Here is a 144,179-nt window from a genome sequence, read left to right on the forward strand (position 1 = left end):
GACTATCTGGTCCACCTGAGTTCCTGCCTCGACTCCTACGGCCTTGGGCTTCTTAGCCTGCTGCCTGTATTTCGTTATTCATTTCTGCATTTTGTATACATGTCTCCTCAATTTCCTGACTTCCATTTTGAGCTGCATTGTTTCATTAAACTGTAGCTGGTATCTCTGTTTGACTGGGAGTTTTCACTGTGCACACAATTCTACCCATTCCTGTTTCACCTGTACTTCCTCTATTTCAGTGGTTGGAGGTAAATCCCCCCGGGCAGCTTTTGCTGTGCTGACCATCGAGTTTGCCTCCATCGCCTACTCTTCCATTATTTCTTGCTTCACTTCCTTTTCGCCCGACCGTTTTGTTGGCTCAGTCGTCGGGATCGCTTTGCTTGGTCCCTCCTCTTCACCAACAGCTATTTCTTCTCCCTGCTTGCTTTCTGCGCCCGACGATGCCCTGGCGAGATGTTCGCCTGTGGATATGCTTGTTGGAGTCCCTTCTGGTTCTCCATCCTCAAACGTTTCTGTCCCTTCTCCTCTTTCTGGCTCTGAGGTGCTTGTCACCTGAGTAACATCCACCCCACATAGTTGTGGCCTCTGTGACAGATTCGAAGCCGTTGGAAAGGTGAAATCTTCTTCTTCTTGCTACCGAGGGGAATGACTTACCCTTGCTCCTCTTGGGATGGAGGAGAAGAAGGAAAGCTCGAACAAATCCTCAATATGTTGATCTTCTTTTTTCTCTACGCACTCGAGGTCGGTTTCCATACCAGACAATCACTGAGTGCCTTGTCTTCTATCATGTGCACATGAACATAGTGTTAATTACACACACACAACTATACATGTCATATATTTTCATGCAATAAGTGCATCCATACCCATACCATATGTATTGTTTGTACATAGTACCAACTGTACACGTGTACCTAATATCAATGTCCATAGCATCACCTGCGTGACATATCCTTCATCCACGTGTTTTCAACCACATTAGTATTATGCCAAAAATTCTTTCAATTATTCATATTACCTTTAGGCAAGTTCGACCAAAACGTCCTCGATTTTTCAATTTGAAATTAAGGAATTTCATGGTCCTGTTTAATTTCTGCAATCTGACCATAAGTAAATAATTTTTTATGTCAAAGTATTCAGGTGCTTTTATTTAGCTAATCCTTTTCATGTGCTTTGTGGTTGCAGAATAATTTCAGCAAACTCATTCATACTACAAATTTATCACACCAATAACTTTGAGTTTTGGAATTTACTCACTCACTAAATTCAGTCTTAATTACCTCCACCCAATCATAAAGAAATATTTTAATATAGTATTACTTTCAATATTATACTTGAGGTTTAATAGCAACTTTTAGCCTCGTCTTTAGGAAAATTATTATTTGGTACTCAAAAGTACTCTACACATAAACTAGTTATGTCATACGCTTTATTGTTGCTCATTTTACACTTCTTCCAACATGTTGTTGGACATGAATAATTCTATGTATGTCTAAAAAACAATTGAACAATCAGTATGAAAATACATATATTTCCCATATACAAGTTATAAATGAAGGTTACAATATTCTCAACTCCACACCCTCCAAGTTTTTAGGCACTATGTGTACCAAGGTGTGAACCTAGGTTATTTACATGTTTACACTTCACCTTAAACATTAAATCACCCTCGAAAACAAAAGAATATAACTTATTTATCAATTACCAAATTTATTAACATGAATCCCCACGTCATTTATGTGATACTTGTTATGTTGTCCTATTCAGAACCAAACAACACTATTAATGCAATCTGAGTAGCATACTTCTTCAAGATTGTTTGATAGTGGTACAAAATATGCATTTCATATTATACGGTTTTCCATTTACTTGAATAAATTTCTAGATACCCAATATCTTTGTGCACAACAATCATGATTACCAGTGCCACTTAGCCATCATCTTCTTAGTTGTTGTATGATTTTTTATCCTCTTTCTTCCTCGTCTAGAAAATTTTATATGTACCATTTTACTTGATGCATGCATTATTTTACTATCAGCCTAAGATCCCTTGATTATCATAGATTGTATTAATGTGAAAAATTATGCTTCACTAAAGATTGGTTTATTAATTCAGATCAGCCATATTCTAAATCTAGTGTACTTCTTACTAGTCATTAGGCTGCATTTGAATTGCTCTATTTTTAATTCAAGTGCATAAGAACCACCATATAATTTTGTTTGTCATATAAATTTTATATATACACACAGATAATTTTAATCTTGTCTCTTCCCATATGAAGTACCTTTTCTAGATCTACAATCCTTCTACTGAAAGCATATTTTTCTTGCTTTAGATTGGAAAGATTCCTATTGTAAGATATCAGTCGAACTCCATCCATGTCTGGATGGGTATGCACATCAAGATTGTGAATTTTGTGGTTGCATTCTTTGAGTTGACACATTGGAGTTTGAGTAGACTCAAGAATGTGGCATTGAACTTGTATTTAATTTTGTCTTACCAATATTATTTGCGAGCCTTAGGAGTTGCTTTTACACTTCAATTATGTATTGGTACTTTTGGGTGATAGTCCCATTGACCTACTTATGAAGGTCATACCATTATTAATGTATGATGTCTTCATGCATACAATAAGTTGTATTTCATGTGTGCATACTCTTCACAAATCTGACCCTAGTTCAGTCTAGATTTGAACATATAATTTGTGCTTCTAATTTATATTAGTTACAATTATTTAGATATTGTTTTACTCAAAGACACATATAGGTCAAAACTATGCATGTCCAATGAAATATGCATATGTTACTCAATATAATAACTTGGTAAGGTTAAGTTACCTTCAATAGAATTTTCCCCAACAAGAAAAAATACATTCCAAAATGGATTGCATCATCAGATGTAGATGCACCAAATATTAAGTTGAAAGACAATTTTTACAAATACATAGTCTCATACAATGACCTATCCTTCATGATATTAATGATTTTGGAACCTTTATGAATAGATATCCTTAAACAAGACCTTTAGAAAATATTCTAGGATGGAACCCACTTAAGTAACCATCAACTTATGTTAATGTTGATAGTATGTCAAGGACTTCTTACCTGATGATTTATATAGTTTCCATTTATATACTTTTATTTTACCTAAGCTGGTTATATTCTTTACTCCTCTTATTTTGAGGCATTTAGTATTTGAACATTATCACTCCTCAATGATATATATATTCTTCTTACAAATGTACTACCTGTTATCAAATTGAATATCTCATTAATAAGTTAGAAATAATTAATTCCTACTTGTCTATGGTTGTAATTCTCCATTTGAGGAGTTTGTTCCTACATAATAGGAATTTAGTTTCTCCTAGTTTAGTGTGTGGTTGAGAGAATCTCTCAACCACACTACTGTACGTCTAAGATAGAATTCCTATCTTAAGACTACTGCTTGTATAAATATGTGTGTAATTTCCTCATTCAAAAAAATATAGAATATATTGCTGTGTGCTATTTTATCTTGGTATCAGAGCCTGTGAGGGCTTGGCCCCTCCTGGGCTAAGGAAATAAAGAGATTAACAACTTGGAGCTAAGTGTGGCTGCGTGGTGGCTCTGTGTCCGCCTGAGGGAGAATTGTGGATCGTTGCTTTCAGACTCATTGCTGGGGCCGTTGGCGCCCACCGTGGGGCGTTGTATCTCGTATGCCTGGAGGAGGTCGCATCAAGGTTGATCTGCCGGGTTCTGGTGGATTCAAGGTCTGAGGACTTTCTGTAACCTTAAACAGTGAAAGCTGGGAAGAACTATGCGCCTGGGAAGCAGATTTTGGAAGCGCATTTTTCAAGAGAAATTGAGCGTGGATCTAGTGCCATAGTCGCACCGATACAGTTCTTGCCTTATGTGTTCTTTATTTTTCGCCGGCGTGCCAAGTCTAGAGTCACGTAGCGCTGAGTCCACCGTGTGAGGAGGCTGTAGGAGGCCATTTTTTTTTGAAGAGCGACCATCGGTGCTTCTTGAATCACTGTCGTGTGAGAAGAGGACGGGTCTTGGATCGCTGCAACTTGAATTGTTGTGCTACTTTTGCAGAAGGCCTTTCTTTTTCTGACTGCCGCTGAGCTGCCACTTGTGGCAAGGAAAGGCATTGTCTTCGGCAAAGCATGGTGTGACAAGGGCTGAGAGCCGAATTTTTTGTTTGGCCTCGGAAGTTTTTTCTGCCCAACCGCATGGAGATCTGTTGGTAGATTGGGATCGATGTTAGGATCCTATGGTGGTAATCCGCAAGCGATATGTGTGTCCGGAGACTACAGAAAGAATGTAAGGAATCAAGCATTCAGGATTTGTAGGGTTGCAGATACTACCCGTTTTTGTTGAATTGTTTGTAGATTTCACCAGCATTCGATTGCCGGATCAAGTTTGGCAGAGGAAGGCAAGCTGGTCTTGAGATCTTCTACCTGTGTGGATCTGCCATGGCCGACGAGGAAGAGCACTATGAGGCCAATCTCTCTGCTGAATTATGGGGGGAAGCTACCTGGGAGCTTCAAGCCGGAGATTGCAGAGAGTTTGTGTGGCCATTGTCATTGACCAGATCTTTCCTAGAGAGAAATGTGCAGTCATGGACTTTTATGGTGCGGCCCAACATCATTAACAGGGATTTCATCATTATTCAACCATGGTTAAGCGTTGAATTCATGGAGCTCCAGAGCTGGAGTGAGAGAGTAAAGAGCCGTGAGCCGCTACCTGAGATTCTAAGGAGGGTTCGCAGCGTTTCTGGTGAGTCTGTGGAGTATCAGGCTATTCCTGTCGAAGGGGAGTCTTCCCATTAACGTTTCGTGCCTACAGATATGAATTTGTGGAGCAACAATGATTGTGTCTGCGTACAACATTGGTGTCGTTGTGTTTATAGCGTTGTGGAGTCGTTGTCTGCCTTGGATCTCTACAGTGGGAGCATTGGTTTAACTTCCCAGGGTCAAGCCAAAGAGTGTTTACGCCTCAATCGTCTGTGTATAAATACTATAGTGGATCGATCGTGGATCTGTCGGGTGTGTAGTGGATCTGTGTGGTGGCTGGTGGCATCAAGGCCTAAGTGGTGCGGTGAGCATGGAGCAGCAACTCGTTTGAGTTGTGGCTTGTTCCTGCGAATGGATCCGTTAAATTGGAATAGCAATAGCCCATTGAATTGGGTAGTCTTTGTGGGTGATTGTTTTTCTTGTCCTCCCTCAGCACGACAAAACAAATCTCGGTATATCGCCAACGTGTTTTTTTTGGGTAGACATTGATTGCCCGAGGAGAGTGGCAGATCAGGGATCGGTGATGAGGTATATTGCGCCTCTTCTAATTGCTTGAATCTGCGATTACCCGTGGTGTGGAAAATCTAGCGTGGATATTTTCAGCAATGGATCAGCTTCAGCAATGGATAGGCGATTCGAATATTTCGCTGGATCGCCTTCGAACCGTGGCCCTAAGGAATTTTGTTCTTGTTTCTTTTGAGATTATTTTAAGATTTTACCTTAAGGTCGTGTTGAAGGTTTGCTAAAACAAAACTTATCTGTTACGGTTAGGCTCTTCTTTGTTACGGCTGGGCTAGAAGCGCCTCTTATATAAGAGCTGGTGCATTACCTGTATATTCCGAGTAATGCCTGGTATATCAAAACTAGGGCCTGATGGACCTAGTATATTGGAAGGTAGAGGCGAGTCCTACATTAAGAGCAAAAGTAACCTTACAAAACCTTTGACATAGTCAAGGGAGGCTGTCATTCATCCTGGCAGCCTCCAATCCCTACGGCATCTTGCTGCAGATTATTCTCTGAGTTCTGGCGATAAGGGAAGCTATGAGAGCGAGCATGATTTAGCTGCTATGGCGCAAGATTTCGTGGAGAATGGAAGCTCTGGGCAGGATGGCGGTTGTTACAGCAGCGACAGTGACTTCAGCACAACCAACATTTTAAAGCTTGTAGAAAGTATTAAGGGTCTGAAGACTTCGGTGATGCCATTCGAGAAGGATTTTCTCTCTGTGATACAAGCTCTCATTTTGTCTAATAAAATTGATTTTGAGCTGTTGGAAAGTGTATTCCAAGAACTGGAGCAATGGCGTGGACTAGTGCCGCGTGCAACAATGGTTGATCAGTTTGACTTCAACCCATGAGGTGTGGCAACTTTGGATCTCCCATGACTCCAAAAGGCTTTCCTGATGGTAATCATAAATATCTTTGGTCATGATAAATGAAATATGTTTCTCAATTGTGTGTAAAGAATATCATGTTGTTTATAGATAATAGAATTGTCTTGGAATTGATTAACATATTGAGTCTAGCCAACTCAATATGATGTGTAGTGATTTGGATAGAATTGGCTACTCTAACGAATCACTTGTGTGGAATATGGAAATCCAAGATAACTATTAGACAGATGCCAAAGATAATGTTGAAGATGATATGAACAATTGAAAAGAGGAGGTAAAGGAGCAGCGACGACGTTTATGGTGGACAGCAAAATAGATGTTTGTTTGAGTCAGTGTGGTTTGTGGAATAGACTTCCTAGCATGTTATAAGCAAGACCAGTTGTTGTAATGGTCATTGTATGTACCCAGAAACTCCAAAATGTGGAATGACCACTTTGTAATGGTTTATGGTCAGCCTGAAAGCATCTTTTGTCATTGTAAAGTGAGGGTTGGTGGTGAGCCAGAAACCATCTATAGAGTTTTTTGTGGTTGAGGTGCCTTTGTGGTAGAATCGCCTCTGTGGCTTGAGATGCCTTTGTGGCCGAGTGTACATGAGAGCTTTGTGCTCAATTGAGCAGGTGGACTGCAGAACACCTAGCTCGGACTTAGATGATCTTTTAATTTTCTGAGTAGAAGGGGATCCGCGGGAATCCTCATCTTTGTTTGACGATTTGTGAGAGGAGGCAGATCAGAGAAGTTGTGGATCTATCCGATGGAGGCAGAATGTGTTTTGGAGGTTCTGTACATGCAATTCGCCTGATGGTGGTGGATTTCACTATCATGACAAGTAGTCATTAAGGGGGGGAGTTAGAAATAATTAATTCCTACTTGTCTATGGTTGTAATTCTCCATTTGAGGAGTTTGTTCCTACATAATAGGAATTTAGTTTCTCCTAGTTTAGTGTGTGGTTGAGAGAATCTCTGAACCACACTACTGTACGTCTAAGATAGAATTACTATCTTAAGACTACTGCGTGTATAAATATGTGTGTAATTTCCTCATTCAAAAAAATATAGAATATATTGATGTGTGCTATTTTATCTTAATATTGTGGGTATAACATCCCACTTTTGATGCAACAACCATACTTTACAATTATTACAAAGTTGTTTGTTTCTCCTACTCTACTATGAACATTTAAAACCCTGCAAGTATCATGGTATAGAGTTTATGTTCCCTCACAAGAGCATTCAACAATACCTTAAGTTTTTAAAAACTTTCACACATATAAGATGTAGAAGTTTAATATTCACATCATTCGATAAGTACGCACAATAACAAGTAACCAATTGAGGTTTGACCTTTTCTACTTATTAAATAATCAACATGTTAGTGGTTTGATATTTCCTTGCATTACTCTTTAATCCACCATAATTCATCATTGCAAAAATATTTGTTTCAGTGTATCCTTTCAGGGTTTCTCCTCCCCACATTGCTACTATAGCTATCCAAAGACTTTGAGAAATTCATTATAAGTGAAACTTAATTTAATTAATGAATTATAAGATAGATATAGTTTAATACTTGAAATTTATTGTATCTTTCAAGAATCCAATACCCCACATATTTTGAGTCTCTAATATATTCTGATTCTCCAACTTTGTTCATTTGTTAAGCTTGATTATGAATATCTAACATCTTAATCAGATTACTTTTTTTTTACTAAGTTTAATTGTGAGAATTTTGATCCATCCATGCATGTAAACATATCAATGAATCTCATTATAACCATGCAATGAGCCCTACATGAAAGTCATACATATATGTACACATAGATATCAATCACAACATGAGTTTAGAAATATCCACTCAGTGTATGCAATGAGAAGGCTAAACATACATCCTTCAAGCATAATGCAAATTAATTTTGAAGAACAAGTATTTATATTCTTATGAGATGTATAAAAAAAATTTATCTCATAGAAAATTGTACACCCACCTCTTTGTAGCTCGTTTATACTGCAATTGCACACACGTCATTTGCTCTTGTTTTTACGTGATGACCGCTCTATACCGAATAAGCTGAAACAACATTCTTGCCGTCAAGGAAATTATAATGAAGTATTTTAGTAAATTAACATTTAATAAAATTGAAACTGGTAATACTCTTACCTTAACAAGCATACAGATTTTGAACTTCCACTCTCTCGGAATTAAGGAACCACACCATGCATCTATTCTATTTAACCAATTTAACCATAATCACATTAGCTCATAGAAACCAATCTACTTATATAAATAACACATCAACACACAATCATAGAAAATGACCCCAACAGTATCTCAACAATAAATCAATATTGTACACTCAAAAAAATACATCAAACTTCAAGTTTAGAGATATACGACATGCATTAAACTCAACCCATGAAAAAATCTATAGAAATTATAATCTCTATAGTTGAATTTTAAATGCATTTGCAGTGAGCCTTTCTGCTTTTGAGATTAAGAATATAACTAGTCAAAAAACATTGAGGAATACAAGGTTGGGCCTTATTCCCTCAAAATGAAAAGGAATAGGCGACACCGCCTCATCTAATTTCACATGTAGCCAAAAAAATTTTAAGAGTGAATTTCTATAACAGATGTGCTGGTATTGGAGACTCATCGAATGAGTTTGTGTCTCCAGGGGACTCGAATAGCCACGGGACACACACTGCCTCCACCATTGTTGGAATTGTTCTGAGAAACACAAATCTTTATGGATTAGGTTAAGCTAGTGCCTGAGGTGGGGTAACAGGTTCAAGGCCGGCAGCGCACAACGTTGTTGGGGAGGTAACTGTAGGAACACAAATATTCTTCCGGCATTCGATGACGCCGACGTGATTTTTTTTTTTTTTTTTTTCTCCTCTCTTCTTCTATATTGACTATATTTCCCAGAATGTTCATATTGATACCATATGTTTCACCATTCTAATAAAGATCACTTCATGGAATTTACATCATTTTTCTTATCGTTAGCATGGTCTTTATATGTCAATCACAGTCACACGAAGATTACTTCATGTACACAATTTCATTTTATATGCGATTAATATCATTCAGGTGATTAGTAAAGTGTTCCCTTTATATTCTAATGTTTATGTTAAATGTTAATACTACAATTATATTAGCATATATTCACCTATTTCCCTTACATATATATCTATAGCTTATTTAGTTGTTCACCTTTTAAAGGACTGTAACTATAATATTCATACCCCATGAGATAATCATATTCGGAACTATATAACATATGGTCTTTGTGGAATACTCCAATCACCGTGCTTGTTTAAACATCTAAATTATTTTCTCAACCCACACTATTCTTTAGTGCTTCACGCATATAGTAATTTGTTCTAAAACTCACTGTAATGGTCATTAAAATATGTATTCTCTCCCTCTCTCTCCCTCTCTCTCTCTCTCTCTCCCTCTCTCTCTCTCTCTCGATCGATATATATATATATATATATCTACTAGATCAACAATGTGAACCTTTAGGTTCCAATTACTAGATTTCTTTACTATGTTCGACATCAACACTTCACATTACTATGCACATACTATATCCGGAGGAAGGAATTAGCATAGGAATTCAATATATTAATATTAGGAATTTTGATTTCTTTTTAAAGTAATACGAACCATAAAGACAAGGGAGTTGCCTAAGGAGGAGAATCCCATGCCTTGAGATTCTATATGAGTTGAAGCTCAACTACCCCAAGAGAGGAGTTTACACCCTAGAGCCATAAATCGTTGCATTTGACATGGATCGAAAGGACTTGGAATTTGTCTATTGAAAATTATTGATTTCAAATACTCGATGAGAGGACTTTTGGTTGCATATTGTTGAGGAACAACGCTTGGTCGAATATGTAGGAGACAAACACATCCGTAAGAATATTTGTTACAACATGCAGGATTGAAACCTTAATCACGATATATAATTGTCATATATACATCGAACTACTTTTCAAAATACATAACTTTTACAACCTCAGTTCAAAATTACTTTCGGATTCAAAAACCCCCCAATAAATCATTTGCAGATCCAGCTTCAAACCTTATGAATTCTAATATCTCAAGTCACTACTCTAGAGCTCATTGGAACATAAAATAACAACTCATTTATATCTTATAGAGGTGGATTGGCCCATAGGCCAAAATTCTTGAACTTAGAGCTCTGATACCATTTTTCACATACCTCCTTGACACCATATTAAAAACCACATACTATTGGCAGATACCTCCTTTACACAATATTAAACACAACATATTATGCTCCTTCGCTAAATTTAGCTTGGATTATATGCAATAGTTGTCCCATGCGTCTATATAGTCATCTCATAAACCAAGTTAACACATGCAATTCTATATATCACATCGCAAAGGGAAGAATCGATAATGATCATTCAAGATCCTGCACTCGATTTTCCTTCCTTTCAGGATTCAACACAAACATTAATGGAGACAATGTCATAAATACACTATAGCTATCATGTTCATAGTCCTATTGTCATAGTCAAAACTATCACTGACATATATCTTATGCAATGCCAATCATAGTGAATAAATAGTTAATATGACCTTTAGTGGATTCAATTCATGGTGCAAAAGGCCTAGCATGAATAACCTAAACCACTGACTGTAAGATGCAACCTTAAAAACATATTTATTCATCATCACTAGTTGTCTCATGCATCATTATTCAATCATCGTCCTACACAAGGATCATGCATGCAACTATACATATATGCTAAGAGAATTCGACAATATGCATGGTAAGGAACAACATACAGTACATCCCATGCAATGGAATCCAACAAGAGAAATGGAAATAATGTCACCTGGAAAACTGAGCACCACCACCCAACCTAGAACCGGCTTCCTCCAGTTCACCCCCGAGCCGACAGTTCTTGCCATGGACCAACTGCCTCTTGCTGATCTCTTCAACGAGTATTTAATACCCTCTTTCATGATATGGTTTCCATTAGCGAAATATTTCTTTTATGGATATTTTTATCCATTTCCCTAGGCTTTTCCTAGAAAATCTCGTCTTTATCTCCGGTGAGGCTTTTCTTGATAAAAGTTTGTCTTTCTCTCCCACACGACTTTTATGTTTTTCTTAACTTAGCATATTTCTCCAGCTAAGTAGCTTAATGGATATTTATCTCCAATCAATTAAGCTTATCTAGAATTGGATCTAGAAGTCTTATCATGAAGGAATTATCCCTTCCCATTCACCAATGGGATTTGGCAAGAATCTCATCTCTTGGTGTCTCGTTTTTCCAAGTGATTAAATTATTTTATTTAATAATAAAGTATTTACTTTCCTTGTTACACATCAGACCTAGCTTTTCTTAGCTTAGGTTAGCAGAGTTTTACATACAATGGAGGGGTGTTACAGAGGGAGACTCCTCTCCTCTGCCCGCAGTAAACTTCTTTGGCAAAGAAGCTAGGGGATGGTTTGTGCAGACAAGTGGAGAAAAACCATATCCATCACATCAATTTTGAGCATGTAGTTGAACTATTCTATTAGGTAGAAATAGGCTATTGATTTTTTTTAAGTAATATTTTTCTAATTAGAGTGAGTGACATTAAGGTGCTTATCTATATCGTTTAGTGAATATTAGAGGACAATGAAAATGTTGAGTTTATTTTGCAATAAGAAACACAAATCTACTAGATTTTGAAATTTACCCCATTTAAACAAATCCAAACACTATTATTCATTATCTTTTATATCAATTATCAATTAATATTGGTATGACAACCAACATTGTATATTGAGTTGTCTAAGTATAGTTGAATTCATATTTTAATGATGATGGGTTTTATCGCCAAAAAAAACTAAGCAAAATTTGGAAGAGTAAAATGTTATTCATGTTAGTTGAAGCATATTCAATGCATAATTTGGAAGAGTAAAATGTTATTTATGTTAGTTGAAACATTTATAGAGCAACGTCATTCAATGATTATAGTATGGAATTTTTAATTAGGCAAACCACAAACTTATGGATTAAGTCATAAAAACTTCAAAATGTCAACAAGGTAGCTTGTCGAAGACGAAATATAATTTTAATAGAAGGAAAGGTGAAACACAAACTCCACGAAAAGACTAACGACAAATCTAATGCTCTTTGTTAATTATAAAAAGACATCTTAGTTTTCATTGATTTACTTTAGAGACTTTTGTTTTGATAAAAGTATTTTTTTATTATGCTCTTTGTTAATTATAAAATCTAATGCTCTTTGTTAATTATAAAAAGACATCTTAGTTTTCATTGATTTACTTTAGAGACTTTTGTTTTGATAAAAGTATTTTTTTATTATGCTCTTTGTTAATTATAAAAAGGCATCTTCGTTTTCATTGATGTATTTTAGAGACTTTTGTTTTGATAAATTTTTATCTTTATTTTTTTTTAGTTATTGAAGCATAACATCCTTTTTTTTATTTGAGCAAAGGGCATTTTTGAATTTTGATAAAAGCTAAAAGTTGACTTTCAATAAAATTGGAATTTAAATTTTACATACCATTAGAATTTAAGCTTTCACTCTAATAGAAACGTTTGGAAATGATGGTCTTGAATCTCAAATGAAATTTTGCTGAAGTTAGAATTTTAATTTTGGAGGAATTTGAATTTTTCTTTCCACTTTTAAATTTGTGAAAAAAATTGAGAGTATTATTTTCACTTTGAAATATATCATGTTTGCACTCTTCCGAGGCTTAAAAATTAGTAGGGAAGACCCGTAACTTTAACAGAATGGAAAGTAGAGTTATCACTTCAATAAAGTGAAAATTTTATTTCGATGAATGATATTGAAGATTATTCTTGATACCTTTGGCTTAGAAATTTCTTGAAATTTTTGAGAGATTCAAAAACTCGAAAGAAAAAAACTTATTAAGGTAAAATTTTCATTATTTCAAAAAGAGAAACTTTAGGAAAGAAAAATTGAAGATCAAAAAAATAAAATAATGTGCTCCTATAAGTTAATAAAAGTTCAATGTGTGTTGAGGTCTCAACAAATGGACACATAATGGGAGAATCCATGAATTTTCACAACACACGTCAATTTTTTGAGTAACCAAAATGGAGACATCGCCATATATTGATAGAAAATTTATCTAGAATAGTTGGCCACACAAAGAATTTATTTAGTGGTGAAATCCTAGTTTTCCTAAATTCCCAAACTACAATAACTCATTAGCTAAAGAAAAGGAAGAACTTATAGAGTTATTATTTTAAAGCATGCTCCAATTTTTAAGTTGAATCCATGATCACAAAGCTAATTTTACCATGGACTTCAATATTCTTACGATGTTGCTCCACTATCCTTGAGTGTCCATAGCCCTCATGAATCCATCCTAGCATCACTAAACTTATTCCACTGGTAGGAGCATCCATATCCTTGATGAATTTATTTACATTTCCTTAAAAATTATAAACATCCTTTACTAACGCTTTGTTTTAAAATAATTCTTTAGAAATTATGGGATGAGGAAGTAGTGGCTCCTCTAGGATGTTAGGCATGATCCTTACTTATAAGAATTGATCAATCATTAGTAGGGTATAGAGATATCACCTCAACTATTACTTGTAAGCTCCAAACATTTGGCTTGTCTTATTCCATAAGTTTAGATGATATTAGTGTCAGTAAATGGAATAGTTTTAAACAACTAGTGCATTAACCAACAAGATGTGTATTAGTGTACTAAGGGGACTCAGTCTCCTTGATAGTTTTAAGTTCCACCATATATATGGACATTTTAAAATGATATTTGCAGGTTTCATTCATACTTTTTTCCTCTCTACTTATAATGAAGCAATGCATAACAAGTTTTCATGACTTAATGAGTGTGTCATAAGTTGACACTCTAGAAAAAATTAAATTTATTATTTATGATCAAAGGACATTTAGACACCTCTTTCAAAATTCAAAGCATCTCAAAAGCTTAAACTTAAACAAAATTATAAAAATTGTTTGTAGTGCATAGTATTATTTAAAGGCACTAACAATTTTAGGAAAAAAAATATTGAATTGAAAACTATTCATGCAATTTGTTGGAAAAACACTATTCCAAAAACAAAATAAACTCCTTTACGTAACTTTTTGGAAGTAATGCACCAAAGGAAATCAAATAATGATGTAAATCTGGGAAAAATTCATTTCTAGGAAAAATTCCAAAAGAATGGTTTTCTAACTAAGCTTAAGGAGTTGGCTAAAACATTATAGGTTTGAATACCTCTTGTTGATATCAAATATCCCTTAACACTACACTTCTATGTTTCATATTTGACATATCAACCCTTAAGCTCAAATCCAATCTCAAACTTATGTTATCCCGAGTCTCACTATACTACATTTTGAGGACAAACATTGATCAAGTTATGAATAGAGTCGAGCAAAGGAACTTACCATATTTTTTACACTTTCCCTTAAACTTATTTTAAGTTAATTTTTATGTTTATATGTGGGATTGGGTGCAACATTTTTCAATACATATATTTTAGTATTTGATGTCAATTTATGATAAAATATTTGAAAATAACATGTTTTAAAATGGGCAAGTTTGTTGGTGATTACAATAAAAGACAAATATTGTATTAATACATATTTTTACCATTTTTTCCAAATTTGAATTTCCACTTCAACTATTGAAGAATTTATATGGATTTGAGATCATTAATCAATCACCCAATATATGGAAAAAATCTTGGAGATTTTGAAGAGATTAGTTGTGAGTTGTTACCAAATATCTTGAATATATTATTTATTCAATACTTAGCAAATTGTTATAATCAGATGATAAACTTGTGGATATTCATTTAATATTTGTTATTTCAATTTCAAGTAAATTTTATGAATAAATAAGCATTTCTTCCCATTTCAAAGAGAACTCTTGGAGCATATGTCCATGTTATGATGTAATAGAATAAAAATTCTTAATATTTCCTTTTACATAGATCATGATTCTCTATCTTTAGGTGTAGTACGTTTTGATTTAATTTATGGTGTTATAGTTAATTTTTCATTTTCCTCTTTGGAGATTGAGCTCATTCCAATATATCATGGTGGGTATTTATTTCATTTAATATTGTTAGGAATTATAAGTTTAATTTGATTCATGAATTGTGGTGTGTTTAATTTCCATAGTTAAAATATTGAAGATTGAATACATAAATACAATTTGACTTATGACATTGAGAATAGAGTGAAATAAAGTTAAGTAACATATTTCTGTTTACAGTATGTTTTGACACCATCACAAAAAAATTCTTAAAGGAAATGAATTTTCTCTTATTTTGTAAAAGGTTGAGTAGTAATAAGCCTATTAAAAGGTATACAACCAGACTAATTTTTTAGGTCTACTACCAACTTTATTTTTTTCTCCCTTTGAAATTCTATTTATTCTAATGCCAATTCTAGACTAAAAAGTTGATTCAATACTATTGGAATTGTTTTGAAACAAATATATTCACTAAATTCTTACATTATTATTGGATGACAATATAATTTAATCTAAGCACATAGTGACTATAGCATGTAGGAGTCCCAAGAATTTCAAAAACTTGATATAACTCATAATAACACCTAAGAATTCCTCAAATGACAATATAATTTAACATAAGCACATAGTGACTATAGCATGTAGGATTCCCAAGTATTTCAGAAACTTGATATAACTCACAATAACACCTAATAATTCCTCAAAAATACCTTGCTTGAACAACTTAATTTTCCGTGCAATTTTATTAAGATATATTGGCACATATTGCTATTTGTAAGAAGGTTATCTCATTAAATAATTATCTAAGGATAGGGGTAGTAATAAATCATACAGGAAAACTTTTGAAATCAAAAGAAATGGATTTCGAATCCTCTCTAATCTGATAACAAAGGATGTGGGAAAAATTCATCAATAACTTTATTTTTTAATTCATTGTTTTTCTTAGAACAAGCATATCTTTATTCTTTTATTAAACTAAAATATTAACTTGGTTAATGATACATACCTAGTTTATTGTGGTTGTATTTAATTTAAGCTTCTAGATTCTAGTTACTTTCAATCAATATATATGTTGATCTTGTCACAAGTTATGCTTGTAATCATTAGTACATGTTTGTTAACACCCAATCCTCAAGATTGGGTGAATATAATGTAAATAGATAAATAATTAATATGAACAATCATCGGGAGATGAAGTGAAAAATCTCTCCCTCATGTATATAATGAAGACCTACCTGATGGAATAAGACACAAAAATCAATTTTGGTTGAGGAGTTACTGCCTGGTCTGACATGGTAGCAGAGCCAGCTCCCAAAATAGTTGTAATCCCCACTTCCTACTGCTCTCTGTCCACTGCCTACTACTCTTTGTCCCCTCCACAATCATTGTTGTGTGATGTACGCTGGCCTGACATGCGTTGAACTATCCTAATGAACTCCTGCTCTCACTCATAGTTATTCCTACTCTGCCTTCTATCCGCTGAATGCATACAGTTCTTTGCTATATGTTGTATGCTACTGTCAAATTTTTTTTGAACCATACGTTGGTTCGTTGAACTGTTTTGTAATGGTGAACCTGATGTGAACGTTGGTCCATTGGTAAACCTTTTTAAAGGTGAACCTCTGTTGCGTTGTTAATGGTGAACCTCTGCTGCGTTGATAAAGCTTTGTAATGGTGGAGATGCAGGGTACGAGTCTTCTTACGGTGAAGTGCTACGCATTAAGTTTTTTCAGTGCTTTGAAAATTTTAATGAAGCTAAGACTTTTTAGATTTCAATAACTGTTTCAGTTATCTGAATATTGCATGTGAGAAATTTGGTGGTGGGGCTTATGTCTATATAGTAATTTGCATGGAAGTGTAAGGCCCTTATTGTTTTTTGGAATTCGTGAGCATGTGGATTGCTACAGCAAGAGGAGGATTACCATGGAATGTCAATATATATACGTTTGCGTGAATCTGCAATGTAGTATGATTTATAAACAATGCTTGTAGCATGGACATACCTCACGTAGTAGTTATAGTTGCTCTAAGATACATAAGAATATATTTCTTGAAGAGATCTTGAACCTTGATGCAATGAGTTAAGGATTAGTCACACATATTGACAGTTGAATCTTCTGTCAAGTCATATCAAAAATATATTTCTTTGAATTGTAATTTTTAATTACCACCAGAAGTACAATTTTACTGTATATTGGCAGAAGTATTTTTCTATCAGCAGAAGTATTTTTTTTTATAGTATGAATTCAATCATATCTATTATGGGAATAGTTCTCATTGGCAAGGAGAACTATCCTGAGTGGTCCCGGATGATAAAACACGCCCTCATTTTCAATGAGTTGTGGAAAGGAGTGTGTGTCGAAGACAGAGACAATGAACCAAAACATCCTACCTCACACAAAGAGCTCGTCATTTGGGAGAACAAGAACAACAAAGCTTATGCATTAATCGCGGCATCTGTAAATGAAGAGGTGAGTCACCATATTTCGTCATTTTCAACTGCCTTTGAAGCCTTACAAAAGCTGAAATAACTCTATGACTAACATTCATCACTTGAAGTTGTTCAACTCATGATTAAACTCTTCACTCTTGAACTGCAAAATAATGATCCTCTTGCTCTTGCATCTGAAGTAAAGTCTATAATTCATGATATCAAATCCACTAAGGTTGAATTGGATATTCCTCTTATCGCTTTTCTCAAGGCACTTTATCCTACTTACTCCAATTATCTTGAGTCATTGCAAGCAAATGGAAATCTCAAAGATATCACCTTTGACTCTCTTGTGAAAAAGTTTATTGAAAGAGAGAAAGCTTTTGGAGAGAAGACAGCCCCTGAATCTTCTGAAGAGGCTGTGTGCCTTGCTCATAAAGAAAAACATCCAGCTCAAGATTCTTCAAGAGGAAGAGGTGGTCGAAGAGGAAGAGGAAGATATTTCAGAGGTGGGGGGCAGACATTCTCAAGGAGAAAAGGCAGATTTGCATTGCATTCGCTGTAAAAGAAATGGATCACATGATGATTCTACATGCAGGCTACCATGGGATAAAATTGAGCAGCAAAGAAACCAACAGAAAGGTAAAACTAATGATACAGACAAAGGTAAAGCACCTGAATCCACTCACTATGTTGTGGCACAATGTGACATTGGAGTAAATGAAGATTTATTTAATGCTTCACTTGCTTCTTGGAAAAATGATTGGTTACTTGATTTAGGAGCAACCTGCCACATGACTCATAGAAAATATTTTTTTGAAGAATTTACTGACAATGTTGATGGAGCAGTATACTTTGCAGACCAATCAAAAATCAAGCCATCAGGGCTTGGCACAATCAGGCTTAAATTTCTTGGTCTTCCAGACTTTCTTCTGCACCATGTTCTATATCTCCCACAGCTAAAGAGAAACTTGCTGTCCTTGGTTCACATCCGCCAGCAAGGTCACTCCATTCATATGTTTGATGGCAAGCTTGAGGTGAGAAAAGCATCTGACCACTCACTTGTCAGGATGGGAATAGAAGAAGAAAGGCTTCTCAAGCTGCAAGGAACCTCTGCTCGTGCAAAACATTTTTAATACAATTCTCATCATGAAGAAGGTACTATTCCATCAAGTTTATTATGGCATGCTAGATTTGGACATTTGAATTATGACAACCTCCACTTGTTGGAGAAAAATGGTGTTGCTGGTTTGCCTACAATTCCTAGGAAACTTAAGCAATGCGATGCTTGCATTCTAGGAAAGCATAGCAAACAGTATTTTCATGATTCACATTCAAGAGAACATAGAAAAATTGAACTCATTCATTCAGAATTATGTGGTCCAATTCCTGCTCCTTCTACAAATCGAAATAAATATATGATGACATTTATTGATGACTACACCAGAATGTGTTGGGTTTATTTTTTGAAGAACAAATCTGATGCTTTTCAAACATTCAGGAATTTTCATAAATGGATTGAAAATGATGCACAATCTCATATTGGGTCTATTCGCACTGATAATGGAAAAGAACACACATCAAATGAATTTGAAAACTATCTTTGCCAACATGGGATCAAACATCAAACAACTATACCTTATAATCCCCAACAGAATGGTGTAGCTGAAAGAATGAATAGGACAATCTTAAATATGGTACGATCCATGCTCTTCTTCAAAAATGTAAAGATAATGTTTTGGGCTGATTCTGTTCTATGTGATGCATATATAAAGAATAGATGTCCATCTAATGCTATTAGAAACAAGACTCCATATGAAATGTGGTATGGATATGTTCCTTCGGTAAAGCATCTCAGGGTCCTTGGTTCCACCTTTTATGCTTTGATACCAAAGGTACATATAAACAAACTTGGTGCTAGAAGTCATAAGTTTATCTTCTTGGGGTATTCAAACACCTCCAAGGCATACCATCTCTATGATGAAGTAAATAAAAAGTTTGTTGTATCTAGAGACGTAATTTTTCTTGAATCATCCAAAAATGACAGTGTTGTTGAGTGACAACTTGATCACTTGGATAGATTCGCAAAAGAAAAATCATTTCAATAATTTGATAATTAGATTCCACATCTTGAAGGGGGGATTCCTATACTAGATCAACATGTGGAATCTTCTTCTGAGGAACACTCTCCCCCGCATGAAACTCCAACAACAGATGATGCTTTAAGTGATGTGATTGATAGAATTGGGAAACTCAATCTTGATTCAGTCCCAACTCAATCAGCGGAGCAGCCTGGACCATTTGAAAAAGGTCCCCCAAAGTGGCTGACAAAGACACTTGAAAGTGTTCATCCTGATGAGGTTGGAAAGACAAGAACTAGAAATTCAAACCGGCAAAATGGAGGTGATGTGGATGACTCTAATTCACCTGTTGATATGGATGTTTCTTATGATTGTGAATTGAAATTGTCTACAGTTTCTGAACCAACTTCATTCAAAGAAGCTGCTTCTCATGATGAATGGAAAGAAGCGATGCAAAAGGAGTATGATACCCTCATAAAGAACGTCACTTGGAAGCTGGTTGATCCTCCATTAGGAACTAAACCAATTGGCTGCAAGTGGGTCTACATGAACAGGTATAAAGCTGATGGCTCACTTGACAAGCACAAATCTAGGCTTGTGGCAAAAGGTTTTGCACAAAAGGAAGGGGTCCATTATGAGGAGACTTTTGCCCCCACACAAAATGGGCTACCATCCAGACACTTTTTTCCCTAGCAGCTTATAATGGTTGGAAAGTCCATCAATGGATGTAAAAACTGCTTTCTTAAATGGAGTTCTAAAAGAGAATGTTTTTATGTCTCGGCCTACAAGATTTGCTATGAAAGGACATGAACATAAAGTATGCAAACTTGTGAAGTCCTTGTATGGCCTCAAACAAGCACCGTGAGCCTGGTATGAAAAACTAACTCAGCATCTTCTGAAACTCAATTTCAAACATTATGATCTTGATGATGCAACTTTATTTGTCAAGAAAGTTGGCAAAACAGTTGTATATCTTGTGGTATATGTAGATGATCTTTTGATGACAAGGAACAATGAAAGCTACATTGCATCCATAAAGAAGGAATTGGGGAAAAGTTTTGAAATGACTGATTTTGGCTATGTTCATTACTATCTTGGCATTGAAGTAACCCAACATCTGAAGTCCATATTCTTTCTCAAACGAAATACATTGGATATCTATTGAAAATGTTTGGCATGACAGAATGAAATCCTCTTACTACTCCAATGGAATAAAACTTAAAGCTCACATCTATTGAAGGAAAAGAATTTGAGGATGCAACAAAGTATAGACAACTTGTAAGAAGTCTCAACTACCTAACTACTACCAGACCAGACATTTCGTTTGCTATTGGAATCCTCTCCAGGTTTATGCAAAAGCCTTGTGAGGGACATTGGTCTACTTCAAAAAGAGTTCTAATGTACTTGAAGGGAACTCAAGACTTTGGAATCAATTTTACACAGGTGGACGACTTCAGCTTGATTGGATACTCTCATTCAGACTTCGATGGAGACAAATAAATTGGGCTATCTACTTCAGGATATGCTATGAGTCTTGGATCAGGAGCTGTCTCCTGGAGATCAAGCAAACAATCAGTTCCAACAGATTCCACAACAGAAGCAGAATACGTGGCAGCAGCTGAAGAAACAAAAGAAATTGTGTGGCTTAGGAATATTCTTGAAGATTTGCAGGTAAAACAAGTACAATCAACTCCACTCATGATTGACAATACCTCTGCAATAAAGTTGGCCAAGAACCCAAAGTTCCATGATCAAATGAAGCACATCAATACTAAATATCATCTGATTCGACATCATGTTGAGGCCAAAACAATCCATCTCTGTCATTGTTCCACTAATTAGCAAATTGCAGACATCTTCCCCAAAGCGCTTGGAAGAGAAAAGCTTGAACGATTCAGAATGATGCTTGGACTCACCAACATCCCTTCATATTAAGGGGGGGAATGTTGACACCTAATCCTCAGGATTGGGTGAATATAATGTAAATAGATAAATAAGTAATATGAACAGTAATCGGGAGATGAAGTGAACAATCTCTCCCTCATGTACATAATGAATACCTACCTGATGGAATAAGACACACAAATCAATTTTGGTTGAGGAGTTACTACGTGGTTTGACAATGTTTACATGGGTTTGTCATAATTAAGCTTATCATTTTTTGTTGTTTTCAACTAGCATGAGGGTCCATCTTTTTTTATTGTTCTTGATGTCATTAATACCTAGATAGGGATATCAATGGCTATTAAATCACTAGGAAAATCCTAGTCATTCAAACCCAAATAAAAAGCTTACAAGAAACATCGATAAAATTGCATAAAATGATGGATAAACCCAAAATTAAACAATTACTCCCTTTGAATGCCAATTTTTTAATATATTTCAATTACTCAAGAATTTAAATGAATCATATTCTAGGTTTAATACTTTTTCTATAGAAAATACTTTTATAATGGTTAGATAACCATCAACTATATTAGAGGAGCTATTGCATAGAGTTCTTAATTTCTCCTCAGGTTTAAGTAGATTTGACTTTCTACAAACCGTGCATATAGCAAGGGGGTCCATCGCTAGGCTATCACTAGAAGGGAGAATCATAAAATAATTCTTCTTAGGCCAGAGAGCATAGGTGCATTTCCTCTCCTGAAAACAATGGAAGAGGATCAGGAAGGGGAGTGCGATAGGGTAGGGAAGAGGGATTCATGGATAGAGGGCTCCACAAGAGTCGAGGAGAGTCCATCTAGGAGTGGGGAGGGAGGAAGAGGTACCAATAGTAGAGTAGATATGGGTCTTAAGAGAAATAACATGAGAAAATAATCGGAGGGCGAGAGGGGATTATTGACTTATTGGTTGGAAGGTTGTCAAATAAAACCTATGATGGAGAGTTGCACGTACTTGAACCTATAGAGATCCCCTTTGAGTGAGGAGTTCTTGAAACCTTATTGATAGGAGAGAATTGCTCTAGAGAAATGTTCTGATCCACTTTGTAGGGCCCCATTTGGGTCAATCTTTCTAAATGTGTCCAACTTCGTGACAACAATGACACCTAAATAGAATCTTTGAGTAATCCAATTTTTGTACCTAGACTAACCATCTAAGGAAATATCCACATTAGTAATGAGACTGTCATGGATGCATACATCCACTTTGATTTAGATGATTTTTTGCTCCTCTACCTTCGACCACATCAACAAAAGCATTGCATGGTAAAACAAAACTAACACTCACTAGATTTGTTTCCAACATAGACATAAGCATTGTAAGGTAAAATGAATATAGTGTAAGAAAAAACACAATAAAAAGAATTGTAGGGTAAAAAATGCAGTGCGTTTTAGATTTTTTTCTAACACACAAAAGAAATGCAGAGTAAAACAAATTTAGTGCATGTTAGATTTGATTCTAGCACAAACACAAGTATTGTAGGAAAAACAAATCTAGGACATGCTATATTTGTTTCCAGCACAAACACAAGCATTGTAGGGTAAAACAAATCCATCACCCACTAGATCTATTTTTAGCACCAACACTAGCATTGTAAGGTAAAACAAATTTAGCACCAACTAGATTTGTAACACAAACAAAAACAAAGGTGTTGCATGGTAAAACATATCTAGCATGTGTTAGATTTGTTTCTACCAAAAATAAAAGAATTTTAGATTAAATAAAATCTAACATATGTTATATTTGTTTCTAGCACGAAAGAAAGCATTGTAGGGTAAAGCAAATCTAGGGGTTGAATAAACAAAAACATTTTAACGTAAAACAAATCTAGTGCAGGTATAAACGCACACAAAAGCATTGCGGGCTAAAACAAATCTAGTGCTAGGATTTTTTCTAGCACAAACACCAACATTGCAAAGTAAAACAAATCTAACATGTGCTAAATTTCCTTTTAGCATAAACACAAACATTATAACATAAAAAAATATAGTAAGTGCTAGATTTGTTTGTTGCCCAAATAAAAGCATTGCAAGGTAAAACAAATCTAGCGTGTGCTATATTTGTTTATAGCACAAACGTGAGCATTACGTGGTAAAAAAAATCTAGAGTGTGTTAGACTTATTCTAGCACAAACACAAGCATTTCAGGGTAAAACAAATCTAGCACTAGCTAGATTTGTTTCTAGTGCAAAAACAACCAGTGTGAGGTAAAACAAATTTAGTGTAAGACAAAATAAAGAAGCATTGTAGGGTAAAACAAAAGCATAGAAGCAAGCATTGCAAGTTAAGACAAATATCATGCATGTTAGATTTGTTCCTAGTACAAACAAAAGCATTACAGGGTAAAACAAATTTAGTGCATGCTAGATTTGTTACTAGCAAAATCCAAAATTAGAAAAATTTTGAGGTCTAAAATGGCCCTCCAAAGAAAAATGTACAACCAAAATAAAATTTATAAGAACCAATAGGATTAAAGAAGATGATGTCAACTATAGGGGATGATTCACCATTTTTGGAGTAAAAAAATAAAAAGATTAAAAAATAATAAAATAATAAAACTACTTTCTAAACTTGTATTTTCAACTTATATGCTTAAGGTTTTACTCAAATTTCAGGCGGGAGTACTTGTTGGATGAAAAAATTAATTCCTCATCTAAGGAATACCCATGTTGGAAACTTTTGATGGACCTTGCTACACGAAAAATAAGAAATACATAAGCTATGATTGCAATCACATTTTTCATGTATTTCTCATTTTTCATTTAGAGGGTTCATCGAAAGTATGCAACATTGGTAATCATTAGATGGCAAATCCAATTTTGCATCCAACGAGTGTTCCTGCTCGAAATTTGAGTAAACGCATAGGGAGATAAGTTGAAAATACGAGTTGAAAAATAATACATACATATATATATATATATATATATATATATATATATATATATATATATATATATATATATTTTCTATTCTTCCTCTAAAATTTGATGATATAGTGTAATGTTATTTTATTATTTCCACTATTACTTTATAATTTTCTTAAGAGGCCCATTTTAGACTTCAAAATTCCTCTAATGAGCATTACAAGGTTAAAACAAATCTAGCGTGCGTTAGATTTATTTCTAAGAAAAATAAGACATTGCATAGTAAAAAAATGTAATGTGCACTAGATTTCTCTCTACCACAAACACATACATTGTAGGGTAGAATGAATCTAGTGGGTGCTAGATTAATTTCTATCATAATCACAAGCATTTCAGGGTAAAGCAATTTTTGTACATGTTAGCTTTTTTTTTTTCTAGAACAATCTCAAACATTCACTACAACACAAAGGGGGGTTTTGAGACAATATTTAAGACAATTTTTGAGTAAATTGTCTTAACTTGAGACAAAAGAAAACTTGTGTATTGTCTCAAATATTGTCTTTAAGTGGGTGTCTCAAATTAAATTGTTTTAAAATATTGTCTCTATAAAGACAATATATAACACAAACCTTTTTGTCTCCATAGAGACAATTTCATCTTCATTTTTGACTCTCAAGAGAAAATTTCATTTTTATCTCTCCAGAGACAATAGTTGGGATTAAAGACATATTGTCTTTAAGGAAACAATGTCTTTGATCCTAACTACTGTCTCTCAACAGACAATAAAAAATTACATTCAAAGACAATACAACATCAATTTTGTCTCTTTAGAGACAATATAAAATAATGAATCTAGAAAAATATCTCACCATTGAAATAAACCAACATTAAAATTCAAAATAAACTACAATATCATTGATTATTTCATATTAGGACACAGTGGTATCGAACCACCAACCTTCTCCTTATAAAGCAAGTACTCTCCCATTGAGCTAGCATACTTTAAAGATTCACAATAAAAATAACAATAAAAATAATAGCTATTAAAAACAATTTGGTTAAACAAAATAATAATACAATTAAAATTCACTTTTAGGAAAATTCAACTCAAAAATAACCACCTAAGAAAAAATCAATAAAATAATAAAATAATCTAATGTAGACAATTTTTTAATATTTCATTTTTATTATTTTACTTTTACTAAAATTACCCAAATAAATATCACTTTTATCAAAATAACTCTATATAACACATATTTCATTAAATATGGAAGTATTCAGTGGATCTAGAATTTAGAACTTTAACTAAATTAAGTTTTTTCAAAATGAGGAATTAGAAAGTCACTTAATCCACTAATTTTAATGTAGATATTCACCATTTTTGTGTAAAAATTATCATGATAAACTTTATAAAACAAATTTATATAAACTTGCTAAAAAAAATATTTCACATTTTAATCTTGGATTCCTTACATTATCTATTTTAATATTTTTTATGGTTTATAGTAAAAAATAAGTTTGTTAAGGTTATTTTATGAAAATAATGATGCATATGTTACTATTATTAATCCATTTAATTATAATCTGATATAGTAAATATCATGTATGTGAAAAGTCATGATTATTACTAAGGCAGTGTTGGCACAATTTAAAAGTCTATCACCTTTGCAACACTAGTTATATTATGGTTGAAGATTAAAAAACCCTCAAAGCATCGAGTTTATACTCATATTAGAATTAAATTTCAATATATTTGTGACGGTACCAACCTTTTTGATTGTTTAACTAAACAAAATTATGATGATATTGAAACACTTCTTTTAATGCTTTTTCAGCATAACAATAAAATTCAAAATAACTTTTAATAATATCTTTTTATCTCCTTATTTACCATAGTTGGTCTTAGTGGATGATAATCATCATTATCACCATCATAATTACATACTATTGTAGAAAGTTTGCACCATTTTAGAGTTGAGGAGAAAAATAAATTTATGATCAAATTAAATGTTGAATGTGAGTAGTAGCATAATTTATTTTTATTTATTAGTTGTATGCTTATGTTAATAAAGAAGTTGATTGAGGCTCGCTTTATGAATAATAGATTAATATGCAAGATATATATTAAGTATAAAGTTATTTAATGACAAATGTAATTTTTGGTAATGTGTCCAATATATACCATTATTTAGAACTTTAACTAGATTATATTTTTTCGAAATGAGGAATTAGAAAGCCACTTAGTTCACTAATTTTTATATAGATATTCACCATTTTTTGTGTAAAAATTATCATGATAAACTTTATAAAACAAATTTATATAAACTTGAAAAAGAAAATATTTCACATATTAATCTTGGATTCCTTACATTATCTATTTTAATATTTTTATGGTTTATATTAAAAAGATATGTTTGTTAAGGTTATTTTATGAAAATAATGATGTGTGTGTAACTATTATTAACCGATAATCCGATATAGTAAATATCATGTATATGTTGATTTACGATTATTACTAAAACAATGTTGGCACAATTTAAAATTCAAAATAACTTTTAGTAATATCCTTTTACCTTCTTATATACCATATTTGGTCTTAGTGGATGATAATCATTATTATCACCATCATCATTACATACTATTGTAAGAAGTTTGCACCATTTTAGAGTTAAGGAGAAAATATTTTTTTAGGATCAAATTAAATGTTGAATATAATTTATTTTTATTTATTATTTGTACTTTTATGTAAGAAACGAAGTTGGTTGAGGCTTACTTAATGAATAATATATTAATATGCAAGCTATATATTAAGTATAAAGTTATTCAATGACAAATGATCATAGTAATGTGTCCAATATATACCATCATAGATCCATTTTAAGTGGTGAGCAATCCAGCAATCCTTAGGTTGACTTAAAGCGACATGCTCGTAAGTAATGCGCGTCACATCTTCTTCTGTTCTGTCTGTCTTCAAATAGTGATTTGAAGGTAATCAATAGAGCACATAGCTCAGGTCAAATCAGGACAAATCATACTTATTGTGCAGATGTAGGGATCAAATTTCAAGTGCAAACACATTTAGAGTGAAAGATACAATGTGTTATTTTTAATTGTTGAAACTATATTTTTGAATGCTAAATAGAGTATATATATGAACAAATAATAATTTTAACAATAAGAAACTTTTTTTTATATATATAGATATATATGAAGTTGATATTGACATAAATTAGTTAACATAAATCTTCAATAGTTACGTTTGAAAATTATAATATTTAAACCTCTGATTCACACATTTTTTTTTACTTCTAATTACTCTACAAAATATTCTTTTTTTATATTTTTCTATTTAGAACATAATTTTTATTTTAAACAGGCACAGACGGATAGACAAACTTACACATCCCCCCATATTGGGCTATAAAATGATCCTCTCGTCTCAATTACTAATCATTTTAATGATCAAAATCAATCATGAATTAGAATAGTAACAAAGTAGTACAATTTGATTATTTTCAAATACAACAAGAAAGAGAGAAAAATGATTAAGATATTTATTACACATGTTTAGTTTTTATCCCTGTAATGTTTAAGGATACTATATTGAAAAGAACATATTAACATTCATCTAAAACTTAAATTCCTTACATTATTTCTATTACCATTAACATTTATATTTATGTATTAAATATGACCATGAATACTAGATTGTGTAAAAAAAATGTTACCTATAAAGTTATTTAACAATATATTAATATTGTTTTTCTTACTATTATTGACCATTTTAAATTGACACTAACTACTTTTCCTAAGTTGAGTACAAATTAATTATACTAGTATAATGTTGGCACCACTTCAAAATCTATAAGTAGAAATATTTTATAATTCTAGTTATGTTGTTCAATGATCAAAATATTTTTTTTATAAATTAACATGCAACAAAATAGGGAATTTGATTATATCAATTATAATAAGGAAAATTAAGGAAAACTCACCTCAAACATTATATCAAGCATCTAGCATTTATACATTAAGTGTGTAAATGGTTTATATTAAATATAATACTAATTAGGTACCCCACTGTTGTTTTAATATAACAAGTTTAGAAGATGTTTTTAGGTGCATTATTGAATTTTATTACGCATATTTGATATGGTGAGAAGTCATGTTGGTCAAATAAAGCTTTGAAAACTTAAATATTTTATGGCATTGTCATGTAATTTGTATAACACATGATTACATTGAACTATTAAATAATATAAAACTCCTTCAAAAAAAATATGAAGAGAATATTTATACAACAAATATGGGAAAATGTGTCTGAATGTATATTAATAGATCCTCCAAAAAAAATTACATTTATGTATCATATAAACGTACTCTTAAGATAATCGCTCAAGTAGATCAAGAATGGCTTCTACACCATATTTATTTATCTTGGTCTTCTTGCAATGTTCTTTCTTTGGCATCCAAGCCCACACTATGGTATTAATTGGAATAGAGCCAAGTTCTTTGTCATTAGGATTTGGTACCCAATATTGCTCTAAAAATTTTCCATTGTATTTCCCTGACATAGGCTTCCACCAGTCAACCTTTACATGAAGATTCTCACTTTCATTATCCCTAAAGATATTTGAGATGGATTTTGCCATCCAAATCATCTCACCTGCATCCTCATTTCCTGATCTAACTAGCAACATCTTTCCTTTCTCAACATCAATCATCGGATTGAATGTTGGCTTTGGTTTGTTGCATTTGGGTCCAACATATATTGGCTCATCTATCGAATTATCAAAATCTCCATCCATAATACTTGGAGTGCATTACGATCAACATCAACAATGTGCCTTCTCTTGGGCCAGAAATCCTCAGAAGATGAATCATTTCCATCTATTATTCTATGATCATTATAGATTCCATCTAATGTATCAAGAACTTTTTCCCAATACACCACTTTATTTTTCCATTCCTCTGTAACAATTGGTGAATCCTCATTCCCAATAGTGTCTTTCCACATTTTTATGTATGATGTTATCCCTTCCTTTAGTTCTTTTAAATAGACATCATTCTGTTTGGAAGCTAAGAAAGATGGCTTCCCTATGGGAATTATAGGTCGACCTTCATCATCTATATTCCATAACTCAACTGGTTCTGACCACTCAGAGCCTCTAATTGATTCTTTATACATTAGTACTGGAACATCATTGAGTATAAGAAATTGGAAGTATTGAACATTAAGATGTCCAACTAGTGCATTTTTTCCCTCCTTAATGTATCCACTAAGGAAACTTTTGAAGTCATAGACCTTGTCAATAAGTGTAGGTGGAAACACTCTATTTTCTTCAATTATGCGATATGTATCCATCATTTCAGGTAAAGAATAAATATCTTTACTTTTTAGGTTGGAAGACATTCTTTCATAGGTTCCATCTATGTCTTCATGGGTGTGCCCCACAGGCAAGAACCCAACCTCAATAGTGATGAAGACACCAAGTGCAGTTAAAAGTGATAGAAACATGAAAAGATAGTGATTCTTATTATCACTTGCTGCATTGTCCAACTGTAACAACAAATGTGGAGGAAGAGGTTTAAAATTAACATTTTGACTTTTTGAACTTCCATGAGATATAAAATCATCCTTGTACCCTTGACATTTTGGGTAAATAGAGGTGTCAAGTAATGCATTTGTAAGTGGGTTTCTACTTTCATAAAGTAGATCACCATACATATCCATTTGTGGGTCTTCAAGGTCCCTTAAGCACTTTGCAAGGGATGTAATAGTAAATTGTGATCCCATATGGACAAATGGTAAGGAGAAATGACCAAAACCTCCCGCCTTATGCCCATGTGTAAGCATACCTGTCAATGACAAACCCAAATTTGTTCCTCCAACAGATTTTGATTTGACACGTAGCCTTGGGATTGATGTCTTTGTTTTGTCCATTTTATCATGCATAATGCTCAAATACTCCTTTGGAAACCGCTCTGACATAATTCTATCGGCATAGTAGCAATATCTTCCACACATAACAATCTTGTTATGTTTCGTCAACCTACCTCGTGCCTTTTCTTCCAACTCTTTTGTAGTTGCTGACTTCATTTGTGCTTTCAACACAATACATTCACTGCATTTACTGAAGTTGGTGTTCTTTGAAAATGCCACATCTCGAAAATTAGTATTCCAAATCTTGCTCATTGTTGGTTGTGATATTGATGGGTAATTGAGCTTTTGAAGAGCCTCATTGATCTCTTTTAACAAAGAATTTTGTGTGTAAGTCGAAGGAAGCAGTATTAAAGGAGAAGATGTTCCATCTTCTTCAACTTCACGTGTTTGATTTGGTGAAAAATCTGAATTATCCATTACAATTTTGTGCAATATTTCTATAGCTGCCACTGTGTGAGCCCGTGCTTTGCATGTGTTTGTGTTACCATGAATAGCTTTGATCTGTCCATGTTGGAAATAATGCTGGTAGTTATAGAATGTGCTTTGAGGAATTTTATGTATCTTATACCATGCTTTCTTACAAATAATATTCCCATTAAATCTCATGTCCTTTACATTTCTAGCAATAGGTGGTAGGCCATGGCCATGGCCATGGCCGCTTGACATCACTGTGTTTGACATGAGTGAATTCAAGACAAATTCTCTAATACCATTTGTATTTATTTGTCTCGTACCCCTTCTAGCACCTGCAATGGCCTTCCTATCGACATGTTGAAGACAATCTTTTCTACAACATACATCTGCTGCCAAAAGTCGAATTTCTTTCTCTTCACCTATTTTTGTTTGACAATTTGCAGTTTTTTTTGTAGCCATAACTCATTTAATCCTTTTATATGGCCTTGTTACATTCATATCAATTGAGTTTCTATATTTTTCATTACAAAGGTACCCATCCCATTTGTTTAAGGGATTTGTGTCCTCTATAACATCCCATATCAGCATTTCTTTGGTTGGTTCCTTGAACTTTTCCTTGACCCTTAATATCACACCTTTGTTGTCCACCAACTTATTTATTGGCCATCTAACCAAAAAATGTATAGACTTATCTCCAATTTTGCATATCTCACAATTTCCATCTATCTCTTCTAGAAAAACACCAAAATCCATTTCACCTAGTGTTTCACCCTCAACAATGTCATCCTCGCGGACATGAACTAGCATTCCTTTGGCAATGCACATGCTTGTTCCCATGCATTTATGTGTAAGAGAAACCTTTGCACATATGAATTTAACCCTATCTTGGGGAATATTTATGGCATGATCATGACAGTGAGGTTCCAAATCTGATTCTGGCCAAATTTCATAAGATTCTAATGCACCCCCAAGTGTATGTTCAAACCCTGTTGGATGTGGTAGAGGAACATTATGTTTTAACACCTTTTCAATTTTAACCACTATGCATCCTTTCTTTACCATCTTTCCATGCACTTTATGCCCAAGCTCTGTATTGAATATGGAGCCCTCGCCCACCTTCACTCCATGTTGTAGAAGATTTACCTTGTCTCCAATAGAAAATGTAGAAGAAACATTTGTACCTATAAACAAATGTAAATAATGTTAGTATTTACTCAAAAAAGAACATTTATTATAGTATCAAAAATATATAACACATGCTTCAATATTTTGATTTACCTATGTGGTGTCTCAAATCCACAATCTTCCATGGATGTATGTCCCCTTCATTAACATCATCATCAATCAAATGAGGTTGAATGAGATCAATTATCAAAATTGAAGCATAGCCAACATTAACCTTTTTTCCAACATAATAAGTTCCAGACTCTGCAAATTCAACCCTTGCTAGCCCAATGACTTGATCATTAATAAGGAGATCAACATAGTCCCCTTTTGCCAAAATTATATTTTCCATTGTAGCTTGCATCAATTCTGTAACAACAATTACATCGTAACTTGTAATTAAAAGAATGAACCATTTAAAGTGTGACTTTATATTTCCCCAAAAACACACAACTTCCGAAAAAGTAATATAAATGCAAAAATAAAAATATTATGGTTGGACTCATGTGGTATGTAATGAAACATTGTTTCCTCAAATGAAGGATAACAATCAATATCATTCCTTCTACTGCAAACATAAGCATATTGCTAGAAGCAACATTACATGGTCAAATAAATCTAGCACATGCTAGATTTCCTTCTAGCACAAACACAAACACATTGCCAATAACAATATTCTAAGGCGAAGGAAATCCACCACATGCTAAATTTTCTTCTAACGTAAATAGAAGCATATTACTCACAAAAACATTTCAAAGTAAAAGAAATCTTACACATTCTAGAGTTTATTGTAGCACAAACACAATCACATTGCCAAAAATAACATTGCAGTGTAGAAGATATCTAGCATACAATTGATTTACTTCTAGTACAAACAAAAGCACATTGGAAACAATAACATTGTAGGGCAAACAAAATCCAACAACTTCTATCACAAACACAATCACATTTCCAACAACAATGTCGCAAGGTAAAATAAATTTAACGCATGCTAGCTTTACATGTAGCATAAATACAAGCATACTACCAATAACAACATTTTATGTCAGAAGAAATCTAGTGCATGCTATATTTCCTTCTAACACAAACAAAAGCACATTACCAAGGTGAAAGAGATCTAACACGTGTTATATTTCCTTCTATAATAAACAACCAAATTGAAAACAACAACATTGCATAGCAAAAGAAATCTAACACAACTTCTAGCCCAAACACAAGCACAACATTTCCAATAACATTACCAAAGTGATGGAAATCTAACACTTGATAGATTTCCTTTTATCATAAACAACCAAATTGACAACAACACTATTGCAAAGCAAAAGAAATCTAGCATAGTTTCTAGCCCAAACACAAACACATTTCCAATAAAAATATTGCAAGGTGAAAGAAATTTAATGCATATTAGCTTTACATGTGGCACAAATACAATCATACTACCAACAACAACATTGCATCCCAAAAGAAATCTATTGCGTGTTATGTTTATTTTTAAAACAAATCAACAAAGTGTAATGGTGATTATTTGTTGTGAAGACCCATATGAAAAGTCGCGTAAGGCTAATAAGACCAATGCAGCTACTGCAGGATACCCATTCACCTTTCCCTTTATCCTACAAAAAAACTCCGAGGTGTGAAATCCTTTTTTTGTCGAGTGTTTGCTTGTAAGAGGGGAAAGTAATGAATAATTCTTCCTGCTAGAATATATTTATTTGGGGAAAACAGGGTGAAAAACATGAAGCCTCATCGCTTCAAAATTTGTGTTTCCTTGGGGGGGTGGTTGTTCCTCTAATGGTTGATTTCCTGTACTAATTAATGTTTCCTTTAGCTGACACATTTTTCCTTCCACTAGGTTGTCAACAGGAAGCTTGTTATAAGAGAATATTCATCTATTGTGCTCCTTCCAAATTTCCCAAAGGATGAAACCTCGAATGAAATTTCAGGTAAGGTTCACCACCTCGTTTTTTGTATAATGCACCCGCCATTTCTTTATTGTTTCTTGTATTCTCTCTTGACTTTGGTTTCTTTATCTAAATCTTGAGGCTAATTAGTCCCATAGTGCCTCCATATAGTTACAAGTGTTGAGTAAATGATTAAGCCTCTCTTTTGTGTTTTTGGAGAGGAAACAGGAAGAGGAACCTATAAATCCTCTCTTTATAACTTTGTCCTGAGTTAGGACCTTCTGGTGTAAAATCAATGACATGAAAATTTAAATTTATGGCCAATGTGGCACCATCCAGTTTTCTCCACGATGGATCATTTGTACCAGTATATCCCTCACTAAGATAAGCTTTGACTTCCTTGAGATTGAACTCCACATCTTCTTTTTTCCCCCATTTGAGTTGGTCTTGTTCATTATTGAACATAATTCTTAATTTTCTTAGTTCCTCTGTTAGATACTGAATAGCTAAGTCATTCTAGGTTGGTCGTCAAAAGATATTAAAATTCCATCGCCTCCATTTGTTATTTTCTAGTCCTTGATCCTAGAATTGGTAGAATTCTCTATACTCTTATATTTATGTGCTTAGTTTGAAGGGATGTCATTCCTCCCTGCATAACTTAGCTTGTTTCTACCATTCATCATCCCAAAATAGGGCCTCCTTTCCATTTCTGATTTCCCAGAATAGTGTTTTTGCATTATACCTCTTTTATTCCATGCTAAATTCCAAATTGCCAATCCCTGAGTGGAACTTGATAACCAAAATAACTTTTTTGTATGGAAATTAGGTGCATATTTTGATTTCCAAAGCCTTTCTGTCACACGGAATCAGTCAAAAGTGCGGACACAAACGACCTTCCTAGAAGTCTAAGACATTCTAATGACAAACAAAACAAACTGGAGCTATCCTTCTCTAAACATGCATTATAATATGAGAAATCAAGTGTTTTGTTCTTACCTTTGTCCAAACGCTGTTGTAGAAGTCCAAGCTTTGTTGATCTGGATGAGTTCCTCCTTTTCTCCAAAACCTGCGATCACCAACAGTCAAACAATTAAATAGCACCTGATTATAACATAAAACAAAGCATATTCAACATATAGACCAAGGAGTACATGAAATAACCCATAAACAACAAGTTATTGAGAAGAATGGACCAATTTGCATTAAAGGTAATCAAAAGGAACCATTACAACCTGAGCCTTGGTGTTGTGCAAGCTCCTTCCAGGGTCCACAAGAGTCTTCCTCTACTTTGACAAAGCTCACCCACTTCCAAATAGAACAAGCAAAGATGGTAATCTCTCCTCACAAGCTTCTAAATGGGAGTCCTAATTCCTGCAGCATTTACCCTTAGAAATGTATAGCTTTCAACCTCCCCTCCTTCTGGCCCAATGCCTGTATTTATAGTACTCAAGAGGAGGTTAATCAGGTCCACCATCAATGGGATAATCCCCTCTTTGGGTGGGATAGCTCCCTTATTGATGGGATAAGTTCCTCTTTGATAGGAGTGCATGAACCATCTGGAGGCGCCCAATACACGTCGAACAACCTTCTAGAATGCTCTAGAAATGACCACAAGTAACTTTTTAAAGATGAAACTTGCGCATTCTAACCTTTACAGGGGGACGCACCTGTCCCTTTACATACAGAGCGTCTTTGGACGTAGCTTTTGTGAACATTGGGAGCGTCCCCGCAGGTAAGGTTGAGAGAACCTGCGTCCCCAGAGATAAATACATTTATACAAGACTTTCTCTCTTTTTTGGAGTTTGACATGGAGATCAGAGGCATAAGACTTGCCTAAGAGGGTAGCATGACTGTTGATTGAGCCATACTAACTGTAAATAGTCATGGTGACATTTTTTAGTGTAACAGATTGCCCCCTAAAGTGCGAAGCCTGAAATAGATTAGGGTTTTGTATTATCTAGGAAGGGTGAAGCGCTTTATCATTTCAAGGATTGTCCCATGGAGAGCCTGGTCAGAACCTGCAATTTTCAACACAAAATACATGTATAAGATTATATCATCACTGAGGTAGGCATTCCCATACTCAGATCAAAATTTTAACTAATAGACTAACTACTCTGATACAGGAATGATCTTGCAGTACATCACAATCATAGACTTTTGTAGACACAGTATGGACGCAGCCATCTGTTTATGATTAGTCTACTTAGATAATGAATACAAAACTCCTCGCAGCCTGGATGGTGGAAACTAGATCCAGGGTCTTCATTTCTACTTCCCGAATTGGTACGATTCTAGCCATGCGAATAAATGAGTTGATGTCGAACATGGTAGAAACCACTTGATTACCAGTCGATGATGTAAACTGTTAACAAGCGTGAGAGAGACCACCAGTAATGTCAATGGTTCTCAAAGTACCCAGTACAATCCATGAGATGTGAATGAATGAGTTGATGTCGAACATTTCACGGAATCCTTTGATCGAAAGTCAATGATGTAAACTAACGTCAAAGGCGAGAAACCTGCCATTGATGCATGCAGACTTCAAGGTACTGACGATTTCTAATTCATCTCTCTAGATAATGTGCTGATGTCGATAGAAAGCGACCCGTTGCAGGCAAGCCCACAACACGAAATCATTGTTCAAGTTGAAGAAATGTTGCTGTAAGGACCGACTCAGGGATGGTCAAATGGATGACAAGTATTTTGCAGATGAAAGTTTTGCTTGCAGACCTCTTGAACACATAACGACACGACAGATGGCTTGGTGACGAATAACTCAAAGTTAATCCCCGAAACCCGGTTAAAGACTTTCAAAGTGGTTTGATCAACTGTGAGGTAAAAGATTTCCCAACCCAGGTGAATGAAAAAGTGTCGTGTTCAAGAGTGGTAATAAAGTTTCTTCTGAGACAAAAGGTAACAAATAGGCTCATTCTTCTCTCTTTTCCCCCACCATTTCTGGCAAGTACCTCTTTATTTTTAACAAGCTTGAGGAGGATAACATATGCTTAATTATAAGCTCATCCTTCGGATGAGTCCAACCTAGTTTTGATTCGAACCCTAGGAAGGAGTGGTTCGTTCCTGTTTGTAATTGAACAAGTCCTCTACTGTAAAAGTTTAACGAGCCCAGTATAGGAGAAACTCGGCGTTTTTCAATTTTAGAGAGTCTGAAAAAACTAAAGGAGACTCCACGTTGAACTTTTTCGTACATTTGTGTCCCTCAAGCCCGAAAAAGTATAAAATAATACCTGGGGGAACCGCTTGATCTTGCGACCAAGGAGTACTTTCATAATTAGTGCCACTGACCTGAAAAGTAAAAAGCGATCAAAGACACGTCGTTTTATTTCCTTATCGAGTTTGAAACGACAAAAACCCGGCAATCTTTTCCTGATTTTGCGGTCAGAAAAGAGCTAAAAGGGGACCGTCTTTTAATTCTGTTTTAACGAGTGTAAAAGAAACGCTCGGCGATCTTTTCATGTTTTAGGAGTCAGAAAAGGGCTTAAAAGATGACTCTGAGGTTTCACTTTTTCGTAAGTTTTAACGAGTTCGACAAAGGGATAAAAATTTACTCATGGTTTTCACTTTTTCGTAAATTTTAATGAGTTCGAAAAAGGGATAAAAATGTACTCATATGGCCGACTTTCAATTTAATTTACGAGCAGGAAAAGACGGAAAGAACTAGGTATTTTCATTTGTTTTACGAGAATGAAAGATAGCAAAATAATCTCGGTATTTTCATGAGTTTAACGAGTCTTGAAAATAACTGAAATTGACTCGAAATAGGTTTCATTTTTACAAAAGCTTGAAACAGATAAAAACTATGCTTCAAAGTAGTTTCATTTTTACAGAAGCTTGAAACAAAGAGAAAACTGTGCTTGATGCCCCCTAAGCGTAACTGCTAGAGCACATGCCCCCCATCTTCATTTCATTCAACTAAGTACAAGCTGGATGGAATGAAGGTTCATGTTACGAGATCATTTGAAAGACTCGACCTAAAACTATAAGAAAATTACGTAAAAACTGAAATAACTAACCTAAAAACTTAACATTTATGAGATCTAGTCAATCTCTCAACTCAAGTAGAGGAGGATTTGTTTCATTTTTTAATGAGCTTGACACAGGAAAAGAACTATGCTCGGATTCGGTTTCATGTTTACGCAAGCTTGAAACGAAAAACTATGCTTGTTATAAGTCACATGTCCCCAGCGGAGTCGCCAATTTGTCACACGGAATCAGTCAAAAGTGCGGACACAAACGACCTTCCTAGAAGTCTAAGACATTCTAATGACAAACAAAACAAACTGGAGCTATCCTTCTCTAAACATGCATTATAATATGAGAAATCAAGTGTTTTGTTCTTACCTTTGTCCAAACGCTGTTGTAGAAGTCCAAGCTTTGTTGATCTGGATGAGTTCCTCCTTTTCTCCAAAACCTGCGATCACCAACAGTCAAACAATTAAATAGCACCTGATTATAACATAAAACAAAGCATATTCAACATATAGACCAAGGAGTACATGAAATAACCCATAAACAACAAGTTATTGAGAAGAATGGACCAATTTGCATTAAAGGTAATCAAAAGGAACCATTACAACCTGAGCCTTGGTGTTGTGCAAGCTCCTTCCAGGGTCCACAAGAGTCTTCCTCTACTTTGACAAAGCTCACCCACTTCCAAATAGAACAAGCAAAGATGGCAATCTCTCCTCACAAGCATCTAAATGGGAGTCCTAATTCCTGCAGCATTTACCCTTAGAAATGTATAGCTTTCAACCTCCCCTCCTTCTGGCCCAATGCCTGTATTTATAGTACTCAAGAGGAGGTTAATCAGGTCCACCATCAATGGGATAATCCCCTCTTTGGGTGGGATAACTCCCTTATTGATGGGATAAGTTCCTCTTTGATAGGAGTGCATGAACCATCTGGAGGCGCCCAATACACGTCGAACAACCTTCTAGAATGCTCTAGAAATGACCACAAGTAACTTTTTAAAGATGAAACTTGCGCATTCTAACCTTTACAGGGGGACGCACCTGTCCCTTTACATACAGAGCGTCTTTGGACGTAGCTTTTGTGAACATTGGGAGCGTCCCCGCAGGTAAGGTTGAGAGAACCTGCGTCCCCAGAGATAAATACATTTATACAAGACTTTCTCTCTTTTTTGGAGTTTGACATGGAGATCAGAGGCATAAGACTTGCCTAAGAGGGTAGCATGACTATTGATTGAGCCATACTAACTGTAAATAGTCATGGTGACATTTTTTAGTGTAACAGATTGCCCCCTAAAGTGCGAAGCCTGAAATAGATTAGGGTTTTGTATTATCTAGGAAGGGTGAAGCGCTTTATCATTTCAAGGATTGTCCCGTGGAGAGCCTGGTCAGAACCTGCAATTTTCAACACAAAATACATGTATAAGATTATATCATCACTGAGGTAGGCATTCCCATACTCAGATCAAAATTTTAACTAACAGACTAACTACTCTGATACAGGAATGATCTTGCAGTACATCACAATCATAGACTTTTGTAGACACAGTATGGACGCAGCCATCTGTTTATGATTAGTCTACTTAGATAATGAATACAAAACTCCTCGCAGCCTGGATGGTGGAAACTAGATCCAGGGTCTTCATTTCTACTTCCCGAATTGGTACGATTCTAGCCATGCGAATAAATGAGTTGATGTCGAACATGGTAGAAACCACTTGATTACCAGTCGATGATGTAAACTGTTAACAAGCGTGAGAGAGACCACCAGTAATGTCAATGGTTCTCAAAGTACCCAGTACAATCCATGAGATGTGAATGAATGAGTTGATGTCGAACATTTCACGGAATCCTTCGATCGAAAGTCAATGATGTAAACTGACGTCAAAGGCGAGAAACCTGCCATTGATGCATGCAGACTTCAAGGTACTGACGATTTCTAAGTCATCTCTCTAGATAATGTGCTGATGTCGATAGAAAGCGACCCGTTGCAGGCAAGCCCACAACACGAAATCATTGTTCAAGTTGAAGAAATGTTGCTGTAAGGACCGACTCAGGGATGGTCAAATGGATGACAAGTATTTTGCAGATGAAAGTTTTGCTTGCAGACCTCTTGAACACATAACGACACGACAGATGGCTTGGTGACGAATAACTCAAAGTTAATCCCCGAAACCCGGTTAAAGACTTTCAAAGTGGTTTGATCAACTGTGAGGTAAAAGATTTCCCAACCCAGGTGAATGAAAAAGTGTCGTGTTCAAGAGTGGTAATAAAGTTTCTTCTGAGACAAAAGGTAACAAATAGGCTCATTCTTCTCTCTTTTCCCCCACCATTTCTGGCAAGTACCTCTTTATTTTTAACAAGCTTGAGGAGGATAACATATGCTTGATTATAAGCTCATCCTTCGGATGAGTCCAACCTAGTTTTGATTCGAACCCTAGGAAGGAGTGGTTCGTTCCTGTTTGTAATTGAACAAGTCCTCTACTGTAAAAGTTTAACGAGCCCAGTATAGGAGAAACTCGGCGTTTTTCAATTTTAGAGAGTCTGAAAAAACTAAAGGAGACTCCACGTTGAACTTTTTCGTACATTTGTGTCCCTCAAGCCCGAAAAAGTATAAAATAATACCTGGGGGAACCGCTTTATCTTGCGACCAAGGAGTACTTTCATAATTAGTGCCACTGACCTGAAAAGTAAAAAGAGATCAAAGACACGTCGTTTTATTTCCTTATCGAGTTTGAAACGACAAAAACCCGGCAATCTTTTCCTGATTTTGCGGTCAGAAAAGAGCTAAAAGGGGACCGTCTTTTAATTCTGTTTTAACGAGTGTAAAAGAAACGCTCGGCGATCTTTTCATGTTTTAGGAGTCAGAAAAGGGCTTAAAAGATGACTCTGAGGTTTCACTTTTTCGTAAGTTTTAACGAGTTCGACAAAGGGATAAAAAATTACTCATGGTTTTCACTTTTTCGTAAATTTTAATGAGTTCGAAAAAGGGATAAAAATGTACTCATATGGCCGACTTTCAATTTAATTTACGAGCAGGAAAAGACGGAAAGAACTAGGTATTTTCATTTTTTTTACGAGAATGAAAGATAGCAAAATAATCTCGGTATTTTCATGAGTTTAACGAGTCTTGAAAATAACTGAAATTGACTCGAAATAGGTTTCATTTTTACAAAAGCTTGAAACAGATAAAAACTATGCTTCAAAGTAGTTTCATTTTTACACAAGCTTGAAACAAAGAGAAAACTGTGCTTGATGCCCCCTAAGCGTAACTGCTAGAGCACACAAACAAAACAAACTGGAGCTATCCTTCTCTAAACATACATTATGATATGAGAAATCAAGTGTTTCGTTCTTACCTTTGTCCAAACGCTGTTGTAGAAGTCCAAGCTTTGTTGATCTGGATGAGCTCCTCCTTTTCTCCAAAACCTGCAATCACCAACAGTCAAACAATTAAATAGCACTTGATTATAACATAAAACAAAGCATATTCAACATATAGACCAAGGAGTATATGAAATAACCCATTAACAACAAGTTATTGAGAAGAATGGACCAATTTGCATTAAAGGTAATCGAAAGGAACCATTACAACCTGAGCCTTGGTGTTGTGCAAGCTCCTTCCAGGGTCCACAAGAGTCTTCCTCTACTTTGACAAAGCTCACCCACTTCCAAATAGAACAAGTAAAGATGACAATCTCTCCTCACAAGCTTCCAAATGGGAGTCCTAATTCCTGCAGCATTTACCCTTAGAAATCTATAGCTTTCAACCTCCTCTCCCTCTGGCTCAATGTCTTTATTTATAGTGCTGTAAAGAGGTTATTCAGGTCCACTATCAATGGGATCATCCCCCTCTTTGGGTGGGATAGCTCCCTTATTGATGGGATAAGTTCCCCCTTAATAGAGATACATGAACCAACTGGAGGCGCATCCATTTCATCAAACTGACCTCTAGAATGTTCTAGAAGTAACCACAAGTAACTTTTTCAAGATAAAACTCGCGCATTTTGCCTTTTACAGAGGGACGCACCTGTCCCTTAACATACAGAGCGTCCATGGACGCAGATTTTGTGAACATGGTCAGCGTCCCCGCAGGTAAGGCTAGAGAGAACCTGCGACCCCAGAGATAAACATAGTTTTTACAAGACTTTCTCTCTTCTTTGAGTTTGAGATGGATAACAGAGGCATGAGACTTGCCTAAGAGGGTGTTGGCATTATGATTCAAGTATTGTCCTTGATGGCAACTCACTCAGAGGTTGGTACAGGTGCTCAGAGGTTGGTACAGGTGATGGCAACTTAATCAGAAGACAGATCTCTGTACAGCATCCCAAGGAAGCTCATACACGCCGTTTCGTTAAGCCCAAGTCGCGTGTACACGCTAGTTCGATTCAGAAAAAGCGCGTGTATATGGAAAGGTTCCTTTGGTCCATGGTGGTTAGTCCTTGGAAGTTGTGCCTATGATTTCGGACCATTATGTCTCGACGGGCGTGTCGATCCCTAGTTTTAAAGTTAATGGTATTGTGTTACTATGGTTTTGGCTCTTGGTATTAAGCTAGGCCTAAGACTATATAAGGAGAAGAAGATCATTAGGCAAAATCATCTTTTCGACAAGACTTGAATATCTAAGAGAGAAAGAGATCTGATATGCAGGGTTCGGGTTGCTTGATATGAGCTAAGGAGAGATCACATCGGTTGATGGAAGACTAGATCTAAGGATAGATCGGGATCTAATGGTTTGAAATGCACTATCATGATATGATTGATTATGCGTATTTCTAGATCTGCATATTGTCGCAATGTTACGTTCTGGGTCTAACTAATGTCTGGTACAGCTGCAAATTGAGAAAGTTTATTTTTAGATCTGTACGCAGGTTGGCTTCGGTAAAAGCGCGTGTATACGCGGGTTTTGCTCATTGAAGTAGCGTATATATTTTGAAGCTTGACTTTGGGTTTACAGTGGGGTCTGACTGTTATTGCAGAGTTCTGTAGTCTGCTCTGTGTTCTGGTAACTGGTGATTGACAGGGTTCAGTGGTTCAGTGATTCAAAGTTTGGTTGTTTTATGCTTCAATGATCTGTTGTGAAAATTGAATGAATTGTGGTCTTCAGATTGTAATGTTGTGCTTCAGGAATATCCAAGTCTGAAAATATATGAAAAGTGATACCTGAAAGAAGGAAGATTGTAGGTCAGCACCTACGTACTAGTATCTTGGCTAGTACAAGAGCAAAGGGGGTTGGAGCTCCCTTCCAAGGAAGTTTGGAGAACGAGAGAAGGTTGTAGCCTTCTGCAGGTTGTAGCCTGCGTACTGGTATAAGGCTGCACCAGTACAAAAGATTGTAAACTGAAGTTTCATATTAAAGAAAGATAGAGACAACTTGCAGCAGGTGGTTTTCACCCACATTGGGTTTCCACCTTATATCTTGGTGTTCATGTGTGTGGCTTTTTATCTGTTCTGTTATACTGCACATGTTTACTGTTAATGTGGTGAATAATGTCCTGATGCACTTAATTGAAGAATAAGCTAACTAAATTGTGAGTTTTCTTCTTATACGCTGTTTTACTTCGTCACAGTAGCGTGTACACGCTGGTTCACTTAACTGAAGTAGCGTATATGTTTCTGAGCATTTAAAAAGTTTGATTAATCTGATAATACTGATTCACCCCCCCTCTCAGTATTATTTCCAACAATTGGTATCAGAGCAGGTCCTTCAGAGAAGCTTGATCGCTTGAAGGAAGATCATTCATCATGAGCAACTACGAGAAAGAAGCATCAATCAGGCCACCAGTTTTTGATGGAACAAATTTCAATTATTGGAAGGTAAGAGTTACTGCATATCTTCAATCTCTTGGTACAGAAGTTTGGGACATTGTAGAAACAGGCTATGCTTTTCCTTCAGCTACTCCTACAGATCCAGCTGAGAAAAAGGCATATGAAACAAATGCAAAAGCAGTCAGTACTCTATTAGGAAGTATATCTCAAACAGAATTCATGAAGGTCATGCACTTCAAATCAGCAAAAGAGATATGGGACAAAATGATCACTAGCTATGAAGGAGATGAACAGGTAAAGCAAGCTAAACTTCAAACTCTCAGGATTCAATATGAGACCCTCAAGATGTATAATGATGAAAGTGTGGCTAATTATTTTCTTCGGGTAGATGAGATTGTTAATTGTATGAAAAATTTGGGTGAAGAAATAAAAGAGACTATAGTAGTTCAAAAGATTCTAAGATCATTATCCCCCAAGTTTGAATCTAAAGTATCTGCAATAGAAGAAAAGGAAAATCTCAAAGTTCTCACTATGTCTCAGCTACATGGAATTCTAACTGCTTATGAAATGAGAAAGGGAGGTCCATCAGACAGAAGGGAAGCTGCTTTTAAGGCATCAAGAAAAGAAGATTACTATGAAGCAAGCCATGTTCCAGAAGAAGAGGAAGAAGAATCAAATTTTGTCAGAAATCTTCAAAGGGGTGCTGGAAGGTTCAGAGGTAAGCTACCTTTCAAATGCTTTTCTTGTGGAAGAGTAGGTCATTATGCTGCAAAATGTCCTAATAAGGATAAAGGAAAAGAACCTGCTAGATGGAATAAGAAACAAAGTGCAAATAAGAAAAGCTACTACACCCATGAAGATAGTGATGGCTTATCAAACAGTGATGAAGATGAACAAGGTAATAAATATAAGCTATTAATGGCATTTGAAGATGATGATTATGAGGATGCTGTAGATGTGGATAATCTCTATAATGAAATTACTAGACTCAAGAGATGCATAGAAGAAAAGAGTGTGATCATTGATACTTTGCAATTTCAAATTGATGAAAAGGAAAAACATCTTGAAAAACTAGAAGGTGAAATTGTTGGTCTCAGAAAAGAAATTGAGAAAACAAAAGCTATTAATCTTAAGTTTGTCAAAGGATCTGAAACTTTGGATGAGATTATCAATGTGCAGCGGTCTCCTCTAAACAAGACAGGTTTGGGCTATAATGGAGAAACCTCTCAAGCATCCACCTCAAAAAGTTATCTTGATGCAGCAAGAAGAAATGAGCAGAAGAACAATGAAGATAATCAGGTAAAGCAGGGACGAATTACAAACAGAAACTATCAGGGACAATCCTTCTTAAGGGTGAACAAAAGCTACAACCAACCACAGGTAAAATCTTCTCAGTTTGGCACAAGAATAGATGAAAATAGAAATTACAATCAGTTGGCTGGTAGATTCAATAACCGCAGAAGCTTCTTCAATGGACAATGCTTTTCTTGCCATAACTTTGGTCACAAAGCAGCTCAATGTGTTGCATATAAAACAATCATGACTAGGGAAGCTCAAAAACAAAGAAGTATGACAGGGATTACAAAGAGGACCTATAACAACTTTTCGGTTCTTGAAAATGAAGTTGAATGTTCTATTTGCAATAATTTTGGTCATAAAGAATCTGAATGCAGGAGCAGGTTTCAGGAGAAAAAGGAACAAGCCACGAGCACCAAAAAATGGAGAATAAAAGAACCTCAGACAGAAAGATGTGGGATAGCGTTTTATGCAGAAGGACAGGAAAATCTATGGTACATTGACAGTGGATGTTCGAAACATATGACAGGTGATAAAGAAAAACTTGAATCTTATTCTACTTTAGAAAAGGGAAAGAAAGTTTCTTTTGGAAATGATACTCCTGCAACTATAAAAGGAAAAGGTATTGCTCCTTTGAAAGAAAAGGTCAAGGCTGGAAATGTTTTGTATGTTGATGGATTGAAGCATAATCTTCTAAGTGTCAGCCAGATGTGTGATCAAAAAACCGAGGTTATTTTCAGATCGAATGGATGTCTTGTTCGTGATCTTGATACAGGTAAAACAGTTCTCAAAGGCAAAAGAACTCCAAATAATCTGTACATATTTGAAGAAGGACAACAACAATGCTATCTTAGCAAGGATGAAGAGCACTGGTTATGGCATCGAAGGTTGGGACATCTAAGCTTCTCACAAATAAGGAAAGCATGCAAATATCAGGCAGTTCGCGATCTTCCAGATATCAAAATTCCAGACAACACCATATGCAAATCTTGTCAGTTTGGAAAGCAAACCAGAACTAACTTTCCAGAGAAGGAAGGATCAGCTAGCTTGCCTCTTGAGCTAGTCCATACAGATGTATGTGGTCCATTTAGGAAAAGGACACCTCGAGGAGAAGAATATCTGATATTATTCATTGATGATTTCTCAAGGTTTGTTTGGTTAGGGCTTATGAAGCACAAAGATGAAGCATTCGAAAAATTCAAATCCTTCAAAGCATTGGCTGAAAATGAATCAGGACACAAAATTAAGTGCCTCAGATCTGACAGAGGTGGGGAGTTCACATCAAATGAATTTTTTGATTTCTGCGATGAACATGGGATAAGAAGAGAATTCTCTACAGCTAGAACTCCTCAGCAAAATGGGGTTGTGGAAAGAATGAACAGAACTATCCAACAAATGGCTCGTGCTATGCTCGATGAATCAGGTACTCCTGCAACCTTCTGGGGTGAAGCTGCACATGCTGCTGTTATCATTCTTAACAAAACAAATGTCCGAGTAAACAGCACTCAAACACCTCATGAGCTTTGGAGTGGTAAAACTCCTTCCGTGAAGCATTTCAAAATCTTTGGGAGCAAATGTTATATTAAGAATACTGATGAGCAACTTGGCAAACTTGAACCTAGAGCAGATGAGGGCATTCTTCTTGGTTATTCTCCACATAGCAAAGCATACAAGTGCTACAATAAAAGACTTGGCAGAATTGTTGACAGTATTGATATAGTGGTTGATGAGAAGGGATATATTCCTAGGCAAGTTCATCATGAAGACATTGAAGAAGATGAAGGTTACTCTCAAAGGCGAAATGATGAAGAAGAAGAACCTCAAGAAGAAGAAGAATCTCAAGAAGAACCAGAGGAGCAGACAAGAATAGAAGAGAAGACTCCATCCAGATATGTCCAAAAGAATCATCCAGAAACTCAGATTGTGGGGCAGAAAGAAGCAGGAGTACAAACAAGAAGGACACTTGCAGAAGCTTCAAGCTACTTGGCTCTACTCTCCTCCATTGAACCACAAAATGTGAAAGAAGCATGCAAAGATGAATGTTGGGTCAAAGCAATGGATGAAGAACTTGAGCAAATCGAAAAGAACAACACTTGGGAATTAGTTCCTAGACCAAAAGATAAGAATGTAATAGGAACAAAATGGGTCTTCAAGAATAAGTTAAATGAAAATGGAGAAGTAATTAGAAACAAGGCCAGACTTGTTTGTAAAGGGTATGCACAGCAAGAAGGAATAGATTTTGAAGAGACCTTTGCTCCTGTGGCAAGACTAGAGGCCATCCGAATGTTCCTTGCTCTCTCAAGCTTTCAAAACTTCAAGGTATTTCAAATGGACGTGAAATCAGCCTTCCTGAATGGAGACTTAGAAGAAGAAGTATATATTGAGCAGCCAGATGGGTTCATTCTTGGAAATGATCCAAACCTTGTATGCAGATTGAAAAAGGCACTCTATGGGCTCAAACAAGCTCCAAGGGCTTGGTACTATCGGTTGGACAAATATCTTCACCAACAAGGCTTTTCAAAAGGATCAGCAGATAGCAATCTCTATATAAAAGTTGAAAATAACAAATTGCTAATTCTTGTTGTTTATGTAGATGATATTATTTTTGGCAGCAATGAAGAGACCATGAGTCAAAACTTTGCCTTGGTTATGCAGAAAGAATTCGAAATGTCACTTCTTGGAGAATTGACATATTTTCTTGGATTGCAAATCCAACAAAATGAAGGAGGTATCTTCTTGTCTCAAACCAAATACCTCAAGCAGATCTTGAAGAAGTATGGCATGGAAGAGTCAAAGCCAGTATGTACACCCATGGTTACAGGATGCAGCCTCAGTGCAAATGATGAATCAGCAGCAGTTCACCAACCCACTTATAGATCCATGATTGGGAGTTTGCTTTATTTGACAGGTACTCGACCAGATATTACACATGCAGTAGGAATGGTTGGAAGATTTCAAGCCAACCCAAAGGAAACTCATCTTCAGGCAGTCAAAAGAATCTTCAAATATCTTCAAGGGACCCAAAACTATGGCTTATGGTATCCTAGAAATACAGATCTCACTCTTCATGCTTACACAGATGCAGATTGGGCTGGAAGTGTGGATGATAGGAAAAGCACAAGTGGAGGTGCTTTCTTCATGGGTTCCAGATTAGTATCTTGGTTCAGCAAGAAACAAAGTTCGATTGCCTTATCTACAGCTGAAGCAGAATATGTGGCTGCAGCATCTTGTTGCACACAACTTCTTTGGATGATGCAGACCTTGCAGGACTTTCAAATCACTTGCACTCCACCTGTCTCTATCTTATGTGATAATACAAGTGCAATCAGCATTTCAAAGAATCCAGTCATGCACTCAAAGACCAAGCACATACCAATCAAGTACCATTTTCTTCGGGAACAAGTGCTTGAGCAGAAGGTCAAGTTGGAGTATGTTCCTTCTAAGGAGCAAGTTGCTGATATTCTCACAAAACCACTGCCCAGGGAAACTTTTGAATATCTCAGACAAAAGCTGGGAGTAGTTGATGCTTCATCCTGTTGTTGAAGTTTGTTTGTTCTACAGAAAAGTTGGTATACGCAAGTTACGGAAGGGATATGCGCGTATACACGCGGTTTCATGATGGGTAAGTCGCGTATATGTTGGACGCTTGTTGCAGAAAGTATATCCGCGTACATACGCTGTTCTATACAGGAAAAATCGCGTATATGAAGTTCTGAACAGCAAGGGAAAACTCTGGAGTTCTGAACAGCAATGGGAATGTCAGAATTCTTCAGGCACAGTTTCAGGGAGTGCAACAGGCACAGGTTCAGGGGGAGCAGATAATCTTCCAATAATGCATTGTTGGCATTATCAAAGCTTTTGGTTCTAGTTCACAATTGGTGTTGATTTCAGGGGAACAAAGGCGAAAGGAGAACAGAAGGATCTCTTGGTTGCTGATCTAAATGATGATTATCAGATGCTGCTGGTGACTTTCATAAGTCTTGGTCTAGTTATTTGTCTCTATGTCATATATCTCTTTTGTGGTATCTCTTTTATGGTGTCAAGGTCATGTAACGGCCTATTTTTGGTTTCCCCACTATGCCTGGGATGATTGATGCAATGTGATTGGTTGACATCTGTAAATTTTTGATGTATACCCACTTGGTTGGGTGGATGAGTCAATTTTTTGTATATCCTCACTTAGTTGAGAGATGGATGTATGTATGAGTCCTAAGTGATAGGAAGGTCCTTTATGATGTATAGAGTCATGTTCTTCTTGAAGAACATCTTTTGCAGATCTTGCCTACAGTCAGGAAGAGCATGTACAACACACCTCAGCGGTACAGAGATTCAGCATGTACTCAGAGGGAGCATGGACAGATTGGTACACCTTGGCATATACAAAGGGGGAGATTATTCAGAGATTTCAGCAGGTACTCAGGGGGAGTATGGACAGTGTGATTCAGCAAAGGAAGAGAATATCTTGGTCCACCCTTTGCCCTTGATGTCAAAGGGGGAGAATGACTTGGTGACTTGGTGTGGTGGTTGCCATCAAGTCCAAAGGGGGAGATTGTTGGCATTATGATTCAAGTATTGTCCTTGATGGCAACTCACTCAGAGGTTGGTACAGGTGCTCAGAGGTTGGTACAGGTGATGGCAACTTAATCAGAAGACAGATCTCTGTACAGCATGCCAAGGAAGCTCATACACGCCGTTTCGTTAAGCCCAAGTCGCGTGTACACGCTAGTTTGATTCAGAAAAAGCGCGTGTATGTGGAAAGGTTCCTTTGGTCCATGGTGGTTAGTCCTTGGAAGTTGTGCCTATGATTTCGGACCATTATGTCTCGACGGGCGTGTCGATCCCTAGTTTTAAAGTTGATGGTATTGTGTTACTATGGTTTTGGCTCTTGGTATTGAGCTAGGCCTAAGACTATATAAGGAGAAGAAGATCATTAGGCAAAATCATCTTTTCGACAAGGCTTGAATATCTAAGAGAGAAAGAGATCTGATATGCAGGTTCGGGTTGCTTGATCTGAGCTAAGGAGAGATCACATCGGTTGATGGAAGACTAGATCTAAGGATAGATCGGGATCTAATGGTTTGAAATGCACTATCATGATATGGTTGATTATGCGTATTTCTAGATCTGCATATTGTCGCAATGTTACGTTCTGGGTCTAACTAATGTCTGGTACAGCTGCAAATTGAGAAAGTTTATTTTTAGATCTGTACGCAGGTTGGCTTCGGTAAAAGCGCGTGTATACGCGGGTTTTGCTCATTGAAGTAGCGTATATCTTTTGAAGCTTGATTTTGGGTTTACAGTGGGGTCTGACTGTTATTGCAGAGTTCTGTAGTCTGCTCTGTGTTCTGGTAACTGGTGATTGACAGGGTTCAGTGGTTCAGTGATTCAAAGTTTGGTTGTTTTATGCTTCAATGATCTGTTGTGAAAATTGAATGAATTGTGGTCTTCAGATTGTAATGTTGTGCTTCAGGAATATCCAAGTCTGAAAATGTATGAAAAGTGATACCTGAAAGAAGGAAGATTGTAGGTCAGCACCTACGTACTAGTATCTTGGCTAGTACAAGAGCAAAGGGGGTTGGAGCTCCCTTCCAAGGAAGTTTGGAGAACGAGAGAAGGTTGTAGCCTTCTGCAGGTTGTAGCCTGCGTACTGGTATAAGGCTGCACCAGTACAAAAGATTGTAAACTGAAGTTTCATATTAAAGAAAGATAGAGACAACTTGCAGCAGGTGGTTTTCACCCACATTGGGTTTCCACCTTATATCTTGGTGTTCATGTGTGTGGCTTTTTATCTGTTCTGTTATACTGCACATGTTTACTGTTAATGTGGTGAATAATGTCCTGATGCACTTAATTGAAGAATAAGCTAACTAAATTGTGAGTTTTCTTCTTATACGCTGTTTTACTTCGTCACAGTAGCGTGTACACGCTGGTTCACTTAATTGAAGTAGCGTATATGTTTCTGAGCATTTAAAAAGTTTGATTAATCTGATAATACTGATTCACCCCCCCTCTCAGTATTATTTCCAACAGAGGGTAGCATGACTGTTGATTTGAGCCATACTAACTGTAAGTAGTCAAGGTGACATTTTTTAGTGTAACAGATTGCCCCCTAAAGTGCGAAGCCTGGAATAGATTAGGGTTTTGTAATTCTAGGAAGGGTGAAGCACTTTATCATTTCAAGGATTGTCTCGTGGATGGCCTGGTTGGAACCTGCAATTTTCAACACAAAATACATGGATAAGATTATATCATCACTGAGGTAGGCATTCCCATACTCAGATTCAAAACTTTAACTAATGGACTAACTATTCTGATACATGAATGATCTTGCAGTACATCATTTTTATAGACTTTTGTAGACACAGTATGGACGCAGCCATCTGTTTATGATTAGTCTACATAGATAATGAATACAAAACTCCTCGTAGCCTGGATGGTAGAAACTAGATCCAGGGTCTTCACTTCTACTTCCCGAATTGGTACGATTCTAGCCATGTGATTAAATGATTCGATGTCGAACATGTTAGAAACCACTTGATTACCAGTCGATGATGTAAACTGTTAACAAGCGTGAGAGAAACCACCAGTAATGTCAATGGTTCTCAAAGTACCAAGCACAACCCGTGAAATGTGAATAGATGTTTTGATGTCGAACACTTCACGGAATCCTTTGATCGAAAGTCAATGATGTAAACTGTCGTCAAAGGCGAGAAACCTGCCATTGATGCATGCAGACTTCAAGGTGCTGTCGATTCCTAAGTCATCTTTCTAGATAATGTGTCGATGTCGATAGAAAGCGACCCGTTGCAGGCAAGCCCACAACACGAAATCATTGTTTAAGTTGAAGAAATGTTGCTGTAAGGACTGACTCAGGGATGGTCAAATGGATGACAAGTATTTTGCAGATGAAAGTTTTTGCTTGCAGACCTCTTGAACACATAACGACACGACAGATGGCTTGGTGATGAATAACTCAAAGTTAATCCCCGAAACCCGGTTAAAGACTTTCAAAGTGGTTTGATCAACTGTGAGGTAAAAGATTTCCCAACCCAGGTGAATGAAAAAGTGTCGTGTTCAAGAGTGGTAATAAAGTTTCTTCTGAGACAAAAGGTAACAAATAGGCTCATTCTTCTCTCTTTTCCCCCACCATTTCTGGCAAGTACCTCTTTATTTTTAACAAGCTTGAGGAGGATAACATATGCTTGATTATAAGCTCATCCTTCGGATGAGTCCAACCTAGTTTTGATTCGAACCCTAGGAAGGAGTGGTTCGTTCCTGTTTGTAATTGAACAGGTCCTCTACTGTAAAAGTTTAACGAGCCCAGTATAGGAGAAACTCGGCGTTTTTCAATTTTAGAGAGTCTGAAAAAACTAAAGGAGACTCCACGTTGAACTTTTTCGTACATTTGTGTCCCTCAAGCCCGAAAAAGTATAAAATAATACCTGGGGGAACCGCTTGATCTTGCGACCAAGAAGTACTTTCATAATTAGTGCCACTGACCTGAAAAGTAAAAAGCGATCAAAGACACGTCGTTTTATTTCCTTATCGAGTTTGAAACGACAAAAACCCGGCAATCTTTTCCTGATTTTGCGGTCAGAAAAGAGCTAAAAGGGGACCGTCTTTTAATTCTGTTTTAACGAGTGTAAAAGAAACGCTCGGCGATCTTTTCATGTTTTAGGAGTCAGAAAAGGGCTTAAAAGATGACTCTGAGGTTTCACTTTTTCGTAAGTTTTAACGAGTTCGAAAAAGGGATAAAAATTTACTCATGGTTTTCACTTTTTCGTAAATTTTAATGAGTTCGAAAAAGGGATAAAAATGTACTCATATGGCCGACTTTCAATTTAATTTACGAGCAGGAAAAGACGGAAAGAACTCGGCATTTTCATTTGTTTTACGAGAATGAAAGATAGCAAAATAATCTCGGTATTTTCATGAGTTTAACGAGTCTTGAAAATAACTGAAATTGACTCGAAATAGGTTTCATTTTTACAAAAGCTTGAAACAGATAAAAACTATGCTTCAAAGTAGTTTCATTTTTACACAAGCTTGAAACAGAGAGAAACTGTGCTTGATGCCCCCTAAGCGTAACTGCTAGAGTGCATGCCCCCCTTACTTCATTTCATTCAACTAAGTACAAGCTGGATGGAATGAAGGTTCATGTACGAGATCATTTGAAAGATTCGACCTAACACTGTAAGAAAATTATGCAAAACACTGAAATAACTAACCTAAATATACAACTTAACATTTACGAGATCTAGTCAAACTCTTGATTCAAGTAGAGGAGGATTTGTTTCATTTTTTAACGAGCTTGACACAGGAAAAGAACTATGCTCGGATTCAGTTTCATGTTTATGCAAGCTTGAAACGAAAAACTATGCTTGTTTTAAGTTCACATGCCCCCAGCATAATGATGGCAAAACGAGGTACATGCCCCCCAAGCTTCATTGCATTCAATAAGGTGGATGGAATGAAGCTTTACTTTCAAGATCTTGGAAAGACTCGTGGGAGTTGTTTCATTTTTTAACGAGCTTGACACAAGACAAGGAACTATGCTCATAACTACTCGCTACAATCTACCTAACAAAAACTCTACTCTAAAAACCTTGATTCATTTTTTAACGAGCTTGACACAAGACAAGGAACTATGCTCTAAAATCCTTGATTCATTTTTTAATGAGCTTGACACAAGACAAGGAACTATGCTCATGACTACTCTCTACAATCTACCTACGTAACCTACCCTTGTTTCATTTTTTAACGAGCTTGACACAAGACAAGGAACTATGCTCAAAAAGTTCACATGCCCCTAGCATAATGATGCAAAGAAAGGTACATGCCCCCCAGGCTTCATTGCATTCAACCGGCTGGATGAACTGAAGGTTTACTTTCAATATTTAACTTGAAAAGGGAGTTGTTTCATTTTTAAGGAGGTTGACACAAGAAAAGAACTATCCTCAAACCTGATTCATTTTTTAACGAGGTCGACTCAGTAACAGGAACTATCCTCAAACCTAATTCATTTTTTAACGAGGTCGACTCAGTAACAGGAACTGTCCTCGCACACACTTACTTTCTACAATCTACCTACATGTCCTAAAACCTACCTGATTCATTTTTTAATGAGGTTGACTCAGTAAAAGAACTATCCTCATCAACTGATTCATTTTTTAACGAGGTTGACACAGTAAAAGGAACTTTCCTCGGACACACTGAGCATGGCTTCTAACTGGAAGAAAGACATGTCAATGGACACACCTTGATCATGGCTTCCAAGAGATCTTCATCAGAAGGAAGAACAGTTTTTTGGAAGGAACACACGTCAAGGGACTCAAAAGGGATAAGAACATCGTGTTCAAATAATCCCATAGAGTTTTCCATGTCAATTACCGGATCTAAATCAACAGTGAGAGGCTCACTTACATCGGTAACTGAAAACATGGGACCAGTTGCCACATAATTAACCCGTGGCAGGGTAGATACCACTTTAGAATCAGGAACATTTAGGGGTGTCATATTATTGGTAGTTGAGACAAGACTAGGGAACGAAAGCTGGTCTACAGTCACAATATTGCCATTGTGAGGGAAAGACATCACGCGAAAGAGTGTCGATACGACAGCTTTCATTGCATAAACATAGTCTCGCCCAAGGAGTAAATTGAAATCCAAGGGACCTCGAACTACCATAAGATCAATACAAACAGTTTTACCTTCCAAGGTAATTGAAAACTTAGGAAGGATCCCTAAAGGTTCACTAATGGTTTTGTTAAAAGCTTTCAGATTCTGCGTAATAGGCGCAAGCTGAGGGGAACCCAAAGCTTTCCAAACAGTTGAGGATAAAATACTAACAGAAGCACCTTCATCTACCTGAGTACGATGTATGTCCCTACCACCAGCCTTGACAATGATTTGGAAAGGGATGGAGGAAGGAAGACGAGGTTCTGTCAGTCTATTCCAATCAAAGGAAAAGACCTCAGTGCTTGGAGGGGGTTCTGTAGAAACAGGCGAAATGCCCCCCGGCATAGAAGAATCTAATGTAACAAGAAGAACATCAGCGGTATGAAATTTACTCTCGAAAGGGAGAGTGTGATCGACCGAATGTGAAATTGAATCGACCACTTGATCAACTAATTGATCATCAACCTGAGTGACATGAGTTTCACTCTCCAATGGAAGAGTGTGATCGACTGTTCTTGAATTTAGATCAATCACTCCATCAGTTGACGGTAGGTTGGGAGAAAGTTTACGGTAACCAGTTGGAAATTCTTGCTGTGGAACAGTAAGTTTTTCCAATAATGTTGAGGCTTCATCCATGTGAGGGCAAATGTGAGTTTGACAACTCCCTTTGCATAACTTACAAGGAAACCTAACTTTACCCTTTTTCCCAGGAACCTGACTATCACTGGTTGATGGATCAACAGAAAGTTGATGAGGTTTTTCTGACCATACTTCCAAGACCTTTGGAATACCAGGACAATTGACAAGGAAGTGGTCACCCTTACAAAGCCTGCAAGGGTATTTGGGTTTACGATGCATGTTGGAGGTTTCCTCAACACCACTAACACTTACAGCCATGGTTGGTTGGTTGACTTCTTTCTTATCTTGCTTCTTCTTCTTCTTCTTCTTCTTCCCTTTCTTCTTCTTCTTAGCCTCCTGGTTACTAGCATCAAGGCTTTTACCAGGCGAAGAGGAAGAAATGGAGGAAGAAAGATTAGGCGAAGAAGGTAAAGGGTCAACAGAAGGTTGGTGATGTTGAGATGGTGAACTCTGTTGAGGTGAAGCATCCGGTTGAGATGGAACAATTGGAGTATTTTGGGCCAACGAAGTTGAAAATAACCATATCGGTAAACCTATTGTAAATCCAGGTAATGACAAAGTAGCCATATAAGGAGGACCAACATTTCCAAAGTAAGGAAAAGTACTAGGATTCTCATTAGGAGGGGTTCCTAGGTTGATAAATTCCGGAACATTTGCCATTATATTCAACTTCTGTGAATTTTATTAAAAATTTAAAACTAAAATTAACAATTCACAATTCACACCTAACAATTAAAATTCACAATTCACACCTATGGTCTCTAAAAGTAAAAACAAACAAATTAACACGCGCTATCAAATCTAGGAGTCAAACCACACACAAACAGTAGCCTTCTGGACCGAAAACACTAGTTGGTGATGAAATCCAACATCGCCGAATTCAGTACAGAAGTGGTGGGTGGAACAGTTACCCCGGCAACCTGCTTAATGAATAGACCGGCACAAGTTCCTCCACTTTAACCGTCTCGAAGTGAAGCGAACCCCCCGGAAAATCCAAGTGAGTATAACCGACGTCTGCTCCAGGTACAGTGGGACCTTCCCTCCACCGTCACCTCGGTAGAACCCTAAAGATTATGGTCACTAAGGTCACCAACAGTAACAAATACACCTGGGGGAACAGTCTAAACTCCGACAGCACGCAAGGGCAGAGTAGCAAGCTCAATCCCCTTACCGGCTCCTTGACAACAATCCAAGGTTTACCGATAATTGACCCCTGGCTCCTCGACAATGGTTAATCCGAGGTTTACCGTTTGTAATACGTACTGTCTGGCGTCGTTCCCAACGAGGGATGATGGATCCCCTCACTGGTTCGGACACGAGCTCGTGCTTCTCCTTTAAGAGGAGCTTTCCCAGAGTGTAAATGTAACAATTGGATTTGATTCTATCACAAGATCAGCTACTTGTTTGGTTTTACTGTCTTGGAGAGTTAAGTACTCACCTACTCCAAGACACTAGCCTAAGCTATGTTGGTGCTTCAGAGCCCTAGAAATGTAAAAATTACTAGATGAATTTTAATTAAGCGCTATGTTATTAAGGCTGTTATTACTCAAATGGGTAAATGGATACGAAACCAATGGTGTTATGACCCGACTCAACTGAATGCAATCGAATATGATAATGCAATCCTTTCAATTCGATGAATCCTAACTAGAGTAAGGAGAGAGTTTCCATTCACTTCCAACAATGCAAAAAATTGATCATTAAGAGAAAATATAACAAATTCTCTAATGCACTAATTTCATCAAGAAAAACTAATGCAAATCAATTCCAAACCAAATTTTTTTTATTTTTATTTTTGTGTAAATTCAAATCAAAGAAAGCTGATCTAAATCTACAATTGATTTTTGAGAAGGTAAACTATGCAATTGTAGTCTATGCACAATTCACTCGAAAAGTATGCAAATGTAATCTATGCACATTTTTCATTCATATTCTGAAAAGGAGAATTCTAATTATGCAAATGTGATCTATGCAAGAGAATTCTCAAACACAAGATGATTCTAATGTGATCTAAGAACCAATCAAGTGCAAGTCGAGAAAATTGGGTGAGAGTTCCAAAGATCAAAATATAAAAACACTCAAAGGCGATTAACACTCATACGCAATACGTAAATTTTTTTGCAAAAACAGAAGCAAAAAGATGCAAAACTGTGAAAAGACTGAGACAAACCTCCAAGTAATGACCAAAGGAAATCAAATCAAGAATTTCTCAAAAAAGAGACTCAAAACACCCAATTGATGAAAGCTTAAAACAGGAATGCTAATGAAACAAGTTCAGGTGAAGATTCTTGGCAAGGGACTAATGAATCTGGGCAGAAAAAACTAAGAAAAAACAAAATCTAAGAGCAAAAAGTGTAAAAAATGGAATTTTCTTAAATTTTGGCAGGGGACGCAGGCAACCCGTTAGCACAGGTGCGGGCCCGCTCTGTGGACGCAGCAAAAGTGCGTCCAGGGACGCACTGTGCAGCACTCAGAGGGTGCGTCCTACTAAAAAACTCAAGAAAAACCAAAATAAAACTAATCCTAAGCTAACCCACCCAGAGACAGAATCACAGAGCCAAAAACCAGAAAAATAAACCAATTTTCTCAAAGCAAAGTTCACACAAAGGAAAAGACTTTTCACATTAATGGAGTCCCCAGCGGAGTCGCCAATTTGTCACACGGAATCAGTCAAAAGTGCGGACACAAACGACCTTCCTAGAAGTCTAAGACATTCTAATGACAAACAAAACAAACTGGAGCTATCCTTCTCTAAACATGCATTATAATATGAGAAATCAAGTGTTTTGTTCTTACCTTTGTCCAAACGCTGTTGTAGAAGTCCAAGCTTTGTTGATCTGGATGAGTTCCTCCTTTTCTCCAAAACCTGCGATCACCAACAGTCAAACAATTAAATAGCACCTGATTATAACATAAAACAAAGCATATTCAACATATAGACCAAGGAGTACATGAAATAACCCATAAACAACAAGTTATTGAGAAGAATGGACCAATTTGCATTAAAGGTAATCAAAAGGAACCATTACAACCTGAGCCTTGGTGTTGTGCAAGCTCCTTCCAGGGTCCACAAGAGTCTTCCTCTACTTTGACAAAGCTCACCCACTTCCAAATAGAACAAGCAAAGATGGCAATCTCTCCTCACAAGCTTCTAAATGGGAGTCCTAATTCCTGCAGCATTTACCCTTAGAAATGTATAGCTTTCAACCTCCCCTCCTTCTGGCCCAATGCCTGTATTTATAGTACTCAAGAGGAGGTTAATCAGGTCCACCATCAATGGGATAATCCCCTCTTTGGGTGGGATAGCTCCCTTATTGATGGGATAAGTTCCTCTTTGATAGGAGTGCATGAACCATCTGGAGGCGCCCAATACACGTCGAACAACCTTCTAGAATGCTCTAGAAATGGCCACAAGTAACTTTTTAAAGATGAAACTTGCGCATTCTAACCTTTACAGGGGGACGCACCTGTCCCTTTACATACAGAGCGTCTTTGGACGTAGCTTTTGTGAACATTGGGAGCGTCCCCGCAGGTAAGGTTGAGAGAACCTGCGTCCCCAGAGATAAATACATTTATACAAGACTTTCTCTCTTTTTTGGAGTTTGACATGGAGATCAGAGGCATAAGACTTGCCTAAGAGGGTAGCATGACTGTTGATTGAGCCATACTAACTGTAAATAGTCATGGTGACATTTTTTAGTGTAACACTTTCCCAAGGTGATGACCCCCCTTTTAACCATCTCCACCATAATTTTGCTCCATTTTCTTTGTTGGTTACCTCTGGATCTTGAAGACCTAGCCCACCTGCATCTTTTGGTTTGCACTCTATTTAAGGCCACTAGCGCCCATTTTCGTTTCACCTCTACCCCTCACCACAAGAAGTTCCTTTGGAATGTCCCAGATCTTTTGGGAGAAGGGAGGATAGATAACATATACCTTGGAATAGCCTGTAGCACTGTGTTTGTTAGAATCAGATGACCACCCAGGTTTAGGGCTTTGACATTCCATTGCCTCACCCTATCCTCAAGGTTTGATACAATTTTTTCCTAATTGGAGTTCTTCTAGGCTTGCACCATTAGAGGGACCTCAAGGTACTTTGATGGGAGGGATTTAAACATATATGCCCTGGTTTTTTACCTCTGCATGGTGTAAATATCTTGAAAATATGCTTTTAGATACTCTTTCGGAGATATTACTACATCACAGTAATCCATTTGTATCTATTTTAAAAAATATTAAGCATTATATTTTGCTTAAACGGAATATATTGTGGGAACTTTCTATACAAATTGATGAGCATTTTGCACAGCACGGCTGAAAGAGAAGCCCTTATGATCCTAACCTCTACTGCAAAGATCAAGGGGGGATATTGTGATCATCGTTGTGTATGTCGATGACTTAGTAATCATAGGCAGTTATGAGAAGAGAATTTTGGCAAGATTTGAAAAGGTCCTTTGACATGACCGATCTTGGTCTATTGCACTAGTGTCTTGGTTTGGAGGTGTGACAGACACATCACCGGATATTTGTATATAAAAGAAAATATGCCAAGACACTTATTGAGAAATCCCATATGAATGGTTGTAAGCCCATGCAAACTCCCATGGAACCAGACCTAGTAGGAACCACACCTCTTATCATTCAAGTGACACGTAAGTTACAATGTGGCACACAAATAAGTAAAGTAACATGGAACTGGCACTTGCCCCCATCAATCCAACGCATTCAAAAACATCTGGAGGTGTTGAAAACCATGGAATTCACCTTAGTTCAGTGGTTTTCGAATGTGTTGGTGGATAGGGTGGAAAATAAAGGGTAGATAATGTCCATTTGCTCACCGATGTGATGTGCAAGTTTTCAGAGGGCTAGCTAAAGGAGGAAAGCCAAAGGTTGGCAGAGAGAGATCACTCCACGCCATTAAGGCAGGTTGATAGAGAAGGGGTGGGCCCGAATCAGGACAGTGATCTACCAATTCATACGAACAAATAATCCTTCATTATGGACATTCTTAGGAAATGAGAAGGGGTATGTGTCTGCAATACAAGGATAGAGTGATGGTTAATCATGGGAAGGAGAGGATTTCCCCATAATAGATTGTTAGTGTGATCGTCTCATTAATAGGAGATGTGGCAAGAGGAGTGGGAAGGTACGAAATCAAGAGGGGAAACATACAAGAGTAAGGTCAGGGTGATTATGATTTTGAACAAACCGCTGGCAAGGGAAAATGAGAGGAAGGACGTCCACAAGTACACACGAATGAACAACAACATCGCTAGCAGGTCAGAGTTACTAAAAATTGAGAGGGAAAGTACTCAAATATCGGCGAGGCAAGTCTCATCTGGGGTGTCATCTTTAAATCATAGCTAGGGAGCAAGCTTCATCGACATAAGGCAAAACACTGAAAGATGGTGTAATTGTGAGTCGGTGATAGTAATTTCTATGAGGGAAATTCAGTTATCAGGGAGTGCAATGAGTAAGAACTAAAGTGATGCTAGTAGGCCAAGAGGTAGTTCCCGCGAATGCTCAGGGCTTTGAGTTTTGCAAACAGACATGCATGGAGGAAGCAACGGAGGTTGTTGCTAAACAGTCACACAAAAGGGAAGGATATAGTGGAAATCTGGGAGAGTAAGGTTCGAAGACATTGTAGGGCTATCTTTGATGGTAGAATAGAGGAGGAAGGAGATTGGATTATCAACACAGGGAAATCCAAAACATAGATGACTGTATACCAAAAGACCTTGGAGACCGCTTGGCATGTCAAGACTCTAGTGGAAAAGCTGCAAGCAGGGGCAGCAGAGTAGAGGAAAAAGAGGCAACTCGAGATAGAAATCGAGTTAAAATCTATAAACCAACGCCTAAAAGGAACTGAAGAGGCTCTCAAGGGTTTGGTTAACATAAAGAAATTGCATGTTGGCAGAATTGGGGATCTTAACAAAATGTTCTCAATCTATCTAAATTATATCGATAATGTGGATATATCGATGGGTGTAGAGATAGGAGATTTGGCCCCCTTGAGGAAGTATCGAGTTCGAGAGGCTTGCGCTGCAGGCGGCTGTCCACTGGCAACCCTAGAGGCTCCAGCAACAACCCTTGTGGAGGACCCAACAATGGGGCCAACGACGATAACAACTCCAAGCAAATAATATTCTGTTAGTTGATCATGGCATCGACCAATCTTTTGTTTAGTTTTGTGTTATGTTTATATAGGTAGTATTGTAGTTATTTTGTCAAGTTTAGGTCTGAAGATCAGAGCTATATAGCTATTCAGATAGGCAGAGCTACATATAGTAGTAGTGGGAAGGGGAACTTTTTTGAACTATATAAGGGAAAGTAAAGACAGAAAAATCTAATGGCATGTCTGGTTAAATGTATGACAAAGAGAATCTTCTTCTACAACTGGTTTGGTAAACCAACTATTATTTTTGTATTGTATGTTTATTTAGTAATATATTGAAACTTTACTAACTTACAAAAAAGTTATCTTATTATTTTTCCCTTTAATATATTGTCTATTATAAATATATGCTACATATTAAAAGATATTAAACTCTTAGAAACTTAATCTTTCTTATAAATATAAAATATTTGATATGATAAACATAAAATTTTATGTAAAAAAAATTAAAAAATATATATTGTGTATTAAAATATATTGAATTCTTCGATATATTTTTTACCACTGGATGATGTGGAAAGAAATTTGATGAGGAATTTGATACCATATAAACTTAAAATTTTAATTGCTAAGTCAACTATATGGGGTTATCGGGTTATCTTCCTTTTCAGTATGTTCTGTTCAATATGGGGTTACTGAGTCAACTATATGGGGCCTATCTTACCTTTCAGCTGTTTTTTATTAAGAAATATAAAAAATTTACAAGAATATTTGTTTACGAGGTGTTTGGAGAAATTTGATCTCTCTTTCAAGGCCCAACAAGGTTCAAATGGATTTTCTCTAATGCAAGTGAGGACTAGCTTCATTTCGAGATAAGGTTTCCAAGGTGTGAATATGCGAGGAGCGTTTACCATTCCACCATAGCTGTTGTTATCGCAGAGGAAGATGTTTCTCTACTCCTTTACTGTTTCCATTCTCATCCTCTTTTTAAGTGTTATAAGTAAAACCAGATTAACAGAACAATAAAACTAACTGGGTACAGTGGCACATAGAGTGAATTCCAAACAAATTCCCATATTTCAGCACTCTTTTCACTTGTAATAGAAGATTGTCTCAGTGACCAGGACAAAGCCATTACAGCTGTGAGCAAATTCTGAAGCAAGTCATGAAAATCAATATTAGAGTTATTCACTTGGCTTGATATTATTCTGGAAATTTGCCTCAATAGAAAACTTTAGATTTCTTAATAGCTTACATTTATATGCCTGCGGTCCTATTGATGTCACTTAGGTGAGACAATGGCTGAAACATTGAGGCTCAGAATTATGGTATGGATTAGCCCTTAATTACGACAGACTTCCGAAGCAGTCCTTATTGTAAATGAGTCAGAATCTGTGGACTCCTTGTCACAGCAGGGCTTGAATCCTTGATTAAGGAATACACACTATTTGATCTACAAATCTTGATCCATAACTGCCATCTGAATTTCTGAAGCAACGATGAAGCATTTGGCATACGAAAAATATAGCAATGCAGCAGCTAGATTGTTATAGACATTTTTGTGCCTTGCATCACTGAGCATGAAATGTCAATAATCTAAGGGATCCAAAGTCCCTAAACATGTTGTTCCTACCCCTAGAGGAACAAGGCCAACAAACCACAGCAATTCACAGAAGTTCTCCACCTGAAAACACTCAAAAACAAGTCAATTCAGGATCATGTCAACTGCTCCATTGTCTACCTGCGTTGAATGTCAACTGCAACAAAGGCTACCTACGCTGAGCGTAACTGGACAAGTGGCAGGCTCATTTCTCAATGTGTCAATGCTCAGGAAGCTTCCAAAATGACACTTGCATCAAGGAATTCGACTGGTGATGAGTAAGAGGTTCCAAATCTCCAAGTGGAAGCAAGAACCTCCAAGTGGACTCAAGAACTGAGAGAGGGAGAGGACACTAGTCAGTTTCATACCAGCCTCAAGCTGACTCATCCTCTCTCCAAAAGATCTATATATAGATCTCTCCTCCATGGGAAGAGGAGGCTGGAATTTTGTTATTGAAAAGAATTGCTGCTGGTTTGAGACTGGAATCATTGGGTGCTTAATGCTTTGAAGGGTGGTGAAGATAGGAATTCCATTCTGCTGGGAAGGAGATGCTGGATTGGAGCCCTCTGGGTTGTATCTCTTCCTGAACCTTGTTATCAATCAATAAAGCTATCTTGGTTTTCTCCTATATACTGGTGTATTTGTATGATTGCATTAGTTTATTTGATTTATTTCTAATCCTGAATCATTTATGAATATGAATATTTGCCTTTGTGTTGTGTTCTTCTCTTGTTGCAAGTAGCTGTTCTCTTGTCACAGGTAGCTGTTCTCTTGTGATCTCGCGGGAATCAAGTAGCTGTTCTCTTGGACGAACGAGGAGGCAAGTAGCTGTGAACACCCAAAGAGAAGAGGATCTAGATCGAGGAACAAACGGAAGACACCGGTAAGTCCATTGATCTCCCCTCTTTCACATTTCATAAAGGAAAGAACCAGAATAGTTGTATCTGTTTGTTGCTAAGGCACTGTCACACCTTAGGTGGATAGGATCGTCCTGCATAGGCATTTTTCCCCACAACAAATTGGCGACTCCGCTGGGGAGATTTGTTTTAGTCATTTTATTTGTGTTTACATCATTGTTTACCTCATAGACTTAACAGCAACAATCGAACTGCTTCTGCAAAGTAGACTGTTGCTGCCTTGATCCTTCACTGGATTTTGTCTATGATCTGAACAATGGACTCACAAATGACTTGATGATCCTTTGTGATAGATCTTAGTACCCTCTCAAAGCATCCCTCTGATTATACCTTGCTTGTGTTTCTGATTTGGCCTGAAACAGTTGATTTTTGAGCGTTTTGTGACCTAGAACCCAAGGGAAACGAGAGTTTCTCCTTCAGCGCAACTGCTGTGAAGGCAGTCTGCATTTCAACGCAGGTCCCGTGAAGGCTACCTGCATTGAATGTCAAACCCACAGTGTTGGACTTGCACTGAACCAGTTTAGCCTTATGCAGCTGGGGTTCTCTGCTGTCTGTTGCCCTGTTTTGATCTCTGTTTTTTGCAGCCTTTAACCAGCATAGGTATTAGTCTGATAACTCCTTTTCCTTGCTTAGATTCCGCCTCCTTTTGTACAAAAGACTGTGAGTGTTTTTATGTGTTTTTACGTCATTTACAGTTTTCCTTTGCATGAGTGAAATAATCATCCTGTAGCCCTTGATTCAGATCTGATTGACTGTGATCTTAGGAGAGAGTTCATTGGCTGTTTACAGTTGATTATACATTTGCTTTTTCTTATTGGTTTGAGTTCGTCTCTTTTAAGTGTCGAAACAAGCTGTTCATTTCGAAAGTCACAAAGTGTTGTAATCTCTTCTACCCTTGTTGATTTCGAAAAAAGTAAACTTGTTTGTATCTGTCATTTAAAAGAAAATTCAAAGTTGTACAAAAAGCTTTCTTTGTAGGCATCAATATTAAGAAAGCGGAAAACAAACACCTGCATTGTGCATTTGCATTTTGATAAGTTTTCATGCTTGATTTAGGTAGAGTGCATTAGAGTGTGCTGATTGCTCTTTGAGAAAAGATGGTGTCTTTCTTTTCCCTTAGTAGCTAGGATTTTCAAAGTTGAAAAGATATAAAGCTTGCTTATCATCTTTAGACTGCATTTAGGAATTTGTATCATACATCTCATGGTGAACCTTGAAAGGAAAACTTCTAAAAAGATCAACTTAAAATAAACTGAATGAACCTAACAACGCTTTGCAACATAACGCACAACATAGAGGTCTAGGCTAGAAACGTGTTCCGACGTCGTTAAGCCTAGTGACTGTCGATCTCGTGGAAGGTGGGTGATTCCTCCTGAGGGACGATAGCGCTAGTACGGATTGTGCTCCCACGTACTGTCGCGTATATATTGGGAGACCCCTATAGGCATATATCCTTTATCCTTAGGAAGCCGTGTCGGCCGCCCTACTGATCGCAATGCAGTGAACACAGCATTCACTAAGATCGACCGCCCGTACCTTAAAAAGTATTATGCTGTTTTGCGAAAGGTTTGGCACACCCTCTGCCTAGAACTCCAGAGCAGTTTCTTTTGGCCTTTTTCAGAGTCTATAACAGAAAAAGTCCATCCGAGCATTTGTCACTTCGGGCTCGTTAAAACATCGAAGGAGACTAGAGTCATCTTTAGCTTTTTCTCGACTCTTTAAAAGTGAAAAAGCAAGTTGTGTCTAAAGCGTCTAATAAAATTCATTCGGTTCGGAAACACATTTTCCCCTTTTGTATTTTAGTTGATCGAGTAATCCGCAATCGTGGAAGAAAGTCAATTGAAACCCCGTCGTTCGCGGAGGCTTGCGAGTCAACTGTCTTTATCTCCGGAATCGAAAACAGTACGGACAAAGCGAACTCGTTTAACCGGTTCAAAATCTCCTATTAAAGTTAGGACAAGTGTTCCGACAACATCTGAGATTCTGGTTACTCCAAACATTTCTGGAAACCCTGCCTCTATTGAAGAAGTTCAACAGCCACAGAGGGACAGTAGCACTGATCCTAGTCTGAGAACAAGTACTTGCGTTACTGAACCAGTTCCATCTGTAATCGGTCCAGAGAGTCTTGTTCCTCAAACAACTGTCGCTGTCGAAACAACCCCTTCTTCGGCACCAGAAATTTTTTACGGACCTGACGGTCTTCCTCTTCCACCAGGTTTGATTGCGATAGAAGAAATTGTAGAGGATCCGCAAGCAAGTACTCCAACCCACTTTAGAGTAGGGGTCACTCTATTTCCTTCTACATCAGAAGTTAGTCCACCACCAGTGGAATTTCCTGTAGAATCGCTAGGCAATCTATTGGATAGACTCAAAATGTCTGAGCAACCATCAACATCTAGGACTGTGTCAAATGACACAGCGACAGCAGAACTCCCTGTCGTCACTCCGACGATGTTTGCCGGTGTACCATCTGTCCCAACTAGCTCGCAATCGCTAGAAGGAGTCCACCCAGGGACTATTTCGACAGTATGGTCTGTTCCAGTTTGTTCCTCCGGGATAATACCTGGTAACTCTTATGTTGAGACTAGACAGATTGATCCCTATGGAGGTCAATTTGGGCCATCCAGTCCCCAAGGGCAAACAATGCCCTTGAATTCCGGATTGCTACCGTATGGGGGGCAGTATGCCCTTTCAATAACCCCTTCGGGAGGATATCCATACGGCAGTTCTCAACAGTATTCAAGTTATACTGGAGTTACGACAAGTGGTTGGGTACCTATGCTACCCCAACAGCCAAGAGTTGTGTACTCTATGCAACAATGTGTACCTGTGTCGAACATCCCAACAACGCCAGCTATTGTAACAGTGTCACAAGTTCAAAAGATGCCTGTTGTGTGTCAACCTCAGATTTCTCAGGTTGTAATGCAACAGCCCCTTGACCCTGTGACACAACCACAATCGCCAACTGGAGGGGCGACACAGGTCCAAACGGGTACAATTACCCCACTTCTTGGTCCGTCGGTTAGTATAGCATAGCAGAGCATGGCTTCACAACCGTGGCTGGTGCAATACTAACAACCACAATTCCAGCAAGTGTACCAAGGTTCTGAGCAGCAGATCTTTACGAACAGTGGACAACCGTATATTCAAAACGGTCAAAACCAACCGCTTTACAGTGGTCAAGTCCACCAACCGTATCAGTCATACCAACATCAATTACATTATGCTGGTATGCAAAGACCAACTGTTCAGGCGATTCCATCGTATCCTGGGTACGCCTCACCTAACCTGAATCAACAGTTACCATTCGTGGCAACTTTAGAGTTACCGGATTTACACCGATTAACGAACGATCCAATTGCTTACGCCCCTTGGTGGCCAGCGATTCCTCACAAACTTCCATCGGACATTCCTAAATTTAATGGAAATCCAGGCGAAGATCCATCGAATCACGTGATGACATTTCATCTGTGGTGTTCATCAAACACCCTGAACGATGATTCGATAAGGCTTCGCCTTTTTCAGAGGACATTGATAGGTCCAGCGGCTAAATGGTATATTGAATTACCTAGAGCCTCTTTCGACAATTTCAGTTCCCTAGCCACGACTTTCTTAACCCATTTTCAATTACCGATAAGGTATGAAACTGGAACAGAAATCTTAACCAACTTCAAGCAGACGAAGGCCACACATATATCCGATCATATACATGAGTGGCGTCGTCGTCGCAGGATGGTAAAGACTTACGTTCCCGATCAGCTATTAGCTGAATGGTTTATAAAGTTGTTACTTCCTGCCATAACGGAAGATGTGGCCAAGGGGGGAGTCGTAACAGAGGAGCAAGTTATTGCTCATGCACAGTACCTAGACTCAGTATATACTCAGTCTGGCACGCTCTACGACAAAATACCTGACGCCCCTAGACCGGAATTTTCAATTCCTCCTCCTCCTAAATCAAATAGTGACTCTCATGCCGGCGATGGTGTGATTGGCACTGCGAACGCAAAGTCGATAAAGGCTTCGTCTAAGAAAGCCCGTAAGACTTCGGATCAAAATGCAAATCAAGAAATTCTTGCTTCGGAAGTAAATGCCGTATCAGCAGATAAAGGCAAAGAAACCAATCAACCAGGAAGCAAGAAAAAGCAAAACAAAGGGAAGAAGAAGAAACAGGGTGAGTCATCCCCTGAGAAAACTTCTTCAAACCCTCCTAGGAAAGGGAAACCACCCCCCTCAGGGTGTCAGATATGTGATGAGGATCATTGGACGAAAGAATGTCCATACAAAGCTGAGCTTAAAAAGTTCTTCAAAAGTTCACACACCTCAGCTGTGTTAACTGATCCGTTTCCCAATCAAGGTCAAAATCTGGTTGAAGGTGGAAATGCTTCCCCGTCGCAAGTGCTAATGTTGTCGATCTCCAAGCAACAGAATGATGCTTTGATTTCGACAAGGAACAAAGATTACGGGAATCCTCCGCTGTCGAACGACAAAGGTAAAGATCAACCAAGTAGTTCGACAACAACTTCGACAGAAGTTGTCCCACCAATAATTCCTGAATTAACAATTAAACCGCCGAAGGGAGTAGTACACAAGTCGACATTTAATCCTCGCGCCAGAGCGACGTAGCATTATAACATAGTGGAAGATTTGGCCCAATCGCCATCCGCTATGTCGACTCTTGAGGTATTACAAAATTGTCCATCCCAAAGGCAGGCGTTGTTATCAGCTATTGGTGGGGTTGATCCCAAGGATTCCAATCTTGTATCCTTCGACCACAAAGGATACGATCCTCAGTTACCAGCTCAAATAGCTTTCCTTATTCAAGTGAAAGCCCTCAACAAAATTGTTCACCGAACAATTATTGATGAGGGAGCATCTACATGTATCATGTTGATGAGTTGCTGGAAAACTCTAGGGTCTCCAACCTTGTCGCGATCTTCGACGACATTAAAAGCATTCGACGGAAGGACATACACCCCGTACGGAATCCTAAATAACTTGAAGATTGAACTAGGAGGAAAAACAGTGGAAATAGATGTTGAAGTCATCGATGGAAATCTTGACTATAACATCCTACTGGGAAGACCATGGATATATGCCATGCAAGCTGTAGTGTCGACTTATTTTAGGAAGATTGCATTCCCTTTTCAAGGAGGGATTACGGTCGTCGACCAACAGAACTTCCTCCCTAATGGTTCACAAGTTACGGGAAGCATTCCCATGATCCATGAAAGCAACCATTCGCTTCAAGATATCGGAGTAGGCCTACTGAAAGACCCCACAATGATGGGAACTTTCGCGCTACCACCTCCTATTTATATAGGAAATATAGCGTTGGTAGCAACCTACAACATGATATCTTCCACGAAGGTCACAGAAAAACAAGACATGGATCATGCAATGGTTTTGCCCCCAAGCCCTATAGAAATATTGTAGCAATCAATGTTTCAGGCATGGGAGGTGAACCCAAGTCAACGCTCGTCAAGCGTTTGGGTAGATAGGTCTAGAGAATATGGTACCCCATTAGATCCTTGGTCGAAAGTGCATGGAACTGACGAGGGAATCTTACAATCAATGTTGATTGAGGGGGCACCATGGAATGATCACCACCATCGTTCCCTTCTTCCAGAATATGAAGAAGATACTCAACATGACCTTTATCACCCTTCAGTTTTTGAATTCCAATCAAATACTGTAAATACGGTGGATTCCGAGCGAAACTTATCCAATATTGAAGAGACTATAGCCATAAATATCTCGACTAAACCAAATGGTGTAGAGAATATTTATGTCGGCAAAGGTTGTTCTCCTTCAGAACTGGAAATATATAACGCCCTTTTTCACGAGTTTAGAGATGTCTTCGCTTGGTCATACGATGAAATGCCAGGCATTGACTCGAGTATTGTTGAACATGAAATCAAGATGTATCCTGATGTCAAACCAGTAAGACAACGGCTTCGGCAGGTGCACCCCAAGAAAACCGCCGCCATTAAGGCAGAAGTTGAAAAACTTCTCCATGCTGGTTTCATCTACCCGGTTCCTCTAACCGATTGGGTATCGAATATTGTCCCTGTTATGAAGAAACAAGGGACGATTAGAGTGTGTGTTGACTATAGGGATGTAAACCAAGCTTGTCCAAAGGACAACTACCCTACACCCTTCATCGACCAGATAATTGATGAATGCGCTGGATGCGAAATCTTTTCATTTATGGATGGATTTTCTGGGTATAATCAAATAAATATCCGCCCACAGGACTAGTCAAAGACTGCATTCATTTGTCCGTGGGGCGCATTCGCTTATCGAAAATTACCCTTTGGTTTAAAGAACGCAGGGGCAACGTTTCAGAGGGCAATGAATTATGCCTTCCATGACATCAAGAACATCGTTCAACCATATCTCAACGACCTTCCAGCTCATTCGCGAAAGCGGACTGATCATCCGCAGCATTTACGAGCGATATTTCTATGTTGCCGACACTACAAGATAAGACTCAATCCACACAAATGTGTGTTTTGCATCAGTTCTGGTCGTTTACTTGGCTTTGTAGTCTCTAAGGATGGCATTCGTCTCGACCCTTGCAAGGTTCAGGCAATCATTAATTTGCCTCCACCTTCAAATTTGCTTCAGATTCAGAAACTCCAAGGGAAAGCAAACTTTTTGAGGAGGTTTATTCCAAATTATGCAGAACTTGCTAAAGGTTATACTCGTCTTTTGAAAAAGGATGTACCTTTCGTCTGGGATCAGGTCGCGCAAGCCTCCTTTGACGCTCTGAAAGATTCTCTAGTAAGAGCATCATTAATGTATGCCCCGGACTATCAAAGAGATTTTAACCTGTATCTGGCTGCAGGGGATACGACCATTGCGATGGTTTTAGTTCAAGAAGTCGATGGAATTGAACATCCTATATATTATTTAAGTAAAAACTTAAATGATACAGAAAGTAAATATTCTTATGTTGAAAAACTAGCGCTTGCGGCTATTCAAGCGATTCAAAGGTTTCGACATTATGTCCTCTTTCGGAAAACTACCATTTTATGGGATTGCAACCCCATGACTTATATACTGTCGCGATAGTTGCTGGGGGGCAAATATTCAAAATGGATAGCGATCCTTCAAGAGTTTGATCTGGAATTTGTAAAGTCCAAATCAAAGAAAGCTCTAGTTTTCGCAGAATTATTGTGCGATCTCCCATCATCGTCCAATGATGAAACATCCGAAGAATCAATCGTGGACGAGAATTTATTTCTGATATCTGCAAGCAATGAGTGGTATGGAGATATCATAATTTATCTCCAAACCCAAAATTTCAGGCCTAACACCTCTCACGCTGAACAAAAACGTATACGATACCAAGCGAAAGACTACATGATCGTCGGTGATACACTTTACCGTCGTGGTATCGATACAATTCTAAGAAGGTGCCTTACCCATGAGGAGGCCGAAAAAGCCCTGAATGAGTGTCATTCAGGCGCGTGTGGGGGGCATCAATCTGGATATGCAACAGTACAAAAAATCTTACGAGCAGGATACTTCTGGCCAACCATGTTTAAAGATTGCATAATCGCAGTCAGAAGTTGCCATGCTTGTCAAATTTTTGATAGCAAAACCAGAAGACCACCCGCACCTTTACAGCCAATAGTTGTTGTTGTGCCTTTCACCAAATGGGGCATCGATTTCATGCAATGTAACCCCACCTCGACCGGGGGGCATGGGTATATTATAGTCGTCGTTGACTATTTTACCAAATGGGCTGAGGCGATGCCTACATTGGATAACACTGGTGAAACAACTGCCCTTTTCTTTTTTAATCATGTAGTCGCCAGGTTCAGCGTATCACAGGCTATAGTTACAGATCATGGATCGCATTTTCGTAATCACATGATGGTTGAATTAGCCGCCAAGCTAGGGCTATCTCACGACAGCTCTACCCCGTATTATCTGCAAGCCAATGGACAAGTTGAAGCAATCAACAAAGTCCTGAAGCGTATGTTGCAAAGGATGATCGGAGTTCACAAAAGAAGGTGGCACCTAATCCTGTACTCAGCCTTGTGGGCTTACCGAACATCGGTAAAGAATGCGACTGGGTTCACACATTTCCAACTGGTGTATGGCCTGGAGGTAGTCTTACCAGTCCAGTGCGAAATTTCGTCGCTTAAACTCGCAATTGATCTCCTCCCCGTAACTTCGGAAGAAGAGGCCCGTTTCTTGGAATTAATCCAATTGTATGAAACTCGTCATGACGCCGCTTTGGCTAACGAAGCCCATAAGAAACGAGTCAAGGCGCAGTTCGACAAAAATGTCAAACCCCGTGTCTTCTCAGAAGGTGACTTGGTCTTGCTTTACGACCAAGAATCCGACAAATTGGGAGCAGGTAAATTTAATTCTTTATGGATGGGTCCCTATATTGTTAAACGAGTGTTAGCAAAAGGAGCCTACGAGTTAATGGATTATGACGCAATTCCACTGGCGCAACCCCGCAATGGGTTGTACCTCAAGCGTTACTATGCTTAAATAGTAACCTGTGTGCTTTTGTTGTACTTTGTTTTCGCTAAAGTGTTTGTTTTGGTCGAGTAATCCACCTTTTTACATTCATTGCAGATGTCGAACCTTTCTGAGACATGTGTGGGATATGCCGACGGAGCGAGTCGTAGTTCGCGGAACCTGTCCTCCGCGGCCTGGGCCATTTTTTATCCAAGCGGAAAGTTAGTGAGTTTCAGAGGTGTGTGTATTGGGCAATCAATGAATAATATCGCTGAGTATAGCGCGTTGATAGAACTCCTCTCTAATGCCATCACCCATGGTATACGCCGACTAATCGTCAAGCTAGACTCACAACTCGTGATACTACAACTCAATGGTATATATTCTGTCCGCAATCCAGCTATTTATCGCATGTTTCTAAGGGTTAAGATTTTGGAAAGACAGTTTGATTTAATTCAATACCAACATATTTCCAGGAACTTAAACACATTAACCGACTCATTAGCAAACTATGTGTTAGATAGACATTTGCGACATTTATAAAAAGAGACACATCATCAGTATTGTACAAGTGGATCATATAACTCAACCAGAATAAACCCTGAAAATCAAAATATATATATATAATTTGTTTATCGTTCATACATAATGTTCTGTAACCAAGACAAAAATCGGTCGCATGACCCAAAAACTCAAAAATGCTAGGGGGCACCCTAGCCTAGTGATGCTCATGATAGCACGTCACGGCCTGTGCAATCATGCGCAAGAGACGAGTCCATCGTCTAGGCACACCAGTAGTATGCCGCTGCAACTGTAAAGGTAACTCATCAATCCTCACATCGGGAATGCCGAGAGTAAGGCTCTCAACCTGTTCCTGCACAGCTGTAAGGGTCTCGGTCACGTCAAGATCGCGGAGAATAACCCTCCTAGCAGTCTCCCCTACTAGGGCAGCGACTGGCGCTCTCGGGTGAACTGCTGGACGAACAGGACCAACATCTGCAATGCACACAAGAGTTTGATTAAAGTCTTGACAGAATAAAGCACAGCAACATTATGAATAAAAACAGTGAACAGTGATATGGTCAGAGATTTTACCAATAGCGCCCCACTGTTCGCCATCCAGTAGCACCAAGTCCGGATCACCTCGGAAATCCATGCCAACATATGGATACTCGGAATAGACCATCTCCTGACGCTCGAACCACCTGAAGAAGGTATCAGTGAAAGTAATCTGAGATTGACCAGCATGCCTAGACATGTGGTCAACCCATCTCTGCATGCGTGGCTCGGTGGGAGAAGGCAAGTCGAGTGCAATATACTGAGGCTGCATCAGTGGTATTTTCTCCAAGGCGAAGGCAGTCAAAATAGAACCAAATCCAAAGTTCTTCAGCTTCCCGTCCTTTACCTTGTTCAACTGACTTTTCATCTGAAGAAGTACTGCATCACACCAGTTGAATACTTTCGGTTGGAGACACTCCAAGGCATGCTTCACATAAGATCTGTTGGCAACATGAAGAGATGCACTACCGGCCATCCTACCAATAGTATATAGAATGGACCTGAGAGACCTGTCAGTAATTTCACGGATAACAACCTTGCCGTCTCTGCTCAGCTGGGAACCTTCCCTGCAATACTGGTGGACATAATCTCTCACGGAGTCATTCCCTCGGGCCGAACCTGACAAAGAAATGGGGGCACCCCGCCTTGACAACCCAGTCAAGAAGTAAATGTCTACGATGGTCAAGGGGATGGATTTGCCCCTAATCTGGAATACTTGGTTGATAGGATCCCAAGCATCAAGCATATACTGCAGTAAAGAGATCTGTGCTCTCATACTAGAGATACGGAAGAACTTCAGCAGGCCACAGTTCCGCAGCGCGTTCACCGTGACAGGGTCATGGAGGGCAATCATGTCCTCCTCTTCATGTTCTCGTTCTCGCCATGTGAGGGTCATTTTGCTCAAAAGTCCCTGCAAAACAAACAAGAGAAAGAGTAAGATCCTGGATTTGATGAGAAACTGGCAAAATTTCATCAAAAACTGTGCAATAGAACTGCTTTTCTATGATCAACGCAATTGGCAAGTGTCCTACCTGCGTTGAAGGTCAAACTGCCTTAAGGCAGCTTGACATTCAACGCAGGTTTCGAATGGACTGCCTGCGCTGATGGCAGAGCGCCCTGGCAAAACCCCAGGGGCTCAGGAGAACAGGAAAACAGGCACAGAATGGGAAAAGGAAACCATGAAAAGAAAGAGCTAGGGTTTAGCTCCTACCTGGTCCAGACGGCGCCGAAAATCGTCCGCAGAATCTCCCGGAATCAGCTGGTGAAAATCAAGGGGGAAGAGGCACCTCCAAAGCTCCAACAAGCCAAATTCAAATGAAATGGTAAAATGAGAGGTAAAAACACTTTTTAATTGCTTTTTACGTAGTTCAAAGCGAAATATTAGGGTTTTTTATCTCATATTATGTATTTCTAACTAAATTTGATGCAGCAATTGAGAATACAGTACTATCCTTGAAAAGAGAAAAGCTAGTTATGGTAAAAAATCAAAATTTGACTATAGAAATGAGCAGTTTTAGCACACAGTTCATGCTCGTTAAAAAATAAACACAAGATCCGAGCAGTTTTAGCACATAGTTCATGCTCGTTAAAAAATAAACATAAGTTTGAGCAGTGTTTTCGCGCATTCAAGCTCGTTAAAAAATGAACCCATCCCGGTAAATAACGATTGTGTATGTAACCTTATCTGCCATAAAAGCCTTGGTCATGTTTGCACCATCACCTCCACTTTTCATTTGGCTGATCGTTCACCTCCATATGATTGTTTACCCATTTTGAGGAACAGCTGCGAAGAGTGATTTCACCGAGCCATCCTTGTGACACTGCCGTGATGGGAAGAATTCCAACTTGTACCTGGAATCAGCTGCTAACCCTGTTTATCACTCGTTCCTCAAAAGACGAGTCTTCTTTAAGCTCTTTTCAACTGACTCGTAAAATATGAAAAGATTGCCGAGTTTTGGCCTTCCAGCTCGTTAAAGCGACCAGAAGTGCTATCCCTCCTCTAGATTTTAATCTTTTTGGACCTGAGGGATTATTGCACAAAAAGATCGAGCGCTTGTTTTATTCGGCTCGTTAAAACGATCGAAAACTCATCCCTTCTGTATTGTTTTATACTTTTTCGGACTTAAGGGATTAGATGACGAAAAAGGAATTTTGGAGTTAACTTTATGTACCTTTTCAGACTCTCTAAAAATGAAAAGGACCGAGTTATCCTTGTCGTTAGACTCGTTAAAATCAGTAAATAGCGACAAACTTGTCTTTAGACGAGAACGAGTTTCACTATCGCTAGGCTCGTTAAAACATAGCGATGGGCTTGCCCGAAGGGCAGGTTATAGAACAAGCATATGTTATCCTCCTCAAGCTTGACAAAAATAAAGAGGTACTGGTCAGCAATGACTGGGGAAAAATTGGGAGAAACTAAAGAGAACTTTGATGGTAGCAGGTCGCTCTTGAACATGACACTTTTCTTCCGTACCACAATCGGGTTGGGTTGTTTCATTCACCGGTCACATCACCATGGTCTCGCCATACCATCCGTAATTGGGGTAATGCTATCGATCCATCGCATCAGTGTCGCCATATGTTCAAGAGAAGTCGTTCAGAAAGAGTCAACCGGGTCCCATCCACTACCATACATTATCCTTCATCCATTCATGACCGCCACCCTGAATCATATGTCACAGATCGTTTTCACCTCCATCAAAATCATTAGCTCCGTTCCGTGTCATTGATGTGGGATTCATTAATGTGGGATTCATTAAGGCCCTCCGTTGACAGATCGCTTCTTGTCGACATCAGCTCATTATCCAAGAAGTTGATCTAGGAACAACCTCTTCAGTACTTTGATGCTTGCATGCCTCAATGGCAAGTTTCTCACTTCCGGCGACAGGTATACATCAATGACCTTCGACCAAAAGATTTTGTGTGGTGTTCGACGCCAAGTCCTGTATTCACACCACGTGAATTGTACTGCAGTACCTTGAGGGTCATTATCATTATCGGTGATTCCTCTCGCGCTTGTTAATGGTTTACATCATTGACCGATAATCAAGCGATGTCTTTCCATGTTCGACTTCAGTGCAATTCTCACATGGATCGACTTGTACTTAGAGTGAAGATCGAATGAGTTTGAAGACCCCGGATCTAGTTTCATCCATCCGGGTTGTGATATATATTCAGGAAAAATAAAGACATTTGACATGTACATCATTGCAGCAGATGATCATCCTACTCAAAGGATGATAATTTCACCAAAATTATTAGTCTACCATCAGACGATTGTCTGTGCTATGTACAAAAATGAATTTATAAAGCTGAGCATGGGAATGCCCGCCTCAGCCAGATCATGAAAGTAGTATGAATCATAATGTATTGTATTGTATCTTATTACAGGTCTCTTCCGAGCAAATGGATGAACTTCGGACCCTCCTGGATAAAGCATTTCACCCGATCAACGGCCTCATACTTTAGGGGGCAACTGTTATAGACATTTTTGTGCCTTGCATCACTGAGCATGAAATGTCAATAATCTAAGGGATCCAAAGTCCCTAAACATGTTGTTCCTACCCCTAGAGGAACAAGGCCAACAAACCACAGCAATTCACAGAAGTTCTCCACCTGAAAACACTCAAAAACAAGTCAATTCAGGATCATGTCAACTACTCCACTGAGCATCTGCGCTGAATGTCAACTGCTCCACTGTCTACCTGCATTGAATGTCAACTGCAACAAAGGCTACCTGCGCTGAGCGTAACTGGACAAGTGGCAGGCTCATTTCTCAATGTGTCAATGCTCAGGAAGCTTCCAAAATGACACTTGCATCAAGGAATTCGACTGGTGATGAGTAAGAGGTTCGAAATCTCCAAGTGGAAGCAAGAACCTCCAAGTGGACTCAAGAACTGAGAGAGGGAGAGGACACTAGTCAGTTTCATACTAGCCTGAAGCTAACTCATCCTCTCTCCAAAAGATCTATATATAGATCTCTCCTCCATGGGAAGAGGAGGCTGGAATTTTGTTATTGCAAAGAATTGCTGCTGGTTTGAGATTAGAATCATTGGGTGCTTAATGCTTTGAAGGGTGGTGAAGATAGGAATTCCATTCTACTGGGAAGGAGATGCTGGATTGGAGCCCTCTGGGTTGTATCTCTTCCTGAACCTTGTTATCAATCAATAAAGCTATATTGGTTTTCTCCTATATACTGGTGTATTTGTATGATTGCATTAGTGTATTTGATTTATTTCTAATCCTGAATCATTTATGAATATGAATATTTGCCTTTGTGTTGTGTTCTTCTCTTGTCACAAGTAGCTGTTCTCTTGTCACGGGTAGCTGTTCTCTTGTGATCTCGCGGGAATCAAGTAGCTGTTCTCTTGGACGAACGAGGAGGCAAGTAGCTGTGAACGCCCAAAGAGAAGAGGATCTAGATCGAGGGACAAACGGAAGACACCGGTAAGTCCATTGATCTCCCCTCTTTCACATTTCATAAAGGAAAGAACCAGAATAGCTGTATCTGTTTGTTGCTAAGGAACTGTCACACCTTAGGTGGATAGGATCGTCCTGCATAGGCATTTTTCCCCACAACATAGATATAGTATTTGAAAATGAAAAATAGGAGATACTAGAATGCCATAGTTAACGTTGTAACATAGTGCTCTGCACAGTTAGGAAAGAAAATAAACATAGTTAGAAAAGGCTATTCATTATAGCAAAGTAAGCACCTGGACATAGCGAATTCAAATGTCCCATTTGTGGTTTGATATTCCTTTTTTTTCTCTGCATAATGAATTTCCGAAGGAAACCCACTGGGTACTTTCCCTCATTCTAATAATGGCAGCCAGGATAAACTAGATTCTTCAGGGCTCAAGGCCAGCTCAACTGTCAGCAATTAGCTCATGAAGAGAGCAAGCATGTCACAAAGTGGAATATGAACCCATATGTAGGAGGATAACTACTTTCCTCTCAACAACTGGAGCTACACCCAATTGACCTATGGTTTGATAATTGGTTAAATTTGATATATTTTTGTAAGACAGTTCTCTCATGGGGAGTGGGTACAGTAGATGGAGAATTACGTTAGATCAAGTCAGAAATGTGAGAGTAAATAGCCATGAGAGAAAAATCTATGGGAGACAACTTTTTCGTGTATGTAGAGAAGGATATTAAGAGCAAAGCTTAATGTGTAAAGGTGGTGGTACGCAAAACTCTGCAAATGGACCTCATTTGTCAAAATTGATCCTAAATGTGAATATGTTTTCTACTATGCCTGCGATTGTCAACTCTTTTTGTGCCTTTGTGTAAGAAAGGTTGAATTTTTATTTTGTATGAGCACAATGATGACTCGGAACTCTGTCTTGTGTGTCAGTGTCTGATCTATGGAAAAATATAAATATAGATTTTAATCACTCTTGAATAGACTGTAAATTTTTTTTGGCATTGCATGATGTTGAAAATAGTTAGGTGGATTAGTGCAGAGCTTAAGAAGATATTGAGTTTAATGGCACAACTGACACCATGAAAGAATCTTTGGAACAAGTGGTGGAGTAGATTGTGCCTGAGCAAAGGGTTGCAACAATGTATATGAATTTGGAAAAGGACCCCATGTAATGGTGGGTAAGCACATCAAATCAAGTTTCACTCATGGCATGATATGATAGAGGTACTTAATGATAAAGGCCTACCAGAAATTGGGGCTCCACTAGGTAATGACATTTTGGAATCCAGTTCTGTCAACCAGCCCCTACAATTCGGTGGTACTTCCAATCCAATGGGATACATGTATTACTGCGAAGTCATTAGGAGATATAGGAGGCTCCTATTTAACTATGGGTTCATAATTTTATGCAAACCTTAGAGCCATTTCCAAAGAAGTGATATCTTGAGGTAAAAATGCAGTGGCAGACAACTAGCTAGGTTGAATTATGAGAAAGGTTCTACAACACATTATATAACTCTACAAGGAGGAGGCACAGATTGCAAGTTTGATAGAGTTCATTTGGTGTTTCCAATAAATGGACCACCCACAAAGTCTAATAATAGGATCCCCAAAGGAGTACCCCTTAAAGGAACTTTTCCATCTGTGGTATAAAGAAACTGATTCCCTTTTGAAACTATTGATAATGTGGTAGGTGGTATTTCTCTGGAAATGAAAAGTATTGATCTCCTTGTTGTTTTGCGAGTTGTTGATAGTGTATGGGAAGATGGTGAAAATAGTGGGGAATAAGATAGATCTGCATTCTATTTAAAGGATCATTTTTCAGTAAGGAATGTGTTGTAGTGTAATTAAATCTGCATGTTTTTTCGAAGATTTCTCAATCAAATAGATCTGCAATCTTTTTAAAGTTTATTTCCTTCCAAACTCAGTGAATATCCAGTGTTGGGTTGTGAAAGTGTGCTTGATATCTAACTTGGACAGATCCTATATGGTGTAGAGTATCCAGTGTTGGGTTGTGAAAGTGTGCTTGATATCTAACTTGGACAGATCCTAGCTGGTGTAGAGTCCCCCTGAGGGTCCACTCAAGCTCACTACTATGTTATTGCTAATTCACTAATTTTTTTTGAAGCAGCACTAGCAGTTCTAGTTCCAGTAGTATATCTAGTGGTATACCTAAGAGGATATATATGCATACGTAGCAACATAACAAACAGAGTAAGTATATGAACCTTGAACCAAGCTAGCATCATGATCAGCCTCTGTTAAGGAAATATCTCCACGTGTTGTGGGGGTCTCACCACACCAAACGCATCTTAGAGACCCTTGTCATGACCAGGTCAACCCTGTAACTTCACTGCCTTCTAACGTGTTTGGAGGTTGTTGTTACCATTAGATATTGGTTTCATTCATTGTTCATAGGTAGCAAACTTTCACTGCCATATTTTGTTGAGAAATATCAGGAGCCCTGAAGGAGGAGGGTAGGGTTAAGCCTTGCATCCATGTACTCGATCATCCTTTTCATATGGTTGATCTTTTGGGGTAGAAAAATGGTTTCTACCTACCTGCCTAGAACTGCATATGGGTTGTATCAATGGTGGAAATATTCAAAAAATCTTCATTTCCTCTGTTTATCACTTTGTCATGTAGGAAAACAGAGTACAGGAATATGGGTTAGTCTGACTCGTAACTGAAAAATTGCTGAGTCTCATAACTCCTAAACACCAACCCTTTTATAGGGTAATATTTTCTAGAGAAGATAAATCATCCTTTTCATTAAGAAAGAGGAGTACATTTACATATATATGACCCAGAAAACCTCAAAGGTATGCACATCACCAATGCCAACAACAACATCCATCGCAAAATTAACTAACAGGGACCAAAAATGGACATGAAAAGAACATCTATAAACTTTGTAGAACATGGATAAAGTTACTAAAAAATATAAAAACCCGGATAGTATGGAACATTAAAATCCTAGTTACAAACAAGAATAACCAATTCAAACAAAAATATTTTATTCATAAGATGACAAAAAGGATAGAATTTCTTGACATATCAAAAGAAGTGAGCCAACTGAAGATCACTGGGGATATGAACATATCCCCTTCTCAATAATTGTAAGCCTCCTGGTTCTTCAAATAAAAAGTGGCCTTCCTCCACCCGTAGAAATTTTTTGGACATATAGTCCGCATGTTGGTTACATTCCCTCAAAATATGCTAGAATAATAGATTATGAAAGAGACCCTTAAGAATTTAAATATGTTACATCTAGTGCTTGAGGGAAAGAACGTTAAAATTCCCCTTCTCAATTATCCAGTCCATCACACACTTGGAATCTCCATAAATCTGACAGGAGATAATGTTCAATGATGTTTCAATATATAAAAGGGCCCAAACTACAGAAACCTCTGCCTTGGTATTAGACTCTGAACCAATATTCAACCAAATATGATAAGACCCATTTCTAGGGAGGAAACTGATGGCACCCCCTCCACATACACCTAAATGATATGCATCATCAAAGAAACCTACATTTATAGATAGAGGACTATGAGGGAAGCATAAGGAGTTACTACGAGGAGGATTCAAAGGCTTGACATACAGAGAAGAAACCCATAATATGAGGCAGGATGTCAGAGATCTCTGCTTTCAATGATATGTTTATTCTGAACCTTCTAGACACCCCAAGCGATGAAGATAGGAAAGGATTTATAATTACCCATGTTTTTCTCACATAAGAAAAGGAAATGGTCAATATGATACATTGGAACAAGGTCAAAAATATTGAGGGTTGCAGTCCAAAGTTCCATGGAAAAATCACACAGAAAAAATAAATGATTGACATATTCAAAGTCCTTTGAATAGAGGATACATATATTTGGCCTAGATAATCCTTTGCACAATAGAGGGTCCCATGTTTATATCTAATTCTCTAAATCCAACCATATGAATAATTTCATTTTTGGAGCAATAAGACAGTCCCGGAACTTATTATACCACCAATTTACCATGGGAAGGGAAGAACATGCTGATATAGAATTATAGGCATCGCAAGAAGTTATTTTCCCAAATGAGGTGTTCCAAGCACAAGTAATTGAACCATCCTCCTATGATAAGATTAGACCATTGAGAATAAGATTCTTAACAAAATTGTCCCATTCATATGCTAGAAGACCATGTAGACCCAATTCAGAAGCACATTTCCACCTGATAATAAAAGACTGCAATGAGGAAGACAAGAAAGGATGACACAATATATAAACAGTCCAGAATTTGAGATGAAATATGAGCTTTGGAAATAATTAGTAGAAGGGAGATCCCCTAATAAAGGAGATCCAGATGTTATTAACAAATGGGGTTTATGTTTTGCAGGTCAGGCATTGTGCTATTGAACAAAATCTATGGCCATTTTGACTACTTATGATGGGACTTACAGTTCAGTCTTTCCACTACTTGTAAGCATGGATAATTTGCCCTAGTAGTATACCTAAGAGCATATATATGCATACGTAGTAGCAGAACAAACAGAGTAAGTATATGAACCTTGAACCAAGCTAGCATCATGATCAACCTCTGTTAAGGAAATATCTCCACGTGTTGTGGGGGTCTCACCACACCAAACGCATCTTAGAGACCCTTGTCATGACCAGGTTAGCCCTGTAACTTCACTGCCTTCTAACGTGTTTGGAGGTTGTTGTTACCACTCACATTTCTAACAAGAAAATAATAAGAAGTCCTAACATTTCTACCCAGAAAGTGCATGGTGAAGATGTTTCGGAAGTGATAAAGGCTTTTCTGCTTATCAATGTACTTAACACAAAGAAACAAGTAATCAAATTCCATTAACATGCACTTAACGTTACATATGCCCAAAAGCAGAGGAAATAACTAAGCTAGAATCTGATCGAAGAAAACGCAACGTTTTATCATCCTATGCTTAGTAGATATGTGTTTAAAGTCTGCGAAATCAAAAAGATATAATCTAAAGGTAGCCCCAACAATCTGAACAGGCAACAGGATATGATAATAATTTATCCAAAGAGATATTTTTTAATAAAACAAACAGAAAGCCTAAACACATACCTGTTTTAGGCAAAAACTATGGAAGATCGGCCTCACAGAAAAAAACGGAATTAAATGCAGAGCTTATAAAAATGTCTTGGCCGTCCGAAAGGGTTGTTGACAGATGCGCCTCACCTGTTAATGCTACAGGATACCCCCGACCATATTGGATATAATGTGTGCATCCGCTTCTCAAAGCACACGGATCACGGATTGTCAAAGCACATGGATCACTGATTATCTGTCTGTTCAAAAGTTTCCCAAATCGTTGAATCACGGATTATCTTATGTTTCATGTGAATTTGGGCAAGCTTGGAAGTCGGGTTGCAAACTGCTATAGGTGTCCTTATTTTTCTACAAGAAACAGTCTAATGTGAAGGTGAATATGCTAAATGTGGTATTGGATGGCAATGATGCTAATGAGAAGTTGGAAAATTGGAAAGTGAACATATCCAATGCCCAACTAACCTGCCTACCATGTCAAACTTGTCCTCGATATTAGCATATCATCCTACATTATTCATTAGCTCATCGATATAGAGGGATCAAGGACTCTCACTCCATAGTTGGGGACTATAGTCCATCAAGTCTAGGTCAAATTTCGAGCTAATTGTATCATGGACACGTCAAGGTCAACCAACATTAATGCAATGTATTAGTTGTTGGTACATCGACCTATCAAAATGTCGCAATATTGGTTAGTAGACAATAGTAAGTAGGACACTAGCCACCAACAAGAAACCTTGATGTTGCCGATGAGCACCACTAGGCCAACCATTCATCTTAGAGGCACTGGGAGGTGGTTTTGTGCGATGTGCACAGTCTGTATTATTACTAAACCAACCAAAACCACTCGTGCACCCTGGGATGATAATGGTGTTTCTCCTTAGATGACGCCCAAGGCCCCAAACAAAGCCATCCTTGTCTAGGGGCAAAATTATCCTCACATTAATACCCATACAACATCTATATTCCTTTGGTTTATAATGATGGCAAATAGTGCTCCCCATCACCTAAATGTGCAGAAAGCCCCAACTAACCTACATGCCATGTCAAGCTCAATGTCCTCGATATTAGCATATCATCCTACATTATCCATTAGCTCACCTAGATAGGGGGTTCAAGGACTCTCACTCCATGGTTGGGGACTATAGTCCATCAAGTCTAGGTCAAATTTCTGGCTAATTGTATCATGGACATGTCAAGGTCAACCAACACTAATGCAATGTATTAGTTGTTGGCACATCGACCTATCAAAATGTCACAATATTGGGTAGTAGACATTAGTAAGTAGGACACTAGCCACCAACAAGAAACCTTGATGTTGGCGATGAGCACCACTAGGCCAACCATTCACCTTAGGGCCACTGGGAGGTGGTTTTGTACCATGTGCACAGTCTTTATTATTACTTAACCAACCAAAACCACTCGTATGCCCTGGGATGATAATGGTGTTTCTCTTTAGATGATGTCCAAGGCCCCAAACAAATCCATCCTTGTCTAGGGGCAAAATTATCCTCACATTAATACCCATACAACATCTATATTCCTTTGGTTTATAATGATGGCAAATAGTGCTCCCCATCACCTAAATGTGCAAAACGCCCCAACTAACCTACATTCCATGTCAAGCTTGTCCTCGATATTAGCATATCATCCTACATTATCCATTAGCTCATCTAGATAGGGGGTTCAAGGACTCTCACTCCATGGTTGGGGACTATAGTCCATCAAGTCTAGGTCGAAGGTCGAGCTAACTATATCAAGGACACCTCAAGGTCAACCAACACTAATGCAATGTATTAGTTGTTGGTACATCGACCTATCAAAATGTCAAACATGTCCTCGATATTAACATATCATCCTACATTATCCATAATTTAGCTCATGAAGATAGAGGGTTCAAGGACTCTCACTCCATGGTTGGGGACTATAGTCCATCGAGAGGTCAAATTTCAGGCTAACTATATGAAAGACACCTTAACAAGGTCAACCTACACTAATGAAATGTATTATTTGTTGGTACATCGACCTATCAAAATGTCACAATATTAGGTAGTAGACATTAGTAAGTAGGACACTAGCCACCAACAAGAAAACTTGATGTTCGCAATGAGCACCACTAGGCCAACCATTCACCTTAGAGGCACTCAGAGGTGGTTTTGTACCATGTGCATAGTCTATATTATTACTAAACCAACCAAAACCAGTCGTAGGCCCTAGGATGATAATCAGATATTATTACATGCCATGTCAAGCTTGTCCTCGATATTAGCATATCGTCCTACATTATCCATTAGCTCATCTACATAGGGGGTTCAAGGACTCTCACTCCATGGTTGGGGACTATAGTCCATCAAGTCTAGGTCAAAGTTCGAGCTAACTGTATCAAGGACACCTCAACGTCAACCAACACTAATGCAATGTATTAGTTGTTGGTACATCGACCTATCAAAATGTCAAACATGTCCTCGATATTAGCATATCATCCTACATTATCCATAATTTAGCTCATGGAGATAGAGGGTTCAAGGACTCTCACTCCATGGTTGGGGACTATAGTCCATCGAGAGGTCAAATTTCAGGCTAACTGTATGAAGGACACCTTAACAAGGTAAACCTACACTAATGCAATGTATTAGTTGTTGGTACATCGACCTATCAAAATGTCACAATATTGGGTAGTAGACATTTGTAAGTAGGACACTAGCCACCAACAAGAAACCTTGATGTTGGCGATGAGCACCACTAGGCCAACCGTTCATCTTAGAGGCACTGGGAGGTGTTTTTGTACCATGTGCACAGTCTGTATTATTATTAAACCAACCAAAACCACTCGTACGCCCTGAGATGATAATGGTGTTTCTCCTTAGATGATGTCCAAGGCCCCAAACAAAGCCATCCTTTTCCAGGGGCAAAATTATCCTCACATTAATACCCATACAACATCTATATTCCTTTGGTTTATAATGATGGCAAATAGTGCTCCCCATCACCTAAATGTGCAAAACGCCCCAACTAACCTACATGCCATGTCAAGCTTGTCCTCGATATTAGCATATCATCCTACATTATCCATTAGCTCATCTAGATAGGGGGTTAAAGGACTCTCACTCCATGGTTGGGGACTATAGTCCATCAAGTCTAGGTCAATGTTCGAGCTAACTGTATCAAGGACACCTCAAGGTCAACCAACACTAATGCAATGTATTAGTTGTTGGTACATCGACATATCAAAATGTCAAACATGTCCTCGATATTAACATATCATCCTACATTATCCATAGTTTAGCTCATGAAGATAGAGGGTTCAAGGACTCTCACTCCATGGTTGGGGACTATAGTCCATCGAGAGGTCAAATTTCAGGCTAACTATATGAAGGACACCTTAACAAGGTCAACCTACACTAATGCAATGTATTAGTTGTTCCTACATCGACCTATCAAAATGTCACAATATTGGGTAGTAGACATTAGTAAGTAGGACACTAGCCACCAACAAGAAAACTTGATGTTGGCGATGAGCACCACTAGGCCAACCATTCACCTTAGAGGCACTCGGAGGTGGTTTTGTACCATGTGCATAGTCTATATTATTACTAAACCAACCAAAACCAGTCGTAGGCCCTAGGATGATAATCAGATATTATTACATGCCATGTCAAGCTTGTCCTCGATATTAGCATATCATCCTACATTATCCATTAGCTCATCTAGGTAGAGGGTTCAAGGACTCTCACTCCATGGTTGGGGACTATAGTCCATCGAGAGGTCAAATTTCAGGCTAACTGTATGAAGGACACCTTAACAAGGTCAACCTACACTAATGCAATGTATTAGTTGTTGGTACATCGTCCTATCAAAATGTCACAATATTGGGTGGTAGACATTAGTAAGTAGGACACTAGCCACCAACAAGAAACCTTGATGTTGGCGATGAGCACCACTAGGCCAACCGTTCACCTTAGAGGCATTGGGAGGTGTTTTTGTACCATGTGCACAGTCTGTATTATTATAAACCAACCAAAACCACTCGTACGCCCTGGGGTGATAATGGTGTTTCTCCTTAGATGATGTCCAAGGCCCCAAATATACCCATCCTTGTCTAGGGGCAAAATTATCCTCACATTATCATCCTACATTATCCATTAGCTCATCTAGATAAGGGGTTCAAGGACTCTCACTCCATGGTTGGGGACTATAGTCCATGAAGTCTAGGTCAAATTTCGGGCTAATTGTATCATGGACATGTCAAGGTCAACCAGCACTAATGCAATGTATTAATTGTTGGCACGTCGACCTATCAAAATGTCGCAATATTGGGTAGTAAACAATAGTAAGTAGGACACTAGCCACCAACAAGAAACCTTAATGTTGCCGATGAGCACCACTAGGCCAACCATTCATCTTAGAAGCACTGGGAGGTGGTTTTGTACCATGTGCACTGTCTGTATTATTACTAAACCAACCAAAACCACTCGTACGCCCTGGGATGATAATGGTGTTTCTCCTTAGATGATGTCCAAGGCCCCAAACAAAGCCATCCTTGTCTAGGGGCAAAATTATCCTCACATTAATACCCATACAACATCTATATTACTTTGGTTTATAATGATGGCAAATAGTGCTCCCCATCACCTAAATGTGCAAAAAGCCCGAACTAACCTACATGTCATGTCAAGCTCAATGTCCTCGATATTAGCATATCATGCTACATTATCCATTAGCTCATCTAGATAGGGGGTTCAAGGACTCTCACTCCATGGTTGGGGACTATAGTCCATCAAGTCTAGGTCAAATTTCGGGCTAATTGTATCATGGACATGTCAAGGTCAACCAACACTAATGCAATGTATTAGTTGTTGGCACATCGACGTATCAAAATGTCACAATATTGGGTAGTAGACATTAGTAAGTAGGACACTAGCCACCAACAAGAAAACTTGATGTTGGCGATGAGCACCACTAGGCCAACCATTCACCTTAGAGGCACTCGGAGGTGGTTTTGTACCATGTGCATAGTCTATATTATTACTAAACCAACCAAAACTAGTTGTAGGCCCTAGGATGATAATCAGATATTATTACATGCCATGTCAAGCTTGTCCTCGATATTAGCATATCGTCCTACATTATCCATTAGCTCATCTAGATAGGGGGTTCAAGGACTCTCACTCCATGGTTGAGGACTATAGTCCATCAAGTCTAGGTCAAAGTTCGAGCTAACTGTATCAAGGACACCTCAAGGTCAACCAACAATAATGCAATGTATTAGTTGTTGGTACATCGACCTATCAAAATGTCAAACATGTCCTCGATATTAGCATATCATCCTACATTATCCATAATTTAGCTCATGGAGATAGAGGGTTCAAGGACTCTCACTCCATGGTTGGGGACTATAGTCCATCGAGAGGTCAAATTTCAGGCTAACTGTATGAAGGACACCTTAACAAGGTCAACCTACACTAATGCAATGTATTAGTTGTTGGTACATCGACCTATCAAAATGTCACAATATTGGGTAGTAGACATTAGTTAGTAGGACACTAGCCACCAACAAGAAACCTTGATGTTGGCGATGAGCACCACTAGGCCAACCGTTCATCTTAGAGGCATTGGGAGGTGTTTTTGTACCATGTGCACAGTCTGTATTATTACTAAACCAACCAAAACCACTCGTACGCCCTGGGATGATAATGGTGTTTCTCCTTAGATGATGTCCAAGGCCCCAAACAAAGCCATCCTTGTCCAGGGGCAAAATTATCCTCACATTAATACCCATACAACATCTATATTCCTTTGGTTTATAATGATGGCAAATAGTGCTCCCCATCACATAAATGTGGAAAAAGCCCCAGCTAACCTACATGCCATGTCAAGCTCAATGTCCTCGATATTACCATATCATCCTACATTATCCATCAGCTCATCTAGATAGGGGGTTCAAGGACTCTCACTCCATGGTTGGGGACTATAGTCCATCAAGTCTAGGTAAAATTTCGGGCTAACTGTATCAAGGACACCTCAAGGTCAACCAACACTAATGCAATGTATTAGTTGTTGGTACATCGATCTATCAAAATGTCACAATATTGGGTGGTAGACATTAGTAAGTAGGACACTAGCTGCCAACAAGAAACCTTGATGTTGGCGATGAGCACCACTAGGCCAATCGTTCACCTTAGGGGCACTTGGAGGTGGTTTTGTACCATGTGCACAGTCTGTACTATTACTTAACCAACCAAAACCACTCGTATGCCCTGGGATAATAATGGTGTTTCTCCTTAGATGATGTCCAAGGCCCCAAACATACCCATCCTTGTCTAGGGGCAAAATTATCCTCACATTAACACCCATACAACATCTATATTACTTTGGTTTATAATGATGGCAAATAGTGCTCCCCATCACCTAAATGTGCAAAAAACCCACCTAACCTATATGCCATGTCAAACTTGTCCTCAATATTAGCATATTAACTAGATTTATTATTTCTTTGTGACTCAAGTTAAAAAGTGGAAATACAAAATATTTAATAAATGAGAGAAAATATTATTTCAGGGGTGTTACCAAGCCTATTACTTCAGGTTTTATATAAGACAAGTATATATTGCTAGAAAAATAGAGATAGGGAGTAATTAATAAATTAATAAATTCCTTATTTGAAATAAAGAAAAAACTCTACTTTTAGCTTTTTTAATAACCACTAAATTCTTTATTTGAACTAGTTCCTTATTTGAAATAAGGAAAAATCTCTAATTTTTTTCTTTTAGTAATTTCTAAATTCCTTATTTGATATTAAAAAATAATAAATAATAAATGGAAATTTTACTTACAATTCCATTCCAAATACCAACCTGCATCTACTGCACTATTTTGTCAGCAAATACATGCACGATTTTGTGAGTAAATGTTAGTAAGAATAAAGTTGCTCATAATAAACTAATCGTTGACCCCTCCACATCATCTGATCTGATTAGATCATCACTCAGTATAAATAGATTAGTTCTGATCTCAGGATTGATCCCGCCACAACTGCACTGTTAAACTTACTTCCATGCACGATTTTGTCTGATTTTCAGAAGAACAACTGTTGAAATTTACAAGTGCAGTTCAGAATATCCTCTTTTGGAAGCTAGAGTTCATGAAAAATACAGGTACTCCTCATTGTACTCACTTTTTTAAACAGAGAACAATTGTGCATTGACTGGCATTTTACAGACGTGATGTCTTAATTTGGTTGATAAATGCTCTGTTTTTCGTATATATATATCATCAATTTGTGTAGTACATTTGATAATTTCATTGAAAATTCATTTCACATTGGTTGGTTAGTTGCAAATTTGTTTGCCTACAATAAGTTTTTTTTAGGATTGGACTGAAGTGGTCTGAATTTTTTTTTTTTTGTTAGTTACCAATCCATGACCTAGAGGTGTAGCTCCACCATTGTCACGCTTTCAAGTCAATACCTTTGCTGCTAGCTATGTCCTGTGGTCTAGCCTAGCAACAAGTCTGGCCTCTGATCTTCTGTCAACAAATACTGTCAATGCAGTAGTATAATTCATATAAGGACTTGACTCAATCTGAGTGTACTGATTTGAACTTTGGTCTAGGACAGATTTCATTAATATAATATGACTGTAGGTTACCAACCTTATAAACAGTCCTCAAGAATAGTTTCAATCACAATGTTGTCATCATCATGTTGCCACTGAAATACTAAGACGTGCTAGGTCTCTTTAGTTGAACAACACCTAAAACACATCCTTTAGGACTGTGTATTGATTCTCTTTCTTATTGTGGATTAGAGGTTCATTTAGGCTCCCTTTGATTGCGTCTTAGCTGTGAAAAGAAAACTACAACTAGGGCTCTTTTGGAGCTTCCTTTGACAGTGTATGGAAGCCTCCTTGCTGTGATGAAGAACCTTCTTTTGGGACAGTGAAGGAGCCTCTCTTCACTGTGATTTAATCCCTGTGAGTGCACCTTTTCCATGCCCCAAAATTGTCCCTCAGCATTGACTTCATGTGGATTTGTTTGAGGTTTGTTGTCTACATTTCCTTTTAAAAATCTAGTGCATGAATGATTGTCCACATGTTCATGGAGAAGATAGATATGGGAAAACTCGCTTTAAACTTTACAAAATACATTAAGGAAATTTCTGTTCAAACTATCTGTCTATCTAGTTATATGTGTTTGTCTTTATGAGAAGCAAGAAAACCTTTTGGCCAGGAGGTAGAGGGGAGACAGGAGAATGTCTATGATAACTTACAGTCTAGAAAATAGAAAGCACATGTTGTTAATGATGTCAAGAAGAGTCTACCTCTTCTGCATTCGGTAGTCTCAATAAAGGAACCATGTCATCTTTCAAAGGCCTCCAAGAAAAAAATGAGAATGGCAAGGAAGTAATTCCACTACCTGGGTTTGGTATTTTGTTTCTTCCACCTTGCAGAAATTAAATGATCAACATCGTTGTTTCATGGACTGTCAATAGGGAGTAGATCAAAGAGGAAGAGGAATTCTTTAACTATTCATGCAACTACTGCATGGGCACCTAGAATTAGCTATGATAGGAATCCATAGACTGTGCCCTTACAAGCTTGGGTGAAGATTGCTCAACTTAGTTGTTAGAAGAACAATTATTTTCTCGGCCAATGAGGTAAATTGGATTCACCTTTATGATAGCATGAATACTAGTATTATTTCAGTGATTTCTGAGGCATTTCCATTCACATCTTATGATAAATAAATGTCTTTCAACTATTTGAATCATGGTACAATCACTACCTTGACTGCTTTAAAGGAAATTCACTACTCAAATGAATTTGGTTAGCCCTCCCTAAATACGATTGTGGGAAGATTTTGCTTTTGCATGAAATAATGTTAATTAATAATTCTTACATCTAGCCTTAATCATCACAGAACATGCCAAATTGCTATTGGCATAGCATATCCAATCAAGGAAAGTCCAAGCCATCAATTCTCCAAACTAGTACTGAATTGCACACAGCAGTAGTGCCATGCTCAAAACTAAATTATAACTGAAAACTGCCACAAAAATATTAGACGGGTCCAATAATATGAACTAATTAGACGGTCTTTCTATATATGATGTTCATATAATAGAGATAAATATCGAAATAAATAGATTGCTAATCCCTTCCAAAGACAACAAAAATAATTCAGAGACCCCAATTCACCAGCCTAATTAGTTCATTGGTCCAACTTCAGGGTTTTACCAAGTTTGAGACTATCATTCTGGGAATATAAATGATAAATTATGATTAAGCAAATGTTGGCACACATCCGACCATACTACATCAGTCCCTTTTTCTGTTCCTCCATAAATAATGCTGATATACTAGAGATAAAAATGAATATCAATAGGGTATTTATTACTTCCAAAGGCGATGAAAAAACTTTTTAATGGTTTACTGATTCCAAATGGAAATGGATACAATAAATCTGTAGATGGATATTCAACTCTTTTCAAAGCAAAATAGCCTCCGAGCATGACCTGTACAAATATTAAATAGCCATCAATTCTCCAAACTAGTACTGAATTGCACAAGGATTATAACAATATAAACTCTGTTCAAGGAACACTGAGCAGCATTGTTCATAAAATGCCATTTCTCACCTCAGCACAAGCACAAAACCGAATCATCTCTATGGTGTACGCTTGTGCTGAAGAAGCTACAAATGCACATAAAGATGCACCCTAAATAGATGTGCTAATACCTTTCCGTTCATCCAATGAAGGTAGGTTGGCCCTTAGAGTTGTTTTGAGATTGCATGAAGAGAAGGCTGGTACTTTGCCACTGAATTTAGGATCATTCAGCCTATTTGGAAAGGAGAAAAATTAAAGAGGTATAGGAATGAGTTTGGCTATTGTGTTTTGGTTTTTAGAACGATCAGGTGATATGTGTTCTCCAAAACATAAGTAGAAGAAGGCCTGGCATTTAAACTTGTATTCTTGTAACTCTATTTTTTCTTCATATGATTAGATAATAAGCAACTATACAAAGTCAAACAACCTCTGCATTCCAATAAGAAGACTCTATATCCCCCTCTCCAAGTCTTGCAAGGAAAGGACATACATTGAGAAGAGTTTATATACTCTCAAAACCTTCCAAGATCACATAATCACAATTGAGACTCAGCAACTTTACAGTTACGAGTCAGACTAACCCATATTCCTGTACTCTGTTTTCCTACATGACAAAGTGATAAACAGAGGAAATGAAGATTTTTTGAATATTTCCACCATTGATACAACCCATATGCAGTTCTAGGCAGGTAGAAACCATGTTTCTACCCCAAAAGATCAACCATATGAAAAGGATGATCGAGTACATGGAGGCAAGGCTTGACCCTACCCTCCTCCTTCAGGGCTCCTGATATTTCTCAACAAAATATGGTAGTGACAGTTTGCTACCTGTGGACAATGAATGAAACCAATATCTAGTGGTAACAACAACCTCCAAACATGTTACAAGGTAGTGAAGTGACAGGGCTAACCTGGTCATGACAAGGGTCTCTAAGATGCGTTTGGTGTGGTGAGACCCCCACAACACGTGGAGATATTTCCTTAACAGAGGCTGATCATGATGCTAGCTTGGTTCAAGGTTCATATACTTTGTTTGTTCTGCTGCTACGTATGTATATATATGCTCTTAGGTATACTACTAGGGCAAATTATCCATGCTTACAAGTAGTGGAAAGACTGAACTGTCAGTCCCATCATAAGTCGTCAAAATGGCCATAGATTTTGTTCAATAGCACAATGCCTGACCTGCAAAACATAAACCCCGTTTGTTAATAACATCTGGAGCTCCTTCTATTAGGGGATCTCCCTTCTACTAATTATTTCCAAAGCTCATATTTCATCTCAAATTCTGGGCTGTTTATATATTGTGTCATCCTTTCTTGTCTTCCTCATTGCAGTCTTTTATTATCAGGTGGAAATGTGCTTCTGAATTGGGTCTACATGGTCTTCTAGCATATGAATGGGACAATTTTGTTAAGAATCTTATTCTCAATGGTCTAATCTTATCATAGGAGGATGGTTCGATTGCTTGTGCTTGGAACACCTCATTTGGGAAAATAACTTCTTGCCATGCCTATAATTCTATATCAGCATGTTCTTCCCTTCCCATGGTAAATTGGTGGTATAATAAGTTTCGGGACTGGCTTATTGCTCCAAAAATTAAATTATTCATATGGTTGGATTTAGAGAATTAGATATAAACATGGGACCCTCTATTGTGCAAAGGATTATCTAGGCCAAATATATGTATCCTCTATTCAAAGGACTTTGAATATGTCAATCACTTATTTTTTCTGTGTGATTTTTCCATGGAACTTTGGACTGCAACCCTCAATATTTTGGACCTTGTTCCAATGTATCATATTGACCATTTCCTTTTCTTATGTGAGAAAAAAATGGGTAATTATAAATCCTTTCCTATCTTCATCGCTTGGGGTGTCTAGAAGGTTCAAAATAAACATATCTTTGAAAGCAGAGATCTCTGACATCCTGCCTCATATTATGGGTTTCTTCTCTGTATGTCAAGCCTTTGAATCCTCCTCGTAGTCACTCCTTATGCTTCCCTCATAGTCCTCTATCTATAAATGTAGGTTTCTTTGATGATGCATATCATTTAGGTGTATGTGGAGGGGGTGCCATCAGTTTCCTCCCTAGAAATGGGTCTTATCATATTTGGTTGAAGATTGGTTCAGAGTCTAATACCAAGGCAGAGGTTTCTGTAGTTTGGGCCCTTTTATATATTGAAACATCATTGAACATTATCTCCTGTCAGATTTATGGAGATTCCAAGTGTGTCATGGACTGGATAATGGAGAAGGGGAATTTTAAGGTTCTTTCCCTCAAGCACTAGATGTAACATATTTAAATTATTAATGGTCTCTTTCATAATCTATTATTCTAGCATATATTGAGGGAATGTAACCAACATGTGGACTATATGTCCAAAAAATATCTACGGGTGGAGGAACGCCACTTTTTATTTGAAGAACCAGGAGGCTTACAATTATTGAGAAGGGGATATGTTCATATCCCTAGTGATCTTCAGTTGGCTCACTTCTTTTGATATGTCAAGAAATTCTATCCTTTTTGTCATCTTATGAATAAAATATTTTTGTTTGAACTGGTTATTCTTGTTTGTAACTAGGATTTTAGTGTTCCATACTATCTGGGTTTTTATCTTTTTTAGTAATTTTATCCATCTTCTACAAAGTTTATAGATGTTCTTTTCATGTCCATTTTTGGTCCCTGTTAGTTAATTTTATGATGGATGTCCATCTTCTACATATGCATATATATGCTCTTCGGTATACTACTAGGGCAAATTATCCATGCTTACAAGTAATGGAAAGACTGAACTGTAAGTCCCATCATAAGTAGTCAAAATGGCCATAGATTTTGTTCAATAGCACAATGCCTGACCTTATTTTTTCTGTTTGATTTTTCCATGGAACTTTGGACTGCAACCCTCAATATTTTGGAGCTTGTTCCAATGTATCATATTGACCATTTCCTTTTCTTATGTGAGAAAAACATGGGTAATTATAAATCCTTTCCTATCTTCATCACTTGGGGTGTCTAGAAGGTTCAGAATAAACATATCTTTGAAAGCAGAGATCTCTGACATCCTGCCTCACATTATGGGTTTCTTCTCTGTATGTCAAGCCTTTGAATCCTCCTCGTAGTCACTCCTTATGCTTCCCTCCTAGTCCTCTACCTATAAATATAGGTTTCTTTGATGATGCATATCATTTAGGTGTATGTGGACTGCAACCCTCAATATTTTGGACCTTGTTCCAATGTATCATATTGACCATTTCCTTTTCTTATGTGAGAAAAACATGGGTAATTATAAATCCCTTCCTATCTTCATCGCTTGGGGTGTCTAGAAGGTTCAGAATAAACATATCTTTGCAAGCAGAGATCTCTGACATCCTGTCTCATATTATGGGTTTCTTCTCTGTATGTCAAGCCTTTGAATCCTCCTCGTAGTCACTCCTTATGCTTCCCTCATAGTCCTCTATCTATAAATGTAGGTTTCTTTGATGATGCATATCATTTAGGTGTATGGGTAATTATAAATCCTTTCCTGTTAGTTAATTTTGTGATGGATGTCCATCTTCTACGTATGCATATATATGCTCTTAGGTATACTACTAGGGAAAATTATCCATGCTTACAAGTAGTGGAAAGACTGAACTGTAAGTCCCATCATAAGTAGTCAAAATGGCCATAGATTTTGTTCAATAGCACAATGCCTGACCTTATTTTTTCTGTGTGATTTTTCCATGGAACTTTGGACTGCAACCCTCAATATTTTGGACCTTGTTCCAATGTATCATATTGACCATTTCCTTTTCTTATGTGAGAAAAACATGGGTAATTATAAATCCTTTCCTATCTTCATCGCTTGGGGTGTCTAGAAGGTTCAGAATAAACATATCTTTGAAAGCAGAGATCTCTGACATCCTGCCTCATATTATGGGTTTTTTCTCTGTATGTCAAGCCTTTGAATCCTCCTCGTAGTCACTCCTTATGCTTCCCTCATAGTCCTCTATCTATATATGTAGGTTTCTTTGATGATGCATATCATTTAGGTGTATGTGGAGGGGGTGCCATCAGTTTCCTCCCTAGAAATGGGTCTTATCATTTTTGGTTGAATATTGGTTCAGAGTCTAATACCAAGGCAGAGGTTTTTGTAGTTTGGGCCCTTTTATATATTGAAACATCATTGAACATTATCTCCTCTCAGATTTATGGAGATTCCAAGTGTGTGATGGACTGGATAATTGAGAAGGGGAATTTTAAGGTTCTTTCCCTCAAGCACTAGATGTAACATATTTAAATTCTTAAGGGTCTCTTTCATAATCTATTATTGTAGCATATTTTGAGGGAATGTAACCAACATGGGGACTATATGTCCAAAAAATATCTACGGGTGGAGGAAGGCCACTTTTTATTTGAAGAACCAAGAGGCTTACAATTATTGAGAAGGGGATATGTTCATATCCCCAGTGATCTTCAGTTGGCTCACTTCTTTTGATATGTCAAGAAATTCTATCCTTTTTGTCATCTTATGAATAAAATATTTTTGTTTGAACTGGTCATTCTTGTTTGTAACTAGGATTTTAATGTTCCATACTATCCAAGTTTTTATCTTTTTTAGTAATTTTATCCATCTTCTACAAAGTTTATAGATGTTCTTTTCATGTCCATTTTTGGTCCCTGTTAGTTAATTTTGTGATGGATGTTGTTGTTGGCATTGGTGATGTCCATACCTTTGAGGTTTTTTTGGGTCATATATATGTAAATGTACTCCTCTTTCTTAATGGAAAGGATGATCTCTTCTCTAGAAAATATTACCCTATAAAAGGGTTGGTGTTTAGGAGTTACGAGACTCAGCAACTTTACAATTACGAGTCAGACTAACCCATATTCCTGTACTATGTTTTCCTACATGACAAAGTGATAAACAGGGGAAATGAAGATTTTTTGAATATTTGCACCATTGATACAACCCATATGCAGTTCTAGGCAGGTAGAAACCATGTTTCTACCCCAAAATATCAACCATATGAAAAGGATTCGAGTACATGGAGGCAAGGCTTGACCCTACCCTCCTCCTTCAGCGCTCCTGATATTTCTCAACAAAATATGGCAGTGAAAGTTTGCTACCTGTGAATAATGAATGAAACCAATATCTAGTGGTAACAACAACCTCCAAACACGTTAAAAGGCAGTATAGTTACAGGGCTAACCTGGTCATGACAAGGGTCTCTAAGATGCGTTTGGTGTGGTGAGACCCCCACAACACGTGGAGATATTTCCTTAACAGAGGCTGATCATGATGCTAGCTTGGTTCAAGGTTCATATACTTACTCTGTTTGTTCTGCTGCTACGTATGCATATATATGCTCTTAGGTATACTACTAGATATACTACTGGAACTAGAACTGCTAGTGCTGCTTCAAAAAAAATTAGTGAATTAGCAATAACATAGTAGTGAGCTTGAGTCGACCCTCAGGGGGACTCTACACCAGTTAGGATCTGTCCACCTAACTATTTTCAACATCATGCAATGCCAAAAAAAATTTACAGTCTATTCAAGAGTGATTAAAATCTATATTTATCTTTTTCCATAGATCAGACACTGACACACAAGACAGAGTTCCGAGTCATCATTGTGCTCATACAAAATAAAAATTCAACCTTTCTTACACAAAGGCACAAAAAGAGTTGACAATCGAAGGCATAGTAGAAAACATATTCACATTTAGAATCAATTTTGACAAATGAAGTCCATTTGCAGAGTTTTGCGTACCACCACCTTTACACATTAAGCTTTGCTCTTAGTATCCTTCTCTGCATACACGAAAAAGTTGTCTCCCGTAGATTTTTCTCTCATGGCTATTTACTCTCACATTTCTGACTTGATCTAACGTAATTCTCCATCTGTTGTACCCACCCCCCATGAGAGAACTGTCTTACAAAAATATATCAAATTTAGCCAATTATCAAACCATAGGTCAATTGGGTGTAGCTCCACTTATTGAGTAAGGGTTCTTGCTTAAGAGAACTGCAACTTCCACCTTCAGATTTCCAGAAGAAGGTGATCATGTTTCTGACTCATTTACAATAACGACTGCTTCGGAAGTCTGTCGTAATTAAGGGCTAATCAATACCATAATTCTGAGCCTCAATGTTTCAGCCATTGTCTCACCTAAGTGACATCAATAGGACCGCAAGCATATAAATGTAAGATATTAAGAAATCTAAAGTTTTCTATTGAGGCAAATTTCCAGAATAATATCAAGCCAAGTGAATAACTCTAATATTGATTTTCATGACTTGCTTCAGAATTTTCTCACAGCTGTAATGGCTTTTTCCTGGTCCAAGGATGATTCAGAGATCTGAAATGGATCCATGCTTGAAATTAGGTTCATAACTAAGGCTGAAAATATATCCCTTAGTCCTTGAAATAATCCAGTATGACAATAGCTAATGAATGCCCTTCAATTTACTTAGGATTCTGATTTAGACTTGATGATACAAATAGTAAGTTCAGGATTTGAAGACAGCAGAGTTGAAGGATCTCGAATTGTTCAAAGTATTGAGTAAGGGTTCTTGCTTCAGAGAACTGCAACTTCCACCTTCAGATTTCCAGAAGAAGGTGATCACGTTTCTGACTCATTTACAATAAGGACTGCTTTGGAAGTCTGTCGTAATTAAGGGCTAATCGATACCATAATTCTGAGCCTCAATGTTTCAGCCATTGTCTCACCTAAGTGACATCGATAGGACCGCAGGCATATAAATGTAAGCTATTAAGAAATCTAAAGTTTTCTATTGAGGCAAATTTCCAGAATAATATCAAGCCAAATGAATAACTCTAATATTTATTTTCATGACTTGCTTCAGAATTTGCTCAGAGTTGTAATGGCTTTGTCCTGGTCCAAGGATGATTCAGAGATCTGAAATGGATCCATGGTTGAAATTAGGTTCATAACTAAGGCTGAAAATATATCCCTTGGTCCTTGAAATAATCCAGTATGACAATAGCTAATGAATGCCCTTCGATTTACTTAGGATTCTGCTTTAGACTTGATGATACAAATAGTAAGTTCAGGATTTGAAGACAGCAGAGTTGAAGGATCTCGAATTGTTCAAAGTATTGAGTAAGGGTTCTTGCTTCAGAGAACTGCAACTTCCACCTTCAGATTTCCAGAAGAAGGTGATCACGTTTCTGACTCATTTACAATAAGGACTGCTTCAAAAGTCTGTCGTAATTAAGGGCTAATTGATACCATAATTCTGAGCCTCAATGTTTCAGCCATTGTCTCACCTAAGTGACATCAATAGGACCGCAGGCATATAAATGTAAGCTATTAAGAAATCTAAATTTTTCTATTGAGGCAAATTTCCATAATAATATCAAGCCAAGTGAATAACTCTAATATTGATTTTCATGACTTGCTTCAGAATTTGCTCACAGCTGTAATGGCTTTGTCCTGGTCCAAGGATGATTCAGAGATCTGAAATGGATCCATGCTTGAAATTAGGTTCATAACTAAGGCTGAAAATATATCCCTTGGTCCTTGAAATAATCCTGTATGACAATAGCTAATGAATGCCCTTCAATTTACTTAGGATTCTGCTTTAGACTCGATGATACAAACAGTAAGTTCAGGATTTGAAGACAGCAGAGTCGATGATACTCTGTCTTCAAATTAACAGTCCATCCATGCTGCATAACAGTACCAGTTTCTTGGTGATCCAACCATACTCTGTCTTCAAATTTAACAGTCCATCCATGCTGCATAACAGTACTAGTTCTTGGTGATCCAACCATCATGGATATTGCAGCTTATGGTAATTCCATTTTTAAGTGTTCGTTAGTAGTACTTTCCAATCAGGGAATTCCTAAACCTTAATATGTTGTGTTAAATTCAAAGATACTTTCAAATCAGGGGATTCCTAAACCTTAATATGCCATGTTACATTCAAAAAGGGAAAAAATGAACTTACTCTGAAGGCAGTTGTCCTTTCAATTACCACACTTCGAGACTATCATTCATTTTACTTCAAAGTGGGAAGAGGCGAAATTTTAGCCTACCAAGACTTTCAGTGAGAAGATAATAATAATAAACACAAATAATTAAAAAAAAAAATCACTGGAAGATCATAACCCAGAATGTCAAGCCTAAGATCAAGGAAATATTAAAGATGATATAAAAGATGTTCCAATTTGGTGTCAAAAAGTTAGTAGAAGTCATTTCACTATTAAACAAGGTATAAGGTAATTATGGAATCTCAATTTTCAAGAGAAGTGAGTGGTGGTGGGATTTATTATGATAACTGCATTTTCCTTTGGAAATTATAATTACATTGTAGTTAGCTTTATCAAATTAACTTCTCACTTGGCAAGTGGAATTAAAATAGGTTAGGTTGGGCCTCATCAATGTCTGTTGTGAAAAAAACAATGAGGAAAATGTTCATCATTTGTTTATCTCTTGTCGTTATATTGTTCAAATCCTATTTAAATTTTTCATTGAGCTCAAGCCAAAGGTTCCTTGGTCCTATGTTATTTTGATGGAATGTGCATAAGTTTGGTTCTTTAATAAGTTTCTTAAATGCTTTGAAGCTCTTGTAGTGTTATTCATATATGGTATTTGGTAAACAAAGAAATATAGCATTTTTCAAGACAAGGACATTCTTATTTCTATTACTGTTGGCTCTATTATATCTAGTGCATTAAAGGTTGGAGGATATACCCACAAGGAAGCCTAAGCTATCAGTAATGATAGCTTTGGATTTTGAGTTTATTTATTTATGGTGTTAGTTAAGACCATCCCTGCATTTGTGGGGTACGTGTTGTTCTTTTTCTCATTCCTGATCACTATTTCCATATTCAATATTCTCTCGATAGAGGATCAACTAACCAAGCATAGTTTACTTCCCTAAGAAAACTTATTGAGGTTGTTATGCTTAGAGGTGTTAAGAAGTTGCAGATCATGAGTGATTCCAACCTTGTATTGATTAGGCCAATAGGAAAGCATCAATTAATAAATATAAATCTATGTCATTTGTTGGTGGACTTTTATAACTCAATTATATCTTTTAAATGAAATTCTTTCATGAACATTCTTCACGAACTCAACACTTCAACAGAATTTGACAAATATTCTTTCAGGGACATTCTTCATGAACTCAATACTTCAGCGAATGAGTTATCAAAGGGGACTTTGACTTTGTCCCCTGTTGCCATAAATATCTACAAGTTCTTGACGGTGTGATGAAAGATTCTACAGACTTCTTTTTGAAGTCTTCCTATCATGTCCCTTATGTTATAAAGTAAGGATTTTTTTGAAGAAGATAAGGTTATATAACCTCAGGTAGTAGATAGATTGGAAAAGGGGTTTTTTGTAAAGCAATTAATCACGTATAGTGGAGAGGCCCATAGGGAATGAATTTTTAGTTGTGAACAGATAACGTGTATGAAAATGTATATGTTATGTCTCCAATGCATGAGGATCACCTGTCTTCCATTAGTATTTTGAGTTTGTACTTGGAACATATGATCAAACTGTCCCTGTTAGCAAACTGCCTCTGTTATCAAACTATCTGTTAGCAATGGGTCAATGTAGTGATGATTCAGACAAGTGCATAATGTGATTTGAAGGACACCTTATCTCATTTGCAGTGAACATTGATTTAAACTAGTGCATAATGAGATTTCATGTTTCTTACTATACTCTGTCTTCAAATTTAACAGTCCATCCATGCTGCATAACAGTACTAGTATCTTGGTGATCCAACCATACTCTATCTTCAAATTTAATAGTCCATCCATGCTACATAACAGTACTAGTTTCTTGGTGATCCAACCATCATGGATATCGCAGCGTATGGTAATTCCATTTTTAAGTGTTCGTTAGTAGTACTTTCCAATCAGGGAATTCATAAACCTTAATATGTTTTGTTAAATTCAAAAATACTTTCCTATCAGGGGATTCCTAAACCTTAATATGCCATGTTACATTTAAAAAGGGAAAAAATGAACTTACTCTGGAGGCAGTTGTCCTCTCAATTACCACACTTTGAGACTATCATTTATTTGCAATTAATCAATTAGAAATAGAGAGATTTTTGCTGTCCTACATCTCCATTGTCTTCTTCATCTTTTCCCAGTGCTTTTCTCATGGTTGTGCATGTTGAAGCTGCTTCTCCTTTGAAGGTATGAAAGAACCATGGCAATAGGTATCAGAGACAAAAATGGTCCTGCTGAGACTCAAATGGTGAAGATCAATAGATATCGATGACGAGTTTATGTGAAATTCATGGAGCAAACCTTTAATCGAAACATTTTGAAAGAGAATGGATGAGGACATAAAGAGCTAAAGAAATGGGCTGGTTTCAAAGAGAAAGAAGTCAACAACAACGGAAAATGGGACAACAAACAAACGAGGAAGAAGAATGAAAATGAGTAAGCTTTTTTTCAAATCAACAAAATATATAAACGAGAGGAGACATTTATGTTTATCCCCTCGATCTTATTTTTCCTTTCTTTGTTTTGCGTACCACCACCTTTGCACATTAAGCCTTGCTCTTAGTATCCTTCTCTAGGAAGCAAGTAGCGAAGGACTATCAGGAGAGAGAGGAATCAAATTAGGAGATAAGCGCAAGATAGAGGTTGGTCTCCTTTGTTCTTCTCTCATCTATATTTCATAAAGGAAAAACGAAAGTAGCCTTACTTTGTTTGTTTCTAGGGTAGCTACCACACCTTAGTGGGATAAGAAGTTCTGTGTAGACACTTTTCCCTGTAACAAAATGGCGACTCCGCTGGGGAGCGACTAGGTTGTTTGTTTATCTTCCTTGTTGTTTATTTTATAAACTTACAGACAGAGTCTGAAGTCGAGCCAGGTAGCTTTCGAACTGCATTTGCTATGCAAATGCAAAGTAGATAAATGTCGCTTCAGTCAATCTCCAGGATTTGTTTATGAATTAAACAACTGATTTACAAACTCTCTAATTGCCCCTGTGGTAGCTCCAATAACCTCCTTAGATCTACCCCTGATTGTTGGTTTACTGATTACCATTTTCTCCGCCAAAACCCCTGAACTGAACTGCAAATTGTGACCTGGAACCCAAGCAAAGTCTCGTCTCTGGCCCAGCGCAAGCTCTGTTATGTGAATCTGAAATTCAGCGCACTTCCCGAGTGTAGTAGGTGCACTGCATTTCAAGTTCACTATGTTACAGGTGCGCTGATCAGACTAGGCATTGTTCCTCAGTTTTGGTTTCTGTGTTCATTCTTTTCAGTTCTATTCATGAGTTTTGTTGTTTGTAATCAGTATATCTCTGTTTGAAACCCCTTTCCTTGCTGATATTCCACCTCCATTGTGTAAAAGAACTGTAAATGTTTTTGTGTATTTGTTGAGTCATTTTCAGTTCTTCTTTGCAAAAAGTAACGTAATTGTATTGTCGTTTCTTGATTTGAAAGTGTCGCAAGTGTCATTTTCAGTCATAGGAGAGAGTTTGGTTGCTCTTGATAGTCAATTACCCTGTTACTATTGTATTTGGTATGAATTTGTAGTTTTTTAGTGTCGAAAGCAAGTATTCATTTCCGAATCGTAAAGTGTTGTGATTGTCTTCATTTTTTATTTTGAAAAGAAACTTGTTAGTAACTGTCACTTGAAAAGTAATTCAGATTTGCGCATTAGCTTTCTTTTTATCATTCACATACTAAGAAAGCCGAAAACAAATACATGCATGTGCATTTGCATTTAGACTGTTTGATTGGTTTGATTTGCATTTGCATTTAGAGGGAAGTACCCAGTGGGTTTCCTCCCGGAAATTCATTATGCAGAGCAAAAAAAGGAATATCAAACCACAAATGGGACATCTGAATTCGCTATGTCTAAGTGCCTACTTTGCTGCAATCAGTAGCCTTTTCTAACTATGTTTATTTTCTTTCTTAACTGTGCCAAGCACTATGTTACAATGTCAACTATGGCATTCTAGTATCTTCTATTTTTCATTTTCAAATACTATATCTAGATGTTGCATTGTTGTATTCTTCGTGTGCCAAATGCTTCATCGTTGCTGCACTAATAGCCGTGCCTTTTGCTGATATTAACCATGCCAATTGTGTGATGGTATTTGATAAATGTTTATAAGTCTATTAACTGTGTTTTAATCATTATCCTATTATCCTGTTCGAGCTTATTCGTCTCTTGTGCCAAATTCCAGTGTAGTAAGTTTTAATGCTTCTCTTTATTGCATTTCAAGAAAAAAATGGTCGTCTAAGTTTTATTAAGCATTGCACTCAAATGAAAATACCCTCTCCTATCACACTCTAATATTTTCTTTTGTTGCTTCTGGAGGTAGAAAACATAAAGATGCTTCTCTCTTTTATTCAAATCCTTTTTTGTAGTTAATATGATTGGGTTCACTTGAACAGGTGCAGTAGCGTGTGCTGAGCACCCCCTATAAAGATCTGATGCAGCTACTCGGTTCATCTACTTTCTCCTTGGCCTTTGACTTCTGTCTTTTCTGCATATATTCTGATCCCCTCTATGTCAGCCGTGTTGGGGGCACAGGGTTGCCTCCCTTCTTCCTCGTACAAAGATTGGTTTAACAGCCCCTCCAAGGTTCCCTGTCTGCACCAGGAACTTGGTCACAGATTTTGATTTTATCCATCTTCCTCCCTCCAGTTAAATGCTGCCTCAAACATGTAACCCTCCAACAAACCCAAACCTGCCCACTAGATCCATCATCCACTACCCATTGTGTGAATGTGTGGCTTGAATAGATGGACCACCACCATAATGTCAACATAAGAGCAACATTAAAAATCCCCTATGCACTAAATGCCTAGATCCAACTGAAATATGAAGTTATGAAAAATAGACCCTTGGCCCAAAGTCCAGTATAGCCATCAACATAATTAAAACCTTGAAGGGTGAGTCACATCAACAAAACAATGAACAATAAATGATATGGCACCTGAACACCTCCACCGTAGTAGAACAGGGAGGGTCATCATTGATTAGCTTTGAAGGCCATCCCAAAACATTGGGAAACATAAATATCACTGGAAGTTCCATCCTTCATTACCATCATCCTGAGGTCACCACATATTAGATAACCCCAAGAGGATGCAAGGTACCTTTTCATCCAAAGTATGCTCTACTAGATATAGTTGTGGCAGTGGCATAGCCAAACTTAGCACCTCTCCCTTATTTCTCACACTCACTGACTTGTACTTTGTCACTACTCAAAGCCTTGTCTTGAGCATTGGGATGGCACAAGTAGCAAAGTTGATGATCATCAGCCGGGACCCTACTCATTATGCAAATGGCACCTCTTCAGTGCTCAAGTAGCTAACAAAATGCTCAAGATCCATTGCAACTTTGTCCACCTGGGCATGTATTTGTAGGGAATAATTATTCACAACTGTGGATTTGTTAGACCTACATAAATCTCATTGATCAGACATAGTTCCTAGTTCCTAGTGGACTTGACTTCAAAGATGTATCAAACTTGTACTTTGTGTTTTGTAATGCACCTTAACGGTAGTATAGCATGTGCTCCGTTGAGTTATGACATTTTCACTTCCCAGTGATAAGGGATATACATGACTGTATATATCTTCTAATGTATAACCTATGCACACCTATGATGTAATGATTAATCCTAGGAGCAACCAAATATGAGAACTTAACTGCCAGTTTTGTTCCCAAGTAGGAATATCAACAAATCATTTTCTTTAAATCATTCTACTTTAGAGTGGGATGAGGTGAAATTTTAGCCTACCAAGACGTTTAGTGAGAAGATAATAATAATAAACACAAATAATTAAAAAAAGAAAAAAAATCACTGGAAGATCATAACCCAGAAGCTAGTACTCCAGAAGAATTTCCAGAGGACCCCAAGCTTGTGGAAATATGCAAGTAAAAAGAATGCTAACGTGTTGTCAAGGAAATCTGTAATGAAAAAGAATGTCACGCTATGCTTTAGTCTCAGGCCTCTCCAAGAAAACGTATATGTTATGTCTCCAATGCATGAGGATCACCTATCTTCCATTAGTATTTTGAGTTTGTACATGGAACATATGATCAAACTGTCCCTGTTAGCAAACTGTCCCGGTTATCAAACTCTCTGTTAGCAAACTGTCCCTCTGCCTTCTTATCTGGTGAGGCAAACTCCTTTTGTTTCCATGTATCACAATTTGGGTAGAAAGTTCCACCTTTCATGCTTCCTCTCCTTGGGACTTTTTATTGATGATGTATTGAGGTGTAGAGGGATTCCCCCCCCCCCCTTGATACATACTCAGAGAGTTCCTTTGTCTTTTGAAACTGCTTGCTTAACCATTTGATTGACTTGGGAGTTGAATCTTTTTCTAACCTGAAAATAGTGGACTTATTTAAATACATTGAGTAGCAGGACCATTTTATGATAGATGCATGCCAGGGCTTAAGAGGAAGGAGCTCTTTCCTGCTTCAGTGATCTTGTGATTGTGTTGGAGTCCTCAACTGAAATTGCTTGCTTAGCCATCTGATTGACTTGGGAGTTGAATCTTTTTCTAACTTGAAAATAGTGGACTTATTTAAATGCATTGAGTAGCAGGACCATTTTATGATAGATGCACGCCAGGGCTTAGGAGGAGGGAACTGCTTCAGTGATCTTGTGATTATGTTGGAGTCCTCAACAATAACTACATCCCTTTGCACAATGTCCTTCAGGAACCTGACTCCTTGATACATTATTAGTGCTTCCGTTTGTTATTAGTTGCTTGTCCCTATCTCCAGGAAAATTTTAATTTCTAGGGACTTCTTCCACTCAGAAAAACACAACGTAAGGTCTTGATCTCCATTGAATCCATTCCCTCTAGTTCCATAGTGTTGGCATAAAAATTTTTAGCTACTGCTACTCTTTGGGTATCCTTACAATTCGTATACCATGGCTCAATGCAGTGATGATTCAGACTAGTTTATAATGTGATTCGAAGGACACCTTATCTTATTTGCAGTGAACATTGATTTAAACTAGTGCGTAATGATATTTTATGTTTTTTACTAAACTTTTTCTTCAAATTTAGAAAAATTCCTTCCTTCCACTTATGCCACGACACCTCTATCTTGGCACAAAATCACACATATTTCAAGATCATTGGCTTCTTAGGTTGGTTTTATTGAATTCCAACTATGGAGGCATGCGTTCTTTTAGCATGAGGAAGAATGTAAGAATGAGATATGTTCTTTCAACATGAGGAAGAATGTAAGAATGACATGGAAAGAAACTCTCCAAGAAAACGTATATGTTATGTCTCCCATGCATGAGGATAATGTGTCTTCCATATATTATTTTGAGTTTGTACTTGGAGCATATGATCAACAGGGTAGGTGAAAGCAGTGTTGAAAATATTGGTATTGGCAAAATATCGGCAAGGGTCCAGAAAACATCTTATTGGCAATATCGGCGAAAATATCAACAAAATATCGGCAAGCATAAAAAATAATTTTTTTTCAAAATTTTAAACATAGCCGATATTTTGCCAATATTTTGGAAATATCGCGATATTTTCAAAACAAAAAAAATATCGCGATATTTTCTCGGCGATATATCGTTTTGCCAAAAATATCGCAATATTTTCGAATCGCCGATATTATCAACAGTGGGTGAAAGAGCCTTTTATACAACGGGGTCAAAAGATAGAGCCTTTGCAAGGGATACAGGGAAGCAATGAATTATTGGTTTATGAGAGGAAGCCCATCCTTTGATAAGAAAACACATGTGATGTTTTCGTATGGAGTTTCTAGATAACTCGTGATAGATTTTTAGGTAACTCCCTTCTGCCAGCTCCATGTAGAGGACCTCTTTTCCTTATAGAGAGACTTATCCCAGACCAAATCCATCTCTTTTACCAAGCTTTCTATCCAAAGCTTGAGATGGTAGGATAGATTTTGTTTCCGCTTTCGATGGTAGGATAGATTTGTGGTATACATAAATCTAGCACTTGCTAGATTTCTCACTCTACAATGTTTCTATCCGCTCGAATTTGCGCTAAAAGGAAATCTAACACATGTTAGATTTTCTTTTACATTGCAACATTGTTAATATAGCACACATTAGAATTATTTATTCCTACAATGTTGTTATGTTCTTGTGTTTGTGCTTGAAGGAAATATAACATGTGTTAGATTTTTTTCAAATTAAATTGTGCTTGAGTTTGTGTTGGAAGAAAATTTAACACAATCTAGAAGTCTTATACTCTACAACGTTGTTGTCGGCAACGTGCTTGTATTTGTGGTAGACATAAATGTAGCACATGTTATATTTCTCGCTCTACAATGTTGTTGTTGGCAACGTGCTTGCATTTGTGTTAGACATAAATCTAGCAGTTGCTATATTTCTCACTCTAGAATATTTCTATGTGCTTGAGTTTGTGCTAAAAGGAAATCTAACACATGTTAGATTTTCTTATACATTGAAATGTTGTTAATCTAGCAAACATTAGACTTATTTAGTCCTAAAATGTTGTTATGTTCTTGCGTTTGTGCTAGAAGGAAATATAACATGTTTTATATTTCTTTCAAATTTAAATTTGCTTGTGTTTGTGTTGGAAGAAAATTCAACACAAGGAAGATTTCTTATACTCTACAAGGTTGTTGTTGGCAACATGTTTTTATTTGTGGTAGACATAAATTTAGCACTTGCTATATTTCTCACTCTACAATGTTTCTATGTGCTTGAGTTTGTGCTAAAAGGAAATCTAACACATGTTGGATTTTCTTTTACATTGCAATGTTGTTAATCTAGCACACATTAGACTTATTTAGTCCTAATATGTTGTTATGTTCTTGTGTTTGTGCTAGAAGGAAATATAGCATGTGTTAGAATTCTTTCAAATTTAAATGTGCTTGTGTTTGTGTTGGAAGAAAATTTAACACAAGCTAGATTTCTTATACTCTACAATGTTGTTGTTGGCAACATGCTTGTATTTGTGCTAGACAGAAATCTAGCACTTGCTAGATTTCTCACTCTGCAATGTTTCTATGTGCTCCAATTTGTGCTAAAAGGAAATCTAACTTATTTTACATTGCAATGTTGTTAATCTAGCACACATTATAGACTCATTTAGTCCTACAATGTTGTTATGTTCTTGTGTTTGTGCTAGAAGGAAATATAGCATGTGTTAGATTTCTTTCAAATTTAAATGTCCTTGTGTTTGTGTTGGAAGAACATTTAACACAAGCTAGATTTCTTATACTCTACAATGTTGTTGTCAGCAATGTGCTTTTATTTGTGGTAACATAAATCTAGCACTTGCTAGATTTATCACTCTACAATGTTTCTATGTGCTCAAGTTTGCGCTAAAAGAAAATCTAACACATGTTAGATTTTATTTTAAATTGCAGTGTTGTTAATCTAGCACACAATAAACTTGTTTAGTCTTACAATGTTGTTATGTTCTTGTGTTTGAGTTTAAAGGAAACCCTACAATGTTTCTATGTGCTCAAGTTTGCGCTAAAAGAAAATCTAACACATGTTAGATTTTATTTTAAATTGCAATGTTGTTAATCTAGCACACAATAAACTTGTTTAGTCTTACAATGTTGTTATGTTCTTGTGTTTGCGTTTAAAGGAAATATAACATGTGTTAAATTTCTTTCAAAATAAAATGTGTTTGTGTTGTGTTGGAAGAAAATTTAACACAATCTAGAATTCTTATACTCTACCACGTTGTGGTTGGCAACGTGCTTGTATTTGTGGTAGACATAAATCTAGCACTTGATAGACTTCTCACTCTACAATGTTTCTATGTGCTCGAGTTTGCACTAAAATGAAATCTAACACATGTTAGATTTTATTTACATTGCAATGTTGTTAATGCTAACATGTTTTTGTTTAGGCTAAAAGAAAATCTAGCTTGTGCTAGATTTTTTTTGTCATGTAGTGTTGTCATTGGAGATATTTATATGTTTGTTATAAGTAAATGTAATTTTGGGTAAATTTTTCTCACCCTACAATGTTGTTATGTGATTAATTTCACATTAGAAGGAATTGTAGTATGAATTATATTTCTTTCACCTTGTAATGTTGTTATTTGCAACGTTCTTGTATTTTTTATAGGAGGAAATCTTTGTACACTATCACATTCTTAGACCACATATTCCATATGAAGGGCCTTCTAATCGTTTCAAGGTTTAAATTTTTTTATATTGTAACAATAGTCTACGTAGGCATGGACTAAAACTTCATAGTCTCTAAAAGGCAAGGTCAAATGTCCCAAGAAATATTATTATTCCAATGACTTTATTGACATTGTGTTTATGTTTTTGCTTTACAATACAATGTTGTTGTTGGCAATCTTCTTGTATGCGATAGAATATAGTCTAGCATGGGTTTCATTTCCTTTGCCTTGCAATATTTTAATGACAATATGTTTGTGGTTTGTGGTATAAGGAAATCTAGCTTGTGCTATATTTATTTTGTTTTGCAATGTTTTTCTTGGAAATATGAATGTGTTCGAGCTAAAAATAATTCTAGCACATGCTAGATTTCTTTCACCTTACAATGCTTTTTTTTGACAATATCCATGCGTTTGTAATAGAAATAAATCTAGGATGCAAATGCAATATGCTTTTGTTCATGTTAGAAGTAATTATATCACATTCTAAATTTATTTCACCTTGCAAAGTTGGTATGTGTTTGTCTTTGTGCTAGACAAAGATCTAGAAGAAAATATAATGATTGCCATAGTTAATGTTCTTTCATTGTGTTTTGCTATTATTTCATCTAAAGCAAACTAAGAATATACATGACTATAAGAGATAAATTTTGTGTATATATGTTGTTATTTTGGTCTATACAATTTTTTTTTGTTTATTCACAATGTAATGTCTTTTGGAAATGTTCTTATGCTTGTGCTGGAAGGAAACCTAGTAGATATTTTCTTTCCTATATTCACGATTAAAATAATATAAAAATTATTTCGAGGTGCCCTTTTTCTAACCTTTATTAGCTATTATTGTGAGTTATACAATTGTTATTGTTCTTGTTCATTTTGTTACACATATAATTATGCGAATAGTTGTAGTATTTATAAATTCATATTTTCTTCAATAATTCGAAATTGTGATAACAATTTTTTTACTTTATTTTCAGATACCATGGACTATGAAGCTAGTGAGAATTCAAAGGAAGCATCCAAGGAAAAAGGAAGTTCAAGAAACACGACACCAAATTCTTTAATTGGTATGACAATTTTAATTTATACTTTGTTAAAATTATTAGACATTGTGTTAATAACTGGTTGTTGATTAATAAAACCCATGGAAATAACCTTAGGATTGGGGTTTTAATGGGGACAACCCATACTAACATGGGTATTTTTTTCCAAGAAATTTTAAATATGTGATAACTTTTGGTGTCATATACTAAACTTGCATAACATATGTACTCATTTATTATTGTGCGTGTAAATGAAAATCGTGTATTATAAGGTTGTTTAATACTATTTGTTATTTCATGTCTTCCATTAATTTTTTCTTTCTAGAAACCGTGGAAACTGGTGGGCTTGAAATTCGAAGTAAAGTAGCGAAGACAAAAAGAAAAACAAGTGACCTACAAATGATGCCCCCTTCAACTGGTATGGTGGTTTTATATTTTTTGTACTCTTTTTGAAATGGTTGGATTATGTGGTTTCTTTTCTTATCAGTTTTACCTAGGTGATAAGTTTTGGTGTCATATAGTAAACTTGCATAGCATATGTACTCGTTTATTATTGTGCATGTAAATGGAAATCATATATTATAAGATTGTTTAATAATATTTAGTATTTCATGTATTCCATATTTATTTTTTTTAGAAACTGCGGAATCTGGTGTGCCTGAAATTCAAAGTAAAGTAGTGAAGAAAAGACAAAAAATAAGTGATGTACAAACATTGCCTCCTTCAACTGGTATGGTGGTTTTATATTTTATGTACACTATCTTGGAAATGGTTAGATTAGGTGGTTTTTCAGTATTTATAAGAACATTATGTGACAATATTTGAAATTATATTTTCATTTTGATTAATGCAAATATTTTTTTTTGCTATTATTTGCAGAATTGTTGGCCCAAAAGCAAATGAAATGTTACAACAATCACTTAAGAAAAAGAAAATTATTCAACTCAAAAGGAAATATCAATAATACCTTCAACTTCTACTTTTGAAATGATTAAAAAATACAATACAAATAATAAATATGAATTCGTGCAAGATTGGTACATCCAAATAGAAACTCCCATGAATATGTTTCCTGATATGTACCTATTTGGATCAATAGACGGAAACGAACCAGAGATATAAGGAATAATAATTAATTGCTATGCTTGCAATGAAAATGACATTGACTTTCAAGTGGAAATGATTAAAGAAAATGAGGTAAAATTAATTTCATGTCGAGTGGAGTATACAAATTTTAGACCAGATTTGATTGAAGCTTCAAGTACTGATTCAACAAATACGATAAAAAATTCAATGTTCAAGTTGGATGGCTTTGAGAGCTTCTCTAAATCTGAACTAAATAGTTGTGCAGATCTTTTAAAACACATCACCACTGTTCTGAGATATCGTTATGTAAGAAGTAAGAAAACATCATCTGTACTTCTTCATTTACAACAAAAGGGTAAATTTTTTGATAAAATACCAATGATAAAATTGATTCTCAATTACTTTCTTTGAGAAGAGTATATTTATCAGATTTGGAGGAGAATATAAAAGAAAGTGATTTCAAGCCCACTACAGAATTTCAAAAAACTAGGAAAGTTGAATTTGAGACAACTAACCTTGCAAACCAATGTGATGAGATTCATGAAGCTTTCAAGCATTGCTATCTATTTTAAAACTCCTTTAATAGAAAAGTGCCTGTTGAAAGATGTAAAGAAGCTCCTAAGGTGTTCAAATTAAGATCACGAGATGATTTAAATGTTCAAGTATTAGTGAAATCATTCCTAGAAAAATTTCAAACCTCATTACCTGATGCTCTTCTGATTCCATTTGACATCAATGAGCCTGATCCTTTGGTCAACTCTATCAAAATTATAAATGAGACAGATCTAAATTCTAAGAATATCAATTTTTGGATAGTTGATGGTCAACATACCATTCAAGCAGCGAAAGAAATTTTAACAAATCCTAAATATAATGTATCAACAGAAGCAAAAAAAAATATAAAAAACGTAATGCCTCGATTCTTGCATCCATTAGTTGAACCCACTGAGGTGATCCGCATTTGTTTTCAATTAAATTCTGCAAATAAGGTATTTTATAAAACTCCATTTATTGATTGTGTGTGCTCGACAAGGCATTTCTTAATTGCCAATGACAAATTAAAGAAAAGGAGGATTGGATGCTCTAAGACGGCCGAAGACAAGGTATGTAATTTTAATTATTTTTACATTTAAATTTTATTATTGTATCTAATTTTATTGTAGATAAATTACTAAAGCCGATAATATAAGTCATATTTTCTGATATTTATGATGATTTCAGATTAGATTATAACACCTTATTTAGTTTGATTTTTACATTGGATTCTTATTAGTTTATATTTATTATTTTATCAGGTTGATGATGAAATGTTGTGCTCATTCTTCGATTGTCCAATTACAAATTTTTCTGATAAAAAAATTCTCTTATATCTTGATGAACCTATTTGGGATAAATGGGACACTGTTTTTAACTGTTACCAATTAGGCACATTAAAGTGTTCTCCAAGCCAGCCTGATTTTGAGAACTACAAGAAAAATAGTCTACACAGTTTGACAGCAGCTACTTTTCGGCCCCTTCAGGGATTAACCATGGAAGAAATTGCTTCAGTAGCAGATAAGCTATTGGATGGAACCATTTGGTTTTCTATTCCAAATAACCATCCAGCAAATGCCATAAAAATAAAAGATTATTGTTCTAAATTGAAAACCAACAGAACAATATTGGATGCAATGGTTACATATTGTCAAAGTCATGATCAGAACTTGAATGAGATGACTCTTACCACATTCAACATTATTGAGCATTATGAAATTAATGATATCATATTCACCAATTTTTGCAACACGGTGGAGGGGTCTACCTATGTCAAAGGAACACGTAATACAAAGATAGAGTCCCTTTCTCAGCAAGCATGTGGAGTCCTTGATAGAATGATAAATGGATCAACAAGTGTTCAACAGGTTGATAACAATTTTGAATTTGGTTGTCATTTTGGAGGCCCTGATCTTTTGTCAACACTTTTGCACTATTTTCCATGTCAGTTGCAACCATTTTTACACACTAACCTTGTTGTTTTGGACACACTAGCTTTGAAAAAAGAAAAATTCAACAAGGGGTATTACATTGAATTTTTTTGATTTCTTATCGAAAAAAATGAGTTGAATGACTTTACTACAGTTCTCTTAGTAGAACTTTGGTTTTGTAATGATATACGCCAGTCTTTAGGAATTTCGTTAAAGAATTCCAAGTTCAATTATAAAATTACTAGTGGCATTTATGAATATAATTGCCAAAACAATTATAGTTATGATATAGTTCTTACTATACATTTCTATACTTCAGAATTAAAAATTTTGGAGGCTATAAAATACTCTCACACATTTGAAGACACATTTGATGAAAATGAGAGAGATTATGATTTTTGGATGGATTTAGTGGAAAAGCACCAACAATGTAGTGATGCAAAAGTGGTTATTTCTCTTTATGCGGGGAAATTTTTTATCAAGGCCTGTTGTACATATGGAAGAAGAATTTCATGTGTTGTGCAAATAGAGTCACAAAGGACAATCATGTTAAATCATTACAAATCTTTTCAACTATCAAATCCAGTACCCATTAACTTCTTGGAGAATTCAGGTACTACAATTCATTTCTTTATTTTCTTATAATACATTGGATACTATTTTTTCATATTTCTTAATTGTCAAAGTGTTTACTAAAATGACTAATGATGGAGATTCTAAAACAGAGAATGATGAAAGTGGGAAGAAACAAATTAATCAACATAGTGCTTATATTGTTGAAAAAAGTATGGAGATGGAAATAGGAGGAGAAGGAGGAGAGGAAGAAGTTATCAACACAGGTACATAATTTGTTTAGTTTTTTCTCTTGATAATTTTTCAATTTATTTAATTTCCATATTCATAATATTTTTGGATGACTATTATAGGGAATTATGAGATGAATGAAATTAATCAAGACAATGACCATGGAATGATGGAGATAGAAATGGGTATTAATCATTGTATCTCTATCTTTTTTTTATTTTATTATTATTCTATTTTTATTTTTTTTGTGATTCATATCCATTTCATATGTTGATTATAGTTGGAAATAAAGATAATGAATATAATGACCAAGGTATTGTCCCACAAAACTACAACCAAGAACGAAATATAACATCAGGTACTTATAATTTGTCCACTTGTTTTCCTTGTTATTTAATGATTCTATTCATTTTCACAATTCAAAATATTTTATATGTTTAATTTGGAAACAAATAAAGCTAACCAAGATGATGATGAGGTCCAACGTTACAAATATGAAGATAATGTCATATCAGATACTTATAACTTGTCTTATTATTTATCTTATTATTCTTCAAACTCAAATACTTGTAACTACCATAATGTTGTATATTTTTATTATAGGAACAAATAAAAAGGGTAAAATTAACAATCAAAATAATGTTTAAGGTGTGTGTGTGTGTGTGTTCCTTTTTAAAGGTTGCATTACTAATATTTTTCTTGGTATTGGTATTTGATTGAAGGTTTAAATAGAAGTACAATCGGTATTTGATTGAAGGTTTAATATGTTTACTCCAGGTCCTGTCCAGATGATAAAAGAACTTATTGTTTCATCTATAAATATTGAAAAAACCACTCAAGGTAAGTGTATTGTTTCAACGAGGAAAAGGGAAAGGCTAACGGGCCGCTGCTACCAAAACTAGGGTTTCTGTGAAACCTACAACGACAGGCCTGTCAAACTCGGTTCATACGGTAGAGTCAAGCAGACTGGTGATCAGGGCTACGTGGCCATAAGGGAAAAGCAGAATGCATCTTCCTCAGGGGGAGGGCCAGGTGCCTCCCCCCAATACGGATGGGCAGACACGGCACACGACAGACAAGGAAAATGACAATGCACTGAGCGGCGGTACTCTGGAAATGAATAAGCAGAAGGGTAAGGACATAGAAACAGAGGAAAGAAGCAGGGCAAGTTCTTCAACTTGTAAGCCAGTAGCTACCCACAGACCAAGGGTGGAGTTCCCAAGTCACCGTATCAATGCCAAGATACAGTACATGAGAGATCACGCGCTGATTGGTAAATTCATAGGAATATGGCCGACGGAGAAAGCGTTGAGAAGTTGGATTAGCGCTAAATGGCATCCAAACGGGCACATCTCTTTGCACCTGGGAGCAAAGGGGTTCTTTACAGTAGTCTTTAATTGCCTGGAAGATCGCAACAAAATATTGGATGGGGGTCCCTATTTCTTCAACTCCGTAGGATTATATCTCAAAGCGTGGGTGGAAAGGTTCAACCCAGATAAGGAGGACATCAGCTCTGCGCCAGTGTGGATAAGGCTTTATTCATTGTCGTGGGAGTACTGGGAAGAAAAATCTCTACAAGAGATTGGGAATGCTCTTGGCGAATTCGTAAAGATTGCAGAAGAAACAAAATCATGTAGATACACGTCCTATGCTCGGATTTGTGTCTACATGGATCTCAAGCAAGCGCTGCCAGACACGGTAAGTTTCTTTCATGAAGACTCTGAGTGGATTCAAGTTATAGACTATGAGCATGTACCATTTAGGAGCAGGAAATGCCATGATATTGGGCATCTCTACAGAGACTATCCACAAAATAAGAAACCCCCATCCCAAGAGAGTTCAGATAATCAAACTACAGATGGATTCACTAGGGTAACAAATCGAAGTAGGGGGAACAAGAAAGCAACAGGTAATCCTAAGGCAAACCCAGCTAATAAGACAATGCCCACAACTAGCAATAGTTTTGAGGCACTAGCTAAAAATGATGAGCAAGATCTGGAGAAGGATAGGCAAAAGGACAAAGAAGCCGATCTAGAACAACCAGGAGAAACCCCAAAGCAAATAGGAAAGAAGATTCAGAAACAATCAAACATGCAATCTCAACCCACATCCACTTCATGGCATTCACAAGGAATGGATGTTGAATACACGGAGGCAAATGAAAAATTATCAAAAGAACAAGAAGATACCTCCCAAGAACCTCAAATTATGGAAGAAGATCCGGAGCCTTTAGATATAGGGGAGCTGGACATACTAGGCTTGGAACTAGCATGCAAAATAAGGAATTTTGATAAAATACCAGAATGGCAAGTGGATAACCTGGTAGAGGTCTTGAACAAAGCACAGAAGAAATACTCTCTAGGAGTCCAAATAGGAAGTCCATGGGATGGCAAATTTATCACCAAGGATAATAAGAAGAGAGGCAGGAAAACGACATTAGAGAGAACCATCAAGATTGGAGAAATATTAGTGGAGTCAGGGAGGTATGCCAAACTGACCAAGTACTTCAACGCAAACCCCCAAATTTCTCAATGAAGTTGATATCATGGAATATTAGAGGGCTCAATAGCCCCAGGAAAGGCAGATTATTAAAAAATATGCTGATGTAAGAAAAACCAAGTATACTCTTTCTGCAGGAGACGAAATGCAGTTCAACATTTTTGGAAAAAATAGCAGTGAAAGCTTGGCCAGGAGGGCTCGTAGCAATTGTTGATGCTCAGGGAGCATCAGGAGGACTTGCAATCCTTTGGGATGCGCGAGTCATTCAACTAAATAATATTCAAGCTAATAAAAGTTTCATTCAGGCAACCTTCCATCTCTTAGGTACTAATATCTATGGACTGATAACAAATGTATACTTTCCTCAGGATACCGCTCAAAAAGCTCAAATCCTGAATACATTGTCAGATCTCAACTCAGACAGGCCATATCCACTTTGGATCTCTGGAGGTGACTACAACATGACAACAAGCATGGAAGAAAAACAAGGAGGCAGAAGCAGAGCAAATAGTGATGGAAATCTACTTAAAGATTTTATTCACAACAACTGGCTGGTGGATATTCCCACAAGCAATGGCATCTTCACTTGGAGTAATAAAAGAGAAGGAGTGCAGCAGATTGCTTCGCGTCTTGACAGGTTCTGTATTTCGGATAATGCAATTCACTTGGGAGGGGAATTTACAGCATCCATACTTCCTATCTCAGGATCAGATCATTGGCCTATCGAATTGCAATGGAACAGGCCAGGTAATAATATAAAACGTCCCTTTCGATTTGAAGAATTCTAGTTAACTCACCCAGACTTCGAGAGGCTAGTAAGATCAACATGGCTCCACTTCAATCCCTCTGAAGGTACCAGAATGTCCAAGTTTCAGCAAAAACACAAGCATCTTAAAGGGGTAATCAAAAGATGGAATCATAACATATTTGGCAACATCTTTACGGCTCAAGCCGCCCTCAACACAGAAATGAAGAAAATTCAGCAAACCATCATCACTGAAGGGCGCACGGAGGAATTAACCAAGCAGGAGCAAGTCATAGAATCTAGAATTCTAGAAAGGGCTAAACAGGAGGAAACATTATGGAGACAGAAATCAAGGATTAGATGGCTAAAAAATGGAGAAAAAAATACAAAATTTTTTCATAAAACAACGGTGCAGCGCAGAATGATAAACTCCATTACTCACATTAAAAATGAACAGGGGGATAAAATTGAAACTCATGAAGGCATTGAAGAGGAATTCCTCAGTTACTTTAAGAAAGCGCATCAGGAGCCCAATATAAACAGAATGTCGGCTATCAACAAGCTAATAAAGAACATACCAAGGATAATAACAGAGGAACACAACAGTCTTCTCATCAAGCCCATCAACTTAGAAGAAGTTGAAGAAGCAGTGCGACACCTGAAGGAAGGGAAAGCGCCGGGTCCGGATGGTTTCACATCAAATTTTTTTCATAAGTTCTGGGACTTGATAAAGGATGAAGTCTGGCAGGTAGTAGAGGAATCTAGAGCACTCAGATGGATGTATCCAGGGTTAAATGCCACCTTCATAGCCTTAATTCCAAAGGGGGAAGATTCCAATACTCCAGACAAATACAGACCAATTGCTCTGTGTAATATCATCTACAAAATTACTTCAAAAGTAATAGCAACAAGACTAAAGCCGCTGCTCCCTCTGATTATCTCGCCCGAGCAATCGGGTTATGTCGAAGGACGACAAATAACGGATGGGATTATTCTAACGCATGAGATAATCCACTCCTTAAAGCAAACCAAGAAGCCAGGTATGTTGCTTAAGTTAGACCTATCCAAAGCTTTTGATAGTCTCAGTTGGGTCTATATTCAAAAAATTCTTATAGCCTTTGGTTTTGCACATTCATGGGTCAGATGGATTTTTAACCTCTTATCTTCAGCTTTTTTCTCTGTTTTAATTAATGGTATTCCCTCAGCTACATACCGTCCTTCTAGAGGTATAAGGCAAGGAGACCCCTTGTCTCCCTTCCTTTTTGTAATTATGGCAAAGGGATTGGGTGGAAGCATCACCTCGGCTAGGCTAGCCCAGCAAATACGAGGCCTCTCTTTCAATCACTCCCCTGCTTACTCCCACCAGCAATTTGTAGATGATAATATGCTTTTTGGCCATCCTTCGGTGCAAGAAGCTCGCCTCCTCAAGTCTATTCTGTCTATCTTCTCTGATGCTTCTGGAGCCCTCATTAATCGTGTTAAATCTAAAATCTTTTTCTTCAATACCCCTATGCCTACCCAAAGAGCTATTGGACGAATTCTGGGATTTTCTACTGCCTCCTTGCCTTCCAAGTATCTAGGTGCCCCTTTAATGGCGTCAGCTCTCAAACACTCTTCCTAGAAGCAATTGTTGGAAAAACTTGAGACTCGTCTCACCCTCTGGACCAATCGAGCTCTGAATATGGCTAGCAGAATTGTTCTAATCAAAGCGGTCCTTTAGTCCATGCCCATGTATTTATTCTCCATTCTGGCCACCCCAAAATGGGTTCTCAGAGAAATCAAGAATCTTCAACGCAACTTTCTATGGGGAAGCTCAGGTCAAAATCGAAAATGGGCTTTGCTGAAATGGGATAAAGTATGTATTCCTAAAAACGCAGGAGGTATTGGGCTAAGGGATCCTGAGCATAGCAATAGAACAATGGGTGCAAAAATTTGGTGGCGATGGCTAGCCCATCCCAACACACCATGGGCCTCTCTCTGGACAGCCAAATATGCAAGCAACTGTCCCATGGAAGAACGAATACGAATGACAGAGATAAGCAAGGGATCGGTGTTCTGGAATTCGGCCATACAACACATAAGTCTTATACAAGAACACAACTTTTGGGAAATCAAAAGTGGAACAACTGCGTGGTTTTGGGAAGACTCCTGGCAGCAGTTACCAAGATTAAGAGATATTCTACAAGATCATCAAATTCCAGAGCGAGAGATCAATCAATATGCCAAGGTCAGCCAATTCTGGAGAATAGCTACAACTCAAGAGCATAGGCAATGGAAAAATGCAAATCAATTCTTACTGAACTGCTCTGAAGCAACGAAGCAACATCTCAACTCAGAATTACAAAAGAGGCAAATCATTATCTCAGAAGGAATGGACATTCTCAGATGGGGTTATGAAGAGAAAGGAACTTTTACCACAAAGGAAGCATACAAAATAATTATCCAGGATAGGCTAAACAAAGATAAACTTTGAGATGAAATTTGGCATACATCCAACTGGCCGAAGGTCTCCACATTCTTGTGGCTTCTCTGTCACAATAGAATTCTAACCTGGGATAATCTTAGAAAAAGAAGCTTCTCAGGTCCATCTATTTGTCTCATTTGTAGGAAGGAGGAGGAAACGGCCATTCATCTTATGCAGACATGTCAAACTGGAAGAAAACTTTGGGAGAAGGTTGCTTTTCGCTGTCAAAAAGAGGGCAGAGTACAAGGAGATCTTAAAGCCACTATACGCAACTAGAGTCAAAGGCCATTTCAAAGTAATCTCCTTAATACTTTGTGGCATCTTATACCTGGCCTATTAATGTGGAACATATGGAAAGAGCGTAATAGAAGAATCTTCAAAGATCAATCTATGTCTATAGAGCAAATCTGGAATAAACTTCATCAGAACATCATGGAGACACTCTTAATTAGAGAATGGCACTCAGAAGATCTCCCCACTTCACCTCAGGAAAAAACAATATGGGATAATTGGGGGATTCAGATAAACCAAATGCTCATCAATACAAAGAACCCCACTATGCAGGGACAGGAATCAAGCAATTGGACTCTGCCGCCCATCAACATGTTCCAGCTTAACTTTGATGGTGCCTCAAAGGGTAATCCAGGGAAGGCAGGCTATGGAGGAGTTTTCAGAGATCATAATGGTAATCCTCAATGCATTTTCATGGGCTCGATAGGTTGGGACACCAATAACTCAGCAGAACTAGAGTGATTGTGGAGAGGTCTCAAATTAGCCCAAGAAAAAGGTTTCTTCCCTCTCATTATAGAAGGGGATTCACAAATCATAATCAGGATGATCATAAAGCTTATGCACGGTTCACCCATTTACAAAGTAAGCAATAGCTGGAGAATGGCCCAGAGGCTGGAGCTGATCAAAAATTGGCTTTCTCAGCATCAAACAATCTCTTGTAAACACACCAGAAGGGAAGGAAATAAGCTCGCTGACTTTCTTGCCAACGTTGGAGTGGAAGCTAAGGATGGCTACTTTGAAGGTACCATTGCCAGTCTAGTTTCTGAGGACCAGATCACCAAAGTCCAGGAAATTGTCACTCGGGACAAGTCTCAGATCAAGAATACTCATCTGAATGCGGGTGAATCCTCCAGCAATCAATGAAGAAATACGTGAGACTGACAGCTGGCCTAACAGATGGCATGTGGGAGGACTGCATGGTACTTTCCGTAGCAGGATATAACAAGCTAAGGGCAAGAGAATTAACTCCTATGCAGTCTCGAAGTTGGTTCGTATTCATTTCGAGCATGGCTGCTCTTCATACACTCTGGCTCAATGCCATGGATCCGCGCAACGCAATTAATGTCTCAGGGTATTATGAAGCCAAGCCGCTTCAGTCCTACTGTATTGTCATTTGGGTATGGATGTTTGATTGGTTCTGGAGACGCCCTGAAGTTTTCAGCGCTTTCATTTCGTCTGGTCTGCTCTTGTTCAATTGCTTTTCCAGCTCCTCTACCCCTGTAACCATGCCGCGCAGACGAGGAATCCCGCGCAGGGGAAGTCACTCAGGAAATAGAGGAAATCCTTCACGACCCGCGCCTCAGATTGTCGCTCCTATAGCCTTGGCTCCTCGCTCTTCTCCTCCTTTGGTTCAGGACAGGCTTCTTTCGAACAATTCTTATCAAACCTCCAGGTATACTTTCCAGAGTCAGCTCAATAGGCCTATAGTGACAGTCAATTTTACAGTATTTGTCTCAGAAGAGGAGCACAATCAGTCTAGTTCGACTCCTTCCGTCTCCTCACCTTCCCAGGTTGACAGTGTTCTGCTAGGGGACCTGGCGGGGAGAGTGTATCATGTGGACCATATGCAAGAGGACGCCCCTGCTTCGGAAGCGCCTCAGCAGCCGGTTCCAATACAGGAAGAAGCGATAGTTTGCGGGCCATCACAACGAGAAATTGGAGTACTGCACTTGGTTACTCATCCTGATGGTGAGCCAGTTCTAGACGAAGAAGGATTCGTGACTTGGGTGGCTTCTAACAGCCAGGGAAAGGAGGACACGCCAGCTTTGCCCAGTCATGCCAATTGATTACAGTTCCTTCTTGCCGGGTGGTTCTCTAGCTCATATGTTTTGTAATTTTGTTCTTATGATTTGGAGTCTGAAGTTAGAGGTCGTTGTCTGGTCCATTATCATGCTTCCGGCAGCAACAACAGCAAATCCAGGTCTCATTTTGTGTTTTACAAATGATCATGTCAGAGGCTATTTTGTGCTTTTAATCAATGAAGGCCATAAAGATAGTAGGTCTGTTAAATTTTGTCAGTATGTCAGGAACCAAAGCAAAACCTGTGAAGTCTGTATTGCAAATCTGGATGTAGGGCTGAATGTAATATCCATGTTTTTTTGGCTGAGGACTGGCTTCGGCCTCCTCTGAGGTCCTGACCTCATTGTACATATTTTTTACCTTTTTTAATAGAATTAGCATTTACGGAGAAAAAAAAAAAAAGTGTATTGTTTCAACAATTTTTTTAGTAATTTTTGTAACATGAATAAAATGGTTTGACTATATTATTTTCCATTGTGTTGCAGCCAAAATAACTGAAAAGAAACTAGTTATTTTTTAACTAAAGGACATTTTTTATCATAGCATTGATGATGAAGCAACAAACAAAGGGCATATTGAGAAAATGGGAGCCGATGCTGATTACACAATAGAGAAAAAACTATTTTGGATTCATCCACATGCAAAATCAATTTTTGAAATGTGTTTCAAAAATGAATCTCTTGACATTGCAATTTGGACGACAGCTTTGAAACAAAGCACAACAAGATTTCTAAAAAAGTTGTTTTCAGAAACATTACAAGATAAATTTCTGTTTAAGTGGACTGCTTCAGACTGTAAGCCACAAAAGGGACATAAGGTCATTGACAATTCAACGAAAGTTATACACACTAAATCATTGAAAAAGGTGTGGGAAATGCATACCCAATATGATGCAACCAATATTATTATAGTTGATTGTTTAATTGAGAGAGTGAAAGAGAATCCAAAAGAAAATGTGATTCTTGCCCCTCCATTCATTGGAGCAAATCAAGGGGATAATTGGTTGATCCATGAGCTATGGAGAATATTGCATAAACTCAACAAGGCTACGGATGTGCGAGCTATTTTGAAGGATGTCCAATTATATTTAGAAGTACCTTAAGATTACATATGTCTATATCATGATGTTATATGTATGACATCATGATTGATTACTTTTATTTCACAACACTAATAAAAGAATTGTTGATTTGGTTTGTCATTTCTAAAAATCAAATATTTTTATTTTATTTATTTTTGGTGAGATGAGTGGTCATTTAATGTTTTCATATCAAAATTTCCCAGTCTATATTTTTTGTTTTACAATGGATTACATTGTATGTAAAATTAATAGGTAATTGTTCTATTTGTTTTAATTAGATCATTACAATTATTTTCTTTAAATGTGGTTTAAGTTATTGTTATACCTCTTAGAAATTAGTAATTTGAAGGATGACCCATTGCATTCTTATAACCCTATTTATTCCATATAAGTTGAAAAATTATATTAAGTTGTATGTAACACCAACAATAAACATACAATTTGCACTAAAAGAAGCACACAAAAAAACTAAGGTATAAACTCTATAAATTAACATATAATTAATCAGGTTTGAAATTTAAAAGCTGTGTTATATTGTATGTGAAAATTAATAAAAAATTAGTTTGTTTAGTTGCGCTAGACCATTATAATTATATTTTTCAATTGCAATTATATAAATCATTATAATTCTTAAAATTAATGATCTAAATGGTGGGTCAATGCTTTCTTATAATACTTTTGTTCCATACAAATTAAATAAAGGTATTAGGTTGTATGTATAAAGTAAACATATTATTTGTTTGTTCATTTTAATGGAGCAATTGTATTTGTATTTTGTGATACTTTGAACTCATTGTAAAATTGCCTTTGCATACAAATGGAAACTGTTCATAATAAATATTAACATCATTTTTAAAATGATAGGTTTTTATGTCCTTAAGCAATGAAGTGTTGAAGTGGAGTTATGTTAATATCATACATGTGGTTGCAGTGCAAATGCAGATGGGAATTACTACAAGTCAAAAGATGTTGTTGATATTCGAAATGGAAGGAGTATTCTTCCAATCATACACCAAAGATGAACAAGATTTTCATATTCAAAGAGAACTAGACTGGCAGTTTGGTGATAGGTCCTATTCTTTAAGGCCTTTTTATTCAAAAGTATTAAAATATTGCTTAAGAAATTATGATGTCGCAATATGGACATTAAATGTCACTGACAAGTACATCCGAAAAGTACTTGAAAAATCAAATATTGATATAGAGGACTTTAAATTTGCATGGGACAGATCTCATTGTCATTTGAAAACAAAATTGGAAGTAGGGAGAACAAGACAATTTTATGAGAAAAAGTTGATTGATGTTTGGTGCCAATATGGAGATAATTATGAAGATCAAATGTATTGCTAATAGATACAGAAAAGCATACTTCTCAATTCATGGGATATCGATCAAACCGCATCTTGATAAAATCGTATACAGGAAAAGAGCAAGATACGTGGCTTATGCAAGTTTTATTCCCCTTTCTTAAGACACTTCATCGTATCAAACAAAAACATGAGTACATTCGAATGTTCAATAGAACATGTACTTCATTGTCGTTCATGGAGATAATTTCTTTTATAAATTTGTTGAAAAGTACATTCCAAATTTTCAATACATTTTGGACATAGTTTTTGTTGAATCAGTTTGTATGATTTTATATTTTTTGAAATAGATGGAAATTGACAATTATATTAATATGTTTATTTCTTATTATTTATAAATGTTTTTGCAATGACTGCTATATCTATTTTTTTCTAAGATGTGTGTGTGCGCGTGCGTGTTCTTAAATGAATTGTTTGCCATTCAAATTATCTTATATGAACCATCTTATAATGATTTTTTTGATGACTTATGTTTAATTATATGCATCAATAATCATATATAAATGTGAAATACAAGTTTTCAAATAGAACTCCTTGCAAACAAAGGTGCTATTCTTACTAAAGAAATTATAACAATTTACTTGATAAATGTTATGTGCATTATTCACTATTCACAATGCATTATTCACTATTAAGGTTAATGAGAAATGTGCCATAGGTAAATGATTTGATCTTTTTGAATCATAAGATATGTGATTTCTCAATTGATAGTTTTCATAAATTTATATGCTTAAATCAATTAATGGTTGTAACTGCAATCATATCATATTGAAAATCAATAAGGCACAAAGTTAGTTATTCATTGTTTACATATAAAATGCACTAATATGAGTGCATAAATGTGATGTGTAATTCTTTAGATAAAATTATATTGTAAATAATTTTGCATTTCTTAAAAAAATATATATATATGAGGATAACGATTGATAAGTGGCTTATCAAGGTTTGATTAGATACTATCATGGATTAATTATGTCATTGAAAATTTTGAACCGTAAGGCATCTAATTTCATTATTTAAAGTCATTTTTTTTGTAAATTTGTCTTTTAAATAAACTGAAATTATATCACTTGAGCTATAATTATATTATTGACTTGTACTTAGTTATGTCCATTAATATGAGTGTATAAATGTGATTATAATAGCCATATACTATGATGCATTTTTTCGAAAAATAAGTCTTTTAATTTCTTGATAATAAGTATTAAGTGGACTATTTAGGCTAACGCGTTATGACTCATAAGTGAATACTACTCGTTAAATTGCAGGGCATTCAATTTTTAACCCATATTTTTTTTCTTCATATATTCTTGAATCAACTATTTGTATATGCAATCATCTCATCTCATTTAATTTAATAAGGAATCCATTTATTGACTTTTATTTGTCTATCACGTAATCTATTAAGACTGTATTAATCTCATATTGTATTTTTTGATACAAAACTCTATGAAAAACAAAATTCTCTTCTTAATAAAACATGGAATAATTAATTAACAATGTGTTAAGTGGACCATCTAGACTCATTAAATAGATGGGTAAAAAATGGTTGTATTTAAACTTTTTGCACCATAAGACATTGATTTTTCAATCCATATTAGCATTTTGTCATTTTCAATTCATAAATAGTTTCTTTATGGTTTAAATAATTTCATAGAATCCAATATGACTTGAAGAATTCTATTTGGCTATATGCATTGATAGAAGTTCATAAATGTGATGCAATTTTTAAATGTAACTCTTAATGTAGTATATATATATATATATATATATATATATATATATATATATATATATATATATATATATCTTTCACAAAACAAATTATAATTAATTGATAATGAGTTTTAAGTGGTCTATATAAAGCCATCTATTGACTTTTATTTTCATATCATGAGGTTTAATCTAAGTGCGTAAATGTGACACTTTTTTTTTTAAATAAAACTCCATGTAATATGAAATGTTTTTCCTCACAACACATGGAATAATTAATTGGTAATGAATGTTAAGTAGATTGTTAAAGTTATTTCAAGGTACAGGTCATAAATAAATGTATTTAAACTTTATGCAACATATGGCATTTGATTTTCCCACCTTTATTAACATTTGGTAAATTTCAATTCTTAAATAAATTATTTGTAATTGAAATAATCTCAGAGAAACCAACAAGACAAGTATGTATTAAATTATATTTAGAATGTATGTATGTATAAATGGAATTTATTTTTGAAATAAAGATCTCAATGTAAGTAAAAATTATATATTTTAAGAAAATTAATAATTTAAAACCAATTATCTATGAGTTCTAACTGGTTTATTCTATTTTGAATTGAAAGTTTGACTAACTATGCATTATTAAATCAGTTATTCTTATATGTAATCATGTCATATAAGTCAATAAGTCAAGAAAGCATTAATAAATTTCTATTTAACTATCATGTGGTTTAATATGAATGTACAAATGTGAAATTGTTATTTCTAGAATAAAAACCATGTAAAGAAAATGAATTTTCTAATAAAACATGGATTAATGAATTCACCATGAGCATTAAGTAGACTATTTAAGCTCATTCAAGAGATGGGCCATAAATGGATGCCTTTAAACTTTTTACACCATATGAGATGTTTTCACCATCAATATTAACATTTTGTAAATTTCAAATCTTAAATAAACTATTTGTACTTAAAATAATCTCATAGAATCCAACAAGACTCGGAAGTTATTTATTGAATTTTATTTAGTTATATGTATTCATACAAGTTTAAAAATGTAATTTATTCTTGAAATAAATCTATTAATGCAAGTAAAGATATATCTTATACAAAACTATTTAAGATTAATTGATAATTAGCTTTAAGTGGTTTATTCATGCTACATGAAAAATCCAATGTCATAGATGAATGCCTTTTAATAAACATTTAATCTTCAAAATCAATATCTTAATGATAATTTAGAAGTATTTACATTAAGTATTTAATAATTAAAGAACACGGGGACTTATATAAATTTCAACTAAAATACATGAGTTACGTTTCACATTTATTTCTTCCCCATTAAAAATGCTTATCATTTTCTCTTCTTAGTGAAAGTAATGGTCAATCATGGTTTTCCATACTATTGGTTGACACTAAATTTACATCGAGACTATTATTGGTTTTGACAATGTTTACAAGGAGAGATCAATATCCACACGACCATCAATTGTGCTAATATTTGAAAACCCCTGCCTCCACTACTTACAAGAATTCACCACTAAAGTTTCTTGTTTACTTCATTTTGTGACACTGTCCATCATAATGGAATGACCTGAATACCAGTTTAAGAACTCTCATTTGATGTACTTGGATTTGAGTGGAGATAGACCAATGGTGCCTAACCTTCTTGAAATACGTAGATCAACAATGTATAACCTTTATAGTATATGCCTGCATTCTATGAAGATGAATGATGACCCCCTCATTAGTGCTTCATAAATGCACAAAGGGGCCGTAGGAAATTGAGCACAAGAACATTTTACTAAGGTTTTAATAGACTAGTTTCAATGCAATGCAAGGGACACCTATCCTTGTCATTTACAGGAAGATCCTCACATCACCATCATTCAATCAACAAATCCCTTGTAGGTTGGGGGAAACGGGGTTAGAGTTGCGAGACATAAAATTTAAACATCGATAAATCTAGCATGTTATCCATAACTATAATATCTTGATTGGATGTTTGACATACGAATATGATTTAACTTAAATCAATTTCTTCTAAGAGTTTGATTTCGCACTCCTATTGTGTATTGATACTATTATACATAACAACCCCATGTTTGACCTATTCATGATCTCTAATTGGTTAGAAATTACTTGCAAATTATTTTAATGTTGAATCAATTTAATATGGAAATTTACAAAAAAAATGAATGTTGTTGGAGGCCTTGTAATAGAATACTTCCAAATTTAATGAAATATGTGTTATATATATTTTATATTTAAATTAGTTTATTAACACAAGATCTATTAAAATTTGGTATTCAAAAGTTAATATATTGTTTCAAATTTGTTATATAAATTCCTAAATGTAAGGAACAAATCTATCATATAAATTCCTAGATATAAGGAATCAATTTAGTCATTGATAAAAAATGATTAAAATTAGTAACATTTGTTTTAACAATAACTTTTTTTTTAATATAAAAACAAATATGCACAAAAAATAACATCATCAAATAAATTTTTCCAAATATTTGAAATATTTTATTATAAAAAATTGCTTGTCTTTTCACATTTTTTTAACTAATAGTTAATAACCAAGTTAATTTTTTTTTTAAGATAGTCCTCACAAACCCTCTCCCCGGTTTTTGCCATATGTAATGAGGCTAATTGAGATTCCTTTTGTGGTGCAATAAGAGGGTCTCTTACATTATATAACCATTTATATTAATATATATTTATATCATGTTATATATATAATTTTCAATTATTATTATTATTGAGAATAAGTTTACATGATTAAAACAACAATTAAGTTTTACAAATAATAATACTTATCTAAATTAATAATAATTCGATCCTAATTTCCATTGCCTACTAGAGAGTCCCTCTAAAAGTTTCTCATATTCCTCCGATTCTGGTTCAAAATTCCTTGAAAAGTGGTAAATCTTGAAAAAAAAAACTTAAAATGAAAAGTGGTAAATCCCTTTAAAAAAATCTCATATTCCTCTGATTCTGGTTCAAATTTCCTTGCTTCCTCCATGTAGAATCTATAATAGTGAAGTGTCATAGGATATAGCCAAGTGTTGTAGAATCACATGTACTTTGAAAATTGTAAAGTGAGAGAAGCATCATAAATTTTGAAATCTTAAAAAACAGTGAAAAGCTGTAAATCTTGAAAACAAATCTTAAAATGAAAAGCGGTATATCTCTTTAAAAGAAATTCTCATATTCCTCAGATTCTGGTTCAAACTTCCTTTCTTCCTCTATTTAGAATCTAGAATAGCTAAATGCCGTAGAATCCATAACAACTAAGTGAGACAAGCATCATAAATTTTGAAATCTTGAAAAAAAATTCTTAAAATGAAAAGCGGTAAATCTCTTAAAAATAATTTCTCATATACCTCTGATTCTTGTTCAAAATTCCTTGGTTCCTCCATGTAGAATCCAAAATAGCCCTGTGGCCCAGAATCACATGTAATTTGAAAATTATAAAATGAGAGAAGTATCATAAATTTTGAAATCTTAAAAAACAATGAAAAGTTGTAAATCTTGAAAAAAAAAAAGCTGTAAATCTCTTAAAAAAAATTTCTCATATTCCTCTGATTCTGGTTCAAAATTCCTTGCTTCCCTTGTATAGAATCCAGAATATACAAGTGCTTTCAAAATTATAAAATGAGAGAAGAATCATAAATTTTGAAATCTTAAAAAAGCTTGAAAAGCGGTAAATCCTAAAAAAACAATGGAAATGAATGTTTTTGAAAAAAGATAAATTTTAAAATTTTAAAAATATTACTAATTTTATCAATTATGTTTCTAAATATTTGTGGATAGAAAAATATATTATTAATATTATATAGAATATTATATTATTAATAAATGTCTAAAACATAAAAAGAAAGAAAGAAAGAGTATCAAAATTAAATGTAAAATCTCAATAAATGGAAATGGGAGGTGGTAGTTTTCTGAAAAATATAATATTTAAAATAGTTTTAATTTTATTAATTATGTTTCTAAATGTTTTTGCATATAAAAATATATTTTTAATATTAGATGAGTTAGAAATTTTAATTTTTTTACTCTGATTAATAATCAACCCATGATTGACGCCTTTTTAAATATTAATTTTGTTTGATAAATATTTAAAATTTTAAAAATATTACTAATTTTATGAATTTTGTTTCTAAATATTTGTGAATAGAAAAATATGTTATTAATATTATATAAAATATTATATTACTAATAAATTTCTAAAACATAAAAAGAAAGAAAGAAAGAGTATCAAAATTAAATGTAAAATCTCAATAAATGAAAATGGAAAGTGGTAGTTTTCTTAAACGTGAAAAAAGATAATATTTAAAATATTTCTAATTTTATGAATTATGTTTCTAAATTTTTATGCATTGAAAACTATATTATTAATATTAGATGAGTTATAATTTTTTATTTTTTTCTCTAATTAATAATCAACCCATGATTTACTCTTCTTTAAATATTAATTTTATTTTTAATATTTAATATAGTTTTATGTCATTTCGGCACCATTCATGTTTAAGGTAGCTAAACCATATTATTAAAAAAAATCAACTATACACAAATTAGATAATTAAAATTTGCCAAGTCATATTAGGTACGTGAATCTCTTTTTTATTTTAAAAGATTTTGACTGGATTATATATTATGACATGGAAATTCAATGTTAAGTTTTTAAACTCAAATTTCCTCTAATGAAAATAAAATATCAATAAACTGCAATTTTGATTAATTTTAGTTTATTTATAATTACAATAGAATTTTGAATTAAATAGTTAAAATAAAAATACATCCAAATTAAAATCACAGCTGGAATTATATTAAAATCAGTCTCAAAATAAATTTAGAAAAAACACTCTACAAAGTTGTCACAAATCTTAGTAAATTGAAAATGATACTTTTGAATGGAATGGTTGAAAACAAAATAGCTAGATTTACATTAAAGTCGAGCCCAAAATAACAAAACAGTAAAATCCCTTGCAACACAAATATGCCAATAACCTTGCAATTTTGAGGGATTTTAAATCTCATAATTTTGGTGTATCTTTTGCTAGATAAAACACACACACACACACATATATATTCACCCTAGAAGAACTCACCCATATCTGCAAATCCAAAATCCTCAATATGAATTATTTGTGTCTTCAACCATCACAAATAACTTTTTAGATGTGAATGTGAATAATAATAAATTAAAATGAAAATATATGAACCAATGAAGAATTAAAAGAATCAAAGCAACAAATACCAATCACATTTAACCAACACAGTGCTAAAGCTTCTTTCCTCTCCAAACATCTTAGTGGAATATATAAAAAGTAATTGAAATTAAGGAAAATGGTGATGAAGGGGTTCATGGGTAAACAACAAAAGTTTAAGACCATGTTACACCCCCTCAAAACTACTCTCTAGATTATTCTAACATGATATGACAATAATATTAATCCCCACATTCAAATGGTGTGCATAGATGTATATTCATCCAAGTAGATGGAAAACCGAGATTTTTAGGTTTTTATCCCTATTTTTTAGCCGTTCATCCATTTCTGCTTTTTTTTAAGACAAAAAGATCCATTAATGATTAGTACATAGATTTTATGATAATAAAACAACCAACTGCATAAATAAAGAAATACATCCCATGGATCTTTATATCAATTATAGGTTTTCCCACAATGCCTGTTTTTTTCGTAATTCCTTGTTCTCTTCTTTGAGTTCTGTTACTTCAGCTTCCAACTCAACAGTATATGCTTGGAAACAAGGAAAAGTTTTAAAAGATTAATATTCCTAGATAAAAATATAGTAGCAAATACCAGTTTTGTCAAATTGAAGGTTGTGTCAGAATGTTTTACCAAACATAGTTGGGTCGTTAAAATAGAGACAAAGCATCAAAAAACTAATATCAATAAAAAAAACACAACAGTTATAGAAAAATCCTTTCATAATGCTTCTCCAAAAATAGTTTATCGATCAGAACCGACATTCTTACAAAATAAGACAAATAGATTGCTATGCTCAGTTAAGAGATCAAAGACAATTTACTTACCTTAAGTTTAGAAGGTTGACCTTTGAGGATGAGCTGACAAGACTTATTCAAAATGAATCATGTGAGGTATCTTACCTTCATTACAAAGTTTGTCATAATGTTACCCTCTAACTCAATTAAGACCTTTCAGACAAACACACAGCGAGAACCCTCTTTCCTACAACTTTTTTTCTACCTTCTGGAGTGTCCGAGTGACCAAGAATACCATTAGGAGGGTTGGGATAATCTTACCTTCTACCTCAGGTAAGACATAGATGATTGAGTAGGAAGACCCCTCTCTCCTACAACTTTGTTGATTCCTTTTTGGAGCATTCCGGGTCACTAGGACAATTATGAGCAAAATCAATGGAAAGCAAACCATGATATCTAATATTTTCTTGTAGCAAGAATGGACCTCCCAACCCATAGTAAAAAGATGAGGACCTAACAAGAAAGGAGTGAACCATTAGTTTCACTATCTCAAAATCCAACTAAAAATAGGCAAGTCATTTATGCATGCAATCCATTAGAAATGACTTTTACTTTACTCTTCAATCATAATAACTTCACTAATATGTAGGTAGGTACCTTAACCTAGAGAATGGATCTTAACATAGACTTATATGTAGTTAAAAGTACATTGTATAAATGGTAATGTTGGAGGCTTTTGATTGATCCAGCAAATAAAAATCTAAGACGTTAAGGACAAAATTACTCTTTCATGATCCTAATATTTACTTACTTTATCATGAACCTAAGATTAAAACAACTCAAACAAATGTGATTTTTACCCCTAATTTATGTAAATCACATAATATCATTTTTTAGTGGAAAATTCAAAAAAAATATGAAGAAAAACATAGTTCAGATTTTTATAGAAGTTTTGGTGTCTCAAAAATTCAAAATTTGAAAGATAAAAACTATGCTTCTCATTTTTTACCAACATATATACTCAATTATAGAGAATCTGATCATAACCTACAATGTACACACAGTTCTTCAATACATTTCTCACAGGAAAAATTGTAAAATACATCATAAGAGAGCTTGCGCATGGACACAATTTCAAAAAATATAAACAATCACCCAAAACAAGTGCAGGATAGTTTTTTCATGAACCAAAAAAAATCAGTATTAAGATTTTGGAAACTCCTCGCATATAACACATAATAGAAAATAAGAAAATAAATTTAATTCTTAACTTATCTTTTCGGAAATAATAAGGTTTCAAATTGAGTTTGAGTTTGAGTTGGGATTGTAATGTAATGCACTAACAAAATACAAGAGCGAGTTTGAAGGGTAGTTTATGGTACGAGAGCCAACAATTTGGGCCAAGCCAGATCATTTTCAGGATCAATGACTGAATTCAGGCCTCACATAGATCAAACCCATACTCTCTCACTTGTATAGTAAGGTGAAATCACTGGCACAAAAAAGGCTATTTTTTTATATTAGTAACTTTTGATTACATGATTTTGTCTTGTGTCACGAAGTATGCAAAAGGTCTCAGACAATGGCAACATAATCTTAACTGTGCGTACTCTTGAGCATGCATCCAGGGTAATGTTTATTGTTGGAAATTGGGCAAGTTTAAGATGAAACCAACAACAATATTTCTAAGCAATACTTCAATGCTAAAGCATTGTACAAATACATGTCCACTCATTCATTTTGCAATCCTCACATATCATAAACATATAATGATAAAGATGTTTTATTGATCATTTGACCTAGAAACACAGTAGAAAGTGAGCCACTAGATAAATGTCATAGAGGACGCCTTGTATACAATACTTTCCTTCCATCGACACAAAGGTTCAAGGTAGCAGAGTAAAAATCCCTAATATAGGCATGATGATCGTTTATTTTTGGTGGCTCCTTTTGCAGTAATGGTGAAGAAAAACATCATCAACATCTAAAACCTAGCTCAAGGTGGAAGAGAATAATACCTACTCTTGCTACTAGGTATTTGGCATCACCAAGATCATGTTATACTACTTAGTCTTTCTTTGTTAAACTAGAGAATAATTGTCAGGTTGGTTCCATATGATGAGAAGCCCCATATTCACATACAACACATTCATAAGAATTGTGTTGATAGATAGGAAAGATACCATTGGGAAATCCTTCTTAAGCATGCCAACAAACTTATCCAACTAAGTTTCTATAGATGCTACTACCTACTTTTTTTGTTTCTTCCACTTACCCATCTTCTAATCTAGATTATAGACAATGTGATGCATAATGACCATGATTATGAGGAATGAAGCACTTATTTTTACTCGGGTCCTTTACTAACTATGAGGTTGACTCCTCACTTTTTCCCTTACCCTTACTAGGCACTTTACCTTTTCCCTTATTTGTCTAACCAAATACAACAATGTTCTCATTGACGCCCTTCTTGTTAGCTTTCAACTCCATCCATGTCTTCCTCTTGGATACAATCATCATGCATATTTTAATGTGAGGAAGGTTCTTGTGATCAGAAACCCCATTGACGAATTCTTCACATGAAGCTAGGAGTCCATTTAGTGCCATGTTCACCCTCTTTAAATCTACAACCTTCTTGACAACTATTACAATTTGACCATGTACTTGTGTGCCCTGCATAAGGTAACTATTGACTATGTTTGATTAGGTCCTCCATGGATCTCTATGATTAATGATTACAGTTTGATCATATGCATCAATGCCTTTGCTGTCAGGAAGTAAGAGATTGTACTCAGGTCCATCTAGAGCAGTCTTCTTTAGTGGAGCTCTCCACATTAAAAGGCCCTTTTTACATGGTTGATGTGTGGATGCAACCTGAAAGCCACTGCTCCTTCCAAGAAGTTGTCAAAGATATGAACATAAATAGCATTGTGATATTTTAACATGATAGATTAGAATGAGATAAAATGTTTAATTCAATCTAAAGAGAAACATTTGTTTATTGCAAGTATTCAAAGCTAGGAAAGGTTCCCTGGAAACTGTTACTAAGGCTTATCACTTCATACACAACAAGATAATATTTAAATCTACTATTCAATCATCTGATTGAAAAAAGACATGGAAAATTAATAACAAAATATCATAGTTGATGATATCAAGTTAATTAAGAGTGCATAAAAAGATATTTGCATTGTGACCCACAAACATACAAGTTTCAGTGCTCATGATAAATAATAATGCACAATAAAAGGACAAAATTCCATCTGTTGACATCCCTCAACTGTGCAATATCCCACTTCTCTAAATTTTCTGTCATCTTCATCATACTATATGCCACTATCAAATTTATGGTTTAGATTTCAATCTTTTTGTCTTATTAGAAGAATCCATAGAGTTCCATCATGTAACTTTATGATATCCATGAAAACCATTTCCAACTTCACATCATTAATCAAGAATCCTATTTCTCCATCCAATATAATATAGTTCAAGTCAACTTCAATTGTAGAAACCTTGCTTGGGTCATCTTGATATTTATGCATAAACGTAAACATATATTTCTTATTACAACATTTCTCACATGTTCATTTGTTATTCCTTTTAAAATAACAAGTTTGTCCATGTAAGCTTCCACCATCTTATTGGTATATTATGGCATGCATATTCATTCAACAGTCATCTCAAAGCATTTTGACCATCTTCGCCCAATGTTAGATGACCTGGAAAGGTTTGACGAAAATCCTTCTCAATCTATATTTTCCATTTCTTAGCAACACATGTTTCAAGTACTGCTTAGAATACCACCAGCTTTTGTTCTCTTAAACCCTTGATCACCTCCTAGAATAAGTAACTTTTTATAAAATTTCTCTATCCTTTGTGTTCTAGTTCCAACAAAATCTTGCCAAGGCTCTTTTCTAAGATCCATGGGGACACCTCCACAAACAAGGCTCTCTTATTCTTTTTTCCGAGAACATGACTCTACATATGAGCCCTGAGCAGAATTTGTTGTAGAATCACCCACTATGCTATCATTTGTGGATGCATCCTAGATTGGATCTCTCCACATCATAGAACTCTTCCTATGAATCCTCTAAAGAGACTAGATTTCCATATTTTAATAGCCTTGGCTCCCACAAAGAAAAACTTTTTCTTCCACTCTTGGGTTCCTTGTTAATGACTTGAGCAATTTTCTTGTTCCTAATGTGGAAACTTAAATTCTATTCTATGGAGTCTAGAGATGGCCTTATTTGTGATCATGTTTTAGTTTTATGGTTTTGCATGTCCTAACTCACATAATCTATTTTTCATAGCTTGTGATGAGAACTTCTATCCATGCTAGTAGTAGCATTAGGACTTGTATCAGAAAGTGATTGAAAAAATGATTGCAACTTTCACTTGATTGTGAATCTAAGGTAGATATTTGGGCAGAATTCACATAAGTTTCTAGAAAGCATTGTCATCTTTCTAACCTCTCCTCTTATTATTCCTTGTAAATTACTCCATATTCATGATACTGCTGCAAAAGTTGGTGGCACAGAGGGATGAGTTCCAATGTTAATTAATTGCATAGTCGCCCACCCCCTACTCTTTATCTCAATAATGTATTTCTCTATCCACGATTACATGATCATCTGAGAACCCTTGAGCAAGAGATAAGCTACAAAAAGACTCTCTTTAACCTGATTATTAATCCCAAAGCACTGATAAGAGGAATTTGTAATAGGGAATATTAATGCATAATGAAAATCAACCATGTGATCTCACGGTTTCATCGTTTTGTCCACTTTGTTGTTGTCTCATGATTCATTGTGCCATCAAGGCCTTGGGAACTTGACTATCTGGTGAATACATCATTATTGATATTTCATTCTTGATATCACTATCATTCCTTAACAACACATCCTATGCTATGCATTTTTTTTCATTTCTTGTGTATTCTTGCATATTCTGAAATTTTGCTTCACAGTAATTATGACACATTAATAATGGCTTAATTACATCTTCTACATCTTATCAAACCATTCCGTTCTATGGAGACACTTCTCCTCATATGGGTGAAATTCCCAATCCACATTTACACTTTTTGGGCAGAATGTGATGGAATTTTGACTCATCCCACTCCTTTTGTTTGAGTACCCTTTTGATGTTTTACTCAAACATGGCCTTGATTGGATTGAAGAATAGTATGAATAAACAAAGGGTGGTTTTATTGCAAAATAATCATATGAATTGGAGTCTCTTATAGAAGGAGATTATGAACACTTTTCCTTCTTGGTACCACCAACCATAAAGAGTTAACTTAGAATTTTTTTGAGCTTTTTACCTAAAGAGATTGACTGCTTGGGCTTCCTGGAATCCTTCCTAGTTTTGGACTTTCTCTTAATCTTAGCATGATTATTTGTAGGGTTGAAAGGCCTCTTTGTAGAACAAAAAGTGTCAACCCTAACTGATGATTTTCCATGTGAATCTTGGAATAATTATCCACCAACAACCCATTTTCATGATCTGTCTTTGATATTGGCCACGTGATGATAATTTTTCTTTGTTTTCGCAGTAAGAGTGGAAGAAATATTTCAGTAGAGGGACTCCTATGCCAAGGTAAGGTGAACAAGTGGAGTCAAGTTTAAGCCTTAACCTTTGATAGCTAATAAAAAAATGTGGTATTTTCCCTTGTATAGGCAGATATCAAGGTACCATTTTGGGATGCTAAGTTTCTCCCAAGGAAATATAATGAAACCCTATTTTAGTTACCTGTTCAATGTACATCGATAAAATTCCTTTTCAGATCCAAGAACCACGGTGAAACCATGAAAGTTGAAATTCAACTATGATATTCAACTTATGGAAATTGTTTTCCTATTTGAAGTAATCCAACAAATATTAATTTTGCAAAGCATGTGTTCAAACTTTAGTCTCTCATTATTTCCATACAATATTGTTTTGTTTCTGAACCCAATATACATGAATTTCATATGAACAAGATTCTTACAGCTAAGAATTAATATGAAGAGATAAAAAATAGTACTTACAAGCTCCATCCACATTCATTGCTCTCGTGAAGTAGTAGTTGCCTCACTTGTTAATCCCAACGAGTGTGCTGAGGCGTAATCAACCCACAATCCTTGATACAAATTTATCCATGGCTTATTTCTACTCTCTACATCATGCTGCTTATTAGGGGTACTCTGGAGCTCGACCTCTGAGGGAAGACACATTCAGTACACGTCTACAACCCAAAGAGTTGTAAAAATAAATACCTTGAATTTTTTGTTAAAAAACAAAGGATTCCCACATGGGCACGAGGGATATGAGGTTTCTCTCCTACCGACTTCCCCCAATCCAAAGAGGGCATTGAACATACCCGAGTAGTAGAACCACTCAGCGGTGCCTCAAAGAAGAACTTCCTCTTGCCCTGCACCTCTTAGATGTTGCATCAAAGTACTTAAGGGTCGCTTGATGTGGAGAATATTCATTGCAGAGTGCCCTTGCAATGGTGCTCAGCTGTTGCATCACAGTGCTCAGGGGTGGATCGATGTGGGGCATTTTCATTGTAAAGTGTTTAGGGGTGGCTTGATGCAGAGCTTCCTCTTGCCATGACACCTCAAGACCCTAGACCACACAGAGGATAGAGAAGAGGAACCACACAATTCTTAGGATCCTAGATCACACAGAATAGAAGGCTCGAACTTGCACGGCCGCACTAGAGACAAGCAGATCCAGAATAGAATGATAAAATTTTAAGAAAAAGGGCTTTGAAAAGCGCCAAAGACAAGTGGCTTTGAAAAAAACAATTAAGATAAAATAAAATTTTGAAGAAAAGAAGACTTAAGAAAAGAATGATAATTTTAATACAAAAATATTATTTCGTCTTAAATTAATGTTTTAAATATTTTAGGTTTTGCGATTAGCATCACTACCATTATTGAATTCACACATTTAGATAGGGTTTGGGATCTGTCTCCAAAAATATATTAAATGTCAAGGGTCTCCTTATTTTCTAGACTTCATCAGACTCTTCATATCTTTTCCATGGAGATGTCATGGCCAATTCTTCTAGTCATTGAATGTTTATTTCCTTTTCCATGTGGCCATATTTTCATTTTTCACGATCTCTTCTTCCATTCTTCACATATTAACCCCTAGGAACTTTCATCGTTAGCTCCTCCTTTATTATCAACCACCTCATATTCCATATGAGGACATATTATGTTTATTTCATCTAATCAATATGTGAACCATACCTTCATGCATCCTTCCAAATGAGGATATCCCTTTCTCTTGATCATGCTTATAAGGTAGAGCATTTATTCTTGCATACATACCTCATTTCTTCCTTTTGATCATCTAGACTTCCTTCAGTAGCTTCCTAGATTGAAAGTTTTTCAATCATCTTGACTTGATTTAATCTCTTGTCATCATATCATCATCCCATGAATCCCTCACAAGGTGGAATTCTTGGTGAGACATTTGCCTTTTCCAATGGGTGAATCTTCCAATGAAGATTCCAATAGAGGATCTTCATTATCCTTATCCTGCAAATGCTTCTTTTGAATGATGTATGACGAGTTATGTACTAGATGAATTTATTCTATCCATAAGCACTACTTATGCTTCCAATGAGGTTACCAAGAGCTCATTTCCACTATAGGTGACTACCATAGACTTCTACTTCAACTCTTTTGCAAGCTTCTTATGATGTCCCGAGCTCTTTCTTTATATCATATGCTTCTTATGATGTCATCTCCTAACATGATGCATCTTATCATGCCTCTAATGTTTCCTACCATGATAGCTATACAAGAACTAAAGAACAAAGACTTGACAAGAACTAGGTGAAGAAGATCATCTCAATCATAGTAGAGATCCTTTACTTCTTCCTTCTTGGACTTCTTCTTTTCATCTTCTTCCACTTCTTCAGTGATACAAGCTTCTTCCCTTCCTCTTTTTTTGTTATCCTTCTTGAGCTTTAGACAATATCTCTTGTAGTTCCCATATTCATGACATCCATAGCATTGAACCGTTAACATGTTCTTCTTCTTTTTCTAAGGACCAAGATTCCCTTTTCTTCTATCCATGGCAGCAAATGCTTGAGCTTGCTCACATGATCCTACATCGATTTCTCATAATGACCATAGATCATTGAATGGAGTAGCTTCCTTCTTCCCATAGATGCTTGATGTGAAGTTGCTTCATTCCTCTAGTAGTGCATTAAGCACTATGATAGAAAAGGGGGGAAATATCTAACAAATATGGTTAGAGTACGCATCAAAATCCCCATCCTTGAATGAAATGGTGGATTACACAGGGCTCATGATAGAATATGGGATGAAGGGTAGATTGGCATGGTCAGAAAATGAGAGAGGGGTTTTATCTACTAAAGGAATATGGGATGGAGGTTATGTCTCAGTTCAGGGAGGCTTTTAGCTTGTTTGACAAGGATGGAGGTGGATGTATCACAACAAAGGAGCTTGGGATAGTAATGCATTCTTTGGGTCGAAAGCCCAATATATATTCGAAGTGGTCCAAATGTTTTATATTGAATAATCCAATACTGAATACAATCAACCACAAAAGAGTAGTTCTAAGCTGCCTGTAAATGCAACATATTAAATACACCATTCCAAATTGATTTTGCTAAGGAGAATCAAAGAAATAGATGAGTTCAGTCATCCATTGCCTCCATATAGAGTAAAACACAACCAGGCCCACTCTTTCCTTTATGACACAAAGTGTCCCATGCCAAGATGAAGCTAGAAAGATACATTTAATGATATTCTTAGGCAGAGTGAAAATATGAAGCCAATATATAGAGATTCTCTAAAGGACTGCTCAAACTAGAGTCAACTTTCCTCCTAGGGAGAGCCACCTGTGTGCCCATGATAAAATTTTACAGTGGATTTTCTCTATAAGTCAACTCCAATCCTTAATTCCATAACAATTAGGTTGGAGCAGAAATCTAAGGTATTTAAAATCTGCGTCTAATGCAGTGCAGATAACACCAAAAATATGATAAATCTCTAGTACCAATGCATCATCTAGGTAAGCAGAAATCATATGAAATTTAATATTTTTCATAAGGAGTCTAAATACCGATCAAAAGAGGTAAATCTACCAAAGAGTAACACATCATCAAAAAAAATCAAAGGAGTAACTATGAATTGTCTACCTACACACCTCCGGCCAAAATTACATTTAATCCAACTACCTCCACCCCTGCAACCAAAATTATCACCCTTGTCAATTTTGTGACTAATTCTTCCACAATCTAATATTTTATCCTCAACGTTTACTTCTTGCAAAAGGTGTCATATATATTTTGAAGTAGGAATATTTTCTACTAACGAATATTCTATAATTTTCCTCCACCATCCTTGTAGAAATTATGGTGTAGATTTGCAAATTCTCATGAATTTTAATCAAAATTACAAGACATAAACCTACTCTACTGCTGTGCGGAAGTTAATTCACAATTTAGAACAAAAATTTCATACATGCAATAAGAAATAACACACATGCACACAACTTTTCACGGGGAAAGTAATATGCTAAAAACCCTAATGTTTTCTTGCATTAATACGATGAATAGAAATGTATCACAATTTCTTTGCTCAACTAAGCACAACTTGCAAGTGAATAACCTATCTCTCTGCTCACTAAGAAGTTCTATACAAGACCTAGTAAATTTCTACCTCTTCTTGAGCCCATATTTCCTTGCGTAATTCCTTGAGAAATTAGACCCATATTATTTAGGAATTTTTACAAAATGGATTGCACAATTCCCATGGTTGATCATCTGACTGCATGCAACACCTGTACACTCAAGAATAGTTTATAATTGATGTTAACCTACCTTGGAATCACCACCATATCTGGGGAACTCAAATTCTCCATGCACTAGATATTTTGGGTTGATTGATTAGTTAACTAGATGATCACTAAGTTTGAGTGAAGTCCCACTGCACAATTGGCCTTCCACTAGTTCCTCAAGTGGTTGGAACTAGTTTAACTAAAAATAACTTGAGATAACTGACTTTGATTGCTACAAATTAGCAATCATACATGCTTAACTGAAATCTAACTCCTCCAACTTGAATTTAGTGAGTAAATCGGGTGACACAAACCATGCCACACAATTCAACTGCATCCAAGTTGTTAGTTGATGTGGAAATTCATATTTTCTCAATTTAATCAAGGAAAAATCAAATTGAAAATTTCTTACTGCATTTTTGAAGACTCCCTCTCTGCAAGAAATGGATTATCAACCACCCCTATCCTGCACCTATGGAACTCAAACTTCCCTCTTGACAAAGCTTTTGTCAAAATGTCAACATCTTGCTCCTCTGTTAGAATGGAGTGTAGCAACATCATCTGCCTCTAGACACAGTCCCATAAATGGTGATACTAGATATCTATATGCTTGGATCGATAATGAAATACATGATTCTCATAGAGATTGATGCAACTCTGATTATCACAATTGGATCCATCAGCTGACAAAATAGTCCAACAAGTATTTTTCTCATCCATATTGCCTCACGTGTTGCTTGACCTGCAACCATGTATTATGCTTTTGTCTAGATAAGCACCACATATCTTTTCCTGTTGTACCAAGAAACCATTGTGGACCCAACAT

The sequence above is a fragment of the Pinus tabuliformis genome, chromosome 7 (assembly GCF_031772625.1).
Source record: "Pinus tabuliformis cultivar Carrire ecotype Pingquan chromosome 7, CPIR1, whole genome shotgun sequence".
Taxonomy (NCBI): Eukaryota; Viridiplantae; Streptophyta; class Pinopsida; order Pinales; family Pinaceae; genus Pinus; species Pinus tabuliformis.